General features: G+C 44.6%; 3 protein-coding genes and 1 non-coding gene across 5 annotated transcripts; 1 reads left to right on the top strand and 3 right to left on the bottom strand.

Annotated features, from left to right (window-relative positions):
* Window positions 1–30,910: 30,910 nt before the first annotated feature.
* LOC120059893 (protein unc-79 homolog) lies at window positions 30,911–76,959 on the bottom strand. Of its 2 annotated transcripts, XM_039008963.1 has the most exons (50): window positions 76,938–76,959; window positions 75,362–75,482; window positions 71,339–71,652; window positions 70,486–70,656; window positions 70,143–70,238; window positions 69,932–69,987; window positions 69,659–69,788; window positions 69,465–69,529; window positions 62,577–62,665; window positions 62,144–62,184; window positions 61,185–61,213; window positions 56,532–56,761; window positions 56,188–56,359; window positions 55,758–55,988; window positions 55,320–55,510; window positions 54,916–55,039; window positions 54,249–54,392; window positions 53,585–53,800; window positions 53,090–53,317; window positions 52,805–52,955; window positions 52,415–52,494; window positions 52,112–52,260; window positions 51,719–51,876; window positions 45,170–45,351; window positions 44,712–44,913; window positions 44,319–44,502; window positions 42,955–43,237; window positions 42,509–42,691; window positions 42,129–42,291; window positions 41,880–42,029; window positions 40,424–41,732; window positions 39,600–39,685; window positions 39,039–39,176; window positions 38,841–38,943; window positions 38,583–38,723; window positions 38,417–38,455; window positions 38,120–38,232; window positions 37,932–38,017; window positions 37,281–37,454; window positions 37,120–37,188; window positions 34,562–34,672; window positions 33,305–33,409; window positions 33,120–33,197; window positions 32,914–33,003; window positions 32,570–32,745; window positions 32,213–32,396; window positions 31,884–32,087; window positions 31,334–31,411; window positions 31,211–31,252; window positions 30,911–31,099 (listed from the first exon to the last, which is right to left on the bottom strand). In XM_039008963.1, exons 1-50 carry the CDS (start codon window positions 76,957–76,959, stop codon window positions 30,911–30,913), a joined length of 8,070 nt encoding a protein of 2,689 aa, XP_038864891.1. The 2 variants fall into 2 exon arrangements, with proteins under 2 accessions (XP_038864891.1, XP_038864893.1); XM_039008965.1 differs by lacking the exons at window positions 41,880–42,029; window positions 71,339–71,652; window positions 75,362–75,482; window positions 76,938–76,959 and having other exon boundaries at window positions 70,486–70,573.
* LOC120060551 lies at window positions 61,523–61,579 on the bottom strand. The gene has a single exon (XR_005478243.1). It is a non-coding gene; the product is annotated as a U7 small nuclear RNA (small nuclear RNA).
* A 7,874-nt stretch (window positions 76,960–84,833) lies between the features above and the next one.
* On the top strand, window positions 84,834–111,092 carry LOC120059894 (BTB/POZ domain-containing protein 7-like). The gene is made up of 11 exons (XM_039008966.1): window positions 84,834–85,035; window positions 92,041–92,267; window positions 94,001–95,137; window positions 105,178–105,386; window positions 107,162–107,237; window positions 107,563–107,723; window positions 107,890–108,033; window positions 108,166–108,355; window positions 108,451–108,629; window positions 108,944–109,345; window positions 109,470–111,092. Exons 2-11 carry the CDS (start codon window positions 92,186–92,188, stop codon window positions 110,217–110,219), a joined length of 3,330 nt encoding a protein of 1,109 aa, XP_038864894.1. The 5' UTR covers window positions 84,834–85,035; window positions 92,041–92,185; the 3' UTR covers window positions 110,220–111,092.
* Window positions 111,093–116,464: 5,372 nt separating this feature from the next.
* Window positions 116,465–120,575, bottom strand: LOC120060005 (putative E3 ubiquitin-protein ligase UBR7). The gene is made up of 11 exons (XM_039009079.1): window positions 120,459–120,575; window positions 119,830–119,963; window positions 119,623–119,683; window positions 119,428–119,526; window positions 119,160–119,213; window positions 118,917–119,022; window positions 118,484–118,629; window positions 117,394–117,591; window positions 117,010–117,175; window positions 116,781–116,842; window positions 116,465–116,539 (listed from the first exon to the last, which is right to left on the bottom strand). Exons 1-11 carry the CDS (start codon window positions 120,573–120,575, stop codon window positions 116,465–116,467), a joined length of 1,218 nt encoding a protein of 405 aa, XP_038865007.1.
* Window positions 120,576–124,687: the final 4,112 nt, after the last annotated feature.

The raw sequence follows: 124,687 nt of genomic DNA on the forward strand, positions 1-124,687 counted from the left end.
AGAAAGGGCTGCGAGCTCTGTTATTTATACTGCACTAGTCAGTAGAGCTTGAAATGCCAACCCTTCCCTCTGGCCACCTCCTTATAATGAGCAGATTGCTTGTCATATAGGCATATAACAACCGTGCTTTGACTTGATTGGATTGTTTTTAAATACCATGAAGGAAATATTAAGCCTGAAATTGGATTTTAAAAATGTTAATTAAATACTGCATCAAAAATAATTCCCCTTTGCCACTGCAACAGAAAAAGCAATAGAGTTTGATGTGCTGTGCAAATAGTCATACCATCATGGTTCATAAATTAAAGTCAACATTCCTTTATTACCATAAGTAGTCTTTTTCCCATAATGTTTAGTTGGCACAGGAATGGATGCTGGTGTGAGGATAGTAGATTAGACATCATCAAAGGCCCAATACAGGAATTTTTTAAAATCAATATCAAATCATTTCTGGGCAACAATTAAGTACCTTACTGTAATAGATTTCCATTGCAAAAAAATATTAATCAAGCAAGAATTTTGCTAGGATTGTCTGGAAGTGTTCTGAGTGGGGAGGGGAAAACTGAAAACTAGCTGTTTTTGGCAGCGAGGGCTGAACTATTAACCAATTTACCGCATTGTGATGTCACTATGAGAAGCAAAAACTCCCACCCGTTCAAACCTGCTGATTAGAAGGTCCTGTGTAGATTGTATTTTCAACCAGCAACTATCCAGAAATAAAAATGAATCCCCAAAATGTGATTTTCCTGTGTTTTATATATATTTCCACACTGAGGTTGGAATAATACTGTGTAATTGTGAAAATGATTATAATGCCCTTTTGGTGTAAGACCTGTTTGAAAATACTGTCTGTAATTTTAACCAGTTTTAGTGGGATGGAGTTTTGGCCTTCAATGGTAACATCAACATGCTGTAAATTAGTTAAAATCTATTAAGGATCCGCCCCCTTTTTTCAATTTTCATCTCAAATGACATTCCCAAATCTAACTGCCTGTAGCTCAGGACCTGAAGCAAGGATATGCATATTCTTGATACCATTTGAAAGGAAACACTTTGAAGTTTGCGGAAATGCTAAATTAATGTAGGAGAATATAACACATTAGATCTGGTAAAAGATAATACAAAGAAAAAAACACGCGTTTTTTTGTATTTTTTTGTACCATCAAAGGCCATAATGTATTATTCCAGCCCATGTGCAATTTAGATTTTGGCCACTAGGTGGCAGCAGTGTATGTGCAAAGTTTTAGGCTGATCCAATGAACCATTGCATTTCAAAAAAAATTATCAAGATGGTCCAAATGTGCCTAATTGGTTTATTGATACATTTTCAAGTTCAGAACTGTGCACTCTTCTCAAACAATAGCATGGTATTATTTTACTGTAATAGCTACAGTAAATTAGACAGGGCAGTTAGATTAACAGGAATTTAAGCTTTCTGCCAGTATCAAATATGTCTATGACCTGGGAAATGTTCTTGTTACTTACAACCTCATGCTAATCACATTAGCCTACGTTAGCTCAACCGTCCCGCAGGGGACCCACAGAAGCTGTAGAGGTTTTAATAGACCAATGACAAAAAACGTTCCAAACATCTCTGCCAATAATGGCACATTTTCAGTTTTCCCCTCCCCACTCAGACCACTCCCACAGTGATAGAAATTGCCCTTTGTTAAGAAGCTTTTTTTTCTTTCTTTTTTTTCTTCTCCATTTCAATCAAAAACAATCACAGTAAGTAACAGCTGCAATGAACCTTTTAAAGAGTCTTGTGTTTTCCACTCCAAAGTGTTAAGAGCAGTTTTCTAGTTGAAGGAAGTAATTGACCTTTAATGTGCAGAAACCCTCTCCACTCTGTGCTGATCAGGGAGGAAGAGGATAATTAGAGAGAGCTGCTTAGGCTTCATGTTTTGAGAGCACCACATTGGCTTGTCAACTGAGGTCGTGAGAGAGACACCGTAAACATGGACTATGGATAACGGTGTCTGTTATTTACAGACGACTGCATGCACGTCGAAATTGTTATGTAACTTTCCTCTCCTACTGTTCCATCTGTAGGGTCTGCAATTGGCCCCAATGTTAGTGCGTCCCATCCAAAGAGGAAGATATGGGGAATAAACATAATTTAGCCTACTATACTTTTTCACGCAAACTTTGAAGAAATCACATTTTGCTTTCTAAGCTTGAGTCTTGATGGTTTCTAAGCTTGAGTCTTGATGTCCACATTTCACACCGCAGTATATAGCATGGACTACTGTAAAGGCAACATGTTTCTGTATTGTACTCTAATTGTTTTGTATATACATATATGGGTTATACAATATTCTACAATATGCTATTATTGTGTGTATTATGTGCCCACATCTGAATCCTGACTTCCATCCAGTCTTCTGAGTGGTTTCCTCAGATGGCTTCATCCCTCCTACCCGCTCTCATCGTCTTCTAGCCACTAAACGGGATAGACCCGTGTGAACATTATTCTTACCATTCATAAATGTTATTTTCTTGTATACTGGACATTTCGACCTACGTGTCTCGATAAACCTCTCTCGTCTGCTCAACTTTTCCTACCATTCGTAGTATTCGAGAATAGGTCGGAGCCTACTCGCAGTCAAGTATGAGCTGAAAGGAAGGGCACTACGCGAGGACGTCAAGTGCGAGTTACACTTGCACTGAATACGCGATGGTACCGTGAGGCTCTCCGCCTAATCTATAGTCTTTAGGCAGAGGGATGCATCAGTTTAACCCTTTGCTCTGCTCTCCAGAGTTGCATATATTTGTAAATACAGTAAGATTTAGTAGATAAGCTGAGGAAATGTGTTACGGGGCTGCAGCTATTTTGGGGAGTTGTGTTGGACAATAATTCAAAGGATATTTTTTCATAATTTGCTTAAACTTCGATGGCTTGAGTATTTGCATACATGCATGCTGACAGGCAAGAATGTAAGGTAGCCTATGTCCCGTTTACCGCTCTCACATCACACGGAGTAACGGAGCATCGGTTGGATTCACAGCGCTGGACATAGACCTATAGCGCATTTATTCGGATTGGGTTTGAGTGCCCAGATAAATAACTTTAGATATATGACTTCTTGGGATCGCCTGGTCACCTGCTTTCCTTGCCGGTCATATGCCACCAACAACGGAAATTCAAGAGCAAAATTAATATGGCATAAACTATTTCTGGAGACGCCAGTCACAGATATCGCCGCCGACTTGGATAGGGTGGATGAGAATTTCCCAAACGGTCCAATCTTATGCATACCGTGCTTGTTTACTCGCTACGCTGTCTAGTGTCTTCGAGAAGAGCTCAGGAGGAATGCTGGTCCAAGATCTAATACCATTTATTTTAAGTTTTTGGCCTCTTCTTTTCGGTCATTGCATTCTCTCGTTGGTTTTACTCTCATGCCAGGTAGGTATTGTGTTCGTGCGCGCCTATTGTAATTTTACGCATGGCGAGTTATTACACAAACGTAAGTGGAGCTCTATTTTAGGGTGTTTTTGGTAATAGCAGCTTTTGATCCTGCTCTTCTCACATGTTTATGTTATATCAAATATATATATTTTTTAAACACACGCTATGTTTATTGATGTGCCTCGTGCCTTTCTGCACCCTCACACTATTGCACCAACTATGGAGAAGTTTTGAGTGGTAATCAGCTGTAGTTCCCAGTCAGTTGATGCAATATTGTCATGTGAAGTATACTATTAAGTGATTTGTTACACACGCACACACACAAGCACACACACAGGAAGGCAGGCAGAAAGCGTAGACTCTTGGAAAGTAGCACATAGGGAGCTATAGATTCCCATCTGGAATATGACGTTGAGGATGAGCATTCTAACCCCTGGCCCTTGTTGCTGCCTACAGAGAGCAGTGAGCCGGCTGTGCAGGCGCGGGATGTTGCCAGGGTTCATGTGTAATGTGATCTGCTCGAGTTTCCAAGTCCACCCACACACACTCCTCAGGGCAGCCTACTGCCCACTGGTGGTGGGTGGTTTCTCTGAGGGAGAGGGTTGCAGCCGTAGGCATGATACCATCCAGTATGTCTATGAATGTAGCTTCTGGGGAAGCAATATAGTAGAGGGATAGGATCTTGGGTACTACTGAGTGGAAATCCAGAGGTTTACAAACCACAAACCCTGATGGTTTAGTTTGCTGATGCACTAGCACTAATGATGCAGGACATTTCAGTAGGTAGGCTACAGTAGGCATATATTAACATTCTAAGCTCTCATCACGCACTAATTTTTAATCATTTAAAAGGCAAACTTTTTCAGAAATATGTCTTTTGGGGGTGGATAATGAAAGTAAATATTATTGAATGCATCATGAATAGTGAAACTCTTTCTCTCTCTCTCTCTCTCTCTCTCTCTCTCTCTCTCTCTCTCTCTCTCTCTCTCTCTCTCTCTCTCTCTTTCTCTCTCTCTCTCTCTTTCTCTCTCTCTCTCTCTCTCTCTCTCTCTCTCTCTCTCTCTCTCTCTCTTCCTCTCTCTCTCTCTTTCTCTCTCTCTCTCTGTGTCCATAAGGGTGAACTCCAGAGGTCATGCTCACAGACTGTAGCTGAGAAAGTGAGCGAACACTGCCAGCTGGCATGCCAGTGTAGAAGCTACCCTCCCCTTCCTCCCCCGCCTCTGCCCCCACCTCCCCCACGGCTACTGTTGGCCACAGGTAAGGCTCAACTCACACCTGTCTCACACCACACCAACCAGCCTCTGCCGTTTCACTCTCCTGTCTCACTATCCTGTCTCACTGTCACCTGTTTCACTCACAACTGGCTCACTTCCAGTGCCTGTATCTATCTAAACCTTTTCACTTTAAATGTCTTGCTACTCTGATCTTCTACCAGACCATCTGTAGTGGAATGAAGTGTTTGCATCTTCTCACATGAGGTTTCTGAGTAGTGGAAGAGTGTGGTGTGTGTGGACGGAGAAAGGCTTTTTCTGAGAAGACTACGAGTGCCTGACACTAGAGCCGCAGGATGTTCACAGCAGAACAGAGGGATCATTATGCCTGGCTTTACCTTCGTGAGTACACAGTTGCCTGTGAAATCTCTGCCTCCTGTCCTGCCAGGCTCAGTGGTTTGGTTTCCCCTGGAGGACCCCCTTGTTAAAGCACAGATGCTTTCATTAAATTGGGGTTTTGATACAGATAAGAAGGTTAATGAACTGTCCCGGCAGTCCCGTCTACGTTTTGTAAGTCAAGGCGGGACCACTGACTGTGTGTGTGTGCGTGTGTGCGTGTGCGTTGCCACAAAGTTTTCTGTATTTTTCCTGAGTTTCTTGCCTTACTGGTTTCCATGTCTCCTTCAACATATTTCAGTGCTTAACTAATGATCAGATATGTTTCTGATCTGATACTGGGACATTCTTGTCATTGACAAATTAGTTGAATCAACTATATGAATCAGTGTATGACATTGGGATGGTGGAAAGAGGATAGTTTGTCAATATAACTGGTGATATGATTTGTATGTTGTGATGAATACTGTAATGAGCAGTGCTATGAAATATGGGACAGGCATTGCTGATTGTGCACTCAGCCCAGGTTAAAACTGAGACTGTTGAAAATCAGTCAGCTGAAAGACTTCATACTGAGAGTGTGCAGGAGCACTTCATCATTAAATGCTCAACAGACAGCTGTGGAAAGGGTTCAATCAATCAGATTAAATGATTTCCTCTGTCTGGTCAATTCAGATAGGCCTTTTTTCCTCCTAAATTACCAAGTGAGGCATCTATGAATAGAAGATAGGGCTGTCAGTGACCAGTGTGACTCTAACTTACCTAACCTATCTGCCACCTGTTGATGTATAAGTCCACAATGTCGTCGATCATGAATGCAGGACTCTTCCACCGGGTCTTATCTGTAAACGTGGTCTACAGTTTATTGGCTGTGTATCGTCTCACCATATTCTAATTCCCTGTTTATGAATCTAAAGCGTTATACACATAGATGCACAATATGTATGTATGTTTATGCATGTCTGTTGTTCTATTTCTATAGTTCTAGATCCTTCTGTGACTACTGTCAAGGCCACTGCATGGAAGGTTCCCTGAATGATTCTATGAGATTCTCTGAATTCTATGACTGTACATTTCAGCATGTCGTTCTGTATTTATTATGTGGTTTGAAAAGAAGAGAACCATTACAATGGCAAAGCAAAACCTCTTGGCTTGGCAAAAAAGTATTAATTTCTTGGAGTAAAATGATAGCATTTTTCTATCATAGTCTATGGAAGGTTGGGAAGAAGGCACGTATTTATGTTGTTCATGTATTGGGAAGGAGGCAAAACATTGTTCATCTGGCCTCAGTGAGAACTTTGTGAATAAATAACAGAGGCATACTACTTAAAGGATTGAACTGTAATCATTGCTGCTGTAAAATCTGTTTGTTTTGGTGTTTGCCAGATGTATAAGGGAGCTGATTGGACTGGTCCCAAAATAATACATGAATATGCATGAAGAAGTGGGACAATGAGAGATTGTATTGACAAAAGTTTTAAATGAGGCAAATTGGCAGTGTTGAGTAAAAGTATGTGCTCTAAAAATGGCTCAGAAGTCCTTTCAAAAGAGAGAGCTTTATCACACTGAAGTAGATCCTTACCCCTTACTGAATTGAATCCAAAATGCAGGATTAAATCTGAAGTTGGGCTCAGAGGAGATTTTACATTCAAATTGACTTATGACGTGGTGTGCTGGGGAGAAACGTGCCATGTCATTTGCTCTGGATAAATCTAAAGTGTTTAAATATTCCACAGCATTGCTAAGGGTTGTGTGTTACCATGGAGTCAATTCCTCCCTCTCATTCACAAAACTATTCTCTGAATGCATGGGATGTGTTTTTTGCATTTCTCTCTGTTACTGGATGATAAACCTACATTATTAAACCCAGCCATCATTACACTCTTGGCAGTGGGTTGGGGAGCTATATTCAGTTCATGTTTTAATACTTAGATATAGTAAAATGGATTCCACCTCAGACAGAGTGAGACATGCTTATTGCTGGGGACCCCTAAGACCTCCCTCCTGTCAAACTGAGCAGTATTGTCAGTGCCACAAAGCTTTTAACTATCTCTATGGTAGGCTATTCACCTTCATAAAAAGGGGAGACAGAGCGAGCGAAAACAGCACGTGGCTAGAGAAAAAACATGTTGAGAGAGAGAACAGAGGAAGGTCTAGAGAGATGTTGAGGGTATGGAGTACACCATTCAGATACTGTTCGTTGCTAAGCTGCACTGAGTGTAATATAAGTTCCCTGGTGTGTCCTTGTACTTGTACATAGTCCTAACCCTCAGTCAGACATCTGACCATAACATGGTGCTCCTGTAGGTGGAATCAGTTTGGACATGGAGTGCTTGTGTAATAAAGGTTGACTGCATTTTAAATGATTCATGGACCAGGGTTAGATATCTCTGAACAAGAATTTGATGAACAGGTGAGCATTACCCTGCTATCCAAAATTAGGAAGCAAATCAGGCCCAGAGCTTTATGGTGTAATAGTATAGTAATAGAAGGTTGAGAATCAATCCATTTTTAATCAGATCACTGGCAAGTTGATTTACAACATGGGGTGTGGTGTTGCTGCATTAATGATGAGCTTTCATCATGCCATCCCAAGACATAATGGCTGTCTATGAAGCATTTATGATGTAATACATACTGTAGGACAAACACAGTATCTAGGCTAAAGCAGTTTGCATGATAACCTAATCTCGATAAGCGCACAAGTGCTAGTGCTGTGTTAGAAGGCTAATGATGTTTGAAAATGAAACTGTATTTTTCTCTCTTTATCCATCCCCCTCTCCTCATCACTCCCAGTGGTTGAGTCCCCTCTGCCGCTGTTGAGGCCGTGGTGGATGGAGATCCTAGTGCTTGGAACAGTGGGCTGTGCCTCAGCTGTTTTCCTCCTTTCAGCCATGATCATCTGCTACAAGGCCATAAAGAGGTATGTCAGTTACCTATGTCAACAAGATTGACATGGAAAAGACTGCGTTGAGTCATTCGTATAGCCGACATCCATTCGGAATACATCAATCTAAACAAAAAAACATATATATTCCTTTCCTATTCAATTATTCTGCATTTTATTAAGCTTTCAACACAACCTGAAACATTGCTCAGGTTACAACAATAATTAGTGACTATGAAAAAGATTTGATTCTGGGGGTTGTTGCTATGTCATTGCCATGTTGTTATTGCTCTAAAGAAGGACACGTGGCCTGTGTTATGGGTCAGAGGGTGTTCAGAGGTCACAGTAATGGAACAGGTCACAGGAATCATCTGGAAAGCTCTACCTACAGCAGAGTCATTACACTGTCACTCATTAATACTGGATATCATACATAATGTTGCACAATGCAGCTTTCTCCATAAAGCAAGTTAGATGGAAATGACATCTATAATCTTACTGGGAATAACCCAATGATCTGAAAGACCCGCGCTATAGTCAGCAGTTCCTGTCAGCAGTGTTCTAGACATTGAAATACTTCCCTGTTCTATTTCTTGACATGGGCTGATTTTGAATTGCATAATTGCACAGAGCTTTTTAGACTAGCAACTGAATCGATGTGAAAGTAAAGGCAAGATGGGTTACTGGAGAGAGCCCATGACCCTGTCGCCGTAGTGATGATGTGAGCTATTTCCCCCTGTTTGGATTGGCTCATTGGAGGAAAGGCCATGTGGACAGTGGTGTAAAGTACTTCAGTAAAAATACTTTAAGGTACTACTTAAACACTACTTAAACAGCCACATACTGTGCACACAGACACACAGGATAAACACACACACACACACACAAAAACACATACATACACACACACACACACACACACACACACACACACACACACACACACACACACACACACACACACACACACACACACACACACACACACACACACACACACACACACACACACACACACACACACGCTAACAGGCACAGTGTGACTAAAGAAGATATAAATGTGCAGTAAGAATACATACAGTCACAGCTGGAGACACGTTTTTGCACATTATTTGAATACATCAAATTGTTATTCATAAAACTGTGTAAAGAGTGGATGTTACATATGTCTTTCCTCAGTAGGATTATATTTATCCTTTTCTCAAACAACAAACAGGCAAAGTCAGGCAGTGGAAGTAATGGGAGGTTGGCTCTGGAATTCATTATGGCAATTCACCAGCCCCCTCTGTAGCCAAGGGGCACCTTTTTAATGCAGCTATGGCAGGAAAGTGTTGTTGCAATACGGGCCGCTGTAGCCCCAAACCCAAGTCATTATTTATGAATTAATTTGCGCAGTCATTCAGTCGCAGGCTACATCTTTTATACATGCAAGCGGGTCGTGTCCTGAAGTTCTTATGGAGGTGGGCTCTGTGACTGCAGACTTTGTGCCTCGCCAAGCCTCCATCCCCTGTGACTGAGTGAGGAGGGAGAAATGCTAAGGTCCAGTCTGACTGCCCACATTAGCCCTGAGCCAATAACAAATCAGTCTGAGGAAACAGAGGTAATGAAAAAATAACAAATATTGATTTGAAAATTGTCATGGATCCTCTCTGACCGAGAGAGAGAGAAAGAATGTAGAGAGAAAAAGAGTCAGAGAAACAGAGACAGATGAATGTTGTCTACCAAAGCTGGGAAACAGCAGTAATTGGGTGTCTTAGTCAATAACAATGTGAGAGAGGTTTTGTCAGTGACAAAAACAGAAACAGTTATATATAGCCCGTCCAGCCCCTCAGTGCTCAAGGCTTTCCCAATGAAAATCAGCTGGAGTGTGGCCAAGGCCCCAGCAGCACAGACACTAGAGGAGCTATCTTTGCAAGCCCCGGCTGTCCCTTAGCTGGGCTGCACACATTTGGCCTTTTGTTTTTTTGTCTCATAATCTTATTCCGCCAGTCATTTGTCAGAGGCAAAGAGGTTGGACGAAACCCATTTCATCCAATTCCATTCCATTCAGTTCATAGCATCAAGGGAGTTGATGTTTGTTGGCATGGAGAACAGGATTCAGACGTGCTGCGTGACAGTGCTGCGTGACAGTGCTGCGCGACAGTGCTGCGCGACAGTGCTGCGCGACAGTGCTGCGTGACAGTGCTGCGCTATCCAAACAGCAGACATGATGCTGCAGTCCATGCTGTCAGCAATGCAGGGAATCTAAACACCACAACAAAACAAGACAACACACTGTGCCTGATTTTCTCAATTACTCGCTCCTCTGGGATTTCTGTCCAGCAAGGAGGACAAATCAGGACAGTTTATGTTCATGGTAAATCCAGCATAACCATTCAGTTAAAGATTTCATGAGGAAGCAAAATATACTGTATCTTTAATGAAATTATTACAAAGCATATATAATATTCTGGTTTTATGATATTTCATTACTACACTTCCGAAACAGTGAAAAGTGAAAACACTTTATGAGGGGTCTTTAAACAGTAGCATGTTCCTCTAATGTCCAGATGGTATGAGAATAACTGTAAACAGCTCAACACATGTCCCAACCTCAACATTATCCCTTCCCCAAACTTCAAACGGACGTGTGCTGCGATTGCACAGCTTTGATATGAAATATTAATCTGACCTGTGAAGTGTTGTGTAGCCACCTGCCACGTGTCAACAGCATGACATCTATTATTGAAGGGCTGGGTAGAGGTCGCTGTGAGGCCCGAACACCCTGCCCTCTATGGTGGCCTGCTAGAAATACATTGATGATCATTGACTCGAGACTAGGTCAGTGGAGAAAGTTATGGAGCTTAAAACACCTTTTCAGTGGTCCATGGAGACTTCAGTGGGAAAGTCTGGTGTATCCCAACTCCCCTAGCTATCTCCAATCATGAAAGTATGCACACACAAACGCACGCACGCACACACACACACACCAGCCAATAATGTCCCAGTAGGATGTGTTGGTACCCTTGGGCCCTTGAAAAAGAAAAGGAGAGCTGCCCATTCTAGGAGCTCAGATGCAATCATTTAAAAACAACGTTTTTCGACTGGCTGTCTTCATCGGGGTATAATGACAAACACTGCAGGTCACTAGTTTCAATAGTTTGAAAGGACACACACAGGTGTCTGTAATCATGGCCAGCTGTGGCTTGATTTCATTGGTTGATTTAGAGGTATAAATAGAACATATAAAAAAGCATGAATGGATAACTTACGATCATAGATACAATTTGGCTACATAGTCCTACAAACATGATTTACAATGGCTAGCAAAAACACAATAATCACAAGAATGGCTTCAGATCAATCAATCAATCAAATGTATTTATAAAGCACTTTTTACATCAGCCGATGTCACAACGTGCTGTACAGAAACCCAGCCTAAAACCTCAAACAGTAAGCAATGCAGATGTAGAAGCACAGTGTCTAGGAAAAACTCCCTAGAAAGGCCAGAACCTAGGAAGAAACCTAGAGAGGAACCAGGCTATGAGGGGTGGCCAGTCCTCTTCTGGCTGTGCCGGGTGGAGATTATAACAGAACATGGCCAAGATATTCAAACATTCATAGATGACCAGCAAAGTCAGATAATAATAATCACAGTGGTTGTAGAGGGTGCAACAGGTCAGCACCTCAGGAGATCAAACTCTACTTTGGAATGGAGTAATGGTCTCTAAATTAAAGATCCATGTGGCCTTTCGTTTTAACAATACATTGTCAAGGTCACCCCCTCGCCTATGGAGGGTGACGTTTTCGATTCCGATATAGCAAAGGGATGAAATAGAGTGGTTTGCTTCCAAAAAGTGGGCCGCAACTGGGTACGTCCAGTTTTTGCACATAATGGTGCTACGATGCGCCGAGATTCTTACTTTTAATTCACGCTTTGTTTTGCCCACGTAATTTTTTCCACAAGGACAAATTATAAGATAAACAACTGCCTTGGTGGAGCACGTGATAACACCTTTGATTGGGATCTCTTTCCCTGTTTGGGAGTGTTTGAAGGATCTAGATTTGTACAGTGGCAAGAAAAAGTATGTGAACCCTTTGGAAATACCTGGTCATACAATTTGATCTGATCTTCATCTAGGTCACAACAATAGACAAACACAGTCTGCTTAAACTAATAACACACAAACAATTATACATTTTCATGTCTTTAATGAACACACCGTGTAAACATTTGTAACGGCTGTCCTCCTCCTCTTCATCCGAAGAGGAGGAGTAGGGATTGGACCAAAGCGCAGCGTGATAATTTGACATAATGATTTATTAAAGTAAAGACGAAAACCGAAAACACTTCAACAAACTACAAAATAACAAACGAACGTAGACTGACCTAAAACATGTGAACTAACATATAACGAAGAACGCACAAACAGGTACAGACTACAAACAAACGATACAGTCCCGTGTGGTAACATATACGGACACAGGAGACAATCACCCACAAACAAACAGTGTGAACAGCCTACCTTTATATGGTTCTCAATCAGAGGAAACGTCAAACACCTGTCCCTGATTGAGAACCATATAAGGCTAATTACACCTGACCTAAACATAGAAACACAAAACATAGAATGCCCACCCCAACTCACGCCCTGACCAACTAAAACACATACAGAAATAACAGAAAACAGGTCAGGAACGTGACAGAACCCCCCCCCCTCAAGGTGCGAACTCCGGACGCACCACCAAAAGTCTAGGGGAGGGTCTGGGTGGGCATCTGCTCAGGCTCTGGGCGTGGTCCCCATCCCACCATAGTCAAACCCCGCTTTTGTAGCCTCCTCCCAATGACCACCCTCCAAATTAAACCCACCGGATTAAGGGGCAGCACCGGACTAAGGGGCAACACCGGAATGAGGGGCAACACCGGAATGAGGGGCAACACCGGAATGAGGGGCAACACCGGATTGGATGGCGGATCCTGGCTGGCTGGCTCTGGCGGATCCTGGCTGGCTGGCTCTGGCGGATCCTGGCTGGCTGGCTCTGGCGGATCCTGGCTGGCTGGCTCTGGCGGATCCTGGCTGGATGACGGCTCTGGCTGGTCATGGCTGGATGACGGCTCTGGCTGGTCATGGCTGGATGACGGCTCTGGCTGGTCATGGCTGGATGACGGCTCTGGCTGGTCATGGCTGGATGACGGCTCTGGCTGGTCATGGCTGGATGACGGCTCTGGCTGGTCATGGCTGGATGACGGCTCTGGCTGGTCATGGCTGGATGACGGCTCTGGCTGGTCATGTCTGGCTGACGGCTCTGGCTGGTCATGTCTGGCGGAAGGCTCTGGCTGATCCTGTCTGACGGAAGGCTCTGGCTGATCCTGTCTGGCGGAAGGCTCTGGCTGATCCTGTCTGGCAGAAGGCTCTGGCTGATCCTGTCTGGCGGAAGGCTTAGGCTGCTCCTGTCTGGCGGAAGGCTCTAGCGGCTCCTGTCTGGCGGAAGGCTCTAGCGGCTCCTGTCTGGCGGACGGCTCTGTAGGCTCATGGCAGACGGGCGGCTTTGCAGGCTCATGGCAGACGGGCGGCTTTGAAGGCTCAGTACCGACGGGCAGTTCATGCGACGCTTGGCAGACGGACAGTTCAGACGGCGTTGGGCAGACGGGCAGTTCAGGCGCCGCTGGGCAGACGGGCAGTTCAGGCGCCGCTGGGCAGACGGGCAGTTCAGGCGCTGCTGGGCAGACGGCAGACTCTGGCCGGCTGAGACGCACTGTAGGCCTGGTGCGTGGTGCCGGAACTGGAGGTACCGGGCTAAGGACACGCACCTTCAGGCTAGTGCGGGGAACAACAGGGCACACTGGACTCTCAAGGCGTACTATAGGCCTGGTGCGTGGTACCGGGCTGAGGGCACGCACATCAGGGCGAGTACGGGGAGAAGGAACAGTGCGTACAGGGCTCTGGAGACGCACAGGAGGCTTGATGCGTGGTGCCGGGACTGGAGGCACTGGGCTGGAGACACGCACCACAGGGAGAGTGCGTGGAGGAGGAACAGGGCTCTGGAGACGCACTGGAAGCCTGGTGCGTGGTGTAGGCACTGGTGGTACTGGGCTGGAGCGGGGAGGTGGCGCCTGAAATACCGGACCGTGCAGGCGTACTGGCTCCCTTGAGCACTGAGCCTGCCCAACCTTACCTGGTTGTATGCTCCCCGTCGCCCGACCAGTGCGGGGAGGTGGAATAACCCGCACCGGGCTATGTAGGCGAACCGGGGACACCATGCGTAAGGCTGGTGCCATGTAAGCCGGCCCGAGGAGACGCACTGGTGGCCAGATATGTAGAGCCGGCTTCATGGCACTTGGCTCAATGCTCAATCTGGCCCGGCCGATACGAGGAGCTGGTATGTACCGCACCGGGCTATGCACACGTACAGGAGACACCATGCGCTCTACTGCGTAACACGGTGTCTGCCCGTACTCTCGCTCTCCACGGTAAGTACAGGGAGTGGGCGCAGGTCTCCTACCTGACTTCGCCACTCTCCCTTTTAGCCCCCCCCCAAGAAATTTTTGGGGTTTACTCACAGGCTTCCTACCGCGTCGTCGTGCTGCCTCCATTCGCCGGTATCCCTCCTCGCATTGCGCCAGAGAATCCCAGGCGGGCTCCGGCACTCGCCCTGGGTCGATCGCCCACCTGTCGATCTCCTCCCACGTAGTGTAGCCCAGATCCTTCTCCTGCTTCCGAGCTAGCTCCTCGAAACGCCGCCTCTCTGCTTTCGCTGCCTCCAGCTCAGCTTTGGGGCGGCGATATTCTCCTGGTTGAGCCCAGGGTCCCTTTCCGTCCAATATCTCCTCCCAAGTCCACGAGTCCTGGTTCTTTGGCCGCTGCTGCTGGTTCCTCTCACGCTGCTTGATCCATGGTTGGTGGGTGATTCTGTACCGGCTGTCCTCCTCCTCTTCGGATGAAGAGGAGGAGTAGGGATTGGACCAAAGCGCAGCGTGATAATTTGACATAATGATTTATTAAAGTAAAGACGAAAACCGAAAACACTTCAACAAACTACAAAATAACAAACGAACGTAGACTGACCTAAAACATGTGAACTAACATATAACGAAGAACGCACGAACAGGTACAGACTACAAACAAACGATACAGTCCCGTGTGGTAACATATACGGACACAGGAGACAATCACCCACAAACAAACAGTGTGAACAGCCTACCTTTATATGGTTCTCAATCAGAGGAAACGTCAAACACCTGTCCCTGATTGAGAACCATATAAGGCTAATTACACCTGACCTAAACATAGAAACACAAAACATAGAATGCCCACCCCAACTCACGCCCTGACCAACTAAAACACATACAAAAATAACAGAAAACCGGTCAGGAACGTGACAACATTCACCGTGCAGGGTGGGATAAGTATGTGAACGCTTGGATTTAATAACTGGTTGACCCTCCTTTGGCAGCAATAACCTCAACCCAACATTTTCTGTAGATGCGGATCAGACCTGCACAATGGTCAGGAGGAATTTTGGACCGTTCCTCTTCACAAAACTTTTTCAGTTCAGCAAAATTCTTTGGATGTCTGATGTGAACTGCTCTCTTGAGGTCATGCCACAGCATCTCAATCGGGTTGAGGTCAGGACTCTGACTCGGCCACTCCAGAAGGTGTATTTTCTTCTGTTGAAGTCATTCTGTTGTTGATTTACTTCTGTGTTTTGGGTCGTTGTCCTGCTGCATCACTCAACTTCTGTTGAGCCTCAATTGGCGGACAGATTACATAACATTCTCTTGCAAAATGACTTGATAAACTTGAGAATTAATTTTTCCGTCGATGATAGCAAGCTGTCCAGGCCCTGAGACAGCAAAGCAGCCCCAAACCATGATGCTCCCTCCACAATACTTTACAGTTGAGATGAGGTTTTGATGTTGGTGTGCTGTGCCTTTTCCCCCCCACACGTAGTGTTGTGTGTTCCTTCCTGACAACTCAACTGTAGTTTCATCTGTCCACAGAATATTTTGCCAGTAGCGCTATGGAACATCCAGTTGCAGTTTTGGAAACTTCAGATGTGCAGCAATGTTTCTTTTGGACAGCAGTGGCTTCATCCGTGGTGGCCTCCCATGAACACCATTCTTGTTTACTGTTTTACGTATTGTAGACTCGTCAACAGAGATGTTAGCATGTTCCAAAGATTTCAATAGGTCTTTAGCTGACACTCTAGGATTCTTCTTAACCACATTGAGCACTCTGCGCTATGCTCTTGCAGTCATCTTTGCAGGACGGCCACTCCTAGGGAGAGTACCAACAGTGCTGAACTTTCTCCATTTATAGACAATTTGTTTAACCGTGGACTGATGAACATCAAGGCTTTTAGAGATACTTTTGTAACCCTTTCCAGCTTTATGCAAGTCAACAATTCTTAATCTTAGGTCTTGTGAGATCTCTTTTGTTCGAGTTATGGTTCACATCAGGCAATACTTCTTGTGAATAGCAAACTCAAATTTTGTGAGTGTTTTTTATAGGGCAAGGCAGCTCTAACCAACATCTCCAATCTCATCTCATTGATTGGACTCCAGGTTAGCTGACTCCTGACTCCAATTGCCTTTTGGAGAAGTCATTAGCCTAGGGGTTCACATACTTTTTCCAACCTACACTGTGAATGTTTAAATGATGTATTCAATATAGACAATAAAAATACAATAATTTGTGTGTTATTAGTTTAAGCACACTATGTTTGTCTATTGTTGTGACTTAGATGAAGATCAGATCAAATTTGATGACCAATTTATGCAGACATCCAGGTAATTCCAAAGGGTTCACATACTTTTTCTTGCCACTGTAAGTGCCATTGCATTGAGCTCAGCCAGACATTGTGTGGGGGTATTTTGGGATGGTAAATCAGAGTTTACCAATTGATCTCAGAGATTTCTGCCCTGCGAGAATACGAACAAGGTAGGGTCTGAAAACACATACCTATTTTATTTTTGCATTTTTTAAATTTGACCTTTATTTAACTAGGCAAGTCAGTTAAGAACAAATTCTTATTTACTGTACAATGACTGCCTACCCCGGCCAAACCCGGACGACGTTGGGCCAATTGTGCGCCGCCCTATGAGACTCCCAACCACGGCCGGCTGTGATACAGCCTGGATTTGAACCAGGGACTGTAGTGACGCCTCTTGCACTGAGATACAGTGCCTTAGACCGCTGCTCCACTCGGGAGCCCTGAACCTATCCTGTCATCAGATCTTAAAATGTGCCAATGTTTGTGAACGATTCCCTTAATTCATTCAGAGCACTTTGAATAGCGAGTAGTAAGAACGCAAGAATGTTTCTTTTTACGAGACTGTCCTTGAAAGAGATCATGTCTCGATTTGTTTTGTATTTCCTCATCGGCAGTATTAATCTGACCATTTTTGTATCCCCTTTCCTTGAATTGTCTTTGCATCTCAGCCATGTTTCTGTCAATATGATTGTTTTTTGCAAATTCTTTTGATTGGACAGAATTGGTTGTAGGGCAAACTGTTTTTCAAGGGAAACGGGTGACAGCTATCAGCCCTCAACAAACTGTTATCCTCACACAAAATCAGAAGATCAAGGAAACTGATTTGACGTGTGTCAGATTGCATAGGGAATTTCAGGTGCTCAGAACAAGAGTTCAGAAAAACATGGAACGCCTGGAGCTGTTTTGCATCACCCCTCCATCAAACAAAAATGATCATCAATGTACCATTTCCAAATAATAACATTTTTGAGAGTATTGAGAATGGACTGTTTCTCCATGTAACCCACATATAAATTAGCATAGTTAGGAGCCATAGGGGATCCCATAGCAGTACCCTTCCTCTGGATAAAGAAATTGTTTTGAAACATGAAATAGTTACGTGTGAATACTATTTCCACCAATGTCATAATGCATGCACTGGAGGGTAGTTCATTTGGTTCACGTTGCAAAATAAAATGTTCCATGGTACCCTTGGGCCCGGCAGTTTCCTCTCCAGGCAGGTTGTCCCAGTTCTCAGAAGGAGAACACAGCATCTGTTTATCATCCGGGCTGCCGCTGTCTGTGGGAAGCCATCACCACCAAGGTTTTTGGGAAAGCAAACACACACACACACACACGCGCACACACACACGCGCACACACACACACACACACACACACACACACACACACACACACACACACACACACACACACACACACACACACACACACACACACACACACACACACACACACACACACACACACACACACACACACACACATAATACACACACCAGCACTAGCCAATCATGTCCCAACAGGATATGTTGGTACCCTTGGGCCCGGCAGTTTCCTCTCCTAGGCTGTCCTAGGTCCCAGAAGGAGAACACAGCATCTGTTTATCAGCAGGGCTGCCGCTGTCTGTGGGTAGACATCATCACCACCACCACCACCACTGTCTGGCCCACTACAGGACACACTCCTACAGATTACATTTATGGATAGCACAACACAGGAAGTGCATTGAATCACTGTCACTGTCTCCTGTGATGGGTAACCTTGCCTGAGACCTAGGAAGCCAACTGTCACCCCCAGACAGGAAGCTAGTCAGGAAGCTACTGAGTACTCATTAGTGACCATTCTGTTATACTAATGAGTGGACTCTAAGTTCAGTGTCTCCAAGTTAGTACTACAGTAAGGCTTGTAACATCCATGGAGATGTAAATACTCTCTTTATGCAAGAAGATATCGCATTAGTAATTGTAAAAATAGCATTTGTGAATGATGCCTAAGAGTGACCAATATATTTTATTGAATATTTAAATGTCATCCCAGTAAGATCCCATGGCAGGGCAAAGTCTTGGTCTGGATTAGACTGAACGACTGTCCGTCAGGTCAGACTGGCCAGCAGTGGCTTTAAGAGGAGAGGGAAGGAGACACTGAGCTAAGATGTAGCTTAAGGGCCCCCTGTGCCACTGAAGGCATTGTACAGTATTGAGTGGGACAATGACTGTACTAAATGTATTCCGATCTGTCTCTGGGTTACATAAGCCTGTGCAGAGGAGAGCAGCTGAAGGGGTCGGCATAGAAGACACAGTACACTGGACAAATATAATAACCACAAAAGCACTGAGGGATGCATGAAAATGGCTTGCATTGAAGGATACTGCTTTTCACAGACAAATAATAGCGGATTATGTGCTTCGGCTTGTTTTGCATCAGAATGTGGCTCACAGAAAGAGTAGCATTACAGCATAACCAGCATAACCAAGAGAGGGAATCTCACTCACATAGAGTATTACAGTATTAGTATTTATTTTATGTTCTATGTATACATAAGCTCTTCTCTGAGGTAAAATAAAATGTTATCGAATATCAATGGAGTGTGTCTAATTGCCACATCCAGCATCTCTTCTGTTTGATTTATCTTCTCCTTTCGTGGCTCTGATAGCGACGTGACTTTTTAATGTTCAGCTTATTAGAGAGCATGACTGACCAGTGCATCCAGCCACAACAGCCTATGAAATCCAATCTCTCTGTAGGTAAACAGCCACAGGCTTAAGGAGTAGAATGATTTATGATTTTTCTTAAGTTAAATAAAGCACCTCTACTGTCGTTACATTTTTCTTATTTTTTTTATTTAACCTTAATTTAACTAGGCAAGTCAGTTCGCACTGAGCTAAAGGGTAGAGCTGCCGCTTTCAAGGTGCGGGACTCGGAAGCTTATAAGAAATCCTGCTATGCCCTGCGACGAACCATCAAACAGGCAAAGCGTCAATACAGGGCTAAGATTGAATCATACTACACCGGCTCCGATGCTCGTCTTATGTGGCAGGGCTTGCAAACTATAACAGACTACAAAGGGAAGCACAGCCGTGAGCTGCCCAGTAACACGAGCCTACCAGACGAGCTAAACTAAATAACTTCTATGCTCACTTCGAGGCAAGCAACAGTGAGGCATGCATGAGAGCATCAGCTGTTCTGGACGACTGTGTGATCGCGCTCTCCGTAGCCGATGTGAGCAAGACCTTTAAACAGGTCAACATTCACAAGGCTGCGGGGCCATTCGCAGCCTTCTAAAAAGATTTGGCATGGGTCCTGAGATCCTCAAAAGGTTCTACAGCTGCAACATCGAGAGCATCCTGACTGGTTGCATCACTGCTTGGTACGGCAATTGCTCGGTCTCCGACTGCAAGGCACTACAGAAGGTAGTGTGTACGGCTCAGTACATCACTGGGGCTTAGCTGCCTGCCATCCAGGACCTCTACACCAGGCGGTGTCAGAGGAAGGCCCTAAAAATTGTCAAAGACCCCAGCCACCCCAGTCATAAACTGTTCTCTCTACTACCGCATGGCAAGCTGTACCGGAGTGCCAAGTCTAGGGCAAAAAGGCTTCTCAACAGCTTTTACCCCCAAGCCATAAGACTCCTGAACAGGTAATCAAATGGCTACCCGGACTATCTACGTTGTGTGCCCCCCCCAACCCCTCTTTTACGCTGCTGCTACTCTCTGTTCATCAGATATGCATAGTCACTTTAACCATATCTACATGTACATACTACCTCAATTAGCCTGACTAACCGGTGTCTGTATGTAGCCTCGCTACTGTTATAGCCTCGCTACTCTAAATAGCCTCGCTGCTGTTATTTTTCACTGTCTTTTTACTGTTGTTACCCTTTTTGCACTATTGGTTAGAGCCTGTAAGTAAGCATTTCACTGTAAGGTCTACCTACACCTGTTGTATTCGGCACATGTGACAAATATACTTTGATTTGATTTGATTTAAGAACAAATTCTTATTTACAATGACGGCCTACCAAAAGGCAAAAGGCCTCCTGCGGGGACAGGGGCTGGGATTAAAAAATAAAAAAATTATATTGGACAAAACACACATCACGACAAGAGAGACAACACTACATAAAGAGAGACCTAAGACAACAACATAGCATAGCAGAAACACATGACAACACAGCATGGTAGCAACACAACATGACAACAATATGGTAACAACACAACATGGGAGCAGCACAAAACATGGTACAAACATTATTGGGCACAGACAACAGCACAAAGGGCAAGAAGGTAGAGACAACAATACATCATACAAAGCAGCCACAACTGTCAGTAAGAGTATCTATGATTGAGTCTTTGAATGAAGAGATGGAGATGAAACTGTCCAGTTTCAGTCAACATAAGTTGTGTTTGTTTGCAGGAAACCACAACGGAAAGAGGAGAACGGGATGAGTCGTGGAGAGTATGCCATGAGTGCACGCAACAAGAAGGCCATGGGCCCCAACAACACTGTGGTGTAGACTGTTCACTGACAGGAAGAGGAATTGACATAACCATAACCCCACCACCACCACCACCACCATCCATCCTACCCAAAATGCAACAATTCCCTCTTACCTAGAACGCCACAGGGGTTGACCTGTTTAAAACACATTAACGCCTTTCCTTCTCTCTTAGCATGTTGCCTGGATGAAAGGAAACTTCCATATGAAGGAAAGTAGTGAAAAGAACATAAAACAAAACATGGAAGTGGATTCAGAGAACTAGTAATAAAGTGAATTGAGGACTTCACCAGACTGAACATCATGTTGTCAACACGAAGTGTCATTGACAGGAGGATGGTTGACTGCTAGGCTACCAATCTATTCAGCTCCACACTTCTTACAGGCAACTACAATGTAGGAACAGACGTTGAAGGACAGCAATGGGATAGGAGGTTGCGAGGACCAAATCATGAAGAAAATGTGCATGCAGGTTTTACTCTTTGGGCTGTCTCTCATCTATGCTCCTCTGACCCTTTTTCATATTTAAAGCAGAATTTGTACAACACTGTCACAGTTGCAGGTGTGGTTTGGGATGTATAGTGATCATCTGACTATGCAATTAAAAAATATGTACAGGTCATACCAAGAGTGAAGTAAAAGAAGGGGATCAAGTCAGTTCCTATGTTCCATACCAACAACACAGCTGAGAACTGGATTTGATTTATTTGTTCATTTATGTATTTATTGTCTGCGTATGAATTTCATTTTAATGATTTGAAATTTGTTATTTTTTATGAATTATTTAGTAATCATATCATTAATTTGTAATGTTTTGATGCTTTAAGCCCACCACAGGAGGTTGGTGGCACCTTAATTGGGGAGGAGGGGCTCATGGTAACGGCTGGAGCGGAATTAGTGGAATGGAATAAAATACATCAAACACATAATTTCCATTTTTTTTGATGCCATTCCATCTACTCCGTTCCAGACATTATTATGAGCCAGCCTCTACTGAAGCCCACTGTTCATTTGCTACTGACACAGTAAACATTTCAGCTTGCTCTGCAATGAGTTTAAGGTATCAATTGTTCATCTCTTGCTGTTTGACATGCCTTTTTCTCTTCCCCTCTGACTTCAGCGAATATGATGGGAATTTCTGTGTTTTGAGTTTGTGAATGTGTGCTTTCTGACCATGCTTTATTAAGCAGCTTGTTCTGTACTACCCTCAAGTCTTTATCACAGGCCCCCTACAATACTAACATCATATTAAATTTTGTTTCGTCACATCTCAATGGTTAGACAGCCAGGGGAGGCAGTGGTGGACAGTGGGAAGCCCTTTGCCATGTTCTGATGTGATTTTGCAGTCTTAATTGTTCCACCTTTCAGCAAGGGGAGAACCCATCACTATAGAAACAGTGCACATGAGCCCAGGGCTCAAGTGCTGTGTGGTGGAGGACACGATTCTAAACAGAGGCTAATCCGGATATTAAGTTGCAGAGAGGATGGCCTCAAAAGGGACATGTGACTCACACTCACAGGCATCCTCAACATCCGTCTGCTATAAACAGTACACAGTTAGCATCAATCAATTACTAAGATACTTTTTGGCATAGGTGCAGTTCATCTGTATATAATGTGTGTGTGAGTGTGTGTGTGAGAGAGAGAGCACAATAGATGGATGTCTGGCAGTATCTCTGAAATGTTCCATTACTGTTGAATTTTGTAAACACAGACCTTGCATTGTGATTTGCATACAAGGGTGGACTGGGACCAAAAATTGGCCCTGCCATTTCTAACACACCAGCCCATTTCTTTCCTCGAGGCCCCCACATTAGCCCGTTGTCTTCCCTGAGGACCCCATTATTAGCCAGAAAATTATAATTTTGTGAAAGAATCACTGGGCAAAAAATGGAGCAGCCCGGCCAGTCCACCCCTGCATGCATAGGTATTACCATATACCCTATAATGTACCCAGATACTGAAGATGCATCACTAATACTGTATATTGAGGGAAATGATCATGGATGCATGAATGTAAATATTGATATTTAAAAATATCTGCCTTCTGAACTGTAATTACATGTACAGTGTAACAGAAAATATGTTTATACATAGTAGAAATTAAACAATGTACTACCAATTAGAATTAAATCAATGTTGTCATGTTTATGGAGCAAACCATTCATGTATATTTGGCAATGAAAAGTTATTGCACAATTAATTCATTATATACCAAAAGGATACATCAATTCGATAATGTACATTCAGTTGATTAAGTTGCTGACTGTTTCAGTTGTAAATAGGTCTATAGAAAGACAGGCCTATAGTCTTATCACATAAGCAAAACAAGAAGAGACAAAATGAGAACATGTTTTAATTGAATGGCATACGGTACAACATTGATAAATCCACTGCGTGTTAATGATAAAGGTGTTATTTTTAGCATGTACCCATGGTGCCTCTCCTTTCTGTGTCTCAGAGAGCTCCGTACTGGTCTTCTCCTGGGGCTCCCCCTGGGTGCAGGACGTGTTCTCAGTCTGTCTCACAGCTATTATCAAACACGGCCATCCCCCTGGGGCTTGATCATGCTAACGGGACAACTTGTGGGCCACTGGGGTTCTTTTGATGTCAGGTCTTGGCACGGACATTCTCTGTGCATACAGACTACGGTATGGACAGAGGACTGGTCAACCACTTCTGCTCTGCTACCACTGTGACCACTGTGACCCACATGCGTGACTGAATAGAACAGCTGACAAACCCAAATCGATCAACAATCTGGGAATATGTGCAACATACCCACCTCAATAGATAATAATAGAATTGGAAAAAGCTATGGGCTCTGGTAGCTAGGTCATAAAGGAATCAATTGGTCAATATTCTTGAGCATTTTCTCCTTGCACATTCTGTAGGACATTTTAAAAGGGAGACCATTTGAAGCACAACCACTTCAGAGGGTGAGAAGTCCATCAGGGTCCAAGCTGAGCCATGTAGAGAGGGAGGGAGAGCACCACAGAGTAATGTGAATGAGAGACTATACAGTTCCCTGCCTTCCCTGCTTTAGATGTGCCACTTGATGATAATGCCATGGGACACTCCGGGCAATTTAAACATTCATGCATTGTCCAGTCAGGGCACTCTGAGTTGCTCTGTAATAAAGAAGATCTGACAGGCCTGAACAGGAAGGCCACAGAGCCTCTCTATCTCAAAAAGCTCTGTGTGGCTCGCCCAGATAAAATACAAGGTATTTCACAGGGCTGAATGGGAAAATAATCACCTTATTTGTTAAGCAAAAAATTACATCTATTTTTTTACAGTAATATAGCCACTGTGGTATAAATTTGATTATTTCTGTAATTACAAGATTTTAGGCTGCTTATGTGCAATTGAATGATTATGGCCAATCAGAAGACACACTATTGGTTATATGAGTATACTGTATACTTGTTATTTGTCACAATCGTCTTGCGGTGAGAGAGAGGACCAAGGCGCAGCGTGTGAAAAATACATTCTCTTTTATTAGAGATGAGAGAAACACGAAACGAACACTATTAACAAAAATAAACAAAACAACCGTGAAGCTACAAACGTAAGTGCAATACACAAGCTACAAACGTTCTACATAGACAATTACCCACAAAACCCAAATGCCTATGGCTGCCTTAAATATGTCTCTCAATCAGAGACAATGAACCACAGCTGCCTCTAATTGAGAACCAATCTAGGCAGCCATAGACATACAAACACCTAGACAAGACACTGACCCATTAAACGTACAAAACCCCTAGACAATCCAAAAAACACATACATTCCCCATGTCACACCCTGACCTAACTAAAATAATAAAGAAAACAAAGATAACTAAGGCCAGGGCGTGACATTATTAAACATCCAGTGAGTGCTTCTGTGTGTCTCTTGTTTGTGGCTGTTAGCTGCAAGTCTGAACTGTTTGCTCTCCAGCAGTAAAAATCTGGGAAAGCCCATGCATATCCTTGCTGCTCTCTCTGTGTGTGTGCCTTTGGTTTTACTTTCCTTGTGGGGACCATAAGTCCTTTTGTGGGGACCAAATGTCCTCACAAGGATAGTCAAACAAATAAGAAATTCTCAATTTCACCATTCCCCAAAAGGAAAAAGGCAATTTTAGGCTTCAGGGTTAGTTTTAGGGTTAGGTTAAGAGTTAGGGTTAGGGTTAGGTTAAGAGTTAGGGTTAGGGCTAGGGCTTAGGGAAAATAGGATTTTGAATGGGAATCAATTGTTTGGTCCCCACAAGGATAGTAGAACAACATGTGTCTGTCTCAAAGCTGACCTTCACAGTCTAGGGCTACTTGCTCTGAGGACCCACTCACACCCTCTCTGCCTGAGATCCCTTGGTCAGAGTTAATTACCCACTGGATGTCCAGCTCATCAGGTCAGTGCTCCCATATGGTCTTCTGGAAGGAGGCAGGCAGGTCGGGGCGGGACGGGGAGAGTGCTGGGTACCTGTGGGATGTTGATTACACAAGCAGCTGCTAATGAGAGAGGTTCATTAAAAAAAGGCTGCAAGTTCAAACGATCACAAAGGTGGCGTCAGCTGGCAGATGCAGCCCTGATGCAGGGGGACTTCACTTGATTAAACCCACACACACACTCACATACTTACTTTGCTTCAGGTAGTCCATCGTATTCGATGATGACTTCCACTACTGCTTGTGGGTTCGCTGATGACTGTATAATCTGATTCGGGATGCACACTGTCTGCCACAGACAGAGCACACAAAGGCCTGTCCCGTTGAGGCCGGTGCAGGCATGGTCATATGTCTTCTCTATCACTTCGCCAGGCTACGTTCAGTCGTTTTTTCCTCGGCCAACTGCACCGCTTGATAGCAGAGGCCGTGCCAGGTGGAATGGTCTGAAGCAACAGTCTTGAAGAAGGCAGGAATTATACTACACCTCCTTAGTGATGTCTTCAATTGGTCCTTTAGCCGCTTTTTCTGCCCAACTGCTGAGTGACGGCCCAGTTGTAGCTGTTCGTACAGCATCTTTTGCAGTAGGTGATCTTCTGGCATCTGGATGACATGGCCAAGCCATCTAAGCTGGTGGTGTGTGATCTCTGATTGCGGAACACGGTCCGCCAGGTCACTTTCAAAATGCTTTGGAGGCATTTTATGTGAAAGTGTTGGATGTAGACTGTCCATGTTTCACATCAATAAAGGAGGGTAGATAAGCACACTGCCTGGTAGACTGTAGCTTTGGTGTATAGGTGCAGGTTGCTGTTGTTAAAAACCCTCTTCCTTAGCAGTCCAAAGGGGAATGAGGCCTGTTTGACACGATTCTGGATATCCTGGTCGATGTTGCAGTCTTCCGAGAGGAAGCTTCCAAGATATTTACTGTGGTAAAATGGCAAGTGATGAGTCGAAGATGGAGAATGCTGGTGTTTCAGATGGAGGATCAGATGACCACTTACATAGAACCTCTGTTTTTGGGACATGAACAGACAGACCCATTCTGTGTAGACCTTAGAAAAGGTGGGTGGGAGATCAAGGCTCTGGATGGTGGGCAGGATTGGGAGCTCCTCCAGGACTGAATAGTCAACTGGGTTTGATTGGTTTAAGAGGGCTTTAAATGGTTCACCCCACCTCTGGACTATCTTAGTTTGGTCCTTTATGAGAGTGGACCTATCTGCACTTCTGGTAGGACAGAGAGAGCAACTTCTTGGGTGGACTTTGGGGCATCATAAAAGTCGTGCATGTCATGTAAGTCTGCACAAGATTGAATTTCTACTGCTTGGAGATCCACCACTCATTTTGTAGATATCGTAGAGCCCTCTGTGCCTCCCTTCGCTGCTCTGCCATTGCTTTTTTAGGGCCTCAGAAGTGAGGTTGCTGAGTGTGGCTTTTAGTACCTTATGTATGCTGTCAAGTCGGGTGGAGATGTACGTGGAGTTTTTGTCGAACCAGTCCTGATATTTCTTGCTGCAGTAGCCAGTGGAGTGGGCTGCTGACTCATAGATAGAGTGATGTGCTTAGAGGAGACAATTTGTTCCATATTCAACCCTCCATATTCATGAGTCTCAATGATCTCTAGTTTTTCTGCTAGAGAGTGACGTAGATTGTTACGTGCCTCTGTTTCCTGATGTCGAGCACAGTGCAACCTGTTTTTGGTGAACTTCTTGAGGTGGATGGCTGGGCAAACCTTCATTCTGAGCTTGGTTAAGATCACCCAATGATCTTTCCAGCACTCTGCTTCTCTCATGGCTCACGTAATGAGGGCATCCCTGATATCAGAGTGCCTGACAATCATGTAGTCTATGACGTGCCAGTGCTTTGATCGTTGGTGCATCCAGGTTTGTATTTGATTTTAATTTGGAACATGGTGTTGGTGATGGTGAGTTCATGTTCAGCACAAAGGCTTAGCAATCTCAATCCATTTGTATTGACATGACCAACTCCGTTCCGTCCAATCACTCCACTCCATATCTAACAATCTCTACCCACTCTTGCTTAGAAGTCAACCAATAACAAAATGTTGTCACTTTTTGGGTTCTCTGTGGAGGTTCTTCTCCAGCATCTCGTAAAAGCTGTATTTTGCATCATTGATGGTAGTGTTGGTGCATTAGCACTGAAGAGAGTGGCATGCTGATTTTCAATGAGGGGAATGCGGCGTGACATTAGCCTTTAGCTTGTGCCAGTTGGTGTTTCCGTGAGATTTGGCAGGAGGCAGTTCTTCATGGCAATGCCCACACCATCCTTCTGCGTGGTATTCCTTCCAGAAGAAGGTATAGCCCTCTCCTTCCTCCCTGAGCCACACTTCACCCAGGAGTCTGGTCTCACTGAGAGCAATGATGTTGATGTTATATCACCTCAGCTCTGCTGTGATGAGTGCAGTCCTTAATTCGGGCCTGTCTGCACCACGGATTGAGTCCAAGAGAGTCCTTATGTTCCATGTTGCAAGTTGTAAGGGGACATATATCTTCTTATTTTGTTTTTGACCGATGAAACAGAATGCCCTGATAGGTGCGGTAACGTATCCAGGAGAGTTAGAGTGGGAAATGTTTAGACCACATTTTCTAGGCCTTTCCCCAGCCGGGGTGAGCAGTGTAGTTCCTAAATAGGGCTGCTCAGACGGGCTGCCGGGAACAGCTGCCACTCAAATCCCAGCTCATGATGACCAATAGGGGCGTGTCTTGGATCTTCCAGATCATTCAGTCCTGCCCCCGTTACCAAGCACCCAGTCGCCAGTAGACTTTAATGGTGCAGGAAATCTAGGTGGAACTCACTGAAGAACAGTAGTGGATACCTGCGCGCTGAAATTATTTCCAGTGACGTGGGGGATGCGCTTGTCCCAGCATCACTTCTTCGCTGTTGGAAAATGGGCTCAGGTGGCAAGGAGAAAATCCAAGATGACCAGTATCTCCCCACAGCTGCAGGAGGCTGCCAAAGCTTCAGTCTGTCGCAGAACCGCCTGTCGCGTGCCACCAGCATGTTGTTCTTCTCTCAGGGTGATCTCACCTAGCCTTTTTCTTCCCAGACTTACCCAAAAGGCAGTGGGACAGTGGTTGGCCGATACCAGGGCGTGTCCACATAACGTGGGCCTGCGCACAGCACCTCTGGGGACCCCTGCAGCTCTGACATCCCGAGTTAGCCTGGGGCCTCGGGGACGCCCAGTTAACTTGTGTTGCCACAAGGAGGCCTGGCAAGAGTCTTGATGAAGGAGAGGCTGTGTACTGGCAAGGGAAGGCTTACGCACAGAGCTGCTTCCCGGTTTACCACTAGGGCTAGCCAGTGGCAGAAAGCTGTAAGCGAGAGGGTTGCAAGCTGGTGGGAAGTAGGCACACACCTTCCCTCAAACTACTGCACTACTGCACGAGACGCATCACCATCACACACACACACACACACACACACACACACACACACACGTTTTAGTATCCTTGTGGGGACCAAACAATTGATTCCCATTCGAAATCCTATTTTCCCTAACCATATCCAAACCCTAACCTTAAACCTAAACCTAACCCTAACTCTAACCTTAACCCTGAAGGCCAAACTCCTGACCCTAAACCTAACCCCTAACCCGAATTCTACCCCTAAAATATAATTTTTCCTTGTGGGGATCAGCCAAATGTCCTAAATGTTCCTTGTTTTACTATCCTTGTGTGGACTTCTGGTGTGAGTGTGTGTGTGTTTCTGTCACATAGTGTGATTTTATTAGACAGCACTCAAAGCTGGTGACTCATTTGACACACACCTCTCATAGAAGATCCTTTTACAAAGTGCAGGTGTTAAGAAGTTATGAAATATTCCACGCTAGCTTCACCCTCATGTGGACGCTAGCAAGCAAGCTAGGTAGTTATAGATATCAACATCCAATCCAGTAGGGGCTGGAAGCTATAGTGAGCTTCAATTGGTCAAGCGCGTCATGATTTAGTGAAGTATTTGCATTAACTTCAGCTTTCCCCAACTTTGGTCCCACCCTGTTCACATCCCTCACCCATACTCGCATCGCCCAACGGTCACCCTCCCACTTCGCTTCTCTTCCATTGGAAATATATGGCTTTCCGTAGTTACATTGCTCACATCGTCTTCAGTTAAGAGGCACTGTTAACTTCTCCGATACGGATTGAATAGAGCTCCAAGCTTGGATTTAAATGTATAGTCCAACTATCATGTGGTGTGATATTCCCAGACAACCCACTGGGCACTCACTGGTTGAATCAATGTTGTTTTCAATTAAATTTGAAACGTGGAACCAACGTGGATTAGTCGTTGAGTTGACGTCTGTGCCCAGTGGGAAGTTCCCTTTCCATAATGTGATTAGATCCCACAACAATGCTTTATCATGACAAACAACATTAAACCAGAGGTAACTGTGTCTAGGCTCTACAGGGGGTGGTAGACACGGACTCACTTGTCTTGTTTACCTCCGCCGTCTGGCTTCACCCTGATCGAGTTACTGTGCTCCTGCTGTATCCCATATTGTGTCAGATCGATCTGGGCTCTGTTGGCTAGAGGCAACCTGTCTGAACTGGGTAGAGGGTGAGACAGGAGCCCTAAAGTCCAATTGTCTTCACTGATAATAAAATATGTGATTGATATTGGTTTGTCCTGAGCTAGGATATGTATGGGTGGTTCCCCATACAGCCTTTGGCTTTAACAGATCCTCTTGCAGTCATTTAGTTTTCCCACAGACCTTATTCAAGATATACTTTAGTTACTGTGCAGATGTACAATCATATCACACTTTGTGCACTTTTAACTGCTCTCTGTAGAGATGACAAAGAGACAATGAGGCATACTGTATATTTAGAACATGTGGCTTGATTTAATTATTTTGTCAGGCTTGCAACCAAGCAACTGAAAATAACAATATAGAACATGAGTATCACCAAGTAAACAAGTTTGAGCTTCAGCATACCGCATTCTCCATCCATCCACTCCAGTCATCTGCAGTGCTGCTAGATATTCTCTCCATCTAGTTTGACCTCTGATGCTGCTCACAGCATGTGGGGCACCTAAACTGTTATTTACTGTACTGTTATCCCCCTGCATCTGCACACCTGCCCGACCTGTACTCACCTATCCCTCTCATTGCACAAAAGAGTAGTATAGATATACAAAGTTTAGACGATGCTGAAGAGGATTACGTCAGAAGCAGAGTCTTAAGATGGTGAGAGTCAGTTTATGCAGGAGTCAACTTCCTGATGTTTATGGTCAGGCAGGCAGGCAGGCATTAGGCAGATGCACGCTGGTCCTGAGGTGGCCTGGGTCTTGGTGGATCTCGTGAGAGGTGGGCAGGTCACATAGGGTAGAACTGTGAGGCGGCCTCTGATGACTGGATCTCCACCTGGGCCATCTTGAACTGGGTGCACTGCAGCCACTTGCGCAGGGCAAAGGGCAGGGCCCCGGCTGCCTGGCCCTGCAGACACTGGTGGTTCACCCTGTTCTGGATAGCCTGCAGTCGCAGCTGGAGCCCTGCAGACAGATGCTGCATGGGAGAGGGGGAGTTTTTTCACTGGATGTTCTGAAGAAAACCCAAGCATCTATATCCATATACAACATAATACAAATCATATTTGAATTGCAATTTAATTCTTACCTTTAGGTTGGATTGAATCATGGGCAACCACATAGGTATTAACTGATGGAGAGAAGAGGGGAATTTTTTGTTGAAATAGAAAGCAACATGAAGTGTAAAATCAAGCGTTTGGGAAAAATGTACCTTCACGAAGATGGTTGAGTTGCATTCTTGTAGAGCCTCCATCAGGCTAATGACATGTAGACACACCATCTCCACCATCTTGGAAAGTTGAAGAGAACACATTTTTATTACTGCAAGGGATCATAACTTGATTTATGATTACCACCCCATCCAAATATGAAACAAAATATATGGTAGAAAAGCAGAGTCTCAGGCCGGGATTCAATCCGACCGCAGATTTGAACAATGCACCATTTAAAGATTATTTCCAATAGAGCCAGTGTTGACTGAGAATATGGTCTCTGTGAACGCAGGAATGTTTCCTTTAAAACCTGCATTGTGGATAAAGCACGATCAGATTGAATCCCAGTCTTACAAAACAGCAATGTCCTGTCAGACATAACAACGATATGTTGGTGATTTAACCAATTCCTCTGTCACATTCACGACAACAGTCAGAGTAGTAGTTCACATTTAACTGTTGCATGTCTCCAAGCACATCCTCTTTCCAGCCCACCCCCTCTTGAAGCTGATGGAGAGATAAGCAGATAAGCATGTGGATCTTCCTTACCACTTTGTTATGGGCCATGAGCTGCAAGATGCTGGGTGTGACGCGGCTCCAGAACTCCAGGCCCGTCAGTATGGCATTGGAAGAGAACTCTGTCTGGTTCTGGTTTTGCAGGGCCGAGGCGGCCGCCGCCTGCTCACAGTAGATGGTCCACAGCTGGGCAAACATGAAGGCATGGAACAGGGAGCACATGTGCAGCACTGATGTCTGCAGACAGAGGTGGCAAGGAAGAGAGAGGTCAGTGACACTTTGGTTTTAATGTGAAATCTTCATAGGTTTTCGTAGCATTTTCTTCCACATTTATGCATATAGCATTTAGACATTTTCCTGACCTTGGATTGCTCAGGGAAGCCGATGAGGATGATGATGAGGTGGTCAGCGATGTGTGAGCCAGCGTCAAGGGGGATGGGCATACAGCAGGTGGAGCCCTGGTACAGGGCATAGTGGGTCAGGGAGCCCAGGAGCAGCCAGGACAGCTGGCGGATGTGGGACACACACTCGATGAACTCCTTAGGTCTGAGGAGGAGACAAAGGTTAAACGCTTGTTGAGCAAACATTACAGTGTTATTAGCGTCACCATTCATTCTAATGCCTGATAAAAGTAATTCTAGTAATAGAATATCTTAATGATTATAGACAGTGAGATCACTGAAAGTGACGTCAGTGCTGTGACTGTCGGTGCCTCTCACCCCTGCTGCATGGTGGACGGGGGATGGTAGAGCCAGGGAAGATAACGGATCACTGCCTTATTGTCACGGTGATTGCCTTTGCTGATTTCCATGGCAGCCACCTGTGCCAGGCCCACTTTCAGGTTTCCTCCAAACGTGTCCTCGTGCAGCGGCTGACAACACGCTTTCATATGGTTCTGGACAGAGTCACATGATCACAGGACAGGTTACATGACTACGGCCCTGCGTTTTCCCTGATCACTTAACCAGGAGAAACTCAGGACCCTCCACATGACAAGATGGTTAGAGATGAGACTTATCCGCCCATCTTACATGAGTTAAGGCAGAGTAAGGAGGAAACTCACTTTCAGTTTGGTCAGTGTGTGCATATCTGCTATGAAGTCTAGAAGCTCACTGATGTATTGCCTCATGCATTCCATTGCTGCTGTCGTGCACTGAAAAAGACAGAGAGAATAAATAGTGCAACAATCAAACAACCCATATGTTTATTTCATTAGGTCATCATAAAGGAACACAGATAACCAATGTACTGTATGATGTACTGTCTTACCCCTGGAAGTGATGAGATCATGTGCTTTGAGAGAATAGTAGACTCTGCTAGCCTCGTACCAATATCTGAACAAACAAACTGATAACATCCACACATAGTTAACATAAATACATTTGTAAAGTCATCTTTGGTACTTTTGGGTTGAAATCTTTTCCACAAGTAGTTTTGATTGTACTACTGTTTACCTGGACCAGCAGTAGCAGGTTAGTATCGGGTAGAGGAGACTTGAACTTCAGAGCCTGCAGAAGCTCCAGCACCACAATACGAGACATATAGAACTTATCTCTCTCCTGTGAATACACAAAATAGCTCAGGATGAGGACAAATGAGGATCGTGGAAAGAGAATATAGAAAATAACTGTGTACAAATGTTGGAATGATTTTAGAGGAACCAAGTGAGATAGGCATACTGGGGGAAAAGGTTTGCCTGGTGGATGTTTTCTCTAAGCTGTCTTATTTAATATTTCAGGGCTGTGTACTATATCTTTCTCCCTCTCCAGTGCTGCCTGTGTGTATGTGTACTGGAGTATAAGGTTGTCTGTGGTCTGAATAGAGACAGAGGATCTGATTAGCATGGCACCCAGTCCAGATCTCTGCTCTCCCAGGGTCCCAGTTCAGATGAGGCTGTCAGCCTGGAGAGCCACTGCCCTCAATACAAAGCCCTGCTACATCTCTCTCTCTCTCTCTCTTTTCAACCAAATAAATAAATCCCTTCTCATCAGCATGAAACAAAAAAATATATAGCGAGTATAGTTGATTTGAGGTCATATTTGTTCAAATGTTCTATGCGTAGTGCAGTAGTGATAAACATAACTACCAAACATCCGTACATCTACAATACCCCAAGCACTGAAAAATCCTCCTTAAACTTGTGTTTGAGACAGCTCACCTCATAAGACTAACTGCACAGGAAACATTTAAATAGACATAATCAGTCATATTGACTCGCGTTTTGAGAAACGGATGTTATATAGCGGGGATTAACCAGGCTGGAGGAAATCAATAGAGCTGGAGACATAAAGCATGGTGCTGTGACAGCAGTGGTGGGGTAAGGATCCATCTGTCCTGCAGCAGGAGACAGCCCAGGCCACAGCTCTAACGGAGGGAGGCTTGCCGTCATACATCCTCAGCCCAGAGCCCCAACTAACCATGTAAATCAATATTGGCTGATTGTTTACTTAATTATCTGTGACACACAGCCACCTTCCTGTCTAGTAGGAGTGGCTGGGGATAAGTATTACAACCAAGAACTACAATATACAGAGGTCTGCAGACATGGTTTCATGTTTAACAATGCGGGACAAAGTCATATTTCCGTATCCCTTTTCAAATTGGGCCTTTCACATGAGATCATTGCAATGCTACCATTTTTTTTTTTTCTTCTTTACAAACAAACACAAACAAATATACTAGCAAATGTAAGCTAAACTATACATATCTACCTTGTTGAAGGCTTTGTAACAGAGGCCACACAGCTCCACCAAGTAAGAGAGGCTGAACACTCCATACTGCATGACAAAGCTCAGCAGTTTGGAGAAGGGCTCCAGTAAGCTCTGAGGAAGAGGAGAAAAAGAGACAGTAAAGGCTGGGTCCTGCCTGCTGGTGGGAGGCTAAGGGGATTTTAACACAACAGGGATTTTGTAAGATTTATGCGTTCACTCATGCAAATTATAGTCTATGTGAATGAGCTGTTCACTGAACAAGATCTGACTAAACTGAATGCTATCAGGTGTAAATCCTTTGATTTAAAGAGTCAGAATGTAACCAGTCATATAACCTGCTCAGGCCCATATCAGAGAAGGGCTGGGATAATGTGCTGTATGACACTCAATTGAAGACTGTGCTCACCATTTGGTTAGTAGGCCTAATGCACAATCTCCAAAAAGTTCTGGGACACTGTAAGGTCCATGGAGAATAAGAACACCTCCTCCCAGCTGCCCACTGCACTGAGGCTAGGAAACACTGTCACCACCGATAAATCCACGATAAATGAGAATTTCAATAAGCATTTTTCTACGGCTGGCCATGCTTCCACCTGGCTAACCCTACCCCAGTCAACAGTCCTGCATCCCCCACAGCAACTTGCCCAAGCCTCCACCATTTCTCCTTCACCCAAATCCAGATAGCTGATGTTCTGAAAGAGCTGCAAAATCTGGACCCCTACAAATCAGCCGGGCTAGACAATCTGGACCCTCTCTTTCTAAAATGATCAGCCAAAATTGTTGCAACCCCTATTACTAGCCTGTTCAACCTCTCTTTCGTATCATCTGAGATCCCCAAAGATTGGAAAGCTGCCACGGTCATCCCCCTCTTCAAAGAGGGAGACACTCTAGACCCAAATGGCTACAGACCTATATCTATCCTACCCTGCCTTTCTAAGGTCTTCAAAAGCCAAGTTAACAAACAGATCACCGATCATTTTGAATCCCACCGCATCTTCTCCGCAATGCAATCTGGTTTCAGAGCTGGTCATGGATGCACCTCAGCCACGCTCAAGGTCCTAAACGATATCATAACCGCCATCAATAAGAGACAGTACTGTGCAGCAATCTTCATCGACCTGGCCAAGGCTTTAGACTCTGTCAATCACCACATTCTTATCGGCAGATTCAACAGCCTTGGTTTCTCAAATGAATGCCTCGCCTGGTTCACCAACTACTTCTCAGACAGACTTCAGTGTGTCAAATCGGAGGGCCTGTTGTCCAGACCTCTGGCAGTCTCTATGGGGGTGCCACAGGGTTCAATTCTCGGGCCGACTCTTTTCTCTGTAAACATCAATGATGTCGCTCTTGCTGCTGGTGATTCTCTGATCCACCTCTATGCAGATGACACCATTCTGCATACATCTGGCCCTTCTTTGGATACTGTGTTAACTAACCTCCAGACGAGCTTCCATGCCATACAACTCTCCTTCTGTGGCCTCCAACTGCTCTTAAATGCAAGTAAAACTAAATGCATGCTCTTCAACCGATCGCTGCCCACACCTGCACGCTCGTCCAGCATCACTACTCTGGACGGTTCTGACTTAGAATATGTGGACAACTACAAATACCTAGGTGTCTGGTTAGACTGTAAACTCTCCTTCCAGACTCACATTAAGCATCTCCAATCCAAAATTAAATCTAGAATCAGCTTCCTATTTCGCAACAAAGCATCCTTCACTCATGCTGCCTAACATACCCTCGTAAAACTGACTATCCTACCAATCCTTGACTTCGGCGATGTCATTTACAAAATAGCCTCCAACACTCTACTCAGCAAATTGGATGCAGTCTATCACAGTGCCATCCGTTTTGTCACCAAAGCCCCATATACTACCCACCACTGCGACCTGTATGCTCTCGTTGGCTGGCCCTCGCTTCATATTCGTCGCCAAACCCACTGGCTCCAGGTCATCTATAAGTCTTTGCTAGGTAAAGCCCCGCCTTATCTCAGCTCACTGGTCACCATAGCAGCACCCACCCGTAGCACGCACTCCAGCAGTTATATTTCACTGGTCACCCCCAAAGCCAATTCCTCCTTTGGCCGTCTCTCCTTCCAGTTCTCTGCTGCCAATGACTGGAACGAACTGCAAAAATCACTGAAGCTGGAGACTCATATCTCCCTCACTAACTTTAAGCACCAGCTGTCAGAGCAGCTCACAGATCACTGCACCTGTACATAGCCTATCTGTAAATAGCCCATCCAACTACCTCATCCCCATACTGTTATTTATTTTGCTCCTTTGCACCCCAGTATCTCTACTTGCACATTCGTCTTCTGCACATCTATCACTCCAGTGTTTAATTGCTATATTGTAATTATTTCACCACTATGACCTATTTATTGCCTTACCTCCCTTATCCTACCTCATTTGCACACACTGTATGTAGACTTTTTCTATTGTATCATTGACTGTATGTTTGTTTATTCCATGTGTAACTCTGTGTTGTTGTTTGTGTCGCACTGCTTTGCTTTATCTTGGCCAGGTCGCAGTTGTAAAGCACACAGACAGACTCACCCGGGTTGCACTTGTGGTGGGGATCTTCAACAGACAAATGATAATCCTCAAACTGGAGTCCAGGGGACACTGTGAGAGAGACATCATACAATTTTTCATAAGGCTTTAGCTCTATATTGGTCACAGTCAATGCAGCCTACATGCAGTGTGAGACCCAGTACCTTCAGAGGCAGCACAGAAGGTAGTTTAGTGAGGAAGGTCTGGAACTGATTGCAGATGGTGGTCCACAGGTTGCTGGGGGAGTCCATGGGCAGGGCCTCCATGAAGGTGGCGATGTTTTCCAGGCAGTGCAGCATGGTGCCCCCGGCTGGTAGACTCCTCTTGTTGTTCAGACCCTGAGGACAGTGGTATAAATGACAACAGGGTTACATAATACATATTTATTGCCATAGAGCCATTACCAACTGTTCCATTATCAATTGTTCAATAGTTTAAAAATGATATTCTAAAAGTGGTTTGGACTAGTGATGTTATGAGTCAAATGAGTGAACTGAGGTGGACTATCACAAGTGCTATTCCTTGAACAGTGTAAGATTGCTAAAGAGAAGACACCAAGTTAATAGAGAATAAGTGAATATGGTGAACAACCATGCAGAGGCATACTCTTCAGCAGCATTCTTAATTTGCTTTGTTATCACGCTATGCAAACAGCAGTGCTGTAGTGTCGTCAACTTTTACAAGAGCTCCTCCTGCTGGATACATGATGAAAGTGGACATTTTGCTTGAGATTCAAGACATACACAAACACCCGCATAGTTCCTTCAGCCGTGTGCTGAGCTTTAATCATTACACTAAGCAAGTAAAAGTCCCACCTCCAGCAGCTGGTTCAGCGCAGCCACAGAACTCAGTTCATTAAAATCAATCAGGGAAGAAGCCAATGTTCTCAGAAAACCTCCATCTGGAAATACACAGAAATTGACAGTAAAGATCAAACCATATCCCTCAGAATGCTGCTCTTAACAGGAGCCATATTGTGTTTTATATGTTTGTCTGAGTAGACCTTTGATGTTACTCTGGAAGAGCTGAGGCAGGATGCCATTGGGGGCCAGCTGGTGGAACACACAGCGGAGGAACTGCTTAGCCACACCTGCTGCGTTGCCAGGGATCAGCATACTACACCAACAGAGACAAACATCAACTCACACACAGAGCGTCTGCACCTCATGTTGGCCCATTCTCTCATTTGTGTACAAGAATACAGCCAGCGTGAACAAGTCATCAGCATCCACAGTACACCTGAGTTTAACACATACCAAATAAGAATATATTTAGTATGTCTAGTTGTGATGTGTCATACCTCTCAGCTTGCCCAGAGAAATTAGCACTAGACGCCAGCCTGTAAGAAAAACATCTGAATTCAAGATCAGAGACATGACAGAGTGTGCTAAAACTTTACTGAACAATTAGGTTTGTGTATGGGATGTATAAGGGGGTTGATTCAGGAGCTTCTGTAGTTGCCAGACCTGCCCACAGACTGCATGATGTCCAGCAGCAGTGGAGCAGCCTGGTCAGGGCTGAGGTGGATGAACATGGAGAGCACCACCACTGCCAGGCCCAGGGTCTCCTCATCATACTCCTCTAGCACCGCACCACAGTCACGACACCTGAGAGACCACACAGTATTAGTATTAATAACAATGAATTACCATTAATACATACAGTATCCGCTGTCCAGAATGACACACCAGTCAGTGTTGGTGGTTGGTGGTAGGTTCACTCACCTGTCAGTCATGGTGGTGGGCTGATCATCAATGAACTCCTCAGGGGCGGGCACAAACATGCTGACTGTACTGGGGGCAGATAGGAGGCTGGTCTTGGTGGGGCCTGTTTAGAGAGCAACACGAAAATCAGCACAGTCAAACAAAGTCATTACAGTATTTAAAAGGTGTTTTGATATTTACAAATCTGAAGGGGTGGACCAGAGGTAGACAGTGACTGACCTGTCTCCCAGGTGCTGATGTTGTGAGGGGCGCTGGACTGGTGCTCCAACTGTCTCTTCATCAGCTGGCTAATGGTTAGAGCTCCCAACGAGCCCCGCTTCGCCTGACGGTACTGAGCTGGGGTGCGACACACACACACAGAGGATTGAGTTGCCTGGTAATTTCCCTCTATCTCCACTTTCATTTCAATGACTGGTTTACTAAAACAAACTGTCATGAAAATGGGGAGTGGAAAACGCTCATAGAGGTAAATAAAAACAAATATTCAATGGCTTAGTTGCATATATTCAATATTTGATATATTGTCGGAATAGATATAATCCCTGATCTATTGATAAGAAAAACGAAAGAACCATGAAAAAAACTGCATTGGTGTCAAAAACATAACGCTGAGAAAGAACGACTGAAGAAAAACTATTTTACACATTGAAAAAAAGAAGGTCAAATATTTGAACGGTGTAATGTTCTGGGTGTGATGACCACACCCTGTTTTATTGGTGAATTTAAACAGATGGCAATGAGAATGTATTTGGATCCTACTTGATACTGAAGAGCGGTTGCTTGTTTCTGGGATAGCAGCTTCGGGGGTGGGGGCTGAGGCGGATTCCTGTGGATTTTCCAGGGTAGTGTGAGTGAGTGATGGGGCGCAATAGTGGCTGCTTCAGCTCTCAGCCACCTTATAACCTCACATGTGGACAACTGTTTAGAGCATGAGATGCTGCAGACACCCAACGCCAAAACAAATGTAGTGTAGAGCTACAAGTGGTTTTAACTACAAGTATAGAGCAAGTCCCAGTGCAACAGCAATCTAAAATAATATTTTGTGAAGAAATTACAATTGTTTATTGATGCCCTATTTAGTAAAAAACGAATTTGCCTTCTCATTCTATGTTATTGCTTGTTCTTATATGGACAGCTATTTGTGGACAGTGTGTTGCAGCAATTTGAAGATGCTGTACTGATATTTACTTATCGGCTTCTAGGAATTCATTTCACAGCATGTTTTGTTTTTCATGTGTTTACCATGGGTTGGAATGGGAAATGGAAGAAACACGTACAAAGCCACACCACAGGACAGGAGACAGCAGTGGTGACCAGTTGACTGAAGAATTGAAGTAGCATGGATATCCAACTAGACAATTTAAAGTCTGTTCATGTGGTTCTGCCCTTCTAAGCAGACACTTCCGTAACTATTCTAGAAAATTTGTTCTAGAAAAATCTTAAGAGATGTCGCCACTGAAACACACACATCAAAAATACATATTGTGCATGAAATCAGCATAGGTAAAGGATACAGCAGCTGTAGGTCCATACAGAGGGAGACCTCTGGACTGAGGCTTCTCTTTCTCCCCTCACCCTGGTCTCTCTTACCTGTCTCAGTGGGCTGCTCACCCAGCTTGTCCAGGGTGTTGAAGGAGATGTCCAGATACTCTCTCTGGATGGCGCTCACAGCTATCTTCCTCTGCTTGCGTTGCCGGGGAACTATCTGGATCTTAAACTCTGCCTCGTCATTGTCATCATCATCATCAGGTTTCAGGTCGCTGTCATCAAGGTCATCATCTTCATAATCTTCCTCTTCATCATTGTTCCCCCCCAGAGAGGTGAGGGGCTCGGCTGTGTCTTCAGGAATGTCCAGGAAGACGGTCCTACCAGAGGGACTGGTCCCCAGACCCACCGCTGCCTTCAGGTCCTCAGGGTGCACAAAATCATCCAGGGAGGTGTCAGGGACAGCAGGGGTCTTCCTCAGCAGGTCCCTCTTCTGTTGTAAACTGAGGGTCATGGGGCTCTCCAGGCCAGGGTGCTCCGGCTGGTCAGGCAGCTCCAGGGAGGTGGTGGAGGTTGCATAGCGTGGCCTCCTCTGTAAAGGCTGTTGAGGGATTTCTTTTGCTGGGGAGTCTGTGGTCTTCTTGTCCATAGAGCAGTCCTCCACGCTCACTTGCACCACCCGAGACAGGTGCAGGGTGCTACTGCTGGCAGGGGAGGCAGCGGGCCTGGCAGGGGAGGCTGCGGGCCTGGCAGGGGAGGCTGGGGGCCTGGCACTCCCATTCAGCCTGTTGCCCATCACTGTGTTGAGGTCAAATTCCTCATCACTCTCCACGATCCTCAGTGGCGGCAGGGGCTCAAACACCAGGGAGTCGCTGTCGGACATGGAGAGGATGGAGTGTTTCTCTGGGATGGAAGTACAGTCAGAGGAGAGGTCAATGAGGTCCGGGTCCTCCTTCTCTGCTGATGAGCCTCCTGTAAGAGGGGAGTCCAGGTCGGCCTTGTCCTCAAACATCTCGATGCAGCTGAGACGCACCTCTGGGATGACAGGCCTGGAGCAGTCTGAGTGGCCCCCCCGGGATCCTCGACGGTCCTGGTGGTCGCTGCCCTCCGCACGGCCTGAGGAACCGTCTGACGAGCCCTTACCATGGCCCCCCTTCTGCCTGGGGTGGGAGGTGGTGGAGGAGGGGGGTGCGGGGAGACCATGCTGCAGGTCACAGCGGTCTATGCAGGACTTGCGTCGGTGCTCGTCCAGGTTGTAGAGGATGGAGTCGGTGTTGGAAATGTCCAGGGACTTCTGCTTGTGCATGGCCTGCAGACACTTCTTCCTGGTGCTCTCCTCCCTCACACAGTGCAGGATGCTGTCCTGTAGCGCACTGGCCTCGCGGTACTCAGACAGCTCAATTTCACCTGACGCAGACAGAGAGAGGATCAAAAGATAGCTTATATCTGATTATAGAAATCAGTAAAAGCTAAATTCATATCAGCAAAAGCATTTAAGTTCAATTAATTTATTTTCTGGATAAAATAGGTCATCCTTTGAGACTATTTTTATACTTTTCTGGGCATTCAGCTCCACTGGCTGGTACTTGACAGACTTGCTGCCACCGATCCTCTTCAGACGGGCGAAGAAGGTCTGGGACTCCTTGTTGCCTGCTCCAGTTGGGGTGTCATGGACATCAGACTCATCAAATACACTGTCCTCCTCTGAAAAAAAAGCACACACATTATATCCAAAACTCTCAAGTCTTTCTCCAGATTCATTTCAAGCCCAGTCCAGTAATGTAATCATCTTTCTGGTGCTACCTTTCTCTTTCTCGCTGTAGCGGCTGATGTTGGAGTTGTCACTGTAGAGGGGTCCGGCGGTGGCATGGGGTCTACAGCTGTGGTACTGGGCATTCAGGGTGTTGATGGTGATGTGGATAAGGTGCAGAACCACTTTACTCACATCCATGTCCCTGTAGGGGTACTGGGACCACACACAGGATTGGTAGTAGTGGAGTGTAGGAGAGTAGAAAGCAACACCAATATTAATAAATTAGCTGTTGTTCCCAATAAAAATAATTCACAACCAGACTTTCAAGTGCTGGTAATCAATTATACACACACTGTATACAGTTTTCAATGTAAACACATTCACATAGTGGATAAGGTTTCATTATATTCCAAACATGGGTAGTGTGTACCTTGTAGAGGATGACCAGCAGGGCTTTGAGCCACATCTGTCTGATGTGTGGCTGCAGGGCCCAGAGAGAGCAGCGTGGGGGCTGCTGGAAGTAGTGTCTGAGCTGGGGGCATGTGCAGTACTTCAACACCTGGACCACCAGGGGGAGCAGCTGCTTCCCCAGCCCAATGTTGTAGTCCATCACCTGCAGGAGATATCACATCACGCTAGGTTCTTCTTGAAGCTTGACAGATTTTCATAATCAGCAGCAGCAACATGAAACTTAAACTTTACAGAGGGAAACAAGACCAAAAAAAATCCCATCTTAAACGTACTCTCAACTGAAGGAGGTGAGAGCCAGGGATGTTTCTGGGGATTCAACTCTAAATGTATTCAAGGATAATCATTCAAACTATTTTTACAGCGTTAACTCGTCGTCATTCATAAGGTTACTTGATATTCTCTGACCTGTGCGATGCCAGCGATGAAAGCATTGAAGGAGGTTGAGGTCCTCATCTTTTGCGGTGCGATCATGAAGCAACCCTCCTGCTGGTCGAAGCCCAGCAGTAGATACAGGTGGCGCTTCACCGTGTTGAAGGCCTTGGCACTGCCAATGTCTGCCTCGGCACTGCTCTTGTCTTTGGCCATGAACTTCATCAGCACCATGATGAGCTGGTGCACCGTCTGGTGATCTATCCCAGCATCCTCTGGGAGAAGGTCCCTGATGACCGAATCGTCCTCCGGTGAGGGGCTGTGGCCTAGGAGAGGGGCTGAAGCGTCAGGGTTAAAGGGCGTGAGGAAGCGTGCTGCAGACGGGGGAGCGGATGAAGTGGAGAGGGGCGGTGAAGCAGGTGAACAGAGAGGGAGATGGTACGACAGTCATCTCATTTGGTCTACATTCAGCAGGGTGATTACATATATGGACACCACTTTAACATATTCATGGCATATGTCAAATGCAAACAGAAAATGTGAAAAGCTATCAAGATAGCAAGAGTAACAGTTTTCTCCCATTCCAACAGTATAATTAGTTTTTGCCTGAGACTAAAATAGAATGCACAATCTATGAACTCTGGATGAAAAGCAATGAATGTCAGTGAAGAGCAAACATTGTTTTTCAAGTTTCCTGATGCCCATCAACTTTACCAATTGCCATAACTTATTTATTTCTCCCACTATGATGTGATTATGCTGAAGGGAATGTTGATCTGGTTCAGTTGTAATAAGGTGAGTCAGATTTGGGTTGTTATTTACCTGGCAGGACTTTCTCTATCATATCTCCCAGAGTCGGGGCAGAGTGCTCTTGCCTCGTAAGTCTTAGAGCTAAAAACCATACATGAGAACACAATTTAGGAGAATGTTCTGGGGAAGTAGCAAAGGACACGTCTGAGCTTCCAGACAACCCTATACATCCCAATGGCTCACACCATTCACACAAAGTGATCCCAAGACGTATGTGGATCCTAAGACAAGTAATTCTATTAATAATTTAGCTTCCACTTGCTTACATGAAAAATCATGTGAAGCACTCAAGCTTAACAACCACACACAGTCTAAAGCCAACCCCTTCACCCAGAAACTCAGACAGCATCCTGTGCAGAGTCAATGAGGAAATCACAGATAAAACAGAACTCTTACATCCAGCAAGAGAACGAATCACAGAAAACAATTGAATAAAACAAACAGGAACACAGATACTGTTTGTAGGTGTCCTAACAGAACAGAGAGCTGAATGGATGAGGAGAGAAACAGTAGGAGCATGGGACAGACAAAAGCTGAGACCCACAGACTAGTAGCCTAACCAACCAATGGACACTCTACCAACTGGACACTTACGTAGACGGTTACACAGAGTCTCTGGGAGGGAGAAGGCCCTCTTGGACTCGGACGGGCCCTTGACGCTGTCACGGAGGGAACGCACACTCTTCTGGCGGTTCCTGGCAAAGCGCGCCCGTCTGATTTTCCACATCGCTGCATCACTAAGGTTGGCCACGTTGGTGCGCACAGCTGTGATGGCTGACAGGGAGACGCAAGGAAGGAAAGATAAATAACATACATCACTGTGACTGTGCCTCATAACACACCTCAACTGGAACAGTTATGTTCTTATTTCACAGGTTTATATTTCCCTACTGTACATGCTTTGTTTGTTGTATTGAACATGTCATAGCACAACTTCTATTATCCAGACTTTGTAACAGAGAGAATCCTCCAGCTGGGCGTACTGGTGGGAAAAGGGAACTCCTTGTTGCAGTCCAGGTGGAGCTGGGCCTCCAGGGAGAGCGTCTCGAAGCGGTTGACAAAGAACTCCCAGCTGAGGGCAGGGACCTCCTGCTTCAGGTGGTGCAGCATCAGCAGCTTGCTGAGGATGATGGGCCGGTCCCTCACCACTGTGTCGAACTGGAAGTCCAGGCACAGACACAAGCCCTAAAGGCACACACACAGATACAGACATAGACACACACAGATACAGACAGAGACAGAGACACAAGTGTTAGCACTGCAATTATATGTTTATGTGTTATTTGTCAATCCGGAATTATTTGCTGACATGATGCGAAGCAATTTATCCTCCGGGACAAAAAAAGACTCTATACACGTGTTCAATTGATATAAGAAAAGTGGTTGTATGGTAGTTGAATAGGAGTATTTATCTTGACCTAGATAGAGCTCTGTTAGTCACCTGTAGTGCTGGGCTCTTGATGGTGTCCAGCAGCAGCCTGGCGCGTGTGGCCACAGCCGGGTTGACATCCTCCACAGAGGCCAGGAAGCAGCAGAAGGCGTGGGCCAGGGAGTACTTCAGCAGGTGATTTTTCGTCACAGAACCAATGTCTAGGAACCGACAGAGCACTGCTACCTTCTCCACTGGGAGTTACCATGACAACACAGACAGGGCATAAGACAATATCTCAGCGCCATGACACATAGAGGTAGATAGAACACTAAGTAAAAGGTATAATGAGAACAACACGCTCTACGATCTAATCTGAATTTCTCTTGTAAACCTTACTTATGTATATATATGTGACAAACAATGCATCAGTAAACATGTCGTCCCTACAAATGATGCAATTTTGTAAAAAAAAAAATTAAGGTGTAGATCAGCTTTAATATTGCAGATCGATTGTAGCTTATATCAATATTATTGTCCGCATCATTTCCAATCCCCCATAAAAATAACACAATTTTGCAAATTCCGGATCTCTATGGCAAGACGCATCATTCGCCCAAGTATCATCAAAATTGGGCCAGTGATGTCTGAGATATCACGTGTGATGAAAGTACGAACGTACGGATGGAGAACCACAATATCCTCCCCGATTTCATTATGGGGGCAATAATAAATCAAGCAAATGTCTGGTCTATTCATTCTTTCCATTGCAAAGGATAGTCTTAAAATAAGCATCACTCTAATGCTGATGGGCAATGTACAGTGCCTGTCACTAGGTGGCACTGTGGAGAAGGAGGCGAGCCAGCATTATCCTAGCCAGATTGCCTGTGGGCAGAGAGGAAGAGGCAAAGTCAGAGGGATAACAGACTTGGGCTGTAGTCCAAACACTTAAAAGACACACCCTCGTTCACTTACCCTCGCCTTATGCCCTTGGGGGAATCCCCGTCGCCATCTTGGAGGACGGTCTAAATGATTAGCCAAGCAAGGGAAGTTTGCAATGTAAGTCCCTCAGCCCTCGTTTTTAGTCAGCTTTGCGAATGAACAATTATGTTCACTCCGGGGCCTGAAACTCCCCATAATTCAATTTGAGACGATTGTACATCCGCTAAGAAAAGTCTGCAAAAACTTAAAAACAACATCAATGGAGAAGTCAACATACAAGTGTAAGTAAAAACTAATGCAAATAAGTTAGAAATTGTGCTACTAATGCACATGACGGCACAAACACGTCTCGTAAAAAGTAAATATGTTGCTGTTTGGTTATCTTTTGGAAATTACAGAAATAAAAATGTTTCCTTCTTCAAAAGTTCCAGCTAGTCAGGCTAACATTAATTAGCTAATTAATTTGCTAGCTATCATACAGTAGGCGTATATTAATAATTATGTATTTAATATAAGTAGACATGCACTCATAATTGACTGTAGCGCATATAAAGCACCCACAAGCTACCGGGGGCTGAAAACACAATCGTCGCGGGATGAACAAGTGACGAATTTCCGGCCAAGGGTGGTCCATTTAAAAATCATTCCTTCTTCCCTTCGCCCTGCAAGTATAAACACCATGGGACCACGCAGCCGTCATACCGCTCAGGAAGGAGACGTGTTCTGTCTCCTAAAGATGAACCTACTTTGGTGTGAGAAGTGCAAATCAATCCCAGAACAGCAGCAAAGAACCTTGTGAAGATGCTGGAGGAAACAGGTACAAAAGTATCTATATCCACAGTAAAATGAGTCCTATATCGACATAACCTGAAAGGCCGCTCAGCAAAGAAGAAGCCACTGCTCCAAAAACGCCATAAAAAAACAGACTGCTGTTTGCAACTGCACATGGGGACAAAGATTGTACTTTTTGGAGAAATGTCCTCTGGTCTGATGAAACAAAAATAGAACTGTTTGGCCATAATTACCATAGTTATGTTTGGAGAAAAACGGGGAGGATTGCAAGCCGAAGAACACCATCATCCCAACCGTGAAGCACGGGGGTGGCAGCATCATGTTGTGGGGGTGCTTTGCTGCAGGAGGAACTGGCGCATTTCACAAAATAGATGGCATCATGAGGATGGAAAATGATGTGGATATATTGAAGCAACATCTCAAGACATCAGTCAGGAAGTTAAAGCTTGGTCGCAAATGGGTCTTCCAAATGGACATTGACACCAAGCATACTTTCAAAGTTGTGGCAAAATGGTTTGAGGACAACAAAGTCAAAGGTATTGGAGTGGCCATCACAAAGCCCTGACCTCAATCCTATAGAAAATGTGTGGGCAGAACTGAAAAAGCATGTGCTAGCAAGGAGGCCTACAAACCTGACTCAGTTACACCAGCTCTGTCAGGAGGAATGGGCCAAAATTCACCCAATTTATTGTGGGAAGCTTGTGGAAGGCTACCCTAAACGTTTGACCCAAGTTAAACAATTTAAAGGCAATGCTACCAAATACTAATTGAGTGTATGTAAACTTCTGACCCACTGGGAATGTGATGAAAGAAATAAAAGCTGAAATAAATCATTCTCTCTACTATTATTCTGACATTTCACATTCTTAAAATAAAGTGGTGATCCTAACTGACCTAAAACAGAGATTTTTTACTAGGATTCAATGTCAGGAATTGTGAAAAACTGAGTTTAAATGTATTTCGCTAAGGTGTATATCATAGTAAATATATATCTGGGACATTTCAGTTAAGGATGTAATTCAGTTATGGATGTCCATTATACATTTTGTATGATATTTACAAATTTGCAAAACACATGATACAGTATGTTACAAATTACAATTTGTTGTGGCTAACGTTAGCTAGGCTTGGGATTAGAGTTAGCAGATAAGGTTAGGGTTAAGGTTAAGGTTAGGAGTTAGATTAAAGGGTTAAGGTTGGGGTTACGGTTAGGAGAAGGGTTAGCTAACATGCTAAGTGGTTGCAAAGTAACTAAAAAGTAGTAAATAGTTGCAAAGTTGCTAATTAGCTAAAGTTGTCCGTGATGAGATTCAAATGCGTGACCTTTGGGTTACTCTATGTTTGTGTTATATGCCCACACACTGGAAATTAGTTAACCCAAAAATGTAATGGCTTATTTGCTACGTGTGGCTTATTTTATGGAATAGAAGCTTCATAATGATTAGGTTGTTACAAGTGTAGGACAGATAGGACACGGGATATCCCGGCAACTGGGAGAAAAAAATACTTTATATCGGCTTTGTGCCTGGTTGCCACTAGATACCCCAGTCACAAAGTCATAAACCCCACCTATTTCTACAATTTCTCTTCTTAAAATGGGATTTTAAACCTAACCTCAACCACACTGCCAACCTTATGTCTAACCCTAACCTTAAATTAGGACCAAAAAGCAAATGCTTGTTTTCATGAAATCTTACGATATAGCCAATTTTGCCATAGTGGCTGTGGTAACTAGTGGAAACCATGTGCCTGTTGTTCACACGCGTATCTGCCATCGCATTGACTAGAATGGTCCCACCTGATCTTGCCTCCTGACTGCCTTCCATTTTTTATGACATTTCTTTTCGTTGTTAGAGTGGCCACTAGAGTACCTGGTCAATATAATGGATAATCTATGATGTGGGTCATAGTACTGCTTTGGCACCCAACTGGTGTCTTTTCTTTGTTGATTTACACAGAAAAGTAAATGACCATACGTTTCGGTACAGATAATATGGGGCCATAATTAGATCATTAGAATTCATGATCATCATTATCCTCTGGCTCATGTGTGTACATGATCTGTAGTCATGACACATCATTTCCCTTAGCAATTGTTCTTGTTATTTTTCAATGTTGCTTTGCTTATGTAATCAATATCTACTTCTAATGATGTTTATGGTCAGAGTATGTTATATTAAATAAATGTGAATATAGCATACTGATATTATTATATTATATACTAATTGGTGCTCTGCGGTGCTCTGTGACAATGCCACAATAAAACATTTGGATCTAACTTAAAATATATACAGTACCAGTCAAAAGTTTGGACACACCTACTCATTCAAGAGTTTCTTTATTTTTACTATTTTCTACATTGTAGAATAATAGTGAAGACATCAAAACTATGAAATAACACATATGGAATCATGTAGTAACCAAAAAAGTGTGAAACAAAATATTTCTTTGCCTTGCAAACTCTTGGCATTCTCTCAACCAGCGAAACATAACAGTCTTGAAGCAGTTCCCACATATGCTGAGCACTTGTTGGCTGCTTTTCCTTCACTCTGTGGTCCAACTCATCCTAAACCCTCAATTGGGTTGAGGTTGGGTGATTGTGAAGGCCAGGTCATCTGATGCAGAACTCCATTACTCTCCTTCTTGGTCAAATAGCCCTTACACAGCCTGGATGTGTATTTTGGGTCATTGTCCTGTTGAAAACAAATGATAGTCCCACTAAGCACAACCAGATGGGTTGGCGTATCTCTGTAGAATGCTGTGGTAACAATGCTGGTTAAGTGTGCATTGAATTCTAAATAAATCATGGACAGTGTCACCAGCAAAGCACCCCCCACACCATCACAGCTCCTCCTCCATGCTTCATGTTGGTAACCACACATGCGGAGATCATCCATTCACCTACTCTGCGTCTCACAAAGACACGGCGGTTGGAACCAAAATTCTCAAATTTTGACTCATCAGACCAAAGGACAGATTTCCACCAGTCTAATGTCCATTGCTTGTGTTTTTTGGCCCAAGCAAATCTCTTCTTCTTATTGGTGTCCTTTAGTAGTGGTTTCTTTGCAGCAATTCGAACATGAAGGCCTGATTCACGCAGTCTCTTCTGAACAGTTGATGTTGAGATGTGTCTGTTACTTGAACTCTGTGAAGCATTTATTTAGGCTGCAATCTGAGGTGCAGTTAACTCTGATGAACGTATGATCTGCAGCAGAGGTAACTCTTTGTCTTTCTTTCCTGTGGCAGTCCCCATGAGAGCCAGCTTCATCATAGCTCTTGATGGTTTTTGCGACTGTACTTGAAGAAAATTTCTTGACATTTTCTGGATTGACTGACCTTCATGTCTTAAAGTAATGATGGACTGTTGTTTCTCTTTGCTTATTTGATCTGTTCTTGCCATAATATGGACTTGGTCTTTTACCAAATAGGGCTATCTTCTGTATACCACCCATACCATGTCACAACAGAACTGATTGGCTCAAATGCATTAAGGAAAGAAATTCCACAAATTAACTTAAGGCACACCTGTTAATTGAAATGTATTCCAGGTGACTACCTCATGAAGCTGGTTGAGAGAATGCCAAGAGTGTGCAAAGCTGTCATCAAGGCAAATGGTGGCTACTTTGAAGAATCTCAAATCTCAAACATATTTTGATTTGTTTAACACTTTTTTGTTACTACATGATTCCATATGTGTTATTTCATAGTTTTGATGTCTTCACTATTATTCTACAATGTAGAAAATAGTAAAAATAAAGAAAAACCCTTGAATGAGTGTCACGCCCTGACCATAGAGAGCCTTGTTATTCTCTCCTTTGGTTAGGTCGGGGTGTGACTAGGGGGGGTGTTCCTATCTAGGTTAAGTATTTCTATGTTGGCCTGGTATGGTTCCCAATCAGAGGCAGCTGTTTGTTGTTGTCTCTGATTGGGGATCATATTTAGGCAGCCATTTTCCCACTGGTTTTTGTGGGATCTTATTTTTGTTTAGTTGCCTGTGAGCACTGCATTTGCTGCACGTTTCGTTTGCTCTTTATTGTTTTTTGTGAGTTTCATCTGAATAAACATGTGGAACTCTACGTACGCTACGCCTTGGTCTGTTAATTCTACAAACGATCGTGACAGAAGATCCCACCACAACAGGACCAAGCAGCATGCCCAGGTGGAGAAAGTATCATGGACTTGGGAGGAGATTTTGGATGGGAAGGGATCCTGGACTTGGGAGGAGATCCTGGCAGGACAGGATCGCCTTCCCTGGTGGGAGACGCAAGGAGAGAAGGGAGGACAGCAACAACGCAGGGGTTCGCGGCCACAGAGTAAGCCCAAAACACAGCCTGAATTTGTTTTTTTGGGGGGTGGCACACGGGGTGGTCGGCGGAGCCGAGGAATGAGCCAGAGACCGTCAGGGAGTCGAAGGAGCAACTCGACGAAAGATTCCGGAGAGAGGTGGTGGCGATGAGAGTGCTGCAGAGCGGGCGTGCTGAGGAGCGTGACACCAGTCCGGTGTCATCTGCACCAGTTTCACGCATCTGGCCTCCAGTGCGCCTCCCCAGTCCGGTACGTCCTGTGCCTGCTCCCCGCACTCGCCCTGAAGTGCGTGTCACCAGTCCCGGTGCCACCTGTGCCGGCCCCACGCATCAGGCCTCCAGTGCGCCTCCCCAGTCCAGAGCTTCAGTTGCCTGTGAGCACTGCATTTGCTGCATGTTTCGTTTGCTGTTTATTGTTTTTTGTGAGTTTCATCTGAATAAACATGTGGAACTCTACGTACGCTGCACCTTAGTTCGTTAATTCTACAAACGATCGTGACAATGAGCAGGTGTGTCCAAACTTTTGACTGGTACTGTACGTAAACACACACACACGTACAGTGAAGCCTCCTATATCATTCACCTGCTTCAAAGCGTATCTTCCAGTCCTTGCTGTTGAAATTGCTGTCCACCAGGTTCCAGAAGATGTCTGCTCCATGGGAGAGGGAGAGGGCATGCAGGAGCTGGGGCACGGCCAGAGAGGCCAGCTGGCAGAACTCGGACTTCAGCATGGTCCACAGTCTAGAACATACAGGTATCACATTAGACACACACACACCTGGCTGCTCTTCACATGTTTGATCCAGTACAACTTTCATTAAGATGATGATCGACAATTTCAGTTGCTACATGTAGCTACATCTCATGGCTCAAGTCATGTTTAAAGAAAGTACTCGCAAAGATATCTGTAGAAAACCAACAAGCTATGTGTGAAACTGCAGGAGGGGCCCCATGCGGTGATGGTGACTGTGATGACCTGGGAATAAGCATCTTTTCCTGGATGTAGGCCAGGAACTGGGGGTGGTCCTTACGGGCCAGGTACAGACACTCTCCGTGGAGACACAGGATCTTCAGACAGTTCAGCATGTTGAACAGGATATTAGGCTCCTCAAACTTGGACATTTCCTACATTGATGAACAGAAGGTAGAGTTCATTTCCTCACTCAATCTTTTCTAATGAGGGGATTATTTTCTTTGATTACGCATCTATTATTTAGACAGTTTATATCTGTACATTACAAGATGCTTTAACACTAGATACAGGTGGACTAGCAGGTACCTGCAGAATGGTGTATATTAGCTTGAGAGATACAGGGAGCTGCTGGTAGGAAAACTTATTTTCAGGATTATTCTTCATTGCTGTAGGACAGAAAGCTTTGATATAAAACAGAAATACCTCGCAAAGGAGAAACTATGCAGTGTTTCCTTTTCATGTTGCACACTGCCTCTGAACTGTTACAGAGAAGTGTTCCTTTCATATTTTTCACATTCGTTGGCTTCAGGTCAAACGATACATTTGGGATTACATTTTTATAATGAGGTGTTTACACCGACACAACTGAGCATTGTTCTGCTTGTGTTTCATCAGATCTATATCAATGCATTGAGACATTCTGTACTCATTTTAAAACCCTTCCAACCCAAGCCTGAGGTCACCATGGATACATACATGGGTTGTCAGGAGAGTCACTTTGATTGGTAGGGTTGTCAGTGTGTGTGCTGGTAGGGTGGTCCCCTTCCTCTGTCCCTCCCTTTGTCCCTTTTTCAGGTCCAAACACTTGAGGCAACAGCAATGTGTCCTCCATGCCATCTGTTGGCTCCTATAGGGAAGACACAATCATGTCTATTGACAACCAAATGCAGTAAGAATTACCAACCACTGAAAAACAATTGGAACACTTCAGGACATCCTTCATGTTGTTTTTACAGGAGTGTGTGTGCATGTGTGTCTCACCACCAGATGTATCTCCTCCCTGGGGGTGAGTCTCTCCAGGAGCTCACAGCCCAGCTGGTAGCATAAGATGCTAGACTGGCACAGGCTACACTCCAGGGCCTTCTCATCCTTCTGACAGGTGTGGGAGCCACCCCACGGGGCCTGGAAGACATTGTTGATGATGCCCACGATGTCTTTCCCCAGGCTGCTTTCCAGAACCAGCATCACACCGTCATCCTGGAGCTCCATCTTGACAAGGAACCAACACAACAGGTTGAACAGGAGAACCCAATAGAAAGTGGGACGGAATTCAACTTGGTGGCTGTGACGTATTCAACGAGGCATTGTAAAATGCAACAAACAGTACTGTATAACTGAACCCATGTCTGGAATGTGCCTGCCGAGCTTCAAAATAATACATTAATATACAGCGCACACTTCCTTGCTCACAAACAAACAAACACACCCATTCACCACACAAACAAAATGCACATTCATGCTCAAAGACATGGCCACCTGTTTGAGGATGAGGTCAAACATGAGGATGAAGCAGCTCAGGTTCATGTCATCATCGTCACAGTCCAGGTCCAGGGCACAGTGTCCTGTAGCATGGCCTAGGTTCTTAAAGGGACTGCAGTGCAGGGGGCTCCGGAATGGGCTCCGGAACGGACTGGGGAACGGGCTCAGGGTGTTGTGCTGCCCAAGACGGCCTGGATCTGAAACCACACTTTCCTAGGGACATCACGCACGCACCCACCCACACACACACACGTGTCATTGTTTCATATTTGTACTATCCTTAGAATTACCCTCCAACTTATCAAGGTGTATTCAGGTGTAGAAATATACTACAAATATCCTGTGGATAGATGAGCCGAAGGCTTTACCTTTCAATGATAAATCTGAACGATGGCAAAACTCAATTAAGCCCCTTAAACAGGACTATATTTAGACTTCAGCAGTTACCATGACAACGCACGGGCCGTGGATGGTTGACAATAGAGGGTAGCTAGATAACAAGAATTTTCCTATTGTGGATGTGAACTGTATCTGTCCTGAGCTCATTTGTTCTTCTGTTACTGTTCATTGATAGAAAGGAAATATATGAGCGATAAGAGCTTTTTTCTGTGGCATTGAGGTTGTTTTGCATGGGAGTTGATGACATAGTATGACATCTCACCCTCCGAGCCTCAGTATTTTCCCCAGTTAGATTTGATATGTGAGCCTTCCTCTGATTGGCCAGTTCCTTCACAGAGTTGACCCCATCAGAGAACATCCCGACCAACAGCTGCAGAGGCACCACAATGTCCAGCTCTGACAACACCTGGGTCCATCCAGACACACACAAACAAACACACCAACAGATACACAAACACATAAAGATGCAGACCAAACTCATACGCACCCACAAGACACATTAATGACAAAAACAGGTTTACACACGCACATATGAAACACACAAACAAACAACAGAGATGTTAAGAGAGGCAAAAGACAAGACACTAGAATGTAGTACACATACTCCTGTAGTGCTGCTTTGAGTGTGACCTATATAGTCAGATTGAATTACTTTGGTGTCTGTAATCACAGTCATGACAGAAAATGTGAAAATCCATCCATGTACAAATAGGACAGCAGGCTGTGAGTGCATATGGAATCAAAAGCAAAATCCCTCCTCTCTCCCTCTCAGAACTCTGGTCTCATGCTAGCCGTGTGACCCAGTTCGATATTCAGTAAAGCCCCTGCCCAGGCACTCACACATCATGACAACCTGTTCATTTCACACATGAAATCAACCACTCAATATGAAATGGACACTCGTAAAACACAACAGGCCTTATACTCACATGCAGCCAGAGCAGAGCCTGCTCCTGCACAGATGCTGGGTAGCCTGAGAACCTGCAGCTAATGAACCCAAACATCTCCTCCATGGAGAAGGGCAGAGGGCACAGCTCAATGTCAAACATCTTGCTGCAGGGAGAACAGAGGGGAGAGGTGGGAAAATGCTTTTAGAGCTGAGGCTTAGTATAGCGTCTCTCTCAGGTGTAACAATGGAAACTAAACAAGTCTGTTTTCACTGTCAACCCATGACTGTGTGTTTCACATAGTCACATTACATTTCACATAACATTCACATTTTCTCATAAGAGAGAAAATTATTTCTGCGTCAACAGTAACCATAGGAACCCATTGACGTAGAGGAGGTAGTACAGTGACCTGGGCGACTTGGAGGAAGTTCAGTATACAGTACCTGAGCACCTCTCTGAACTCCTTGAGCTGCTGGTCAGGCACCTCAGTGCGGATGGCCTCCAGCCACTCTGGCATGAAGCACTCCCACAGCGGCTGGCTGATCACGTTGTATGGGATCAGGCTCAGGATCCTGTTCAGCCCCTCTTTCAGCTGGGTCACCGTGTTGCAAGACTTATCCCAGTAACCCCCCACCTGGGGATATGGGTGCATAGACACTTACACAAGGTCAGGTATAACCATGGAGGGTATTCACCAAGAAACACAACCATCACTTGTTGTCCCTACAGTGTGCATTGCCCCTAGAAAAACAGTCCTAACCTCATACTACCCTACACCCACCATTACACCCTACAACCCCTCACGAACACCCCCTGAAGCTCAACCACCTTAACCCTCCAACACCTCTCCCCCTCTCCACCCCTCCCCCGCTCCTCCTCACTCTGGCAAACTCCACAGGCTTGGGCAGCAGGCACATCACCATGACGTCGAAGCGCGCGTCACACACGGTCTTCAGCCACTTGGTGACAAACTGTGGCTTGAGCTTCTCCACCAGGGAGCCCACCTCATCGTCCATCATGTAGGCTGTGGAGTGGAACCACTGGAACACCATGCTCACCAGCCGCGCCAGGCTCTCTGTGGGCGTGTTCTCACTGGGGGTGCACAGGCTCACCTACAGGGATGGGGGCAAGGATGCAGGGTATCATGGTCAGTCAGGGGCTTCCAAGATTGGAGAGAGATACGGTTAAAGCATTATAATGTTGCACTATGAAGAGAGTACAGCCCGGGCTGGTAATAAGAGCCCAGACAGGTGTGTCAACATCCTAATCTCACTACTGCGATAGTGAGTGATAGACCAGCGAGCCACGCACCAGGAACCAGATGCCAAACTGACTGAGGAGCCTCTGGTCGTGCTGGTCGTCCTCTTTGTTGTCGAAGTCGATGTTGTCCAGTGAGTGGTGGGAGGCAGACAGGCCCATCTGACGACGCCTGTTCAGCTCAAACTCACGCAGCTCTGCATGGATCTCTGCCTCCTTCAGTAGGCTGATGTTGATAGATGGATGGAGAGAGGGGGAATCAATAATGAGACAGACAGAAAGACAGAGGGAGATAGATAGATGGATAGTGATAGAGAGATAGATAACTGGTTGAATTCAGTGCAATTGTGAAGCATACAGTTGTTTTCCTGTGTTGTCTGTGATGCTGTGATGTTCACCTGATAACAGCCTCCACAGTGCACACCAACTCCTCTGCCCCACACTCGCGGGTGTTGATGGGAGGGGGAGAGGTTTGGTAGAGATGGGTCTCCGCCGCAGCCCCCGTCTCGCTGCTGTGGTGGTTGACATGGCAACGCTTGCAGTAGCGGACGGGCCGGTTGCCATGGCGCCCACAGCAGCCAGCTGAGAAGCAGGTGACAACCGCCCTCCTGACATGAGAGCTACAGTTCTACAAGACAGAGAGGGGACAACTCCTCGTATCATTTTAATATAAAAATGTTATAAAAATATAAAAATATAAAAATTTTAATTATTTTGGTTACAGAAATCTAAACTGGTTGCATCATTTAAAGGGAAATTTCTAACATTTTCAACTTCTCAACATCTCCAGCTCAACTGCAACATCAACATATAAGAAAATTTAACAAGAGACATCAAGAGACATCAATAAGGGATAATAGCTTTCACCTGAATTCAACTGGTCAGTCTGTCATGGAAAGAGCAGGTGGTCTTAATGTTTGTATACTCAGTGTATATGTTTTACTACAAAACATAGAAACGCCCCATTTTCACATATGTTGATGTTGTGGTGGTGCTGGAGATGATGAATATGAAGTTGAACAATTGTGAAATTTCCCTTTAAGTGAAATAAGATAAAATACTCATATGCCTCAATAAATACACTGATGTTTAGACATCCCAAATTAAATGAACGAGTGGTGTTCTTTCACTTTTGAGTATATTTGTGTGTGTATACTAATGTGTACGCTGCCATGGGACAGATAGCAACATTCTTAGATAGGTACTGCACATGTCCCTATGGTGTCTCATTTCTCCAAAACAAATGGTGGCAATTGTGGACTGGCTTAATCTGATCAGCCACTAAAAGCTTTGGCCATTACAGAGATGCATTACCACCTATCAAATTAACAGATCTTCCCCTTCTCTGTTTTCTTCCTCCCTCCCACTCTCTGTTCTTCACAAAAACATAAAACAGACAATTCTTTCAACGAAAAACCACAGCTGCACGCAATCCATAACTTCTTGTTACATTATGCTGAAAACTTGGTTAATGGACTATACACAGTATATGAGTGTTTAATACTGTAACTACAGAACACTGTGAAGGCAACCCCTAGTCTAGCTGTAACTAGCAAACACCTCTCAGATAGAACAACAATATGCTGGTAATGAGAGAGCTGGCGTGGGTCCAGGTAAGAGTTTAAAGAGCTTTCTGCGGTGGGACAAAGCCTATTGAAAAGGCTGTGTGAGGATTAAAACTGCTGCTGGGTGAACTGGGATGGAGGACAGTTGTTGGCCGGCTGCTCAGCTTGATACACTACCTGAGAATTGTGAATTGTGTGTCAGTCTCCGTGGGAAACAAGGGGGAACTTTTATGCCCTTGGGACTGTGCTCCGGAACAAACATCATGCCCTGCCAGTTCCATTAAGACTGAGCCGTCCATCGGACAAGTAATGAAGGGAGTGTTCCACTTTAGGTCCCTGTAGCCTGTAGCAGGCTAGTATAGTGTATCTTTCTACAGCACTTGAATGGCACAAGTGGTTACCTCTCTACTCAAATCAAATCAAGCACTTTTACTAGTCTAGTCTTATTTACATTGGTAAATAAACACTGGATGGACTGGATGCATGTTGGCATGATATATATACAGTGGGGAGAACAAGTATTTGATACACTGCCGATTTTGCAGGTTTTCCTACTTACAAAACATGTAGAGATCTGTAATTTTTATCATAGGTACACTTCAACTGTGAGAGACGGAATCTAAAACAAAAATCCAGAAAATCACATTGTATGATTTTTAAGTAATTAATTTGCATTTTATTGCATGACATAAGTATTTGATCACCTACCAACCAGTAAGAATTCCGTCTCTCACAAACCTGTTAGTTTTTCTTTAAGAAGCCCTCCTGTTCTCCACTCATTACCTCTGTATTAACTGCACCTGTTTGAACTCATTACCTGTATAAAAGACACCTGTCCACACACTCAATCAAACAGACTCCAACCTCTCCACAATGGCCAAGACCAGAGAGCTGTTTTTAGGTTTATGGTGGCCTGAGTTGGTTCCCAATCAGAGACAGCTGTTTCTCGTTGTCTCTGATTGGGATGCCTATTTAGGTTGCCATTTTCCATGTTGGTTTTGTTTGTAGTTGTTTTCTGTCTCTGTGTCTGTACCAGACAGGACTGTTTCATTTGTTCCGTTTTTTAATTTTTGTTATTAAAAATCATGAACACGTACCACGCTGCATCTTGGTCCTCTCCTTCTTCCTCAGACGAACATCATTACAGAACTACCCACCACCGAAGGACCAAGCAGCGTGGTGTAATGGACTCCTGGACATGGGAGGAAATCCTGGACGGCAAGGGACCCTGGGCACAGACGGGAGAGTATCACCATCCTAAAGAGGAGCTGGAGGCAGCCAAGGCGGAGCGGCGGCGCTACAAGGAGTTGGCTCGAGGAGGCGTGCACGAGAGGCAGCCCCAGAATAGTTTTTTTTTGGGGGGCACACCAGGACGAGTTGTGCTAGCTCTGCACTCGAGACCGCCAGTGCGCCTCCACGGCCCAGTGTATCCGGTGCCTCGGCCAAGGAAGAGGCCTCCTGCATGTCTCCCCAGCCTGGTGAGTCCTGTGCCTGTGCTAAGCCCTAACCCTCCTGCATGTCTCCCCAGCCGGGTGAGTCCTGTGCCTTCTCCCAGAGCCAGGCCTCCTGTGTGTCTCTCCACTCCAGTGATGATCCATGGCAAGAAGCCTCCAGTGATGATCCATGGCACGAAGCATCCAGTGATGATCCATGGCAAGAAGCCTCTAGTGGTGATCCATGGCACGAAGCCTCTAGTGGTGATCCATGGCACGAAGCCTCCAGTGATGATCCATGGCACGAAGCCTCCAGTGATGATCCATGGCACGAAGCCTCCAGTGATGATCCATGGCAAGAAGCCTCCAGTGATGATCCATGGCAAGAAGCCTCCAGTGATGATCCATGGCATGAAGCCTCCAGTGATGATCCATGGCATGAAGCCTCCAGTGGTGATCCATGGCAAGAAGCCTCCAGTGATGATCCATGGCACGAAGCCTCCAGTGATGATCCATGGCACGAAGCCTCCAGTGGTGATCCATGGCACGAAGCCTCCAGTGGTGATCCATGGCACGAAGCCTCCAGTGGTGATCCATGGCAAGAAGCCTCCAGTGGTGATCCATGGCAAGAAGCCTCCAGTGGTGATCCATGGCACGAAGCCTCCAGTGGTGATCCATGGCAAGAAGCCTCCAGTGGTGATCCATGGCAAGAAGCTTCCAGGGGTGAGACATGGCACGAAGCCTCCAGAGACGGCCTCCAGCCCGGAGCCTCCTGAGACGCTCTCCTGTCCGGCGCCGCCAGAGTCTGCCTCCTGTCCGGCGCCGCCAGAGTCTGCCTCCTGTCCGGCGCCGCCAGAGTCTGCCTCCTGTCCGGCGCCGCCAGAGTCTGCCTCCTGTCCGGCGCCGCCAGGGTCTGCCTCCTGTCCGGCGCCGCCAGGGTCTGCCTCCTGTCCGGCGCCGCCAGGGTCTGCCTCCTGTCCGGCGCCGCCAGGGTCTGCCTCCTGTCCGGAGCCGCCAGGGTCTGCCTCCTGTCCGGAGCCGCCAGGGTCTCCCTCCTGTCCGGAGCCGCCAGGGTCTCCCTCCTGTTCGGGGCCCGCTGCAAGGGTCCCCAGTCCGGAGTCGGCGGCGAGGGTCCCCACTCCAGAGGCGCCACCTAAGTGGGCCAAGACTAAGGTGGAGCGGGGTCCACGTCCCGCGCCAGAGCCGCCACCGAGGATAGATGCCCACCCAGATCCTCCCCTATATCTTTAGGTTTTGCGGCCGGAGTCTGCACCTTTGGGGGGGGGGGTACTGTCACGCCTGACTTTAGTTATATTTGTTTTCTTTGTTTTTTGGTTAGGTCAGGGTGTGACAAGGGTGGTGTGTTTAGTTTTTGTATTGTCTAGGGGTTTTGGCTTGTCTAGGGTTTTTGTTTGTCTATGCGGATTTTGTATGGTCTAGGGGTTTTTAGGTTTATGGTGGCCTGAGTTGGTTCCCAATCAGAGACAGCTGTTTCTCGTTGTCTCTGATTGGGGAGCGTATTTAGGTTGCCATTTTCCATGTTGGTTTTGTGGGTAGTTGTTTTCTGTCTCTGTGTCTGTACCAGACAGGACTGTTTTGTTTGTTCCGTTTTGTTATTTTTTTGTTCTAGTGTTCAGTGTTATTAAAAATCATGAACATGTACCACGCTGCACCTTGGTCCTCTCCTTCTTCCTCAGACGAACATCGTTACAATGCATTAACCAACACATTAACAAGCAATGACATAGCAAGGGCGGCACAGCCACTGTCCATGATTAGGTAAGCAAAGCCATCCAAAAATGCAAACAAACTAGCAAACCATTCCAATCCACCACTCTTTCATTTAATTGTTTTATTTTATTATTTCACCTTTATTTAACTCTACTTCACTTGTTGGTCTAATATGTAGATTATAGGGGTACTAATTTTTAGCCGTGTATTTTTAGCCATCAAATATACTACTATGAATTCAGCATAAACTGATGAGAGCACAAACAAATACAAACATAAGCAAACACAAACACGTATGAATGCACCAACATTCAGGCCTTACCTTCTTTTGACAAATAGCAGATATCTCAGCTGTAAAGACGAGGCCACAGAGATATTCAACATAACATACAGACAGACATTGGGTTCACCCACATAAAAATACTGTAGTATACCATGGTAGAAATACTGGACTAACTATAGTATAAATACTGTAGTAAAAGAAAACTGTAGTATATACTATAATTACTTTGTGTTTTTTGTGGACTGTAGTATACTGTAGTATTTACTGTAGTGTTTTTGTGGACTGTAGTATACTGTAGTATTTACTGTAGTGTTTTTACAGACCTTACTGTAGTATTTACTATAGCGCTTTTGTTTTATTATATTTGACATGGAATCGGAGGCTTTGTCCTTGAGAAAACCTACTGGAGAAATACTAAAAGAGCACATAACCTGAAGGTAAGTCATTCTGAACAGGTAGTTCAGTGCTTCTACTCTTTTCTGTAACCTGTAGGGAACACAATATTTGGTCTATATTTGGCGGGTATTTGGTAGGTTTCTCACTTATGGGTGGCACAAACTGGGATATAGGAGAGGGGAGTGGGCAGGGTATATGCAAATTAAATACTGTAGTATTTACTATAGTTAAAAAACTATAGTGTTTTTGCTAACATTACTGTAGTATTTACTACAGTGTCATTTTTTGGATAATACTGTAGTTATTACTATAGTATTCTACAGTATACTACAACATTCTATAGTAAGTACTACACATGATTGAGGGATACTACAGCGTGTAGTATAGTATTCTACAGTATACTACAGTTTACTATAGAATTCTATAATAATTACTGTAGTATTCTATTGTAAACTGTAATTTCTTTCATGTGGGCACTCAGCCTAACTTCCACCTCCCTCCCTACAGTCATAACTACAACTCCCCTTTGATTGACTCTAGAGAGAGAGAGAGAGAGAGAGAGAGAGCGAGAGAGAGAGAGCGATTAATTTGCTAACACTCACCTTGGGGTAAGAGCACATCAACAAGCCATTCTGCATGATCTCTGTAAAGGTCACACAAATATATAAATCATAAATCAAATTATAGTTAGCTGAGACTACCTCAGAGATGTAAATACACTTCTAGCAGATACACAAACATATACAGTAGTCTGCATTACTGCTTCATGATATATTGTGAGTCTTTAGTGAGGATCCAAGAAGAGACATTGTATTCTAAAGAGCTAGACATAGAAATTGTATACAGTATGCCATAAGTCAGAGGAAATGAGAACAAGTTGTTTAGTGATGGCAATCTCATTATCTGCTCAATGGAATTATGCAACCATGGTGATGCCTCTCCCTCAGGATAAAGACCGAAATAATGAAGCAGACAGCAGGTGACGTATGTTTGGAATGGCATCTTGGTGGAGAGTAAGGTTTTACAACAACAGACCCTGATATCCTTTGGCTGCACTCTTCACAGATGTACAGAGGAGGGGGCTTCTCTCCCAGGGCAACGGAGAGGGTGGGATCGATGCACATCTATAGGGCGACAACAGACAGTTACAGGATCCAGAAGGAATATACAGTACAATAGTAGCAGTGATATATGATTGTAGGGGTCCTTAAAAGTGCATACCACACCCTATTTCTTCAATGCTGGTGCCATGACACGTGATAACACCTCAAACTCAAATACGTCTGTGTACAGTGCATTCAGAAAGTATTCAAACCCCTTGACTTTTTCCACATGTCACATTACAGCCTTAGTCTAAAATGTATTACATGGATTTTTTTTCTCATCAATCTACAAACAATACCCCATAATGACAAAGCAAAAACAGAAAACTTTTTTTGTGCAAATGTATTAAAAGTAAACAACATAAATATCACATTTACATTAATATTCAGAGCCTTTACTCAATACTTTGTTGAAGCACCTTTGGCAGCGATTACACCTTCGAGTCTTCTTGGGTATGACGCTACAAGCTTGGCACACCTGTATTTGGGGAGTTTCTCCCATTCTCCTCTGCAGATCCTCTCAAGCTCTGCCAGCTATTTTCAGGTCTCTCCAGAGATGTTCCATTGGGTTCAAGTCCGGGCTCTGGCTGGGCCACCCAAGGACATTCAGAGACTTGTCCTGAAGCCACTCCTGCATTGTCTTGGCTGTGTGCTTAGGGTCGTTGTCCTGTTGGAAGGTGAACCTTCGCCCCAGTCTGAGGTCCTGAGTGCTCTGGAGCAGGTTTTCATCAAGGATCTCTCTGCACTTTGCTCCGTTCATCATTCCCTCGATCCTGACTAGTCTCCCAGTCCCTGCCACTGAAAAACATCTCCACAGCATGATGCTGCCACCACCATGCTTCACCATAGGGATTGTGCCAGTTTCCTCCAGACGTGGCTCCTGGCATTCAGGGCAAAGAGTTCAATCTTGGTTTCATCAGACCAGAGAATCTTGTTTCTCATGGTCTGAGAGTTCTTTTAGTGTCTTTTGGCAAACTCCAAGAGGGCTGTCATGTGCCTTTTACTGAGGAGTGGCTTCCGTCTGGCCACTCTACCATAAAGGGCCTGATTGTTGGAGTGCTGCAGAGATTGCTGTCCTTCTGGAAGATTCTCCCATTTCCACAGTGGAAGTCTGGAGCTCTTTCAGAGTGACCATTGGGTTCTTGGTCATCTCCCTGACCAAGGCACTTCTCCCCTGATTGCTAAGTTAGGCCGGGCGGCCAGCTCTAGGAAGAGTCTTGGTGGTTCCAAACGTCTTCCATTTAAGAATGGTGGAGGCCACTGTGTTCTTGGGGACCTTCAATGCTGCAGAAATGTTTTGGTACCCTTCCCCAGATCTGTGCCTCGACATAATCCTGTCTCGGAGCTCTACGGACATTTCGTTTGAATTCATGGCTTGGTTTTTGCTCTGACGTACTGTTAACTATGGGACCTTATATAGACAGGTGTTTGCCTTTCCAAATCATGCCCAATGAATTGAATTTACCACAGGTGGACTCCAATCAAGGATGATCAATGGAAACAGCATGCACCTGAGCCCAATTTCATGTCTCATAGCAAAGGGTCTGAATACTTATATAAATAAGGTATAATTTATTTTTTAAATGATATACATTTGCAAAAATATCTAAAAACTTGTTTTCACTTTGTCATTATGGGGTATTGTGTGCAGATTGAATAGGAAAAATATATAATTTAATCAATTTTAGAATAAGGCTGTAACGTAACAAAATGTGGAAAAAGTCAAGGGGTCTGAACCCTTTCCGAATGTACTGTATATACATATTTACATTACCAGTCAAAAATTTGGACACACCAACTCATTCAAGGGTTTTTCTTTATTTTTACTATTTTCTATTTTGTAGAATAATAGTGAAGACGTCAAAACTATGAAATAAAACATATGGAGTCATGTAGTAACCAAAAAAGTGTTTGTAATAAGTGCGTGCTGGTGGCAGGGAAGTCAGGCGCAGGAGAGTGAACTTGGTATAAACGAAGCAGTTTAATAAAAATTAAAAAACTCCGGAAACCAACATATACAAAATAAAATAAGAGGGTGCAAAACCCGTCGCACACCAGAACATAACTAGCACCAATACATACAACAAACAATCACCGACAAGGACATGAGGGAAAACAGAGGATTATATACACAACATGTAATTGATGGGATTGGAACCAGGTGTGATGGAAGACAAGACCAAACCAATGGAAAATGAAAAATGGATCCGTGATGGCTAGAAGATCGGTGACGTCGACCGCCGAACACCGCCCGAACAAGGAGAGGGACCGACTTCGGTGGAAGTCGTGACAGTACCCCCCCCCGACACGCGGCTCCAGAAGCGTGTCGAAACCGACCTCGGGGACGACCCGGAGGGCGAGGCGCAGGTCGATCCGGATGGAGACGGTGGAACTCTCACAGCATTGAAGGAGCCAACAAGTCCTCCACCGGAACCCAGCATCTCTCCTCCGGACCATACCCCTCCCAGTCCACGAGGTACTGAAGGCCCCTCGCCCGACATCTCGAATCCAGTATGGAACGAACGGAGTACGCCGGGGCCCCTTCGATGTCCAGAGGGGGCGGAGGAACCTCCCGCACCTCAGACTCATGGAGCGGGCCGGCCACCACCGGCCTGAGGAGAGACACATGGAACGAGGGGTTAATGCGGTAATCGGGGGGAAGCTGTAACCTGTAACATACCTCGTTCACTCTCCTCAGGACTTTAAATGGCCCCACAAACCGCGGACCCAGCTTCCGTATGGAAGGGCAGGAGGAGGGGCAGGTTTCAGGTCGAGAGCCAGACCTGGTCCCCCGGTGCGAACACCGGGGCCTCACTGCGGTGACGGTTTGTGCCAACTTTCTGGCGCAGCACGGCGCGCTGAAGGTGGACATGGGCGGCGTCCCATGTTTCCTCCGCGCGCCGGAACCAGTCGTCCACCGCAGGAGCCTCGGTCTGACTCTGATGCCAAGGATCCAGAACCGGCTGATACCCCAATACACACTGGAAGGGAGAGAGGTTAGTGGAGGAGTGGCGAAGCGAGTTCTGGGCCATCTCTGCCCAGGGCACGAACGCTGCCCACTCCCCCGGCCGGTCCTGGCAATAAGACCTCAGAAACCTACCCACATCCTGGTTAACTCTCTCCACCTGCCCGTTACTCTCGGGGTGAAAACCTGAGGTATGGCTGACCGAGACCCCCAGACGGTCCATGAATGCCCTCCAGACCCTCGACGTGAACTGGGGACCCTGATCAGACACTATATCCTCAGGCACCCGTAGTGCCGGAAGACGTGTGTAAACAGAGCCTCCGCAGTCTGTAGGGCCATAGGGAGACCGGGCAAAGGGAGGACACGACAGGACTTAGAAAAACGATCCACAACGACCAGGATCGTGGTGTTACCCTGTGAAGGAGGAAGATCAGTCAGGAAATCCACCGACACGTGCGACCACGGCCGTTGTGGAACGGGTAAGGGTTGTAACTTACCTCTGGGCAGGTGTCTAGGAGCCTTGCACTGGGCGCACACCAAGCAGGAGGAAACATAAACCCTCACGTCCTTAGCTAAAGTGGGCCAGCAGTATTTCCCACTAAGACAGTGCACCGTCCGACTGATACCAGGATGACCAGAGGAGGGTGACGTATGGGCCCGGCACGGCTCTTATCCCAGCCTCGGACGCGTCCACCTCTACTATGAACGCCAAAGAGGGATCCGGATGAGCCAGCACGGGAGCCAAGGTAAACAGAGCCCTCATCTGAACAAAAGCCCTGTCCACCTCAGCTGACCACTGCAAACGCACCGGTCCCCCCTTCAGCAGTGAGGTAATGGGAGCCGCTACCTGACCAAAGCCCCGGATAAACCTCTGGTAGTAGTTGGCAAACCCTAGAAACCGCTGCACTTCCTTAACCGTGGTGGGAGTCGGCCAATTACGCACGGCTGAAATGCGGTCACTCTCCATCTCCACCCCTGAAGTGGAAATGCGGTACCCTAGAAAGGAGACGGACTGTTGGAAAAACAGACATTTCTCAGCCTTGACGTACAGGTCATGCTCCAACAGTAGACCAAGCACCCTGCGCACCAGGGACACATGCTCGGCGCGTGTAACGGAGTACATCAGAATGTCGTCGATATACACCACTACACCCTGCCCGTGCAGGTCCCGGAAAATCTTGTCTACAAAGCCCTGGAAGACTGATGGAGTATTCATCAACCCGTACGGCATGACAAGGTACTCATAGTGCCCTGAGGTGGTACTAAATGCCGTCTTCCACTCGTCCCCCTCCTGGATACACACCAGGTTGTAAGCGCTCCTGAGATCCAACTTTGTGAAGAAGCGCGCCCCGTGCATTGACTCGATCGCACTGGCTATGAGAGGTAGCGGGTAACTGTACCTCACAGTGATTTGGTTGATGCCTCGATAGTCAATACACGGGCGCAGACCTCCATCCTTCTTCTTCACAAAAAAGAAACTCGAGGAGGCAGATGAAGTGGAGGGCCGAATGTACCCCTGCCCCAGAGATTCGGAGACATATGTTTCCATAGCCTCCGTCTCCGCCTGTGAGAGGGGATACACGTGACTCCTGGGAAGTGCAGAGTCTACCAGGAGATCTATCGCACAATCGCCCCGTCGATGAAGTGGTAAAACAATCACCGACAAGGACATGAGAGGAAACAGAGGGTTAAATACACAATATGTAATTGATGTGATTGGAACCAGCTGTGATGGAAGACAAGACCAAACCAATCGAAAATGAAAAATGGATCAGTGATGGCTAGAAGGTTGGTGACGTCGACCGCCGAACACCGCCCGAACAAGGAGAGGGATCGACTTCGGCGGAAGTCGTGACTGTGTTAAACAAATCAAAATATGTTTTAGATTCTTCAAAGTAGACTTGATGACAACTTTGCACACTCTTGGCATTCTCTCAACCATCTTCATGAGGTAGTCACTTGGAATGCTTTTCCAACAGTCTTGAAGGAGTTCCCACATATGCTGAGCACTTGTTGGCTGTTTTCCTTCACTCTGCGCTCCAACTCATACCAAACCATCTCAATTGGGCTGAGGTTGGGTGATTGTGGAGGCCAGGTCATCTGATGCAGCACTCCATCACTCTCCTTCTTGTTCAAATAGTCCTTACACGGCCTGGAGGTGTGTTTGGGGTCATTGTCCTGTTGAAAACAAATGATAGTCCCACTAAGTGCAAACCAGATGGGATGGTGTATCGCTGCAGAATGCTGTGGTAGCCATGCTAGTTAAGTGTGCCTTGAATTCTAAATAAATCACGGACAGTGTCACCAGCAAAGCACCCCCACACCATCACACCTCCTCCTCCATGCTTCATGGTGGAAACCACACGTGTGGAGATCATCCGTTCACCTACTCTGCGTCTCACAAAGACACGGCGGTTGGAACCAAAAATCTCAAATTTGGACTCCACCGGTCTAATGTCCATTGCTCGTGTTTCTTGGCCCAAGCAAGTCTCTTCTTATTATTGGTGTCCTTTAGTAGTGGTTTCTTTGCAGCAATTCGACCATGAAGGTATCATCTGAACAGTTGATGTTGAGATGTGTCTGTTATTTGAACTCTGTGAAGCATTTATTTGGGCTGCAATCTGAGGTGCAGTTTATTGCCGATTTCTGAGGCTGATAACTCTAACGAACTAATGATCTGCAGCAGAGGTAACTCTTGGTCTTCCTTTCCTGTGGCGGTCCTCATGAGAGCCAGTTTCATCATAGCACTTGATGGTTTTTGCAAATGCTGTTGAAGAAACTTTCAAAGTTATAGAAATGTTCCAGATTGACTGACCTTCACGTCTTAAAGTAATGATGGACTGTTGTTTCTCTTTGCTTATTTGAGCTGTTCTTGCCATAATATGGACTTGGTCTTTTACCAAATAGGGCTATCTTCTGTATACCACCCCTGCCTTGTCACAACACAACTGATTGGCTCAAACGCATTAAGAAGGAAATTAACTTTTAACAAGGCACACCTGTTAATTGAAATGCATTCCAGGTGACTACCTCATGAAGCTGGTTGAGAGAATGCCAACAGTTTGCAAAGCTGTCATCAAGGGAAAGGGTGGCTACTTTGAAGAATCTCAAATATAAAATATATTTTGATTTGTTTAACACTTTTTTGGTTACTACATGATTCCATATGTGTTATTTCATAGTTTTGATGTCTTCACTATTATTCTACAATGTAGAAAATAGTATAAATAAAGAAACACCTTGGAATGAGTAGGTGTGACCAAAATTGTGACTGGTAATATATATAATATATATATATATACAGTATATATATATAATGTCCCCTCTACCTGTCTCTGCTTGCCTTTAGTCTGTGGCTGGCTGCATGCATATGTCTCTGTTCTGTTATCTATGATCTGTACATGGCCCTGTATTAGGCCACAGTGCTAATGGCCGAGATGCTCAGATGGTGTTCTGTAATTTACTGCTCTCGTTTACAGGCATACTATCCTCAGGGGCGGTATGGGGTCATGGCTTCCAATTAGGAACCCCCCCCACACCCCCTCTGTGCTCCTGGGTAATTTAAATCTTGCCCCTGTCCCTGCCCCTGTTCCTTTCTCCGCTCTACTTGTCAGTTTTGAGCACAGTTGAGCAGAGACACGCAGAGCAGCGCAAACAGGCCTCGAGTTGCGTGGCCAGTGATATCATTACACGACAGAACGACAAAAGTCACTCAAGCATTCGCTGGTTCCTTTAATGTTGTGCTTCCAGCTGAAAACACGAAGACGCTTTTACACACCATGGCAATCTGGCACATACTCTGTGTATTCACTTTATGTTTGTGTACACAGTGTACAGTAGTTAGTCAGATATTACCTTGACGGCAGGTTTATTGATGGCATTGTGACACTCAATGTGTTGGCAGTGGATGGGGTTCCAGGCTGTGGAAAATAGAATGGAGGGAAAAAAGGAGAGGGGAGAGATGGAGAGGTGGAAGGAGGATTAGACCTGCAATCTAAAGGTTTGTTGCATACAAGACCAACCTGACAGGCAGACCATAAGCCCCTCACCAGTGTACTGCAGGCCTCTGTATTCACTGATGGCTCCTGGGGGCTTTAGGTTTGGCCAGTAATGAAAGAGCATCTGCACGGCTGGAGGCTTTACTTGGGATGGTCCGTAGGATATGACATACAGCAGGTCCTGCCACAACACAACACACGCCATGGTGAACTAAAATGTAAGAACCTCTCAAAGCTATTCACTGACACTTTCCAGATCTATGAGAGAGTTGTTTGGACATCTAACCTATGTGAATATGACACATGCATTTTGCGAACATATACCTTCCACACTTCCTGCTTGTGCTTCATAAGACACTCCAACAACTGACAGTGGTATACTGGAAACAAAAAGACAGAGGCTAAAGTCAGGCAGGTGGCAGGTATAACATAGTGTACAGTACATTAATCAAAAGACAGGCTGTGCTACACTGGACATAGACACTGTGATGTACTGTATTGTACTGGTTGGGGATAACCTGAGTTAAAGGTTTACCTGGGTTGGAGGTGTACTGCATAGCAATCATTAGCATAGAGGAGGCAGAGAGATTGACATATGCTGGAACGCCCCCTTCTCTTCTAGTGGAACCCACTAAAGAAGGATAGAAAAGACAAATGAAGAACCTTAACATCATGAAGAACTGCATACTGTGGGACACCAACCTGGCAGTTCCTTTGATATGGTGATGCATACTTCAATTTCTGGTAAACGTGTATGACTACTGATATTGAATGAGACTTATCCCACTTAATGACTTGTTAACTTCATGTTGAATTGAAAAGGGGTTCTTTTTCACATGCAAGTAGATGGATGTTAGATACAGAGTGGCTGTACTCACATACAGCCATGGGGAGGAAAGAGGTGCTCAGGTACTCAATGATGTCTTTGTGCAGGAATGGGGGGAATGTAGCTAAAGTGGAGATCATAGTGTAGGGTAAAGTGCTGAGAATATCGTCACTGAGAAAGGGCAGGAGGCAAGTTGTTGTGTAAAATATGGACTGTCCCAGATCTGATGGGAGAAGGGAGAGCCAAGACGCACAGACACAGAGAGAGAGACAGTAATTCAATGAAATGTACATATGTTGCAAACATATGTAAGTAAATAGAAAATATAGCATTACAATTTAAAGAAAATTGATAAATATACAATGTGTATAAATAAAACAAAATCCTGAGAGAGTATTGTAAGACTCAGTTTAGGTCAGTGCGGTTTCAGTAAAACCTATTAATACTGCACTGGTGTTTGCCCTCAGCAAAGGGTAGTGCTTTCTAGTCAAGGAGATGCGCTTTCATGCTTATTCCATATAAACAGATATATTCACAGACTTGCTATTTACAGATTACGATTACCTGGTGCAGTTAATATATACACAACATATGCCAGCCATAGCAATTTAACCTTTAAAATAGCTTTTTATAGATACATTTCCATTTTCAATACATTTTTTAAAAAGAGATTCCAAACAGTTAATACATGTGTACAGTACTACAGTATGTCTGTACATTTCAGTAAATTATCAACAAAGTTAGCTGACAGGATCCAGCATGTTCCCCATCACCCCATGCATCCCTTTAGATCTTCTGTGGGACTCGTCTCTTGGAGGGAATGAGGCCAGAAAAGGCAGCTCATGTGGTCAAAACAGGTCGTAGGGCGATGGACACGTACAGAGGTATGTCCTGGTTTCACTCACCATGCTGACCGTGCTGCAGCAGGGGCACCAGGTCAAGCAGGGTCACGAGGGTCGCATAGAGCCCCTGATAGTCCAGAGAGGGGTACTCTGAGAGCTGAGCGTCCCGACTCTGCTGCCCCTGCCCCCCGCGGTCTGGCGGGGCATCACGCAGAACGCTGTAAAGGAGGGAGCGAGTAACTGTAGGGTTGATGGAACTGACTTGTGGTCTTAGAGATGGGGTGAGTGGGAATGGCACAGGAAAAAGACACATGGTCATGGGCACGGCCAAATTGGAAGCTTCCTGGTTCTCCTTCCTGCCTGTGCGGGACAGAATGCTGCTCCGGGGGTGGGGGGAGGAGGGAAGGGATAGGGGGGAACAAGGGAAAAAAAGAGACAACAAAGACACAAAGAAACAGCACATTACATTGAAATGGCACTACAGAGACAGCGTAAATAGAAAAAAACAAACCCAGATAGACCCCACATAGGATGCAGTGTCTATAATATTTCACTGAAGGCATTTGGAATTGTTCCCTGCTTTATCTGTTCAGTGTGACATAGAATGACTTTAATTTTCTATTTCACATTTTGTACATCTTTGTCTTCTGAAAACAAAAAACATGAACAGAAACGTTTGCAAAAACTGCAATGATCACTGCATCTCATGCGTATCTGGTGACAAGGAGAAAAAAAATGCATGTTTTCAGTGGCAACCCCATACTTCTCCGAAGGGGAAACTGCAAATGGTTTTCCCTCTGTGGGTGCCATATTCCAATCAGATCAATTCAGCAGCAATCATACCGAGAGGCCAATGGGCCATGATGTTTCTCACGGAAAATTATCCTGTTTTGTAGGGCTGTCGTCAAGGATGGGAGTGACACCAAATCGGTTAGGGAAAATACGGAGGTGACACTTTTGAAACATGCTTCAGCTAGTAATAAACATGTGTGTGAGGTTAGATAAGAATTCCTGGGTCACAGCACATGTTTATTGCACCAGAGAAAAAATGTCCGTATGCATTCATTATGATACTGTATCAGTATCATCAGGAGAAATAATGAGATCCAACAGGCATATGGATTTAAGTCTCTAAAATAAATGTAAGAACTAATCTACAGTAGGGGAGAAACTATAATGACAAAGGAATAGGTTGTTTCAAATGGGATGACAGGTAGCATTATGTTTGTGAGCTAATGGGGGATGGACGTTTGTGTTTGCTGTCCCCTGGGAAGGTGGATATCTCACCATTTAGAGAGAGGGAAGAACTAGTTGGTTGGTTTGTGTGTGGGGATTCTAGGGGTGGGGAGGCGGGGGGACAGAGAGCCTTGCTCTTTTACTAAACATGATGTTAAAGAACTAAGCTGTTCTATCAGTAAAATGACTTGGAGGTACTTAGCATGAGAGCCCAGATGACAAATTCTGATGTTTTGTTTTTCATAGAGGTAGAGGTATAGCATTTCTACAGGGGCAGTGAGTAAGGGGATTTTAGTGTAGCAATACAGAATAGCCTACTATTATGACATTTTACAAGATTAACATCATCATACTCTGACTATTCCCCTGAAAGTTATACTCCGTAAGAATTTGGCCGCATGTTAGAAGATTTTAAATACCGGAAACCAAAGTGTAAAAAACATTCTCTCAGTGAGTTGGAACGGATAGTCAGTTTCCAACAATGGGGGAGATTAGCTTTATACCTTGCGGAGTATGACTTAATATCACTGCCCTCTTTGCAAATATTCAACTGCAGAATTGAATTGAACACACACACAGACGCACAGACACACAGACAATAATACACAGACACACGTTATGCACACACAGTAAGACACATCTTAGATCCGATAAAACAACCTACACTGTCACTATCTTCTAAATGTTGTCGCTAACTGTGGCAATATCTAGTTTCTCTAAAGCTTAAGTGAGCCACTGATTATAAATTAAATTGCTGTAAATAAGCATTAACTAGGTGATATAATACCGTAACAACCACTGTTTCTTAGCTAGATGTGAGATATTTCATTTCCTTTGAGTGTGACTTGTTCATGCCAGGCAAGGTTCAAGAGGAACTAGGAATAAAGTACATCACATTATAATATGATACATGAAATTATCTTGATTCAGTATCAGACTGCATCTTGGTTCCTCACAGTCACTCAAATGATAATGGAATTTGGCATGGGGTCAGGGCGACTGTGAATCCATGGTTCACTGATGCAGAGAGCTAGACAGCTTGGCTGGTGGGTGTTACTTTCTAGATGACTGGCTGGGAGGAAAATCTGGTAACTACATTACTTGACTAATATATGACATGTTACATAGCACCCCTTGGAGTAAGACCCTTAAAATGAGCCCAGGTAGCCGCATCCCTTTACACTAATATCATAATAGTCTTACACTGATATCGCTCTATGCTGCAGAGTTAATGAAATATTAATTTGGCGCTCCATCCTCTGTCTGTGCGGGCCTCTTTTTTTCCAGGAACCTGACATACTGTATGCAAGCCTCAGTGCTCCCTCTCTTTAGCTCACACTCTCTCTCTCTCTCCCTCTCTTCACCCCAGGCCAATGAAACACAGGTGTCTGTCAGAATGTCTGAGAGTTTACTGAGCAGTGCAGAGTGGTTTCAATGTGGGAGGCATGGTTTGTTGTGTGAATTGGGAGGGAGGAGATTTGGCTCAAGGAAAACATGAGGCGAATGTTACAGTATCATACCAGTGTGATTCCCTTCACACCCCAGCGATACTGAGCCTCACAGACACAATTGTCATTAGAGTTAACATGCTGCCACAACATAGGCTCATACAATCACAGCCCTTGTCACGCTCCATCTGTGCCAAGGACCAATAGGATGCCAGGCTTGTAACAATACACTAGCAAGCACATCTAGCTAGATCATTCTCTCAGCAAAGTCAGAAAGATCCAAGATACTTTACCAATATTGACTTGAAAATTATCATAATTTGTCAAGGAAAAAATGCACTACTATGTCCACTGTGTGATGAAATGAAAATGATTGTCATAATCCCATAATTTTCATAAAAGTGAAACATGAAAGTTTTGTCTCCCTAATCCCCATCCCTTTAGATAACTGTGCCTAATGATGATTATTTCTGTAGCCAATGATCAAAGCGCTACTGATTCTCACAGAGAGCTCTGCTCAAACTCAACAAATAAATGTCACATACTGGTTGTGGCCATAATGGCTGCCCTGACTTCTTGACCTGTTCTGAGGGGACGTGTTGTTCCCTCCACAGGCCCTCTGTCACTGCACACTGGGGACTGTCAGACCCAAGGAGCCAGAGGACCAGACCTCCCTTAGCCCCTCTGGGAGTGAGACTACAGGCCATCCTAGGAACATGTGCATCTACAAAGCTACCACTGAACCTACAGAGGGGTTGAAATTGCTATTTCTTGTTGGTACTTTTTCTCCTATATAATACCAACCATACCAGGTACACTCTGCAAAATAACATAATTATTCACATTATTATTCATAACTGCCTACTTACAACATCAACACAATTCATATCCCCTTGAGGCACACCCACATTGGAAAGACTCAGTAATGGCAATCTTGGCAGATTTGATTTATTGGTTGGAACCCAACAAACCTTCTCTATTTTATTTAAAAAGAGCGTACTACAATATCAAACAGCCATGGGGCGATATGAGGGGATCGTGTTGTTGACTCTTGTTGTTGATATACTGTAGGATCATGGTCCTCATACAGCAACATGAAACATACGGTATCACAAAGGCAGAGGATGGAGCAACTCAATTCCCTCTCTAAAAAGGACCTGGGTGGTTATCAACTAGAACTCTTAAATGATGATACACTTGCACTGTTGGAAACCGTTTCCCATATTTCCACTTACATGTATATCTTCTCATTTCAACTGACTTCCTACCAGCAATAATCCTGTCTTATTGCTGTGCATGTATTAGAATTAGGCTAAACCCCAGTCACCTCTCCTCTGAAACTAAACATCAAATACTGTTACGCTCCGTTACTTCACCTGTGGTTCCAGCGCAGGGTACTTACCTGAGCAAGGTTTGGGAAAAGTATTTCAGTGTATTTGCAATGTCTGTTCCGGAGGGCACGGGGTAAATATTGTGTTGCACACGGTTGTGATACTCTTGCAAGTATCGTATCTTAGAGGCAACTAAACAAGATAAAGAGCAGAGTAACAAACAAAAGAAGTCTGATGAAGCCTTTATCAAATCAGGGGGGGTGGGGGCAATAGGTTATGGTTGGTACAGTATAAGCCTGGTTATTGATAGTCTGCCCCAAGCATGGCAAAGGGTCGGGGTCCTTGTGGCATCCTATCTGTCTCTCTTTAAGTGACTTTTGTGTTTGTCCAGCTAGGTCACAACCAGCCCTGGAGTAGGTTGTTTTGGTGCCATTTTGTGACTCGCGCTGGTAGCGTTTAGTGCTCGCTGACCTGCAAATGACAAGTCCCAAAAATAACAATAACACCCACAGGCTTTGTGTTTGTGTGGGGCAGGGTGTGGGTGTATGTGTAATTAAATGACTGTGTGTAGGCTATATACATGGGTGTAGGAGTGTGTTCATTTTCTGCACATTTCATACCAAGGAAAACATGGTTGGCTACAACACAGTGGTTCTGTAAATAGAATCAGCAGGGCTCCCTTCAGACACACTTTGTAAAACCAGAAATGTACCTCGTCCACAGGCTCAATTGCTAGAGCCAACAGGGTGGAAAAAATTAGCAAGGGCGCAAAAAACTCTCGTTTTTGCCTGCCAAAACCAAGTATCAACTCTTGTTTTTAAGGGCTAAAACGTGTGATACTTGTGCAAACTAATGTCTGACCAATTCAGTAATGTCAATGTAGCCTACAGAATGCAGGAGAAACAACACACATCTCTATAAGCTACCTAGTGGGTGTTTATACATGGTACCATAGAATAGCATATAGTACCTTCTAAGATGCCCCAAACATGGCCAAATAGATGTAAAATCGTTTAAGCAGGCTTTATTACAGATAAATGTATATATAGGAACTTTGTTTATTCCATGCATTATATGCCTATTTGAGAAATGTTGAGTTCTTTCAAGGTGTGTTGATTGACAACAACAACAAACCACCAATTGTTTATTACACTATACAGTTATTCACTCTTCTTTTCTAGAGTAAATAATCTGATAGTTTATCAAATAGTGTAACTGCAGTCTGTTTATCTACCTGTTCAGAGGTAAATGATGAAGAAAAAACTCGTATTTATGCTATGAACGTAAAAGATATGATATGAACAAGCAAATCAACCACATTATTGATCAACAATGCCACCATATTGTTCAGTGGAATATGTATCAAATCGACCTTGATACCAATACAGCGTGTCAATCAAAAACGAATGGTTAATATCTGTTAGAATGTTTTGTCCATATATTTTTGGTGACAACCGTCAGAACATAGAGCATCCCCTAGACACCAGCCCCTCGAGCCATCCTCTGCAACGCGAGAACGTGTTGCAACCTGCCTTAGCAACCGCGGTTTCATCACCAAGGACAGCTCCTCTCATTCGCTTTCTTACTAGAAAATTACACGAAAAAATGGGAGGATATAGTAGGAATATTTTAATTAATAGTACTTACATTGCTCTGCTTTCGTAGACATTGTGGAAATAATTCACGAATCATAAAAGAAACACTGTCAAATGTCAAATGTTTTTTCTCCCCTACGGTGTTGTTCCCCCTTACTCTTAAGAAAAGTGAATAAACACCCTCGCGCACTGGCTCGCTTTGGTTGTACCACTGCTGCCATGAAAGCAGGTTAACAGCAATTGAAATCTATTGCATTGGACATGTAAGTAATTGAAATGCATGTGGTGTGTTTCGTGGATATGTTATATATGTCATTTTATATGTATATGTCAATGTGCTGATAGAAAAAGCCGGACCCAAATCAGAACATACTTTTCCAAATGGACTGCTCCGGCTATGACAAAGTGTCATTCAAGAAAGTGATTTTTAACACCCGCCTCAACATGAGACCGCTAATGCTCTTTTCGCTATTCAGCATCAACTGAGAATCAAAGTGAGAAGTTCGAACGTGGTGGCATACTTACTCCTCTTAGGCTATATATCACTATTTTATATAGGCTAATTTATAATCAAGCAACAGATGGTTATCAGAGATGTTGTAACTGTAACTTATAAAGCATCAGGGGTCACATTTTTAAACAATGTATTGTGACAGTATGCACAAAAACTATGTTTTGAAAATATACTATCAAACTACTGTACTTCTTTGTGGTAAACATAGGCCATTTGATCCACATTAGTTAGTGCTGAGAGAGAATTGCTCCTATAGTTTCTTGCTTTTCCAAGAATCTTTCCATCATCAATGGGGGGTTATGGCAACTGACTATTTATATCATGAATGGTTTTCTTTTCTTTACAGAAAGTAATTGGAATTCTTCCAAGTTCACCCCAGTTAAAATAAGATAAACAATCTTTTCCAAAGATAAACAAGATTTTCAGTTCTGAGCCTAGGAGAATGGACACTATGAGCTTAACTAGCCTTCTCAACGGATCTCAGTGTGTGCCAAGAACCAAGACTAAAGTATTCCCATCTCCAGCTGATAAAGTAACAGCATCCTGTCTCTGGAGCCTGGGCTGACGCACTGGTTCCTGGTACTCCTTGTCCACTAGAAGAAAATCACGCATTCAACGGAAGTCACATATAGATTGGAATTCTGAAGGTGAAAACATAGTTGGCCGTGGGCCAGCCTGCTGAAACAATATTTCATGTCTGCAATAAAGACAAAGAACAATGCAACAGTGTGTCAACTTTGTCTTTATTGATCTGAGTCAGATAGGATGGCACTTACTGCAGATGTATGATTACAAATAGAAGCAGTGCTAATTTAAGGGACAAATCCATAATGCATTTACAGTGCCATCAACTAAAATACTACATGTCATGATTCCACCTCTTTAGAAGCAAAATAAATGGAAAATATGAAACATTATACCATCCACCTGGTAAATTATTGTGGTTTCATTCATCTGTTTATATATTTATTAATCTTATACATTATTAAGACAAGATACATTTAGGCAATGTTTTTGTCTTTCGCTGATGTTTCACTGATGTCATACTATGCATGGTGGTGCAGCCCAGTCAGGGTTCTGGAGGGGGTCTTTGGCGGTAAACTGGTATACGGTGCATGATCCATCCAGCTGGAGCCAGGAGAGCGAACGCAAACACTGACATTGTGAAGAGAGATTGCTGTGAGGGAAACAAAGAGACCACATACATATTTAGAATATAAAACAATCAAAAGGCCAACAGGCATTAGCTGAATGTAACTCCTTGGTCATGTAATGACACTGTAATTACCTGGGTCAGGTTTTTATGCATTTGTGTAAAACCCATCACCCCCCCCCCCCCCCCCCCCCCACTCTCTCTTTCATAAACACCAACTTTCTGTCTCTCCCTGTTTATCAAGCCCTCTCTCTCCTTAGTGCTGTAGGCTTACAGCTGGGCCGACCAATTGACCTGCCCCCCAGAGGGTCATGATCCTTTGCTGTAATTATATTACATCATGGTCTCCCTAGCCTAGTCTCCATCCCCCTGCCTCCACAACATCCTCCACTGGCACTGTTGGGCTTCATTGCTACACCCATAAATGATCAGTTAAAAACCCTGAGGAAAGTTGAGCGGACGGCTGCACCAACACTAGGTTCTGTCTCACAACTCTGTCATCAGATCTCTTTTCCGAGGGGAAAGCTTGGCACTACTAACTTAAATAAATATAAATACAAATACATTTATTAATAAAACGTCTTTCTCTTTTAGCTGGAAAACCCCCATTCGCTTGAATTCACCACATTAGAGAATGTAAAGTAATGTGTTAAAGATATGGCTGCCTCAGTCTGTAACTTTGTTGTAGTGTTGTAGTTTCTTGTCTGATGCTTGTGTAATTTTAGGAGTTCAGTGGGCCGCAATTCGTCAGAAATAGCTTTGTTTTAGTTCAATTCCTATGAGCTTTGCATGGACCAGCTTGACCATTCAATTCTGACATTGAATGGTAATATAAGATAACACATACTTTCAAGCATTTGCAGGCAACAAAATAAAGAATGCAAAAATGATAATGAAATTGGTAACATGGACATAACGAAACAATTACCAAATGGGACACTTCCAAAACAATATTTTTCTGGTTGCAAGAAATAAGTTAATAAGGACAGAGAGATGAGGAGCGTTGGTTCCTACCCCAGGCCCAATCTTGTCCTTGGGTGGCTTGCTGTAGATATTTGATATGTGGTCCTGCAAAACCGCCTTTGTCCGTACAAGGAACCCAGTGGGTCCCCTAAAAAGAGCAAACATCACTCTACTTAATCCTGTGTGGCTAACGTCAGGTTCACAGCTTCTGGACAGCAGACCCTATCTCAGTAACAGTGGAAAACTTCCCAGCAGCACATCCTCTGAGATAGAGACACTGGGCTTTCATCAAGCCTTCCCATCATTATCATCCAAAGGGAGGAGTCACTACAACAGGGCCCAGACTCCAAAACACACCATTGTCAAAAAACTTAGTTTACATGCAATCATTGAGGCTGTCCAAATGTATTGAGGACTGGTATGATTGGGCTTTATATGATTGGGTTTAATTGCAATCAAATGGTATAGAAAAATTCTATGGAAATGTTTCACCACAAAATTAATCTTACTTGCTTGACACCTTGAGAAAATAAAACCAGTGACACTGACTGTAGCCCACTATGACAAAGGTTTATTCACAGATGATGAATTCTGCGTTAATATTTAGCTGGTGCAGAATCAGCCATATCACATTTGTAATGTATAATCAGATTACATGGGAGGCAATAAGGTCAGCACCAAACATTCAAATAACCAACCACACAACAAAAATAACAGCAAGTGTCATAAGTCACTAGGAAGCAGGGGGTTATGGGTATTGCTGAAACAGATATCCCTTATCTGAGACTCAGAAAGAGTAAGTATGGTTACTGTCTAGTTACTGTGAACATACTTATCTAAAGGTCTATTGTGATGCACTACAGTTAGAGAGCTCTATTCTCAGGGCGTATGCTACAGTTAGAGAGCTCTATTCTCAGGGCGTATGCTACAGTTAGAGAGCTCTATTCTCAGGGCGTATGCTACAGTTTGAGAGCTCTATTCTCAGGGCGTATGCTACAGTTAGAGAGCTCTATTCTCAGGGCGTATGCTACAGTTAGAGAGCTCTATTCTCAGGGCGTATGCTACAGTTTGAGAGGTCTATTCTCAAGGCGTATGCTACAGTTAGAGAGCTCTATTCTCAGGGCGTATGCTACAGTTAGAGAGCTCTATTCTCAGGGCGTATGCTACAGTTTGAGAGGTCTATTCTCAGGGCGTATGCTACAGTTTGAGAGCTCTATTCTCAGGGCGTATGCTACAGTTAGAGAGCTCTATTCTCAGGGCGTATGCTACAGTTAGAGAGCTCTATTCTCAGGGCGTATGCTACAGTTAGAGAGCTCTATTCTCATGGTGAATGCTACAGTTAGAGAGCTCCATTCTCAGGGCGTATGCTACAGTTTGAGAGGTCCAACTGAAAGACGTGACATCCATGACAACAGATTTGACCAGAGTGGATAACTCTCAATGCACATTAATATTGTCATTCAAGAAATGTTTATAGGATGCTAGTGCAAATAGAAAAGTGCAAAAGAGAAATAGGCCTACAAGATTTAGGAACTTATGGCCTATACCAACCACATGAGAATCATTGTAAATATGTAATATTTGAATAATCACCTAGGCTACTATGATAACAAGTGAATTAAAGTAATCAGGGGAAAACATCATATTTATAAAATAAATTCCACCACAATCCATGCCTATGGTCTGAATGCATTTCATATAACATATCGCCCTCCGTTGGAGGACATTGGTACTTCAATGATGACTGTGAATGCCACACCAAAGACCACAGCCAAGTCCAGGGTTTCCCAAAGTCAAGCCTGGGGGACACTGGATGCACGGTTTGGTTTTTGCCCTAGCACTACACTACTGATTCAAATAACCAACTCATCAACCAGCTTTGGTTATTTGAATCAGCTGTATAGTGCTAGGGCAATAACCAAAACATGCACCCAGAGTGGCCCCAGGATTGACTTTGGGAAACTCTGGCCTAGCCGATAGTGCAATCAACTATCAATCTAGCTTACTTCTTTTGTAGCTTAAAAATACACATAAGACCAAACACACCAGCAAATAGCCTAATTGATTAGGTATATAGCCTATTATTTAATTGACACGTGGTCCCGTGTGGCTCAGTTGGTAGAGCATGGCGCTTGCAATGCCAGGGTTGTGGGTTCAATTCCCACGGGGGGACCAGGGTTCAATTCCCACGGGGGGACCAGGATGAATATGTATGAACTTTCCAATTTGTAAGTCGCTCTGGATAAGAGCGTCTGCTAAATGACTTAAATGTAAAATGTAAATGATTATAGGCTTGATTGATTATAGATCACTTTTTAAACTATCTTCATTCCACAGCTGCATGTCGGTAAATAATCTAGGTGGGTTGGTTGTTTAGCAACAAAACTGACGATGGGTGCATCTATGGAGCAAAACAGATTGGGTTGGCTTAGAAATCAGATAAAAATTTGCATGTATAGATGTCATCATAAGATGCATTTGCTCCATTGTTTACATTTTTGTGACCCACTATTTGATGGTAGCCTTTGTACATCTTACAGACTTTAAAATATTAATAAACTGCACTTTTGCTGCTTTTTTACTGTCACACCAGTGTAACAGTAGTGTATACACACCCTTATGTTAGGGAAAATGTGTTTCCATAGCTAGGGCTGACGGTGAGGACTTGTGAAGAGCAGAATCAACAATCTATGTTTTTTTGAGAAGGTGTTAAAGTTCACAGTTAGTAAGTGTTATGTAAATGAAGGTTGAAAAGTAAAGTTGTTGTTTATTAAAACTTTTATTTAACTATGCAAGTCAGTGAAGAACAAATCCATATTTACAATGACGGCCTACCCCACACAAACCCGGGCCAATTGTGCACCGCGTTATGGGACTCCCAATCACAGCCAGATGGGATTCCACCTGGATTCGAACCAGGGACTATAGTGATGCCTCCTGCACTGAGATGCAGTTTGTTTTTTTTACCTTTATTTAACCAGGTAGGCCAGTTGAGAACAAGTTCTCATTTACAACTGCGACCTGGCCAAGATAAAACAAAGCAGTACGACACAAACAACAACACAGAGTTACACATCGAAAAAACAAACATACAGTCAATAACACAATAGAAAAAGTCTATATACAGTGTGTGCAAATGGTGTGAGGAGGTAAGGCAATAAATAGGCCATAGTAGCGAAGTAATTACAGTTTAGCAAATTAACACTGGAGTGATAGATGTGCAGATTGTAACATCCGTCGTTCGAATGAGACCAAGGTGCAGCGTGGTAGGCATACATTTTCTTTATTAAAATGTTCCATAAAAAAAACAATTAACAACTCAACGAATGAAAAGCTTAGGAGTGCAACCCATGCAACAAACAAAGACAAGATCCCACAACTGAAGGTGGGAAAAAGGGCTGCCTAAGTATGATCCCAATCAGAGACAACGATAGACAGCTGCCTCTGATTGGGAACCATACTCGGCCAACAAAGAAATATAATCTAAATCATAGATTTCCCACCCTAGTCACACATATGATGATGTGCAAGTACACATACTGGTGTGCAAAAGAGGAAAAAAGTAAATAAAAACAATATGGGGATGAGGTAGGTAGATTGGATGGGCTATTTACATATGGGCTGAGTACAGCTGCAGTGATCGGTAAGCTGTTCAGATAGCTGATGCTTAAAGTTAATGAGGGAGATATAAGTCTCCAACTTCAGCGATTTTTGCAATTCGTTCCAGTCATTGACAGCAGAGAACTGGAAGGAAAGGCGGCAAAAGGAGGTGTTGGCTTTGGGGATGACCAGTGAGATATACCTGCTGGAGCGCGTGCTACGGGTGGGTGTTGTTATGGTGACCAGTGAGCTGAGATAAGGTGGAGCTTTACCTAGCAAAGACTTATAGATGACCTGGAGTCAGTGGGTCTGGCGACGAATATGTAGCGAGGGCCAGCCGACGAGAGCATACAGGTCGCAGTGGTGGGTGGTATATGGGGCTTTGGTGACAAAACGGATGGCACTGTGATAGGCTGCATCCAGTTTGCTGAGTAGAGTGTTGGAGGCTATTTTGTAAATGACATCGCCGAAGTCGAGGATCGGTAGGATAGTCAGTTTTACGAGGTTATGCTTGGCAGCGTGAGTGAAGGAGGCTTTGTTGCGAAATAGGAAGCCGATTCTAGATTTAATTTTGGATTGGAGATGTTTAATATGAGTCTGGAAGGAGAGTTTACAGTCTAGCCAGACACCTAAGTATTTGTAGTTGTCCACATATTCTAAGTCAGAACCGTCCAGAGTAGTGATGCTAGTCGGGCGGGCGGGTGCGGGCAGCGATCGGTTGAAGAGCATGCATTTAGTTTTACTAGCGTTTAAGAGCAGTTGGAGGCCACGAAAGGAGAGTTGTATGGCATTGAAGCTCGTTTGGAGGTTAGTTAACACAGTGTCCAAAGAAGGGCCAGATGTATACAGAATGGTGTCGTCTCCGTAGAGGTGGATCAGGGAATCACCCTCAGCAAGAGCGACATCGTTGATATATACAGAGAAAAGAGTCGGCCCGAGAATTGAACCCTGTGGCACCCCCATAGAGACTGCCAGAGGTCCAGACAACAGGTCTGCCAATTTGACACACTGAACTCTATCTGAGAAGTATTTGGTGAACCAGGAGAGGCAGTCATTTGAGAAACCAAGGCTGTCGAGTCTGCCAATAAGAATACGGTGATTGACAGAGTCGAAAGCCTTGGCCAGGTCGATGAAGACGGCTGTCTTTTATCGATGGCGGTTATGATATCGTTTAGTACCTTGAGCGTGGCTGAGGTGCACCAGTGACCAGCTCGGAAACCGGATTGCACAGCGGGGAAGGTACGGTGGGATTGAAAATGGTCAGTGATCTGTTTGTTAACTTGGCTTTCGAAGCAGTGCCTAGACTGCTGCACCACTCTGGTGGCCTGGCTTTGGCCCCAAGTGCAAGTCTGCCGAAGCCATGGCCCAGTGAGACTAGGGTGCCGGCCAGAGTATGGAACCAGAAAAGTCTGAGCCTTCTGGGCAAAACACTGGGGTACATTCTGTATGGAAATGCACTTTTTAAAATGCATATCATGAAAACTGGAGCGGAGGCCTATCATCATATTGGCCTGTATTGCTTGCACATACAGCTAGACGGCGCTCGCAAGCTGACAATTCCAGACTCGAACCAGTCAGCAAACAGCGTCTGGATAGGCCATACCACCACTACCCACCCACCGCGCAAGGATGAGTGTTTTTAAGGAAAATCAATCCAAGCTAAGGAACACGTCTTGAGTTTCTATTCTCGGAAAAAGGACTTGCAATTTGCTGAAAAGTCGAGGCAAAGTGGATCTAAAGGCACATGCAGGATTCTCTCTGTGTATATGGCGTCGATTTATGCTTAATGATCGGTGTTACAAAGGGGAGTTGTGCCGTAGGTTAAGACAAAAAAAAATCTACAAGGAAATCATCATAACTTCATTCGGGAATACACTTAAAGGGGAGAATAATTTCTGAAAGAAGCTAAGTCTGTTCAAGGTACAGTGACACGTTAAACTAATCAATCAACGATCTATCGCAGGTCCATATGGCTTTTTGACCAGATATTTTCTTTACAGAACTTGTCAAGTCTCCAAAGAGCAACTCAAAGCGGACGTAGAAACCGACATGTAGGCTAATTACAGGGTTATGAACATGGCTAACATGCTACCGAAATGTTTATTTTTATCACTCAACTTGTTTGCTATAATGCCCATTTTTACTGTGAGTCATTGTTTCCGATTCAGTCGAACCTAGGCTATTCCATGATACGACGCTGGCATGCGACGGGTTTGGCAGGAATACTCGAAATGCTGTCAGCAAGGCAACAATGGCTCCGTGGTATGGCTTACAATACTAACAAAGCCTTTCCACGACATTCATGTTATGGCTTAAGTTAGGTATCTTATTTGTAGGCTACGTTGCAGCTACCCTGAAAGGTCCGATCCATATGCTATTCCTCTAACAAGAACATTTGTTAAATTGTAAAAAAATTTAATAACTAATTTAACAAATAGTTATACATTTGTTGCTATTTATTGCTACTGTATCGATACTGTAGGCCTATCCAATTAGTTGTTGGCGGATCGCGCTATAGCAACAATGTAGCCTAGGCTACATTTCCTCTTTAGCCTACTGTTGAAGTGACGATGCGGCGTTGAAATGAGAGGTTTCCCATTTCTGTCAATGTCAAAAATTCGAATTGTTTTTTTTGTCATCGTTGGCAGATCAATGTATTAAACTTGAATTTGACTGCAACAGTAACAACATTTTAAGAACCTCTACTATGGCAACTCGAATTTAGTCTGTTTGGGCATAACTCAGGTAGCAGAATGTTTAGTTGTCTGTATCCTATAACTATAGGATGTTTAGGTTATATGGAGTGTGAAATCCACCACTATGTAATTGAGATGAATCAGAATGGCTCACACAGGCATCTGATTAGAATGATGCCATGACTGGTTTGCCCTATATTGTCCTAGAGAAGCTGGGACAATTAAACAAACAAAACAATGTATGAGTAAGACACATACATCCTTCTTGCAATGTGAGGATGAATGTGTCGAGCCTAGATATCAATGAAAAATATGTTTACTCGATTACTCTGTGGCCTAAAGCCAATACAAATTATAACTTGGCAAAGGCCATTAGTTACACGCTTCCATAGCTTTGTGTCCTTGAGGTGCCTGCTTTCCTTCCTTCCAGATAAATTATTTTATCTGGGCAACAGAGTCAAATGTAGACAGTTACTCAGAAATGACAACTATTGCATAAAGTGAGAAATATCCCACAATATTGAAGTGCATGGTCTACATATCTTCTGTCACAGGGAAATTAGCCAAAGTAATAGAAGTGAGTCACCTGAATTGGAGAGATTGAGCTGAAGGTGGTAAGTTATTAACAGTGGATTTATTCTCAAATAAAGTTCCTGTTGAACGCTGACCCAAATTTGGGAAAAGCAGGTCAGTGCTTTGTTTCCCAAGATGTTGAATGTCACCCTGAGAGTCTGGCTGAAGACTCAGGCTCAGGCCTGTTTATCATAGACATCCAGTTCCTTCATTGTTTGTAATGCCAAGGTAGACTGTTGAATGATGAGGTCATTAATTTGCACACACAGCATAACACAGAGGCTCACTAGCTTCCATGAGTTGCGTTGACATGCAGACCACCTTTTGTGTCCTTAGTTTATTTGTTTTGTCAGGGTGCTAGTTTATGATCACACATCCTCAATTCAAATATTATGGTGACACTATACCAAAGATGGTTTGGTATTGTTTAGAAACTTGGGAACCAACCTCAAGTTATCAGTGTAGCTTGTTACTGCCTGGACTTGAAATATCTTCACACCCAGAAAAAAACTCCAGGCTTCTGTCATAACTGTCAATTACAGGGGGCAGTTTGGAAAACTTATCCCTTCCGGATCGTCCTCTGGAATAATGGACATTTTGGGGTAATAAATACATAACCAACGTTTTCTAGTAATACTACTTCCGGGCAAATAGGGCTATAGTCTTAATAATAACAATTATACACCAAATATAGGCATCATTTGGAAGTGGGAACAGTGGAGAAATATGATTTCTTTCTTCCTGCATCTTAAGAGAATTCAATGCTCAGTTAGATACGATCTGTAGAGGTGCTGTCTTCACCATAAATGCTGATATTATTTCGACCACGTAAAATATTAATTGAAGCCGAACTGACATTTTATCAGAAACACATTGGGTCGTTTTCACAGCTTTCATTTTCCTAACAACCGGTCAAGCTGATGTCATTTGGACATGTTGTACAGAAAATCTTTCCTGTTGTTTTTACTTTATTGTATTTTCTTCCCAGTACCTAAACATCTTTGCTTCCTCGAAAGATGACCGAGAACTTTACCGACGTCAACCAGATTGTAGCATTCGTTCTATCGATCTATTACATTATTCTGTTAAGCAAGGTTTTATTTAGTCTTCTAGGGCAACATATAATGACTAAAGAGAAGCTACATGTATCTAATTATAGACAAGTTGACTAACAAATAGCCTACCAAAATGTCAGAAATTATAAGTAGAAATATATGTAAATCAGGCAAAACAAAATCCTGCACCCCCTGTCAAAAAATCATTATGCAGTCTTTGACTTTAGCCCATAGCACAATTCCTATATTAGTGGGTTGGGTGTGGGCCTCAGATTTTCACTTTTTCGCATCGCATATAGTTGGTGGTTGCGGATGAGTTATTAGCAATTGCGGGCGGGTGTGAACAAACAGCTGACCCCGCGCACCACTCCAGTGTGCTTCTGTTTTCTGGTCTGTTCCGGGCGTTTATGGTAGCTGTCCTAACAGAGGCTGTAATCAGTAGAATGAACGGCTGCACTGCTCAACTGATTGGCCTGATGGACCAGAGCACCGCAGAGCTAAGCAGTTTGTTACATGCCCCTGTAAGTCTGTCCCAGTGACTCACAGACTACATAAAAACAAATCGCTGGATGTTTCTTACTGCCCTTTTTAGAGTAAAATGTATAGAGTTCTGTTCCTGATTAGTGAGTTTATGCTGCAAAAACATTTAGGCCTGTCGACTCAGCAGAGCCTCTAACGAAAGACCATAAACCTGAGGGAAAAGTAGGGAAAATAATCAAATCCAGGTCAGCTCTCACATCTTTCTTTAGAATAGACTGTGCTGAGCTCTGGCCCAAATCTGTCCAACATAGTGAAACAGACATTTTATGGCAATGTTTCAGAACGACAAGGAAACTAGCCACATGTCAAGATGTACTGGAAATGGTCACAAAATGAGTGAAAGAGTGTATCCTGTCACTGACTGAATGGTGATTGATCCATGATGTCAGTTCGGTCAAAGATGTCTTGGTCAGGTCTGAGCTCAGCAGAAGGTGCCGAGACACATCAATTTCACGGCCAGCCCTGTGGTCATCATACTAACAAGCTCTGTGTCCCGCTCTATAGTAACCCCCCCCCCCAAGCTATCCCAGCCCTTCATTAGAAGGCTTATTATACCTCTCTGATACAGTAGCAAAGGCCCCAGATATAGCATGTCCCCTCCCCTACATGTCCCTGTCTCAGACAGTGTGAGTCCGGCTCATTAGTTAGCACAGTAGTAAAGCACACAATGAAAATGACGCAGAGAGAGCCTACTTGTTATTCCCCCTTCACTCTCCTGGTCAACAATTGGCTGACGTGTCTTGGTAAAAGACCACTATTATTAGAATGGCATTGTGATGTCCCAAACCTCAATTTCCAGGTCAGGGAGTCACACATCCCGACCTTTTTGATGGGATCTTGGGACGGCTTTGTTTTATGATAATGGTGATTGGATGGATGTTTGAGCTATAAACTGGTAGGGCAACCCAAATGAATAGAGAATACTTTAGAAATCAATAGCCTTCTACATCTTCATTGTAAGTAAATGAAGAGAAACTCCCTGTGGGGCATGGAGCGCTAAAGGCTAATATATTGCCTTGTGAATGATTGAACTGGTATAGTTTACTATCATGGCCTTGGTGCTTTATTGATGCCAGGGAAATGAATATAACCTAGCATAAATTTTGCTAAGATGTTGACGCTTTTCAAAGAGGATAAAATATGCTACAAGGAAGTGAATGCGTGTCTCTTTCTGCTGCTGGTGTTTCAGTCATCCACTGTCTATCTTGGTGTCAATGACATGGTGATTGGTCAATGTACAGTGCCTTTAGGATCATATAACTAATTTTCACAGTAACCATTTGAAAAACTAGACCAATCTGCAACTCTGGACTATAGGGGCATTGTATAAACAGAAGTCAAATGGACATTTTGCATCTGCTTTCACTATAGAGTACTTAGTAGGTCAAATCCTCCCAATTGTTACTGTCTTCCTTATACAAATTCATGGCTGTGCGCACATGTGAGCTGGACTCTGTGGCATGACAGCCACTGTTGATGATCTAATGAGGGCTGAACAGGAGGGGTTTGGGAGAGATGGAATTTTAGGAAGATTTGAGTAGAACCCAGAGATATGCCTGTCTCCTTTTTTCTATTCCTACGCGCTCTGATAAGGAAATTCATATAAATTATTGATAAAGTGACTTGACTGTCATTTGAATAATAGATTGGTCCTATTCCCGCCTGGTGTTTTGTATGGTAATGTGCTGTGGGAGGCTGAGGTACTCTATCTGCTCTGTACACTCTTAGAAAGAAAGGTTCTGGATAGATCCAAAAAGGGTTCTATGCTTTCTTCACATATGGCACCCCTTAAGGTTCTATTTAGAATCCTATATGGAATCCAAGGGTTCTATATGGAACTAATTTTGGTTCAGTGAAGAAGAAACCCTGGGGTTCCGATTTAAAGAATCCTACAAAGGGGTGTCATATAGGAAGCAAGCAAAATAACCATTTTTGGTTCTATGCAGAACCTTTTTTTCTTAGAGTGTAAGTGGCAGATTAAATACAGCGACCCAGTCCGCTGTGGTGTGTGTGTGTGTGTGTGTTTGCAAGCTACAGAGTGGAAGAGAGGGCATGGGGAGTGCCATGGCGTGAGGCCTTTCCCCTGTCACCTCTCATTAGTGACACATAGCCCAGCTAACCTTGCCTTTCATCTTGCCACTCCCCTCCCTAAACCCAACTCAGGCCCGTCCCAGCACCGTGCTCCAGCCCATCTGTGTCCCCCACACCCCCAGACATCCTTCCTCTGCCTATTCAACATCAGAGTGAGAGAGTGGAGTTAGACTTGGGATGCTGAGGAGACACGAGTGTCCACGTCTCAAGGAAATTGTTGTTTTACAAACATTAAGATATGCTTCCAGGATCCTAGTGGAAAATGTGGTTCTTGAAGATGATTGTTTTGGACTCTGGCTGTAAAGCTGGGAGTGTGTTGTTTGGCTGATGTGATGGATGCATTGTTGCTCTGCTTTCTACTGCACCTCAGAGGACCTTTTGTAAACAAGACGGCACATCTGGGTTTTTTCCTCTATCCTAGATATAAAAATTCTCTACACAAATCCAGTCCATATTCTCCCTGAAGCCTGGCTTATTTTTTAGTTACGTCACCATTTGGGCTCTCGAGTGGCGCAGCGGTCTAAGGCACTGCATCTCAGTGCTTGAGGCGTCACTACAGACCCTGGTTCGATTCCAGGCTGTATCACAACCGGCCGTGATTGGGAGTCCCATAGGGTGGCGCACAATTGGCCCAGCGTCGTCCGGGTTTGGCCCGGATTAGGCCGTCATTGTAAATAAGAATTTGTTCTTAACCGACTTGCCTAGTTAAATAAAGGTTAACTAAAAGAATCCCTCCGATGAAACAAAGATCAACCATAACTTAGTTTTATTTGTTTTGAGTGTATTTGTGTGAATGTTTGGTTTCCCATTGTGTGAGTGTTGAGTAAGAGCTTGTGGTTTTACAGTGGGCCTCTGGGAGGCTGGTTATAGTGCTGCTCTATGGGGGAAAACACAGTGATTTATTAGCATGCCGGGGGGGGGCATCCATCTGAGATAAAGCAGATCTCCTATCGCATTGGAGCTCCCCGCCAGCCTCCCAGAGGGTCAGGACGTGTCTTTGTTGGGGTTAGGGGGATGGGTTTGTTGATGGTCATATAATCTTTAGATTTGTAACAAACATTGTTTTGCTTCAAGTTATGTAAATGATCTGGATAAGAGTGTCTGCTAAAATATAAATGTATGTGTTATCTTTTGACAGTAGACCGTAGCAGACCACCATGACTAACAGCTGTCACTTGTATTTGCCAACATGCATAAAGACTTGCAGACAGTTAACTTACTATTTCAGATCTCAAACCAAAGAAACTGCTGACCAACGCAGTTCAGAGTAGGGTTACGTCCAGGTTGGGTTAATGGAGGAGCTAACCAAGAGAGGGAGGTTGGGTGCAGGGGCGAACTGGGGCTAGGGCTGGGCCTGCAGAGAGTGGTTGAGCTGGAGTTTGTATGGGGCTTTTTGTCTAAAAGAGGTAGGCTGGACAGGGCTGGGGTCTGGTTTCCTACAAAGATCGCCATACATCTGTATTGCATTTATTATTGCCTGCCAATCAACATTTCCTGAGGGGCAGGCAGAGAGAGTGCACCAGTCTCAAGTGGTGCTAACCTTAAGCCACTGTTGAGCAGCTTTGGATGGTTTAGAATCTAGATGTAGATATTAAATTATATAAACATTTTGATGTTTTTATTCCTAATATAGCCTCTGCACGTATAACAAATATATGCAGTGTTATACAAGAGGAAGTTAATGATTTTAAATTTTCAAAAGGAATTTCAGGGGCAAAAACTGTGTCTATCCTCTGTCTGAAAAATGATTATTTAAATTTTTTAGTAATGTGAGGTTGAGATCAGTTGGAGTAACAGATTCCTTCACCCCTGGCCAGGATGTATGGTTATGCATTAAGACTGGTCTGTTTGTTTATACAACTCAGTCTCATCAGGGCTTAATCCACTGGCACTTTACTCAGTAACAGAGTTACTCAAAAACAATCAAATCACTCCATAGCTAACCCCCCTGCTCGATCTCCCCTTCTCAGGCATGGCAGGTTGGGTGTCAAAAGAGGCTCCAGAGGACCCGGCCCTGAGAGAGGGAGCCGATGGCTGAGGAATGAAGTGCTTCGCCTGGGCAGAATGACCATGCAGGAGGGGAGATCCCAGAACAACAAGTGAAGAAGAGCAACAATGGGTGCCAATGCATCCAGCTACTCGCACTCATGCTCCCCTCGTATAGGAGGAAACGCACAGATACAGCAGACCTTCATAGGTAGGATCTCAATGTTCTTACATACACTACGGGTATTATAGTAAAGAATCTTCAGTGTCGATTATCAGTGACCTCAACAGACCTTCACGGCCAGGATATGAACATAGATAAATTATATACTTAAAATGTGATGCATGATACAGGAATGACAAGCCTCACTACCCTCTGGAGAGCCTTACGATTTTTTGCAAGAGTTCTGTCAGTCAGAAGTATTTTTTTTTTCTTGACTTATGAAATGAATGTCATCTGTCTGCGTTGCTGGGCTGGAAGTTGTCACAATCGTCATATTGAGCGGACCAAGGCGCAGCGTGATTGAAGTTCCACATCTTTATTTTGGTGAAACTTTAAACAAAAACAATAAACCAATAACGAAACATGAAGAAGTAACAAAACAATATCCCACAAAGCAGGTGGGAGATAGGGCTTCCTAAATATGATCTCCAATTAGAGGCAACGATTACCAGCTGCCTCTAATTGGGAACCATACTAAGAGCACCAACATAGAAATACACATTCTAGAACACCCCCCTAGTCACACCCTGACCTAAACCACTCTAGAGAATCCAAGGGCTCTCTATGGTCAGGGCGTGACAGAAGTGTTCAAGCTGCATTCTATTAAACTTTTATTTGATCTGACTGCTCTTGTAGAGAACTGTTCAATCATCCACCGCTGCCTCTGTTAATTCCCATTTCAGACTCCAAGCATCAATTCCTCATTCATTATATATCACCTCAGGGCCTTATTGATGGCCTTTTAGGAGTGGCTGCTTATTAATTTTTTGTGTGTATTTTTTTTGTCTGCTTAACGAAAAACCCCAGGCTTTTATACTAATTTTCCTGTTACACGTTTCTTGTCTGTAGTTCTAGAGACAGGTCCATGCTCAGGGAGATTTGATTGGGTTGAAAGCCCTGTAGATTGCAAAAAATAACTGGATGTTCTTCGCGGTTCTAATGTTTGTTGGTTGTAAGCTTAGCTGTGCAGGCGTAGACAGAGGATGATTCACAGTATTAGAATGACTACTATGTGGGTCACAGTGATGGATGCTCAGGGAAGGAAGGGCAGAGAGACTTTTCTATTTGGCAGTGCTGCCTCTGACGCAAGTCCCCTCTCTCCAGCCAAACATCACTGCTATTAGGGGTAGTTCATTAGTGTATAGGTGGACAAGTCCATTGCAAAAGACTACAGGGGAAGGTGGGACTTTCCTACCCTCCCCCCCCCCCCAAACTGACACACAACATTGTAGTCCATGTTTTACTTTCTGTTGCCATCTAATTCCAACCATGCCTTAATCAAAGTCAGCTTTATTAGCAGATAGACCCATTGATGCTTGTGATGACTTTTGATGGCATTTTGATAATGATGGCCTGTTCCTTTCTTAACACAGACAGTTGAATTATCTGTGAAATGAGAGACTTGAGGCCCTAGATCAAGGGAGTGCCAAGCACGCTGTGAGGGAGCTAGAGCAGAGTGGTGTGTCTGGACAGCCTGAACAGGTCACATGACAGGGCTAGGAGAAAAGACAGATTGTGTTACCTAGGGTCATGCTTTCAGACTAGAAATGGCAAACTCTAAATGCTACCAAGCCAGAGGAATTGACCGCATTTAAAAAACAGCTGTGGAAAACAAGATACATGTATCATATGCTAGGATTTTATTCATAACTTATTTCCCTGTTCAAAAATAACGACGACATTTGAACCAGCTGACCTCTGTGTTATGTTATGTGTTGCAGGGACGTCGTCGTACTCCCAGCAGGGCTATGGCTGGGAGTCCAAGCTGTACAGCCTGGAGCAGGGTCACGACAAGCCCCATGACAGGAAGAAGAAGAGCCTGGGCCTGGCCACTCTCAAGAGGAGGTTCATCAAGCGCCGTAAGTCCAGCCGTTCTGCGGACCATGCCCGCCAGATGAAGGAGCTCCTGTCGGGGTGGGATGTGCGTGATGCCAACGCCCTAGTGGAGGAGTATGAGGGCACAGCCTCCCTCAAGGAGCTGAGCTTCCATGCCAGCTTGGCGCGTGCCAAGGCACCCAGCCTGCAGCGTGACCTGGCTGCCCTTTACCAGCACAAGTACTGCACCGACGTGGACCTCATCTTCCAGGACACCTGTTTCCCCGCCCACCGCGCCGTGCTGGCTTCCCGCTGCCCCTTCTTCAAGACCCTACTGTCCTCCTCTCCGGGGTATGGCGCTGAGGTCCTTATGGACATTGAGACGGCGGGCATCGATGTGCCCATGTTCTCTGCACTACTGCACTACCTGTACACGGGTGAGTTTGGGGTGGGTGGGGTGGAGGACTCCAGGCTGCAGAATGTGGACGTGCTGGTGCAGCTGAGCGAGGAGTTCGGCACGCCCAACTCCCTTGAGGCAGACATGAGAGGACTGTTTGACTACATGTGTTACTACGACGCCCTGCTCAGCTTCTCCTCCGACGCAGAGCTGGTGGAGGCCTACAGCAGTGGGGGAGCTGGAGGGGGCGTGGCCACAGGAGGCTGCCGGGGGCTGGGTTCCCCAGACGAGGACCTGAGGGCCCACAAGGCCGTGCTCTCGGCCCGCTCACCCTTTTTCCGGAACCTTCTACAGCGGCGCATCCGCACGGGGGAGGAGATGACGGAGCGCACGCTGCAGACACCTACACGCATCGTGCTGGACGAGTCCATCATCCCGCGGAAGTACGTGCGAGTCATCCTTCACTGCATGTACACCGATGCGGTTGAGCTGGGGCTGGTGCTGAGGGGGAGCCCCTCGGCCGGGAGCCTGGGGGAGGTGCAGGTCCTGGTGGCCGGGGGCAGGGGAGGAGCTAGCACCCGCACTGAGGAGGCCATGGAGCTCTACCACATCGCGCTCTTCCTTGAGTTCAGCATGCTGGCACAAGGTAAGTTACAGTACCAACCATCCCTGTCTGTCCTGCCCAGTCACACTCCAGCTCAGAGCGGATATGAATGAATGGTTCACATTCAACCTGGGGCTACATGTCCAGTTCATCCCAGATCCCTTTATAATCTGTTCAGTGTGTGTGGATGAATGGTAATCTGGGAGGCTGCCTGTATCAGCTAGTGAGAATATGCTTCAATGGTTTAAATCCTTTAAATCAGGTCAGCCAATGTGGATAAATGGGCCGCATCATGAATTTGAAAGTCAATCTTTCATGCTAAGAGTGTTATTTTAATGTGATATTGCCCTTAGCTCTGTGACGGTATGGGTCTGACTGAGGATAGATATCCTCATATAACTGCATCTCTGCATACTGAAATCTATCAAAGGTTAGCAGGGCAGGAGTGTGAGCCAACATCAAGACTTTAATGTAGACTGAGTATTGGCACAACTGCAAAAGCTATCTCCATGTCTCTTTCCATCCCTATAATCTCTGTAGCCCCCTCTTCTGAGGGACCTGTGTTCCTATCAGTTTGGACCTAGTATCTAGGTGTGTGGCAATAATAATTAGGCTGCATGTGAAGATGTATGTGTAGGCCTAACCATAAAGTAATGACTAACCTTAACTAAATCAAAGAATAAATACAAACAAGTAATAGAGTTATGAATTATGAAGACCTGTCGGTGTAATCACAGTAAAATCAGTCTCAATAGAAAGCTCAAATTGGAATCGTATGTAACCCAACAGTTATTATTTCACACTTCAATACTCAAATAAATCACAGATATACACTTATTTAGGAAGGACCTGGTACCAGGGTTTAATACCTAAAAGCATTCATTTTATACAGAGGGGATCCCCTTCAAACCAATAAAAGAAATAGCAAAGTAATTAGTCCCCAATCCAATGACACTCACGGTTCGGAATCCAGGTCACCTGTGCGTGACTGAGAAGCGCAAGAGTGCAAACAGTCCATTGGGCCTGTCACTCAGAGCTTAGTCTCTCACAACATCTCCAACAGTCGAGCCTCCGAGCGGGAGGACAGCAAAAGCAGAGGTCTTCCGACGCCAGTAGAACCCTCAAAAAAAGAATATCTTACGCCGTCCTCACTTGGTCAGGGATGCGGGGCTAACAGTTCATTACTGGGGTCTAACTAAATAAAACCATTACAGTGCCTTCAGAAAGTATTCACACCCTTTGACTTTTTCCACATTTTGTTGTGTTACAGCCTGAATTTAAAATGAATTAAATTGATATTTAGTGTCACTGGCCTACACACAATACCCCATAATGTCAAAGTGAAATTGTATTTTTATACATTTTTACAAATTAATAGAGAATGAAAAGATGAGTCAATAATAGAAAATGTCTTGAGTCAATAACTATTCAACCCCTTTTGTTATGGCAAGCCTAAATAAGTTCAGGAGTAAAAATGTACTTCACAGGTCAATCATTTGCATGAACTCACTCTGTGTGCAGTAATAGTGTTTTAACATGATTTTTTTATGTCTACCTCATCTCTGTACCCCACACATACAATTATCTGTAAAGTCCCTAAGTCGAGCAGTGAATTTAAAACACAGATTCAACCACAAAGACCAGGGGGGTTTTTCAATGCCTCGCAAAGAAGGGTGCCTATTGGAAGGTGGGTAAAACGGAAAAAAGCAGAAATTGAATATCCCGGGAAGTTATTAATTACACTTTGTATGGTGTATCAATACACCCAGTCACTACGAAGATACAGGCGTCCTTCCTAACTCAGTTGCCAGAGAGGAAGGAAACTGGTTAGGGATTTCACCATGAGGCCAATGGTGACTTTAAAACAGTTAGTTTAATGCTGTGATGGGAGGGAAACTGAGGATGGATCAACAACATTGTAGTTACGCCACAATACCAACCTAAATGACAGAGTAAAAAGAAAGAAGCCTGTACAGAATAAAAATATTCCAAAACATGCATCCTGTTTGCAACAACACACTAAAGTAAAACTTAAAAAATTGTGGCAAAGAAATTAACTAGGGAGGACTAGGGTTTTTTGGGGGGATAAAAAGAAACGGAATCGCTAAGCACAGGAAAAATCCCTAGAGGAAAACCTGGTTGCCTGCTTTCCCCTTTCCGCAGGACAATAACCTAAAACCTAAGGCCAAATATACACTGGAGTTGCTTACCAAGACGACATTGAATGTTCCTGAGTTGCCTAGTTACAGGTTTGACTAAAATTGGCTTGAAAATCTATGGCGCAACTTGAAAATGGCTATCTACCAATGATCAACAACCAACTTGATAATGATGTGCAAATATTGTACAATCCAGCTGTGCAAAGCTCTTAGAGACTTACCCAGAAAGACTCACAGCTGCAATCGCTGCTAAAAGTTATTGTAACATGTTGAATGCTTATGTAATCAAGATACTTTTGGCCATGTAGTGTATGTGGACACCCCTTCAAATCAGTGGATTCGGATATTTCAGCCACACCAGTTACTGACAGGTGTATAAAATCGAGCATACAGCCATGCAATCTCCATAGACAAACATTGGCAGTAGAATTGCCCGTACTGAAGAGCTCTGACTTTCAACGCGGCGCTGTCATAGGATGCCACCTTTCCAAAAAGTCAGTTCGGCAAATTTCTGCCCTGCTAGAGCTGCCCCGGTCAACTGTAAGTGTTGTTATTGTGAAGTGGAAATGTCTTGGAACAAGGGCTTCGCTGCAAAGTGGTAGGCCACATAAACTCACAGAATGGGACCGCTGAGTGCTGAAGCGCCTAGAGCGTAAACAATCGTCTTTCCTTGGTTGCAACACTCACTACCGAGTTCCAAACTGCCTATGGAAGCAACGTCAGCACAATAACTGTTCATCGGAAGCTTCATGAAATGGGTTTCCATGTCCCAACCAGCCGCACACAAGCCTAATGTCACCATGTAAAATGCCAAGCGTCGTCTGGAGTGGTGTAAAGCTCGCCGCCATTGGACTCTAGAGCACAGGAAACGCGATCTCTTGAGTGATGAGTCACGCTTCACCATCTGGCAGTCTGACGGACAAATCTGGGTTTGGCGGATGCCAGGAAAATGCTACCTTTCCAAATGCATAGTGGCAACTGTAAAGTTTGGTGGAGGAATAATCATCTAGGGCTGTTTTTCATGGGTCGGGCTAGGCCCCTTAGTTCCATTAAAGGGAAATCTTAACGCTACAGCCTACAATGACATTCTAGACGATTATGTGCTTCCAACTTTGTGGCAACAGTTTGGGGAAGGCCCTTTCCTGTTTCAGCATGACAATGCCCCGTGCACAAAGCGAGGTCCATACAGAAATGGTTTTTCAAGATCGTGTGGAAGAACTTGACTGGCCTGCACAGAGCCCTGACCTCAACCCCATCGAACATCTTTGGGATGAATTGGAACGCTGACTGCAAGCGAGGCATAATCGCCCGACATCCATGCCCGACCTAATGCAGAAAATGTCAAAGGGTGTGAATACTTTCTGAAGGCACTGTAACTAGCCGTCTTGACAGCTCACAGAGTTCATGGGGTTAACCTTCTCACGCCTCAGACTGTTGCCTAGCAATGCACATTTGTGGCCTGCTGGAGGTCATTTTGCAGGGCTCTGGCAGTGCACCTCCTTGCACAAAGGCGGAGGTAGCGGTCCTGCTGCTGGGTTGTTGCCCTCCTACGGCCTCCTCCACGTCTCCTGATGTACTGGCCTGTCTCCTGGTAGCGCCTCCATGCTCTGGACACTACGCTGACAGACACAGCAAACCTTTTTGCCACAGCTCGCATTGATGTGCCATCCTGGATGAACTGCACTACCTGAGCCACTTGTGTGGGTTGTAGACTCCGTCTCATGCTACCACTAGAGTGAAAGCACCGCCAGCATTCAAAAGTGACCAAAACATCAGCCAGGAAGCATAGGAACTGAGAAGTGGTCTGTGGTCACCACCTGCAGAACCATTCCTTTATTGGGGGTGTCTTACTAATTGCCTATAATTTCCACCTTTTGTCTATTCCATTTGCACAACAGCATGTGAAATTTATTGTCAATCAGTGTTGCTTCCTAAGTGGACAGTTTGATTTCACAGAAGTGTGATTGACTTGGAGTTACATTGTGTTGTTTAAGTGTTCCCTTTATTTTTTTGAGCAGTGTATATATATATATATATATATATATATATATATACTGTGGTTGATGTGTCAAAGAATAGCGTCCATTTGCCCATCTGTCTTTAACAGCTACATTCCATCTCTGCTGGAGATCAGTGGGGTTTTGACTGTATTACATATTCGGTAGTAAAGAAGACACTGATCATGGCTGTTGCCCACCCACTCCATCATATACATACAGAAACAGGGATTAGTGCCTCTTGTCACTAGCTGCATCACAGACAGGAAACAATGTACTACTGGGCCGTCGAGACAGTGGGAAGATTACAACCTTTGTCTGTCATACAACAAAAACACAATGTTATTAACAACAACATTTTTTTAAAGCTTTTCTTGTAAATCTCAAAGTGCTGTTGCAGTTAAAAGAGCATGGGGAACACAACTCCATGTTTGCCTGTTATAAAGGCACAGTAGAAAAGATGGCTCTCTCACACACACACACACACACAGCTGGCCAGATCTTCCTCACACCCGTACGAGGGCTCACTGTACTTAGGTGCTGATACAATATGTATTGCAAGTCTCACGGTGCTACACTGGGTGTACAAAACATTAGGAACACCTGCTCTTTCCATGACTGACTGAACAGGTGAATCCAGCTGAACGCTGTGATCCTTTACCTGTTAAATTCACTTCAATCAGTGTAGATGAAGGGGAGGAGACGGGTTAAAGAAGGATTTTTAGGCCTTGAGACAATTGAGACATGGATTGTGTATGTGTGCCAAGACAAAAGATTTAACTGCCTTTGAACGGAGTATGGTAGTAGATGGCAGGCGCACCGGTTTGAGTGTGTCAAGAACTGCAACGCTGCTGGGTTTTTCACGTTCAACAGTTTCCCATGTGTATCAAGGATGTACCCCCACCCAAAGGACATCCAGCCAAACTGACACACCTGTGGGAAGCATTGGCGTCAACATGGGCCAGCATCCCTGTGGAACGCTTTCCACACCTTGTAGAGTCCATTTCCTGACAAATTGAGGCTTTTCTGGGGGCTAAAGGCGGTGCAACTCAACATTAGGAAGGTGTTCCTAATGTTTTGTACACTCAGTTTATATGTATTGCGATTTTATTTTGCGATTCGATGTTCCAAACATATTGCTGCAGAGGGACGAGAGAGCCATGAAGAAGAAAAAAAAAGTTTTGATCAGTCATGGAAATTTAAAGTGCTGAAGCTATTTACAAGCTATGAAGGAAAAATACTGAAGTTTTGGTGCAGGTACAGCTGACTAGCGCAAAAATAATATTGCGATATTGTCAAATAATATCCCATTAACATTATTGATTTCCTAACTACTCCCTACAACATCATGTCTCTCAGGGTTGCCAAGGCAGCTTAGCACGAGGGAAACTGTCATCCCCTCAAATTCCCCCTCCCCCTCCAAGCCTTTACTATAGGGTATTTATATCCCCTCTCTTGACCACAGAGAAGCAACAATCTCATCAGTTCCCATGAAACCCCATGTTGTGGTGTGTATCAAGGACCTCTCATTTCATCTGTACGATAGCCGTCTTATTTAGTTAATTACATTTCCATCTCTCCATTTTTTCCCCTTCTCTGTCCTATGTTAGTTATCCTCCTCTCAAAGACACCCCTAACCTTTTTAACATGCATGCACGCTCAGTCACACACACGCACCTGGTGGTCAGTGCCGTTTAAGATTAGGGAGGACAATTATTTATTTTTAAGATCATGGCCATTACAGCATATTGGATGACTCACTCATATTCCATTCACCCAACCCAATGTAACATGATAGGTTTGGGCTACTACATGATACTCAAATTTTCCCTACACCCATCGTGAGGTTGCTACAACCTAGCCTACAAATTAAAGTTTATAATGTAGGTGCACAGGTCGAGGGACAAATTGGAGTAATCAAGGTGACAGACAGTGTAATCATTATTCCAAACAGTTACAAACTAAATGAGAGTTCCTATTGGACAAATTCAGGTAGGTCCATTCACGTTTTTTGTTCCGTTTTTAAGAAACATTTTGCAACACAATTGGATGATCACCCGCACGCACACACAGTTAAATTTCAGCAGCCACATAAAAACAGCATCACTTTCCTTGTTGTATAGTTCCTTCTCGCATCTACGTGCTCTCCTCTCACGTTTCCTTTAGCTTGTGGAGTTCAGTGCACAACAAACAGCTGTCTGTGACCAGGCGAACAAACCTCTTCAAGCCAAACCTTCATGACATAAATGCTAACCGCTTCACACACAGTCTACGTTGTCACAGTATTAGCTAAAGTCATAGATAACATAGCTACTAAACTAACGCATTAGTAAACCCACAATTAAATCCATGTGTATCATCATGCAGTACAGAGTACAGCAAGCAGTTTAGTAGTTACATCGGTGGGCCCTGGTGGCAATAAATTAATAAAACCGAAAGATTACCTTGACTTGGAAGAGTTGGAGTGTTGGAAAGCCTTAGCCAGCTAGCTAACATAAATAGCATTCCTCTCTGTTTGAGTCAGGTTGTTGAGTAGGCGGCATTAGCTAGCTAAGTTATTGAAAAAAATACAACAAAATATAGCTCTCTCTCTGCTGCTTCTCAATTTTTTTTAAATAAATAAATTTGTTCAAAACTGTTCAACTGTCAGTTCATGCTGCAAGAGCTCTGGAGGATGTCTTCCGGAAGTCGTTAGAATTACTGTGTAAGTCTATGGAAAGGGGTGAGAACCATGAGCCTCCTAGGTTTTGTATTGAATTCAATATACCACAAAGAGGGGGACGGAAAATAGCTGTTCTCCGGCTACACCGTGGTGCTGCCCTAACAGAGTGCTGTTTAGGCAACTATAGACCTTCATTCCAAAACAGTGTGTTTTAATCAATTATTTGGTGACGTGAATATAATTAGTATAGTTTTATCTAAAAATGTTAGTTTTTTTTTGTGTTTCACAATTTCTATCTTTCTGAAATTCACTGAGTAAGATGGTCCTCCCTTTCCTCCTGTGAGGAGCCTCCACTGACACGCCGTTGGCCACCAAAACTCTTGCTCACCCAAGTGTCAAATGAGCTGAGAAGGCCCATGATTTAATTTCTATGTGACAACCTTGAGTGACCTCCGCCTCCTGTCAGAGACCTGGGGTAGCTGTCATGCGCATCGGGTTATCTCCGGGCTAGCAGTCCCTTCCTTCTCCTCGTCTCTGTGCCTCAACTGCTCCCCCTCCATCTGATTGAGCTGTGTCCAGGCCAGGGTACACTCACTGGTGGTAGGATTCAATCTGAGAGCCTCTCGTCTCCATCAGCAGTTATCAACCCTATTAGCTCCCTAGCCAGAGATCACTCACTCTTTTACTCACTCTCACTTATCCTGACCGATATTAAAAGCCTTATTCATTTTTCAAACACAGTGAGAGCGTTGATAATGAGTAGATCAGCATACCAATGCAATGACCACACCTTGGGTGGGAAATAAATAATGTTAGTCAGTCAGTCTTCAGAGTAGCTTGCTGATGTGAAAGTGTTTGAGTGGTAGTGAATGGGATCAGAATTGATATCTAAACTTGCCATTGCATTTAAGAGGCTATTGATAGGCCCTGTGTGACTAACAGCCTTAGTTCTGTCATAGCACCTTCCATTAGGAGAATCTGTCAGCCGTTCAACTTTCTCCTGTTATGTTTTAAGGAGAAGTCTTGGTCTGTGATATTGCTGTCTGATCAATCATATCTTTGGTTACAGGCAGAACTTGACCTATGACATGAGTGAACCCCAATTGTTCCAAGCAGAGGGGGATTTCCAGTTGCTTCTCGGCAGAACTTATCGGTTTGCTTGGAAGTTGGCCTTCGACCTCAGGCAGTCGGAGTGAAGCCCATCATTCTTCTTTAGTCTCTCCTCCTTCCTTTTTGTTTTGTTTGAGACCTCCGCTAAAAATTAAGCTCTAGTTACTTGAGTAATCAGACATGATTCAAGTCCACCACAGTGTTTACTGGTCCTGAGTGCTGCTGATGTCTTAAGTGGGTTTGGAAACGTTGTTTCATAAACATGGAGCTAAAAAAAACAGCAAGCACACATCCTCAGTTATTGCCGTCTCACAGATGCAGTTGCCATAATGCTCATTGTGTTGATACTCTAGTCGGTCTGCTAGGCTGCAGTGAATGCATAGTGCCAGAGAGGGAGAGGAGGGGAAGGAGGAAGGGGAAATGGCTTTAGTATTAGATATAATGCCCAGTCTAATCTCCGGCTCATAATAAGGGTGCAAAGCTTTAAAAGGCTGAATGGTGCTATGCATTCTAATGGGCTAATAGAGAACAGAGCTGTCTGCTTTCATGTGCTGCTGGTCCCCACTGGGGAAGCTTTACCTTTCAAAGGAAGTTGTGTCTGTCTGTGTGTGTCTCTCTCTCTACGTGTCTACCCCTGCTCAGAGAGTTTGAGAAATTAGGATAGAATGAGCGGAATACAGAGAGAAGAGATACAGGGAGGGAAGGAAGGAAGGAAAGGAAGGAAGGAAGGAAGTGTGGAATCTATTCCCACTTCAGGCTGTTTATGGAAGATAAAAAGGCAAAATGTCTGCGTCCACATTTCAACCTCATCTGTCCCCTTAACGACACAGGATTTCCATCCTGCGTTTAACACTGTTGCGGTCTGCTTTGCATCGCTCTGACTAGCTAATAAAAGTAAAGGAAGGGACCAAAAATCTAGGAAAATGTAGCTTTAACTGTGTGTGTCGGTTGAAGGAGGAAAAAACTTTTTTTAAAGAGGAGGGCAGGCGTCATCTCCCTGAGCGTCAGTGTCCAATTTCCCAGAGTGCAGTTTCAAAGGGAAAGGCAGTGCAGCAGATCTCACGCAGCCCACAGATAAGAGTCTCAGAGGAGCGCTGGTACTGGAGCTCATAACCCAGCTAAGCCTAGGGCAGGGCAGCCTGCTCTGCTCTTCTCCACAAGCTAAATACAGAGCCAGCAGTAGGGGGCCTGGGCAGGGGCCACTTCAAAGCAGACCAGTATCTCTGTCTGCCTCAGTGGCACACTGTGTGCCTCTATCACTGGCATCGCACTGCCTGCTCTCATTTTCCACTGAGTTGACTCAAAAAGTGAAGCCAAATTATTTATGTACCCTTGTGGACATGCACTAGTTTCCTATTCAAGTTGATGTAATTTGATTGTTTGATGTTTATTTTAGTTCTAGTTCTATCTCAATTGCTACTGCCACTATGACTGCCACTATGACTGCCACTATAGCCATTTCTGAAATTCCATTTCACCCAAGATGTGTTCAAATGGCTACAATATATCAAGTAATAATTAATAACCCTCTGCAACTTTTAATTTGTTGTTGATTAATGTGTGTGTGTGCATGAGAGCGTGTGTTTTCTGTGTACGCGTATACTGTGTGTGTGTGCAGCATACTTCTGGCTGCTGTGTTAACTTAGTGTGGTGAACGGGAGGTAGAGTGACTGGACACGTGAAGTTATCAAAGGCATTTCTGTGGGGTTGTGTGTAACAGTGTTAAACCACTGCCTGCTGTTCTGGTATGTGCTCTGATTTAGGAAACGCATGGAGGGGGGTGCTGGGGGAAAGGGGGAGTGCTCCCCGTAGTGATGAATAGGAGGGAAACTACTGTAGGCTTCTGAATGGCTCCAGAAGTGTCCGCTGTGTGACTGTGGCGGGATATTTATGGTTCAATTAAGTCACCCATTAATACTCTTACTAATGTTCTGACAGAGTATGACTTCCCATACAATAGATTTAAAAATGTAGCCTGGGCCCATACTGTGCTGTAGCCAACTCAAGCAATACATATTTGGCATGACACAGAGAGGAGTTGGCTGAAGCACAAACTGACTGGACCACCAGGCTATTAAAGGTGCTGTTCACTCAGTGATATGAGTGTTAGAGGTATGTGACCCCTGTGCTATGTCTTCCTGTCTCCTCACCCAGGCTGTGAGGACATTGTGGTGGAGAGCCTGTCCCTGGACTGCCTGGTTCCCATCCTGAAATGGAGCTCTCAGCCCTACGGCTCTAAGTGGGTCCACCGCCAGGCCCTACACTTCCTGTGTGAGGAGTTCAGCCAGCTCGTGACCTCTGACGTACTCTACGAGCTCAGCAAGGAGCACCTGCTCACCACTATCCAGTCAGACTACCTACAGGTGAGATACCCACGCCGCTGTGTGATTCGACTGGATGCATCTCCACAGACTCCTAAGATCGTATCCTGTCATGGATGGGCATGTGTAATCGAGTACTCGAACAGACTTACAAAACTATCTATCAGAGATTTTTCTTTCTTTAATACTGTAAAACTATTTGGTGGAATGGTCTTCGTGGCTGCCCGACTGGACAAGTTACATTTTGTCCCAAAAATAGTTTAATTGTTGTCTTGAAGTTGACGTTATTTTGGTTTGACTCAAGTGTTCCATTTGTACATGTGTATTTGCGGGGCACAACAAAAAAGAAACCAAGCCAAGTATCACACAGTTATTCTCCCTAAATTCCCTTTCCCCTCTGTTTCTCAATCACTCAAATGCGTTCTGACTGCTCCCTCAACACACGTGTGCTGGGTTTGCACGCAAGCTCCCGTTTGGCCTACAGAAATAAATGTCTATAAAAACATATCTAAATGATGGGATACACAAGCTACATTCCTTGCCAAATGATGTCACCTTTCACAAATTCAAAATGGACTGGTTGGTTGAAGTTGGGAAAATGTGTTCCAACAACGAGTTGCAGTTTTGGAATAATTGCATCCCGTCTATTCTCCACTTACGCTACTTTGCGAACTGCTAGTGTCATTTAGAATTGGTTAGCCTCGGCTATAACCCCCTGAACACAGACAGACAGTTTGCACACTGAAAATATGCAAACGCGTGAGTTTGATAAAGACTGAGCGTAGGCCTCTCACCAAACTGATGTCGTAGCCATAATTCATCACCATGCAGTGTTCAGTGTGGAATTATTCATCCATTTGGAAAATTCCAAAGAACAGTCAGAATAAACTTAATCAAACGTCTGTATATCAAAAAGAAGACCAATTTTTTGGTTCGGAACCATGAAAACTTACCAAATGGAGCCCTGTTTCAAATGATCACTCATTGAGAATACCTGTTCCAGAAGCAAAATGCACATCACTACGCACTGGCAACTTTTGGAAAAATATTCTGTTCTATTTTAGTCTGTTATGTTACATGTTTTTTTACTATAACATAGGTGTGTCTTGACTGTGAATAGGGCTCTGGAAATAAGAGCCTCTTGTCTGCTAAATTAACTGAACAAGGCTATGCCATTGAATCATAGGTTTCTACAAGCGCCAATGCTGAGGTTACTGCCTTCCAGAAGATTGTGTTCCATTATAATATATTAATCCTGTCCCATTGACTCTGTAGTCAGTGCTTTGGCTACAAAAATGTAACTGTCTTTTTAGAATTTCCCTTTTTCACCTCCCCAGAGTTCTCAAGTCTGCGAGGCAGCTAGGGCATGATTGGTTTGACAATTATTTGATGAAGAGTGGCAACACGCACACGGCTGCATAAACACAAACCCAAACACACAGGGTCTGGAGCACAGACGGAGTGAGAACGTTCCCTGGAGGCATTGCCGTCTGACATGGCCACTAATTGAAACTGAGCTTTGGTCTGCTCTGCTGTGCCAAGCTCCCTGGGTGTCGCACAGGACGGCTGAGGTGAAACGTTGTAATCCAATCAGACAAATACTGTACAACTCTCAGCCACCACTACACCGTGTCACACCATCAACCACATATTCAAGTCTCCTCATTGAACCGCCTCTTCAGATGTTGCTTTACACTACAATGTTTAACCTTGTCGTTCCACCTTTCCTTCCCTATCACCATCCCCCTCTCATCACGCTATCTTTTTTCTCTCGCACCCCTCCCCTGCCCTCTTCTCTCTCTCTCTCTCTTTCACAGGCGAGTGAGCAGGACATTCTCAAGTACGTTGTGAAGTGGGGCGAGCAGCAGCTTATTAAGAGGATGGCAGACAGGGGTAAGATGATACACTCTATAATTACCCTCCGAGCAGGCCTTCTAATGGCTGTTGGAAAAGCACCCACCTACAGTACCAGCGCCTCCAAAATACACTAAGACTATAAAATCATTTAGTTTTCCAAGTTTTATCCTTAAAAATGGGAGACTGAAGCACCACGATCGTAGATCGCATTATTCTTTTTGTTTTTGTGTGGCTCTGAACCCGACTGGAAAAATACTGTATCGTTAAAAAATAACGAGTGTGTGTTGGCCTTACTAACCACATAATTATATATAGAATCCCTACTAACTGTGTGTGTTTTGTGGGCGGGTTCTTTTCCCAGAGCCCAACGTGCTGAGCGGAACAGCCCACAGCGTGAACAAGCGGGGGGTGAAGAGGAAGGACCTGGATGTGGAGGAGCTGAAGGAGATCCTGTCCCCCCTGCTTCCCTTCATCCGCACTGAGCACATCCTCCCTGCCAACAGCGACGTCCTCTCTGACGCGGTTAGTAGTCATGGATGACGTGTCATATGGATGTTTCAATACAGTTTCTGATTGCTGCCAATACATATCGTGCAATCTATCATTTATGCCCTATTAATGGCTTAGTAGTTGATTGACCTGACCTTCTGGGTGTGTTCTCTTTAAATGACCCTCTTTCCATTCACAGACAAAGAGGGGTCTGATCAGCACCCCTCCCTCGGACATGCTGCCCATGACTGAGGGGGGCAAGGCCAACTCGTGGTTACGGCAGAAGAACGCTGGCATCTACGTGCGACCACGTCTCTTCTCTCCATACGTGGAGGAGGCCAAGGTAGGACACTCCGCATCGAGGGGTTGATGGTTAACGGAGAGTATTTTATCTCTCTTCTGTCTCATCTCTGTGAGAGGGTTTGGGTCAGGCCAGGGTATGACCGACTCCTAACCCGTCTCTTCCTCCACTCAGTCTGTGCTGGATGAGATGATGGTGGAGCAGACAGATCTGGTGCGTCTGCGTTTGGTGCGCATGTCCAACGTGCCAGACACCCTCTACATGGTCAACAATGCCGTGCCACAGTGCTGTCACATGATCAACCATCAGCAGATGGCCAGCAGCCAGACCACCGCTCCGTCCGTGGTAGCCAATGAGATCCCAGGTAAGAGTACAAAACTGGTGCCAATAAGGAAGCCATTTAGTATAACATATTAGAAACATTGACATGGCCCACCAACCCTCTGTGTGTCCTGTCAGTACCCAGACTGGCGGTGGTTAAGGAGATGGTCCAGAGGCTGCAGGAGCTGAGTCACACAGACCAGGTCCAGAGGGCCTACGCCCTCAACTGTGGCGAGGGGCCCACCGTCAGCTATGAGCTGCAGCTGCGTGTGCTGAGGGAGTTTGGCCTGGCGGACGGGGCTACTGAGCTACTGCAGGTGAGAGGGAAGCCCCGTAGGGTACAGGGAGGACCAGGCTGTAGACTTGTTAGAGGGAGACCTCCGTCCTAAAGACCTCCCTGAAAGACAAAAGTATCACTCACTTAGTGTGCTACGTAATGACGTGTGTGTGTGTGTGTGTGTGTGTGTGTGTGTGTGTGTGTGTGTGTGTGTGTGTGTGTGTGTGTGTGTGTGTGTGTGTGTGTGTGTGTGTGTGTGTGTGTGTGTGTGTGTGTGTGTGTGTGTGTGTGTGTGTGTGTGTGTTATAGTAGAAGGTTTTTGGGATGCTAAATGTTTTGTTTGTTTATTCTCAGAACCCTTACAAGTTCTTCCCAGAGGAGCGTTTTGGAGACGAGAGTCCTGTTCTGGCCCTGCGCCGGGCAGGTCGTTGTCGGGTCAACAGCAGCCCAGCGATGGACAGCATGTTCTCAGACCTGGAGGGCATGGCTGGGTTTCACCCCCCACTGCCTCCCCCTCCACCCCCATACCACCCCCCTGCCACCCCCAGCCGTGCCCAGCTGAAGGGGGCCTGGAGGCCTCGTGTGCCCATCCCACCCCCCACCCGCTCTTTCTCCTACCCCTGTAACCACACTCTGCTCCAGCTCCACACCACAACCAAACATGGCAGCCCAGACTACCCCTCCGCCCCCAGGCCTCCACCTCCAGACTGCAGCAACCCCCAGGCCAAGGGCCGAGCCCTGCTCCCAGAACCACAGGTGAAGGTCCACATGTCATGCTGTGTTTGTTGCTTTTGGTCATTATAGCTGAAGAAGCGTATTGTGCTGTGATCATGTATAGCTCTAACTAGCTGTGTTGGTGTGCTTCTCTCTGTCTCTCCAGCTGATCATGGAGCCTGTGATGAGGGAGTACATGCCTGACATCGCTCTGGGCGTCTCTGTCATGACCCTGAGGGAGCACCATATGGGGGACAGGGACGGTCACGACCCTCACGGCCCCATGGCCCACCCGGCCCCACACCTCCCCCCCGGCCCCTGTCCCTCCACTCGCCTCAGCCTCAGTCATGGTCACTCCTGTAAGAGGCACGCTCCAGAGCCAAAGCTGGAGGCCCAGGCAGAGTTCCCTGATCTGTATGACTTCTCCTGCCGACCAATCACCGCAACCTCCAGCCACCCCCTGCCCCCCTACGCAGGGCCAGACCTCTACAGCCACAGCTCCTCCAGCCACCCTCCCTCCTACATGTCTGACAGCCAGGGACGGGCAGCTGAGGCACGCTCTGACCCCCTGCGCCTGGACGTCCTAGGCCTGCCCCCCCAGCGGCAGGATGGAGCTCTGGCTAATCCCTCTGGTCCCCAGGCTGGGGAAGGACACATCCCCAGAGGACGATCAAACAATGAGACCGACCTTACTCACGGTCTTGGCCACTTGTGTGGCTCCACCAGTGGAAACCTAGACGGGTATGAGGAGCGGTCATCGGCCCACAGGGAAGGCCCGAAGGAGATGGCGGTTACTGGCGAGTCCCCAGGTTCAGGGGCCCAGCAGCCACATAGGAACAGTATTAGCGAGGAGGCAAGCAGAGAACGCAGGTCACCCAACAACCCTGACTACCCTTACAAGAAGTCTGCACTATAACCCTCGGGGAGGACCAGGGGTTGAGTCGTCAAAAGGGAAAGTGAGGGAAACAACCCTCTGTCATGGACAGCAAAGCACTAATGAGTGTGTGTGAAGGGGTGGCTAATGGTTTCTATTTATTGTGTGTGTGTGTGTGTAAGTACCCTACCTCCTCCCGCCCTTTCTCCATGACATAGTGCTGTCTTCACCTCACGTCTCCTCTGAGTGCTACAGATAAGCAGCATCAGGACTGTAGGTTAGTTAGAGAAACAGCAGTGACTGTCAGACTGTTGTATTGAAGCTTGGTGAAGCCAACCTCAGTGCTGCAGTTTTACAATATAACTCCAGCAGTACTGTTTGAGAGGGGTTTTGCCTATTTCCCTTGAGCCTTGTTGCACCACAGGTTTGTTGTGACCTCTAAGTTGTGGGAATCAGGAACAAAGATCTTATCATAACAAAGATGGTACTATGATCGTAACCATGAAATGTAGTTCAGATGTGCTGAGGATGTATAATATACATATGGACTGTAGTCCTCAGGATATACTTTAACTGGGTGATATATAAATAGGATCTCAGTATAAACTAGTTAACACCAGCACATAGCTTCAATCAGCGTTATCTTCATGATAAACTTGTGTAGAAACATTTTCTTGCTCCTCTCATTTGTATTTCCTCTCTCTTCCTGTAGCATTCCTCCAGTACGTACCTCACCTGACTGGTTACATTTGATTTCCCTTTCTGGTGCTGCATGTTACACAGAAATGCTGATGAGTAATAGGCTCAGGCTTGTTCCGTTCAGGCAGGAAGTAGGTCTGTTGAGGCTGTCATTGTGCTGCCTCTTCAGTCTCTGATATACAGTGCATTCGGAAAGTATTCAGACCCCTTGACTTTTTCCACATTTTGTTACGTTACAGGCTTATTCTAAAATTGATTAAATTGATTTTTTCCCCTTGTCAATCTACACACAATAACCCATAATGACAAAGCAAAAACAGAAATATTTGCAGACCCTTTACTCAGTACTTTGTTGAAGCACCTTTGGCAGCGATTACAGCCTTGAGTCTTCTTGGGTATAACGCTACAAGCTTGGCACACCTGTATTTGGGGAGTTTCTCCCATTCTTCTCTGCAGATCCTCTCAAGCTCTGTCAGGTTGGATGGGGAGCGTTGCTGCACAGCTATTTTCAGGTCTCCAGAGATGTTCAATCTGTGTTCAAGTCCGGGCTCTGGCTGGGCCACTCAAGGACATTCAGAGACTTGTCCCGAAGCCACCATGCTTCACCGTAGGGATGGTGCCAGGTTTCCTATAGACATGACGCTTGGCATTCAGGCCAAAGAGTTCAATCTTGGTTTCATCAGACCAGAGAATCTTGTTTCTCATGGTCTGAGCATCTTTAGGTGCCTTTTACCAAACTACAAGTGGGCTGTCATGTGCCTTTTACTGAGTAGTGGCTTATGTTTGGCCACTCTACCATAAAGGCCTGATTGGTAGAGTGCTGCAGAGATGGTTGTCCTTCTGGAAGATTCTCCCATCTCCACAGAGGACCTCTGGAGCTCTGTCAGAGTGACCATCAGGTTCTTGGTCACCTACCTGACCAAGGCCCTTCTCCTCCGATTGCTCAGTTTGGCTGGGCGGCCAGCTCTAGGAAGAGTCTTGGTGGTTCCGAACGACTTCCATTTAAGAATGATGGAGGCCACTGTGTTCTTGAGGATCTTCAATGCTGTAGACATTTTTTGGTGCCCTGCCCCAGATCTGTACCTCGACGCAATCCTGCCTCGGAGCTCTACGGACAATTCCTTCGACCTCATGGCTTGGTTTTTACTCTGACATGCACTGTCAACTGTGGGATCTTATATAGACAGGTGTGTGCCTTTCCAAATCATGTCTAATCAATAGAATTTACCACAGTTGGTAATCATGTTGTAGAAACATCTGAAGGATGATCAATGGAAACAGGATGCACCTGAACCCAATTTCGAGTCTCACAGCAAAGGGTTCCGAATACGTTTTTAATTTAAATTTTTAACATATTTGCAAAAATTCTAAACCAGTTTTTTCCTATATCATTGTGGGGTAATAAGTGTAGATTGCTGAGATTTTTTATTGAATCCTTTTTAGAATAAGGCTGTAAGGTAACAAAATATTGAAAAAGTCAAGGGTTCTGAATACTTTCCCGAAGGCAAGAAAAAGTATGTGAACACTTTGGAAACACCTGGATTTCTGCATGAATTGTTCATAAAATTTGATCTGATCTTCATCTAGGTCACAACAATAGACAAACGCAGTCTGCTTAAACTAATAACACACAAACAATTATACGTTTTCATGTCTTTATTGAGGACACCGTGTAAACATTCAGTGCAGGGTGGAAAGTGTGAACACTTGGATTTCATAACTGGTTGACCCTCCTTTGGCAGCAATAACCTCAACCAAACGTTTTTCTGTAGTTGCGGATCATAACTGCACAACGGTCAGGAGGAATTTTAGACTGTTCCTCATTACAAAACTGTCTCAGTTCAGCAATATTCTTGGGATGTCTGGTGTGAAGTGCTATCTTCAGGTCATGCCACAGCATCTAAAATCGGGTTGAGGTCAGGACTCTATTTTCTGCTGTTGAAGCCATTCTGTTGTTGATTTATTTCAGTGTTGTGGGTCGTTGTCCTGTTGCGTCAACCAACTTCTGTTGAGCTTCAATTGGCGGACAGATAGCCTAACATTCTCCTGCACAATGTATTGATTAACTTGGGAATTAATTTTTCCGTCGATGATAGCAAAGACAACTGCAAGAGCACAGAGCAGAATGCTCAATGTTAAGAAGAATTGCCCAGGCCCTGAGGCAGCCCCAAGCCATGATGCTCCCTCCACCATAGGTTTTGATGTTGGTGTGCCTTTTTTCTCTCCACACGTAGTGTTGTGTGTTCCTTCCTGATAACTCAACTGTAGTGTCATCTGTCAACAGAATATTTTGCCAGTAGCGTTGTGGAACATCCAGGTGCACTTTTGCAAACTTCAGACGTACAGCAATGCTTTTTTTTTGGAAAGCAGTGGCTTCTTCCATGGTGTCCTCCCATGAACACCATTCTTGTTTAGTGTTTTACGTATTGTAGACTCGTCAACAGAGATGTTAGCATGTTCCAGAGATTTCTGTAATCTATTAGCTGACACTAGGATTCTTCTTAACATTGAGCATTCTGCTCTGTGCTCTTGCAGTCATCTTTGCAGGATGGCCACTCCTAGGGAGAGTAGCAACAGTGCTGAACTTTCTCCATTTATAGACAATTTGTCTTACCGTGGACTGGTGAACATCAAGGCTTTTAGAGCTACTTTTGTAACCCTTTTCAGCTTTATTCAAGTCAACAATTCTTAATCTTAGGTCTTCTGAGATCTCTTTTGTTCGAGGCATGGTTCACATCAGGCAATGCTTCTTGTGAATAGCAAACTCAAATTTTGTGAGTGTTTTTTATAGGGCAAGGCAGCTCTAATCAACATCCAGGTTAGCTGACTCCTTACTCCAATTAGCTTTTGGAGAAGTCATTAGCCTAGGTATTCATACTTTTTCCAACCTACACTGTGAATGTTTAAATGATGTATTCAATATAGACAAGAAAAATACAATAATGTGTGTTATTAGTTTAAGCACATTATGTCTATTGTTGTGACTTAGATGAAGATCAGATCAAATTTGATAACCAATTTATGCAGAAATCCAGGTAATTCCAAAGGGTTCACATACTTTTTCTTGCCGCTATGTATTTTCAAAAACATGAGCCTGGGGTTTTTTGGAACAAGACAGGAGGGGGCAGAGGTTAAGGACTGAGGTACACTTGGAAAAATAATGGTGCAATGAACACGCTAGTCAGGAGATGTTTTATTTCAGCGGAATATGTGTGTGTGTAGTTTAATAATTCCAGGTAACTGTAAATAATCTCAGTACTGTACACACTCCATTTTTAATCAGGTCTGTATTTACCTATATAAACACAAGGCTCTGATCTGAAATGGTTAACCAGAGACCGACCATAGAATGCTGTGGTCAATATGCTTGAAACCACCTTGTTCTTTTAATGGCATAAACAATTAGAAGTCTTAATCCACTTTTTGAAGTGACCATAAGGGATCCATCACAAGCATGACGCCACCTGCTCTACTAGTTGTTTGTGTGACTCTTCTGTTCACCCTCAAACACTATCCATTCACATGTCCTCAGTCTGTTCATTTGTGTTGTTCCCATGTACAATGTAACCACTGTCACGCCACCTTTTGGCTAATCCTGGACCTGCGAAGACCTGCTCTCTGTCGTCAGGTTACGGCATACTGTATGAGAGCTACTGGGGCTGTTGCTACAGAAACCAAAGTGCACCCATCAGATCCTGTAAGATCAGTCACACATGTCTCTAACACAAACTGACAAACCCATGATGCATAACATAGGCAACATTGCACTGTAGAAATGATCCATTTCACATGGGAGCAGGGGGACAAATTAATTTAGAACAAAAGAGCTCCAGAACAACTGCATAATTCTTAAATTAAACCTGATGGCCTCTGTCACATGCATTTCTACCATTCAGAAATCCTGAGCATAAATCGTAATTATTCATGTAATATTTGAATATACTGTACAACAGATCCTTATTACATCTTATTGGTGGTACTGTAAATTAATTATTCAGCTGTTTTGTAGCTGTGGGGGACTACACTGTGAGGTTGTGTTCAGCACCACATTTCACCAAGAAAGGATAGTCTGAAAGATGGTCAGACTCACTTATTTTTGTTCATTACAATGTTTTTCATATTGTTATTGGTGTGGAATACCATTTGTTTTTTTTAAACTGCCCAGTGTTTCCAGATTACTATGAAATATGACCTATAGTTACTTACAATATGAGTTTAAATAGTTTTCTTCCAGAAAATAATTGTTACAGAAGCAGCTTTGTGGTGGAATGGTGTGGGCATATACCGGTCATTAAAATATTTATGCGAGTAGACTGCTGATTGGACAGCTCATCCTTCTCAGAGATGACATGTCCTAAGGAAATAGCAAGGATTTTTTTTAAACAGCATGTGAAAGGTTTCATTTAAAAATAAAATAAATAAAATTCATGCTTTTGCCACATTAGTATAGGATAAGTCAGCAACATTATTTGGTAATTAACTTTTTTAAAGTTACATTTTCACTGGGCAGTTACTTAAGTAGCACATGGACATGTAGATATTCGCTCTGCATTGTGGTAATGAAGTTGCCGGGCAGAGAACCCTTTTTTCCATCCAGTTTGCTTCATGGGGAAAAAATGCAAAACTTTAGATTCCTCCCCATGTTCATGTTGGTTAGTTGCTTTATTTTCCTGGACAGTTTTCCCATGAATAAAAACCCTCCACATCCTCTGTTTGCTCTTTACTGTAGAAGTCAGTGCCTTCCCCTGCCAAGAGGCTGGGCTGTTATTTGAGAAGTGACTGTCCTATGCAAGCCTTTTCTACCAGCTTACCAGCCTGCATCAAATAGCCCTTTGTAAAACTCATGTAGCTAGCTATTAGTGTACATGTTTTTTTGTTTAAGTACCTTTTTAAAATGTAACCCTCTGGAACTGTGTTTGATTATATGTTGAACTTTATAATTGAACAGGTACGCTGTATGTAAAAACACTTTTGTAGACACCTGTACAAAAAATTGTATTTGGTTTTACGTGTTCTATTTTTCTACTGTTAACTCAAAAGGTGCATAACAGTGTGAAACTTGGGCATCTTCGAAATAAACTGCCTTAATATAATTCTGGACTGTTAAGTCATTTAGTTCAACCTTGAGTAAAGCAGTACCTTCTGGTATTTCGATGACAAGTAGCCGTGGAATCACTTCACACAGTATGCTGAATGAACTGTTTCATTTAATACCAGTGACACCATCAAATGGTCACGTTTCAATATGAATGGCAGTGCACAGTCAGGTGTCACATAATGAAAGTCTAATGACAACTTAGACTTAATGTACCTAATAACAGTAAGTCCATGATTAAAATGACTAGATTCCATTAGCATCTCTCCCAGCATGCTAACGGTCATTCAGTTTCTCATAAGACAAAGAATGCCATTTGAAATTCATGGAGACCCATTCAAGAACCTTTTAGCAAAATCTTCAACTTCAAACCTCAGCAACAGCATCTTTTATTTAAAGCAGAAGGCGTTTGAGGGACATCGAACTGTTTTGCTATGAACCCAAAGTAACATTAAAAAACAAGTAGACAACGACACTGAGGGGCAGAATGACATCAGCTGTTCATTTGCCGCCTCTTCCTGGACATCAGCTCCCCAAAGAACTGGTGGATGGCCTCTGCTGTGACAACCTGAGGGAGAGGGGAGGAGTGGTTCAATGGGGATTAGAGGTGAATGACCACAGTGCTTTTCAGCTATTGTTTAGACACAAGCAGATCAATGACAATCAAGTGCTGACGTGACAAGTAACCTATGGACTGCTGCTCATATTGGTTTCCTATGCTGTGTTCATGTGCTCTCATAATTATTGGAAACATTCTGGAATTACCACCAGACATTTTGTCTTCAGTAAACAAACATACAGCTCCTCACCTTTCCTTCATCAGCTATCTGCCGTAGGAACGTCATCAGTTCAGTCTGCATCTCATTGAACTCTGAAAGAAGGAACATTTTACTTCATCAACCCAGTTCATCAAATGGTAAGAAACCCACGTGTTAGGTTTCATCTACGGTTAATAACTGCCAAACAACCCGTGTTAGGTTTCATCTACAGTTAATAACTGCCAAACAAGGGAATGAAAAAGACAGTCCCCATCCTTACGGTAAACAATCTCCAGTTGCTGCACGCGGTCCAGAGTACTCAGGCTTGACATGAGCAGACTGTCAAGACTAGCAGGTCCTTGCTCTACAGTGCCTCTGTTCTCATAGGCCAGGACAGTGTCTGACTCATCCAGCAGGAACTGCACTCCCGCATCGACGTATGCCCTCTGAGCAGAAACACCAAACATACAATGGAAACAGCTCTCTACCTTTATCCAATCTAAAAGGGCTGACACTACAATGTGCTGAATGACCAGTAAAGTCTATACAGCAATCTATTTGTTCCACATCAAATAGCTAAAAACAACACATTTGCTGCACTGATTTCAAGCACAGTCATGGCAAAATACACAATCTCAAGAGAGAAGAATCTTTAGTGATCCACCTTGCAGCTGACGCAGGTGCACAGCTTGGCTCTCCAGTGGTAAGGCCAGAACACAGCCCCTTCCCTAGCTCTCTCCAGACCTTGTGTCTTCAGGTCCCTCAGCCTGCAGTACACAGTCTTATCCTGGCTCTTCACAGGAAGGCCTGTCATCTCCTGGTGAGTCCGTTTGTAGACAGACCTCCCATTCGTAGCCTGCTTCTGGACACAAGACAGCAAGGGAGGAAACATGCATTATATTTTAGGCTTTTCAGGATTGTGTTAGTGGAGAACGAAGAGGAAGAGGGACCGATCCCATAATCCAGGGGGCTTGTTTCAAATTATTATATATATATTTTTAAATACAACATCCCACGGAAGCGACACACACAAGCTCTCTAATAGGACACAATGAGAGGGTGGGCTGATGAAATCAGTCTTGTATACAGTAAACTGAACTGTGAAGCCTGGCCAAGCCAGTCCCCAGAGCAGGGGAATCTGTGTCCCATGGATAATTTCTTCCTTAATTACCCAAAGGAGAGGGCAGCACAACAGGAACAGGAGTCCACTGTTTGCATCCGCACAATACATTACCCTCCACTGCCATCTGCTGGGAGTCAGGTGACACGCACCGCAAATCACACCAAATAGCTGAGTGTATTTTTATTTAACTAGTCAAGTCAGTTAAGAACAAATTCTTATTTTACAATGACAGTCTACCCTGGCCAAACCTCCCCTAAAGCGGACGACACTGGGCCAATTGTGCGCCGCCGTATGGGACTCCCGATCACGGCCGGTTGTGATACAGCCCGGGATCAATCCAGGGTCTGTGGTGACACCTCTAGCACTGAGATGCAGTGCCTTAGACCGCTGCGCCACTTGGGAGCCGAATGACTCATGAAGAATGTATGAATTGGTTTAGCAGGCAGTATTAACCAAATGTCTGCTTAAGTATAGATGTGTGTTTATGTCTGCCTTCAATGAAAACACAGCCAAGAGTTCCTCTCCTCACCCTGATGTCATTCCCAGTTGCTTGATGCAAGTGGTGAGTCCATGCACTTAGCAGTCTAGGTTTCAAACGCAATTGTAAAAGTCAAAGCTTGGCTCTCCTTACCTTCTCCTGACAGCTGGGGTTGGTAGAGGACCCCTCGCCCCCGTTCTTACAGGGCTCATCCCTCCTCTTGTCCTCTGGCTCCTTATCTTCCTCCTTGTTGACTTCAAACTCCCCTTTACAGGGGCTCACTTTGACCATGGGAGGTTCTTGAAAAACAACAATATACATTGCTATTGTTTTAACTGCAGAATGTACATAAAGGGTATGACATTGTATAGTGATCAGGTTTAATTCATCGTCACTGTCTGTGCACTAAAAACCTAGCCCAAATTACCTCTAGATGAAGAAGACTGACATCTTCCATCTTTAACTAGTTCAAAAAAAAAAGTGGAAAAATATGAATTTTCATAAGTAGTATGGGGTGGGTAATAACCCAAGCCCAGAGCTCTGGATCCCTAGCTCTCGCTCTTTGTTGGTCGGAGGAATAACACACCTGCAATGTGGGTGGCGTATGTCCAGAGGAAGGGGGCTTTGTTCATGCAGGTCTCACAAACCATCTCCTGCAGCTCCTCAGAGTCTTCCACCGTACAACCCAGGTGCTGTCACAGAGAAGGACCACATGGTCAAGGAGAAGTAATCATTCCGGTCTTTGTATCAAAACCATTATCCCAGCTAACATAGTTTAAATCTCAAAATGCACCTGAAAACAATCATGATGTTGCCCCTTGATACATACCCTGGGATGATACCAGTCCTCACAGATGATGCACTGAATCATATCCTCATTAACCTTATGGGGTGGGAGGAAGCATGAGAGGGTGTTTTTGCTATGAGGAATGACATATCCATCATTCTTTCAACAACACAAACTGAATCCTAGAGACCTAGCATATCAACAAAGCCTATGATTCAGACAGAACTAAAACATGTATTCATTCATCAATAGCAAAATGTGAAGGGATGGAGAAAGGGAAGGATGCGTAATGCTGGAATTAAATCCATACCTGATCTTCAGCAGTGTCTGGGTAAGGTCTGTCACAGGTACAGTAACAGCCATGGAAGTTGTGATTGTAATGATTTTTTGCGTTATGTCGGTCTTTGCCCTGCAAAGAGAAAAGGAACAATGGAAATCAGGCATCAATGTTTTCAGCTGTCAGGATGACATGACTGAGAGGTAGATAGGACATTAGGACACTTACAGGACTCAGCTGGCACCTAAACACGCCAAACTTGCTGTTTCCACAATCACAGCGGAAATTCCTACATGCAAACAAATAGATGCAAATAAGCAATGTCAAGACCTCAACAAGTACTACAATGGGTATGGAAATGTAAACAGCTACCTAAACCTTAGTGTTGTTTGTACTCCTGGAATTTGTGAATGTCCCTTTACATCAGGTTCATACCTTTTTGTGTAGAGCTCAAATATGTCATGCCCATCATGGCAATGGTTGGTGCAGGCAAGGCAGAGCCCAGCAGGTTCTACCCCCCTGGGTGTGCAAGTGTTGCAGGCAAAAACAGCCTGTCTCTTCACGTATCCCTGTAACACAATAGAATAGATATTATATTTAGTCACATGCACAGGGTCACAGATATAATTGCTGTGTACGGTGAAACACTTAAGCTCCGAGCTCCAATTGTGCAGGTGTGAATTAAATAATAATACAAAATAAAATAAATGTATACATATTTACAACTGTGACAATGATAAATATAAATGTCCATTGTGGTGTGGTGTGGGCAGGGTAATTGTCTGTTTAGGGTGGGGGAAGAAAATAAAATGGAGGGGGCAGGAGGAGTAGGTAGCTGACTGGGGAGGTAGAAGTTGTTTGCCAGTCTGTTAGTTTTAGCCACAATGCTCCTGTACTGCTTGCTTCTAAATCGGGGAGAACAGGTTGTGGCTCGGTTGGTTGATGTCCCTGATGACATATTGTATGTAGTAACATAAAGAAGACACAAAAGGCCACACTGAATCTGGGGTCAGTGGCAATTCTCTGGATGTGGCGATACAGATGTGGGCAGGCAGCATCTTTACCTGGGGATAGGAACAATTCTCTGGATCACTTCCAGCCAACACAGCATAAGCCTCTTGCAGCTCCTCGTCTTCCAGTATGTCCTGTATGGTCACAGTGCGCTCCTCGTTCACCGACATCCTTGGAACAAAATAAACACCCACTCAAATGTATGGATGTACATATGCACACAACTACATTCTTCGGTCAGGGACCACGTGGGGGGAGTAATGATAACAACACTACGGCCAAAGTCAAACAATGTAGTGTAAGTACATTTTAATTCTGCCACATTTGTAGCCATCTCACCTCGACCGATTGCAACAAAATTATTTCCAACTGTCTGCTGGCATATTGAAAACATTCCGTCAGACAAGCTAGCTAACAACAGATTATGCCAGCTAACGTTCAATATTTCGACTAGAAGCATGCTTCGTTGTCATCTTTATAGTAGTACTTGCGGATAACTATTTTAATTATATAGCTAATTACTTGCAAGTAGCCTTACCTGGTGAGCGAAATGGCTAGTCAGACACTTGCGAGTCTGCGACAGAACAAAGATTTTTCAGGCTGTATTGTGACTGCGACTTTGGCCAAGTGAAGTCACGCAATTGTGACGTCGATGAGAAACGTAATTATTTTCTATCAAATCAAATCAAACTTTATTTGTCACATGCGCCGAATACAACAACTGTAGACCTTACTCACAAGCCCTTAACCACCAGTGCAGTTCAAGAAGAGTTAATAAAATATTTACAAGATAATAAAAAGTAACACAATAACATAACAATAACGAGGCTATATACAGGGGGTACCTGTACCGAGTCAGTGTGCGGGGTACAGGTTAGAGGTAATTTGTACATGTAGGTAGGGGTGAAGTGACTGTTCATAGATAATAAACAGCGAGTAGAAGCAGTGTACAAAACAAATGGGGGGGGGGGGGGGGGGTCAATGTAATAGTCTGATGGACATTTGATTAGTTGTTCAGCAGTCTTATGGTAGAAGCTGTTAAGGAGCCTTTAGGACATATGACTATGGTGGCTGGAGTCTTTGACAATTTTTAGGGCCTTCCTCTGACACCGCCTTATATAGAGGTCCTGGATGGCAGGAAGCTTGGCCCCAGTGATGTACTGGGCCGTACGCACTACCCTCTGTAGTGCCTAACGGTCAGAGGCCGAGCAGTTGCCATACCAGGCATTGATGCAACCCGTCAGGATGCTCTCGATTGTGCAGCTGTAGAACCTTTTGAGGATCTGAGGACCCATGCCAAATCTTTTCAGTCTCCTGAGGGGGAATAGGCTTTGTCGTGCCCTCTTCACAACTGTCTTAGTGTGTTTGGACCATGATAGTCTGTTGGTGATGTTGACACCAAGGAACTTGAAGCTCTCAACCTATTCCACTACAGCCCCATCGATGAGAATGGGGGCGTGCTCGATCCTCCTTTTCCTGTAGTCCACAAGCATCTCCTTTGTCCAGACCACATTGAGGGAGAGGTTGTTGTCCCTGCACCACACGACCAGGTCTCTGACCTCCTCCCTATAGGCTGTCTCATCGTTGTCGGTGATCAGGCCTACCACTGTTGTGTCATCGGCAAACGTGATGATGGTGTTAGAGTCGTGCCCGGCCATGCAGTCATGAGTGAACCTGGAGTACAGGAGGAGACTGAGCACGCACCCCTGAGGGCCCCCGTATTGAGCATCAGCGTGGTGGATGTGTTGTTCCCTAGCCTTACCACCTGGGAGCGGCCCATCAGGAAGTCCAGGATCCAGTTACAGAGGGTGGTGTTTTGTCCCTTAGCTTAGTGATGAGCTTTGAGGGCACTAGGGTGTTGAACGCTGAGCTGTAGTCAATAAATAGCATTATCACATGGGTGTTCCTTTTGTCTAGGTGGGAAAGGGCAGTGTTGAGTGCAATAGAGATTACATCATCTGTGGATCTGTTGGGGCAGTATGCAAATTGGAGTGGCTCTAGGATTTCTGGGATAATAGTGTTGATGTGAGCCATGACCAGCCTTTCAAAGCACTTCATGGCTACATACGTGAGTGCTACGGGTCGGTAGTCATTTAGGCAGCTTACCTGAGTGTTCTTGGGCACAGGGACTATGGTGTTCTGCTTGAAACATGTTGGTTTTACAGATTCAGTCAGGGACATGTTGAAAATGTCAGTGAAGACACTTGCCAGTTGGCCAGCGCATGCTCGGAGTACACGTCCTGGTAATCTGTCTGGCCCTGCACCCTTGTGAATTTTGACCTGCTTAAAGGTCTTACTCACATCGGCTACAGAGAGCGTGATCACACAGTCGTCCGGAGTGGCTAGTGCTCTCATGCATGTTTCAGTGTTACTTGCCTCGAAGCGAGCATAGAAGTAATTTAGCTTGTCTGGTAGGTTCGTGTCACTTGGCAGCTCTTCTCTTTGTAGTCTGTAATAGTTTGCAAGCCCTGCCACATCTGACGAGCGTCAGAGCCAGTGTAGTACGATTCAATCTTAGTCCTGTATTGATGCTTTGCCTGTTTGAGGGTTCGTCGGAGGGTAGAGCGGGACTTCTTATAGGCTTCCGGGTTAGAGTCCCACTCCTTGAAAGCAACCCTTGAACTCAGTGTGGATATTGCCTGTAATCCATAGCTTCTGGTTGGGGCATGTACGTACGGTCACTGTGGGGACGACGTCATCGATGCACTTATTGATGAAGCCAGTGACTGATGTGGTGTACTCCTCAATGCCATCAGAAGAATCCCAGACCATATTCCAGTCTGTGCTAGCAAAACAGTCCTGTAGCTTAGCATCTGCTTCATCTGACCACTTTCTTACAGCTGCACCATTGAGAGCATCTTGACGGTGCATCACCGCTTGGTATGGCAACTGCTTGGCATCCGACCGCAAGGCGCTACAGAGGGTATTGCGGACAGCTCAGTACATCACTGGGGCAGATTTCCCTGCCATCTAGGACCTCTATTCTGTATAGCACTTTGTGACATCGGCTGATGTAAAAAGGGCTTTATAAATTGATATACCAGGCGGTGTCAAAGACTCCAGCCACCCAAGTCATAAACTGTTCTCTCTGCTACCGCACGGCAAGCGGTACCGATGCACCAAGTCCAGATACAACAGGACCCTGTACAGCTTCTACCCCCAAGCCGTAAGACTGCTAAATAGTTATGTAAATAGTTAACCAAATAGCTACCCAGACTCTTTGCATTGACCCTTTTTGCAATTAAATGTTTTGACTCATCACATGCGCTGCTGCTACTGACTTTATTCCAAGTTACATGTAGATATCGACCTCAATTACCTCATACCTCAGCACATCGACTCGGTACTGGTACCTCTTGTATATAGCCAAGTGATCATTACTCATTGTGTATCTATTATTACTTTTATTATTATGTGTTTTACTTTTCTATTATTTCTCTATTTTCTTTCTCTCTGCATTGTTGGAAGGGCCCGTAAGTAAGCATTTCACTGTTAGTCCACACCTGTTGTTTACGAAGCATGTGATAAATACATTTTATTTAATTATACCTTGGATCAACAATGGATCATGCCAAAGTCTCTGATTGAAAGCCATAGCCGGGAACCTTTTCACCCTTCGATTAAACGGAAATGTGTCTCACCTGTAGATGCACTATTCTTCTATGGTATAATGGTTTCTTCTTCTTCGGTGGGGTTTATCGGCGGTTGGCATCCAACGTTATGGTGCATTACCACCACATACTGTCCTGGAGTGTGGGCCAGAGACAGGGAGAAACTAAATCCTACCTGCCAGCCCTGTTGCTCTTAAAAAAAAGACAACAAAATATTTGAGACTATATCTAATGACGTTCTACTCAATATACTCTTTAAACTAATGTCCTATATCCCCTTCTCCCTCATACTAGATCTCAGCCTCTCTCTTTCCCTCTAATACTGTCCACACTGTAGCAATACATGCTCCACGGTCTCTGTTTCCTGACAATAATCACACTTTCCTGTTGGATGCTTTCCTATCACATGTAAGGTCTTATTCAACCGGCTGTGTCCCACCCTTAATTTGTAAAAAATAGCCACCTCTCTTCTGTCCCTTCCTGCCGTCCTCCCCTCCCCGACTTTCCTTTGTACTTGAAATAAATGCCTGCCCTTAGTATCTCTATTCCACTGCTCCTGCCCTCTCTGCACCATCACTGTCCATATCAGGCTTTTTGCCTCTGCCTTGCTCATTGAAACTACAACATCAACATCCCCACTTCTAAGTGCTTGTATATCCAGTACATCAACT

The sequence above is a fragment of the Salvelinus namaycush genome, chromosome 15, assembly GCF_016432855.1.
Source record: "Salvelinus namaycush isolate Seneca chromosome 15, SaNama_1.0, whole genome shotgun sequence".
In the NCBI taxonomy this organism is placed as follows: Eukaryota; Metazoa; Chordata; class Actinopteri; order Salmoniformes; family Salmonidae; genus Salvelinus; species Salvelinus namaycush.

What these genes read in the sequence shown, in the direction of transcription:
- LOC120059893 (XM_039008963.1), bottom strand. Translation starts at nt 76,959, where the DNA reads ATGTCTACGAAAGCAGAGCAAT. An exon ending in ACTGTGGAGGCTGTTATCAG is followed by an intron (nt 56,360 to 56,531) that starts GTGAACATCACA and finishes TATCAACATCAG; the next exon opens with CCTACTGAAGGAGGCAGAGA. An exon ending in CCACCACAAGTGCAACCCGG is followed by an intron (nt 34,673 to 37,119) that starts GTGAGTCTGTCT and finishes CCTCTTCCTCAG; the next exon opens with AGCTTACTGGAGCCCTTCTC.
- LOC120059894 (XM_039008966.1), top strand. Translation starts at nt 92,186, where the DNA reads ATGGGTGCCAATGCATCCAGCTACTCGCACTCATGCTCCCCTCGTATA. An exon ending in TAAGAGGATGGCAGACAGGG is followed by an intron (nt 107,238 to 107,562) that starts GTAAGATGATAC and finishes TTCTTTTCCCAG; the next exon opens with AGCCCAACGTGCTGAGCGGA. An exon ending in CATACGTGGAGGAGGCCAAG is followed by an intron (nt 108,034 to 108,165) that starts GTAGGACACTCC and finishes TCCTCCACTCAG; the next exon opens with TCTGTGCTGGATGAGATGAT.
- LOC120060005 (XM_039009079.1), bottom strand. Translation starts at nt 120,575, where the DNA reads ATGTCGGTGAACGAGGAGCGCACTGTGACCATACAGGACATACTGGAA. An exon ending in TTTGAGCTCTACACAAAAAG is followed by an intron (nt 119,684 to 119,829) that starts GTATGAACCTGA and finishes GTTTGCATGTAG; the next exon opens with GAATTTCCGCTGTGATTGTG. An exon ending in GCACCTGCGTCAGCTGCAAG is followed by an intron (nt 117,176 to 117,393) that starts GTGGATCACTAA and finishes GTTTCTGCTCAG; the next exon opens with AGGGCATACGTCGATGCGGG.